Raw genomic sequence first — 144,179 nt, 5'->3', positions numbered from 1 at the left:
ATCATGGCATTACAACCAGGCTGTTCTTCCTGGCTATTTATCTACTACAGCATATACTGTATGCGTGGCAAGGATAATAGTATTTAAATCCAATTAGAACTGATATCTGTTTGTAGTCATTCAAGGATACAGAACTCAGGAACACTACTGAAGCACTAACATCCTGTGAAAGGCCATCAGCATGCCATTTTTTTTTATCTTCAAATAAGGTGTATTTTATTGTTTAAAAAAATTAGTTTTATAAACAACAATATAAATAAATATATAGAAAAGACACAGGCAAGATATGTTGAAGTAGATAGTATGGTGAAAATTTACATGGGAACAATAGGTTTGCAGAGATTTAGGCGCCTTTCACACGGACGGCTATTCTGCCGCAGTTAAAAGCATGTTTTTTTTTCCTGTGAAATTTAGACTCCAGGCACTGCGATCAGCTGCATTTGCACAGTGTGATTAGCTGCGATTGCGTTTAGCTGCGGTTTGCCATTTCCATGGCAACCCGACACAGTACCGACTTGCACTGTTTGGTATGAATCTTAAGGGGGAACTCCAGGCCAAATTTTAAATACAAAACCGGCATGGGTTCCCCCTTCAAGAGCATACCAGACCCTTCGGTCTGGTATGGATGTTAAAGGGAACCCCTACGCCGAAAAAACGGCGTGGGGTCCCCCCCCCCGAAATCCATACCAGACCCTTATCCGAGCACGCAGCCCGGTCGGTCAGGAAAGGGGGTGGGGACGGGCGAGCGCCCCCCCCCGAACCGTACAAGGCCGCATGCCCTCAACATGGGGGGGGTGCTTTGAGGGAGGGGGCACCCTGGGGCCCCCCCACCCCAAAGCACCTTGTCCCCATGTTGATGAGGACAAGGGCCTCTTCCCGACAACCCTGGCCGTTGGTTGTAGGGGTCTGTGGTCGGAGGGCTTATCGGAATCTGGGAGCCCCCTTTAATAAGGGGGCCCCCAGATCCCGGCCCCCCACCCTATGTGAATGACGCTTGTCACTCATTGGGAAAGGAAAAATCGGCGCTGTTATCCGCAGCTGACACAGTGCACTGCGATTACCTGCGGTTATGTGCGGATAGCTGTGCTAAATCGCTCCTGGACTCAGTCAATTCTATTTTTTCTACCCGCACAGAACCACATGTATCTAATTCGCAGCTAAACACAGTGTGTGAATGGGGCCATAGGAAAGCATTGTGTGCTTTTAGCTGCGGTAGAGAATTAGAAAATCCGCAGCCAAAAGCACCATTCTATCCGTCCGTGTGAAAGGGGCCTTATACTGAAACAAAAGTCCTTAGTGATTCACTGCTGAGTTTAAAAAACACATCAGAGCAGGAGTACATCTTGCAATCATGTTAAACCTTAGCAATTTTATCACGTACAATGAGCATTATTTAACATAAATAACCAGTCATTTGTGTGTTCATTTTCAGCCCTTTGGTCAGCCCGCTGTGGCCCCCCTCAGGACAGAGTGCTAGTTATAGTCATAGAGTCATAGTTATCTCCAATCCCCTGCACAGGGCAGCCATCAGAGATTTTTGGGCCCCTTACTTTAGGCCTGGGCCCCCCCCGAGCTTGACCACCAACATTCCCCATGGCTTGCCTATGGGCCATCCCACTGAATCCCCACACCGGCCACCTCACCTGTACGCACTAAGCCCCCCCTCAATCCTGTATATATTCCAGCCCCCCTCACACCTGTATATATATATGTCAGCCCCTCCCCCACACCTGTATATATGTCAGCCCCCACCTGTATATATGCCAGTCCCCCTCAATCCTGTATATTTGTCAGCCCCCTCTCAATCTTGTCTATATGCCAGCCCCCCTCACACCTGTATATATATGTCAGCTCCTCCCCCCACACACACACACACCTGTATATATGTCAGCCCTCCCACCTGTATATATGCCAGCCCCCCTCACACCTGTATATATGTCAGCCCCCCTCACACCTGTATATATGTCAGCCCCACCCCCCATACCTGTTTATATGCCAGCCCCCCTCGCACCTGTATATATGTCAGCCCCAGCCCCCACTTCCCCATACCTGTATATATGTCAGCCCCCCTGTATATATGTCAGCCCCCCTCACACCTGTATATATGTCAGCCCCACCCCCCCATACCTGTATATATGCCAGCCCATCACCCCCTACAACTGTATATATGTCACCCCCCCCACACCTGTATATATATCAGCCCCCCCAACTGTATGTATATGTCAGCCCCACACATACACAAATCTGTAAACACACAAGCCTCTGGCCCCTCCCTGTACACAAACACAGCCCCTACTTGCAAAGGAAATCTTTATACCTAGTCCCAGCTCGTCTTCACAAAGTTGACATGTTGCTAACACATTACAGGAGCACAGTACAGGCAGCTCACACGAGGGGTACACACACATAGTAGCCAGAGATGGTAGTAAAGAGCTTGATGTCTGAGCTCAATGATATAGAGAGCAGCAGAAGCTGCAAGATCATTTCTATAGTGCACAACATGGCTCCCCTTCACCCGTCCTGCCTTCTTCTGACCCGGGCGGGTCCCGGGGCTCCTTACAGTTGTATCGGCTGTACCCCCCTGATGTCGGCCCTGCACGTTGACTCTAGACAACTATCGGAGATCACATAAAACAGAAGGCCCCTTTCACACAAAGGGTCCGATCAGTTTTTCAGGCGGTCCTGATTGGACCCTCCATTTACCTCTATTGACCAGTGGGTGTAAATGGACTTTTGTCCGTTTACACCCGCCTACCTCCAATCCGATCCAGTTCATTAAAAAAATAAAAAAACGGAAGGGGATCTGTCTCCCTCTGTCTGAGCAGATCAAATCGGAGGGCAGTCGGTTGTAAATGGACAGTAGAGTCCATAGTGCCCATAGAGCAGAGCGGCTCGGTCTTTGTCCACTCTGTATAAAATGAATGGACATGGACTTGTCATCCTCCCGCTCTGCTCAGATCAGCAGGGGATCAGCAGACAGATCCCCTGCTGATCAAAACAGAGTCCGCCCCATATGAAATGGGCCTATAGAGTCTAATTTACTAACCAGCAAGCCCACATTTTGTGAACATTTAGTGGACAGCCCCTTTTAGTATACATAGATTTCGAGAGATAACATAGAGTGCACCTCTTTTAGCTATTTGCCAACAGTAGGTTGAGACAGGAAAAAACTATTTCCAGTGCTCAGATTGCTATAGGTAAGCAACGTGCTTCTTAGAGCATCTATGGTCTACTGATATACGTTTGCATTAGTATAAACCAATGTGCAGGTAATAGGATCCTTTTGATATGAAAAAGTGAAGTTTGGATTACTCCATTTAAGCACCTAAATAGTTTGGGCCATCTCAAAAAGAGATGCAACAGGTCATCCCGATCTCTACCACAGTTGGTTCGGTTAGAGCCATTACAGAAAACCTCTTTAAAATAGGTGTGGGTGTGTGGTAAATTCTATAAAGGCTGAATAATTATGTCAATCCATCAGAGTGCAACAGAGATACTCTGGTTACCACCTGTAGGATCTCATTCATTATATAAGGCAGTGCAAACAGGAAAAAAGTCCGAAGTTTACCATCTGTTAAATCAACCCTGCCAGTTTACAAAAAAAATAAAAATAAAAAATCAAGATAAAAATGTCCTGCAAAAGATGAACGGTTATACTTACCACTCCAATGTCCCACCTTCCCTCTGTTCCAGCGATGCAGCTGCCATCAGTCTCTTTGGCATTCAACACTTCTGGGATCAGACTCCTTTTTTCCCCACCATGGGCTGTGGTTCCATCCTGTAGTGGTGTAAGTGTTGAAGGATGGAACTGTGATGTATGACAGGTGACACAATGAGGCTCCTAGAAGTGTTGAATGTGAATCAAAACTATGTAGAGGTAGGACACATGGTCCACGATTGGCTACAGTCCCTGTCTCTGCCTGGCCAAGCATTATCTGCTGCGTCCTTCAGTTTTCTGGATTGCAAGACGTCAGGCTGTAGGGTGCCAGCGGAACCACCCACTTTTTAAATTTTGCCCATTTCATCAGAAACTAGCCAGAATTTGATCAGTGTATCATCAGCTTTACAATGGTGCTCAGTGGGAAATTGCCTCTTTGCACTGGTGCAAGACACTATTTCAAGGAACCTCTAGCAACATGAGGTGGCACACTAGGGTTCCACAGAACTCTGGCTGAGAGACACTTGGTTAAACCATGACATGTAGGTACCAGATATAATACTACAGATGGACAATTCAGTAAGGCCAAAGCTTTGTTGGCCATACTTCTCCCGTGGGTCACAAGAGTGTACTTAGTGCTGCACTCCTGTGACCCCGTATTCAACCAACAGTGGTCTAAAGTCTGCTAACAGCACTCAGCCGGTCCAGACTCTGGAGGGAACCTGACTTCACTGAAGACCGAGAGCTGAGTAATCAGAGGTCTTTGATTGCTCAGCTCTCGGTCTTAGAGGCAGCAAGGAACAGATACAGCACTGAACCAATGCTGCAACCACTTAGATCAGTATGTACGTTTCTTATTTTTAAATCCCGCACTTCTCTTTTAAGAGGTGTTTTGGGAAATCCACAGACCCCATTGTTTAGCTCCATCGCAGCCAACTCCCTTCAGCTGTCATTTAGAAGCAAGCAGAATTGAAGTAGGGGGAAGGGAACATTGTCATTGCCTGATAAGTGCTAAAGGTGTAACTAGGGTGTAGATCTATTTCTTCTTAGTCACCAACTATCTAGGCCTTTTGTTTTACCAAAAGCTATTCAATAAACTAAACAACACAAAGTCAATTAAATTACACAGAAGAATGACATCTATAGATAAATTTGTCATTACACATCAATATCTGTCTCTAGTTAAAAAAAAAAGCCTGTCTTCCGCTACTGAGCAGGTTCATGGCAAAAGAGAAATGGCGCCACCTACAGCCTTTCAGTATTTTCAGTAGTCAAATGCAACAGTATTTTCAAATGATGTGTGAATGGTAAGGGTGTTCGCGCTGTGAAGGGGGGGGGAGAGTGTAGATCAAAATTGCTGGTGAGCTAAAAAATCATACACAGTGGTAGTAGATAATACATATGATAAAGACCAAATAAAACAGTGATAAGTGCAATACAGTTGAATAAATCAAACCACGGTGAGTGGTTAAAAGGAAAATGTGACAGTCCAAACGCTGGTAAATGAGCGTATCATGTATACATCAGCATGGGCTAGAAAGTCCCAAAATAAACAATTTATAGAAAAAGAAAAAATACTTCCACCACCAAAGGAACGTGTATGGGATGCAATCTTCAGTGATATCACCTCTGTGTCTGCAAGCAGCTCACCTCACAGCTGTAAGGTGTACAGTATAAACGCAGACCATAGATGAGGATGATGGTTTGGTAGAATCGATTTAAATGGTGTCTCATATGTTGTTTGAAGACTCACATGGATGAATAAGAAGGATCATGCGAGAGAAAACATAAGGGTATATATAGCGTGATACCGCAAAAACTGTGTTGGGACAGGAACGGAACGAGCAGTGCACACTCACTTAGAGGAAAAGAGCGTAGGCATCAATCCAACGAACGCCGAGTTCGTATGTCCCCAGTGTGGCAGCCTGGTTCAGCTCCTGCTTCCAGTGCTTATCAGATGGACTCAGTAGAAGTTGGTATAAAGTGTGAAAGAATATGCATATAGCGTAATCCAGTACAGTAATAAACCAATTTATTAAAATAGTCAAAGAATAAACTCACATAAAAATGCTGTAACAGATTAAAACATCCACGAGAGGCGAGCTCGTCTCCTGCTGTCAGACTGTGTGTGTACCCAGTGCTCCAATCCCGACACGTATCGTCATGTCACGTGACTTCATCAGGGGATAACCGCTACTGAGCAGGTTCATGCCAAAAGAGAAATGGCGCAACCTACAGCCTTTCACTATTTTCAGTAGTCAAATGCAACAGTATTTTCAAATGATGTGTGTTTTAGCAACAAACCTGGATACATTTCCAGCAAATGCACTGGATTTCCCTTAAATCCAGAACAATATTCCCAAAGCACACATTCCTGTAAGAGGCTGTAAGGTAAGTGGGTGCTGAAGCAACCAATGGCTGGAGACTGGAACAACTCTGAGCAAACGATATGTCACCAGCACAGCAAAGAACTATATAAAGGGTCCAACTTCTTATTGAAGGATGATATCACAGCAAAGAACAGCAATGTTTCAGAGCCACGCAGGGCCCCTTTATCAGGAATGTGATCTAGGAAGGGGGTCTTGCATGGCCCCGAAACATTTCTTTGCTGTGATATTACCGTTTATCCACTTGATGACCAGCGACTTACCAGTAGTGAGTGGTTATACCAGAATGATGCCTGCAGCTATTCTCTAGGGCCTCTGCTTAAAAAAAAACCATATATAATATTTGGGGGTTCCAAGTAATCTTGGAAAAAAAAATACAGATTTTTCACATGTAAACAGAAAACGTCAGAAAACTCCTGGCCTTAATTGTTGGACTTTTTATGGAGTTCATTGGTGTACTGGTGACATATCTGATTTAGAGGAGGCTGAGAGCAACAGAAGGTACTTTTTGAAGTTAAGAATACATACCTGAATGGAATTTTTTTAGTTTAGTGTCACTTTAAAAGCTAAGTCTATTTTTCTCATTATGTTTCATGTTAACGACCATATTTAGAGTATAAAGAGACAAAGTGGCCTCACAGTGCAGTTTAAAATATATAACGGTTTATAGAATGTACCATCATCCAAATTTACTTAGAATAGATGTTTGGGAGTATGGGCCCCACCCCAGACTCTCCAAGAAATAGAGGCAGGCGGACTATCTCGGTACATGTAAAGAAAATATGCATCGGTAGTACAAAAAGAATATCAAAATTTTTTACAAAATGTATTAATGCAAAATATGAGAACAACAAAAAAATGCTAAAAAATACACAGATGACAGGGTATTTCAACTAGTTTTGCGGGTTTATGGCTTCATCGGGAAATACATCTGTGGATGAAATAAAGATACAATAATATATAAAATTTCATGTGGGGGATGTTACAAAATCATATAATGGGGGAAAGGGATAAAGAAAGTTATATCAAACATATAAGGCTGCTTACCCGTGCTTCAGTATATGCAAGGCACAAAACAACCCGGGCCTTGCCACATTACATTTTATATATTATTGTGTTTTTATTTCATCTGCAGATGTATTTCCTGATGAAGCAGTAAACCCACGAAACTAATTGAAATACCCTGTCATCTGTGTATTTTTTAGCATTTTTTGTTGTTCTCATATTTTGCATTAATACATTTTGTAAAAGATTTTTATATTTGTTTTGTACTACCGATGCATATTTTCTTTACATGTACCGAGATAGTCCGCCTGCCCTCTGTTGCTTGGTGAGTCTGGGGTGGGGCCCATACTCCCAAACATCTATTCATATTTAGAGTATGACACGAAACATGGTTACATTCTGTTGCCTCCCCACCCCTAAACCGCCCCCTTTACTGAATCCAAGGTTTTTTCTCTACGAAGGCTCTTGTCATTTTAAAGATTGGGTGCAGCTGTGCCTGAACATCCGCATCATCCATTCACAGAATTCAATGGAGCAACCTTTTTTAGGCGTTCTTACCTTTTTTTATCTGGTGCATACCTCCCAACTGTCCCGGATTCTCCGGCACTGTCCCGAGATTTGATTTAAATCGCGGCATCCGAGTCTGGTCTAAATCCCAGAGCCCAGTGCCAGAAGGCTCCACTAACCCTTCTAATGTGGGCACTCTAACATGGGCACCTGGCGCCTCCACCCCACATCTCTTGCCCCACATGCTCACCCCCTCTATGCCAGCCGGCATCTCTCCCTACCGGCTGCCTGTAAATTCACTCGCTGCAGAGCGGACTCACACACTGCAGAAGCCGCCTCCTCCCCGGCTCTGGCAATGCCATGTACACAGGGCAGGAGGTGGAGCTGGGGAGGATGGACACTGCTGTGCAGAACCCGCGCTAATCTGAGGTCTGTGCAAGAGGGGAGAATACAGTGACCAGGAAGGGGGAGAAGACAGTGACTGGACAAAAGAAAACATTGACTGGGAAGGGGAGAACACAGTGGCAGGGAAAGGCGGATTTAAAGTCCAACCTCCCACCACCCCCATCCCCTCTAGCACAAGTCCTCTCCCACACAGTGCCTACCAGCACATATCCTACCACCCCCCCCCCCCCCCCAAAAGAGATGCCAGCTGCCATCATGGCAAGATGCTAGGCATGTGCCCTGGGTGCCCACACTAGTGCATCTCTGCCAGGCAGGTGAGTGGAGCCAAGTGCCGGAACTTGTTCTGGCACCTGGCTCTCGGACTCAGCCCAGATTTGTGAGACAATGGAATTTGTGAACTGAAGTTATTGCCCTGCTTACTTTTGTGTCGTCCGCAAAAACTGAGAATGAGCTTATTATCCCATCCTCTACATCGTATAAATTAAACAGAACTGTTCCCAAGACAGAGCCTTGGGGTACCCCACTCACTACTCCAGACCAGTCTAAGTACACATTATTTATCACCACCCTTGGGACACGCCCCTGTAACCAGTTGTGCTGGGAGGGGCGGTTTGGGGGAGAGTATTTGTGCTAGAACTGGGGAAAGGATTTACACGGGGAGGGAAGGATTTGTGCTAGAAGGGGGATTGGTGCTTGAAGAAAATTTTTGCTGGGGAGAGGAATTTGTTGGGGGAGATTTTTGTGGTTCTGGAAGGGGGTATTGGGGGGTAAGGAGGATTTGGAGAGGGGAATTGGGTGGGGCGGATTTGTACTGGAATGGGGGTTGTGCTGGGAGGGAGGATTTGGGGTGGAAGAGAATTTAATTTTGGAAGGGGCGATTGGGGGGAAGAGTATTTAACTTGGGAGGGGGAACTGATGGTGGGGGGAGGGGGGTTTCAGGGGTGGAGTAGGAATTGTGTGAAGGAAGGGGGAAAAAGATTTGTGTTGGGAGGGGGATTATTTGTGCTGGGGACAACGACAAAGATTTGCTCTGGGAGGGGTGTATTGTACATAGTTCTCATCAAAGTGTTCATTGTCTCAACAGTTAATGGTTGCTAAGCAATCCCTGACTATATTAATGAAGTTCTTCTGTAAGGCGGGCTCAGACAAAGTGTTAGCTCTTTGCCTAGTTTCAGTGTGTGCAAAACCATACAGTATATAATGGAAGTGTTTTTTTTGTTTTTTTTCCAATGATCGTGCAGAAGCTTGTGTCTGTGAGACTCTTGCTTGTGGTACAGCAATCAAAGCATATTTTTATGGGTACAAGAAAGCCTGGGTTTTGTCCATGCCCCTTAAGCCCCTCCCACTGTTAACAGCTTGGTCACACCCACTTTTTGCTGCAGCATTTGTAGCGTGCTGCAGGTCACTCAACTGTCCCTCATTTTCAATTTTAAAGAGTTCTCAAGTTGAGAGGTATGCTGGTGATATGGCCAATAACATATCTCCTGCATTAGAGTGCCCCACAGGAGCTCATTTGGACAGACAGGGGAGTGTTAGATGTACTAGTAGATTTAAATATACAAATTAAAGCCAAACTACAGCTAATAATTTAAAGGAACAGCAAATAGTTTTTTTTTCCTTTTGGGATAAAGGTATTACATAAATGAATAAAATCTAACCACTGTAAGTACCTCTGCCAGTGTTGAATGGTTTGTATTTAAGAATTGGTAAGCTGCAATATAATAAATGCTTGCTTTTGGCTTTAATAGCACTTTAACTTTATTGCTATTGGAACTGCGGGCAGTGGTGGGGGCGTCTTCCCAGCAGTATAAAAGTGCTCACTTTTACATGACAGACGATCGCTGGATGAAAAAAACAGTAGCAGCATCATGGTTGCAGCTGAAGCCATGGTCCTGGTATACCATGTGCAGTCCAGGACATTTCTATCCGTACACTGGATGGCAAGTGGTTAAGCTTAAAGTGTTACTAACCCACAACAGTAAAATCAGTCTGTATATGCAGTAAAGCATGCTTGTTATACTCACTGTGGAACCTAAGGGGTTAATCCTCCACATCGTGTAAAAGACTGTTTGATCCTGGATTCTCTGATCCTCCCCTTCTTCCACTGTCCCCAATCCATCCCCTGATTGTAAAGAGGATAGGGGACAAGCTGCACATGCTCAGTTTGGTGTGTATTGCTAGAGTGCATGTGACCAGCACAGGGCCAATCAGCACTGTCCAGACAGAGGGTCAGAGGTCCTGCAGCCTTATAGGACAGTCAAAGCAGAATGAAAACTCCTCCTAAAAGCTTTAACCAGACACTGATAGAAGTCACAAGACTGCTCTAACTGCTGATGAAAAAATGTATTTAGCAGTTTATATTTACTACAACTATTGCATTTCCATGTTCTGTGTACTATGGGAGACCAGATATAGTGAATGTAGAGTCCTGGGTTTAGTAATACTTTAACCGCTTATATACTGTATATATACGTTGGCAAGGTGGCTCTCCTGTGCAGGATCACGTAACTAGTATGCAGGGCTTTTTTTCTCAGAGAATAGGTGCAGGAACTGGTGCAGGTGCAGGAGCCCCCATCTGAGTCACCCCTTGTCTCTGCCCCCTACCCACCTTTGACCACCGTCCCTTGATTTCACCCCCTACTCACCTACCAGTACTGCCCCTTTTAGAGAATACAGAACCAAGTATCATTTTGTGGTGCTAAATCATTTGTATGAAACATGTTGATGATAAAAAGAAAAGCAGTAAAATTGATCCCCTGCAGTCAGCAACAATAGAATCCCAGCAATAGATCTCCACACAACAATAGACTCCCCCAGCAACAATAGATTCCATGCAGCAACAGTGAACCACCCACAACAAAATATCCACCGAAGCAACATTAGACCCCCCCCCAGCAGCAACAACAGATCTCCCAGCAGCCAGCATCAATAGATCCTCCAGCAGCCAGTAAAAATAGACCTCTCCCTCAACAGTAGGTCCCTTCCAGCAACATAAAACCCCCCAGCAACAATAGATTCCCCATCAGCAACAATAGACCCTCACACAAAATCAGATCCCCCCAGTGACAATAGATCCCCCAGCAGCCAACATCAATAGACCCTCCAGCACACCCCACGCTATTACATACATTCAGTGCTGGAGGTGCCAGAACTGCGTTCCCCCGCGTTCCTGCTGAAAAAAAGCCCTGCTAGTATGTGATCATGCACCTCCGGGTCTGGGGCGTACACGCGTGCCCGCTCCCACTATGGTTAGACACAGTGGTAGCTGACTGGCAAGTACGGTGGACTCGATGTCCGCCAGCACCCACCGATGCTTACACAGGCGAAACGGCGGTCTGCCTATTTAAACATAACAGCCTTACACAGGCAGACTGGTGTTCTGTTACTACAGAAGAAATGGATCCTGTGTCTCTGCTAAGCAGGGGCACCGATCCATGCCTTCTCCTAGTACAAGCACCTCCCCCACAGCAGTAAAGCACTGGTCAGGCACACATTTAACCCTTTGATCGCCCCTGATGTTAACCCCTTCTCTGCCAGTGTCATTAGTACAGTGAGAGTACATATTTTTTAGCACTGATCACTGTATTACTGTCACTGGTCCCCAAAAAGTGTCAAAAATGTCAGTTAGTGTCCTGCTATAAGTCGCTGATCGCCGCCACTACTAGTTAGAAGAAAAAAAAAATCCCATAGTTTACGCTATAACTTGTGTGCAAACCAATCAATATACGCTTATTGGGATTTTTTTTACCAAAAACATGTAGCAGAATATATATTGGCGTAAACTGATGAACAAATTAGATTTTTTTGATTTTTTTATTGGATATGTTTTAGGGCAGAAAGTAAAAAAATTATGTTTTTTTTTTTTTCAAAATTGTAATTTTTTTTGTTTATAGCGCAAAAAATAAAAATCGCAGAGGTGATCAAATACCACTAAAAGAAAGCTCTATTTGTGTGAAAAAAAGGACATAAATTTTGTTTAGGTACAGTGTTGTGCGACCGTGCAATTGTCAGTTAAAGTAATGCAGTGCCATATAGGATCAGCCCCTAACATGTCCACCTTTAGGAGATCCCTGAAAACTCACTTAGGTGTCCGTTTATGAAGCAGTGATCAGCGGTGATCCCGAGGATCACCGCAGATCACAGTCCATAAACAGTTTATGAAACAGTGATAATTGGGGGAGAACATGTTTGAACTTGTTCTCCCGCCGATTATCTCTACACACGGAGAATCCTCATTGAATGACACAGTAACGGCCAGTTTATGAAGCGGTGATCTCACCGCTTCACTGGCGATCTGTGTCAGAATTCACACTCCCAGGTTCACCATCTCAGAGGTGGTGAATCGGGGAGTGAAGAGGAAATCTGGGGGGATCTGAGGGGGAAGGAGGAAGATTTTTAACTTCCTTATGCCTCGTTCAGACCCCCCAACACTGTAAGCATGTCCCCCTGTCATATTTATGTGTATACATATATATACATATATACATATAATGTGTATATGTATATATATATCATGTGTGTGTGTATACATGTATATATAGTGTGTGTGTGTGTATACATATGTGTATAATGTAGGGGGACACATTATTTTATTAACATTAATCCACGCCGTTGAGCGGTGATAATTTATCACTGCTTGATAAACTGACATCTGGTGCTGTAATCTCGTAAAGTCTCACGAGATTCCAGTATCAGGGGACGTTCTCCACTATTTGAAGCATTTGTAGATCACTTCACTCCTCCAAAGGTGAAGCGATCTACACCGCTTCATAAACTGGCACACAGAGGAGAAGATTCTTCACTGTGAATGCCGGAGAACGAAGCAGTGAATAGATTTCACTGCTTCATAAACGGACACCTGATTCAGGGAAACCTATCCCACACCCACCTAACAACCCAATCAAATCAAATCAAATCACAGGAGGTATAAACGGACCAGGCTACAATATGCAAACAAAAGAAAAAACAGGTTTTTAAATGATTATATTGGACATAGACCATTGTCCAATAGAGGGGGGCCAACAAGGCCTCAACTTGTACTTACTATGCTCAGTAATATGCGATGGATAATGGAGGGGTGCCTAAAAAGAAGTCGGGGTAATGAGGTCAATTTTGCACTGAAATGACTTCTTTGGACACTAAAGTGAAAACATAATGCGAGAAGGGTAAGAGCGTATTCAAAATGTTTAACACTATATATAACTCAGTGATATAAAAAAAAAAAGGGGGGGGCAGAGTGTATATAGATGAATACAGAAAGGCCAAGCTCAATTCACGGCCATTGTGTTATAAGCAAAAAGGTAAGTATGTGATATTAGTTTAACAAACAGCAGAGCAGTCAGCTTTAAGAGAGAAGTAGAGGGAGGAGAGTGTAACCTATTATAACAGGCTTGTAAAGCCAACACGATGTAAGGCATGAACAAGCGGTGAAAGATCGATTAAAAAAGTGCTTATCTGTACATCCAAGAAGTACCATAAATATAAAGGGTTTAGGCAATAAGATAGCATCAGATCTATGATAGATACCTGTAGCGTCAAGAGACATACGCGGTCGCCCCTGCTCTCCAGCTGATCGTATGCTGGAATGGCCCACCTTAACTACCTCTCACTCGCTCGGCGTCTGACGTCACCGAGCAAGCCCGTACAGAAAGTCCCCATCGCACATGCAGCAATGTGAGATCCTCCGCCAGCCTACAATCCCCAGGAATCCAAGCGGCGAGGCAGAACAGAGTGGTAATGTGACGCATAGGCGTCGTCTCAATAAGGTACGTTGTGAAAGGGGGGGAACCTATGGGAAAGACAAACAAATAGGTCCACCAATGACACTCAGGCCAACAGGGCCTGGGGTGGGACAGCGGAGGCTATAATTGACACAGGGTCACCAAAATTGGACAGTAGAAGATTGTAAAAACGTTGCCTGGTCTGATGAGTCTCGATTTCAGCTGCAACATTCAGATGGTAGGGTCAGAATTTGGTGTAGACAACATGAAAGCATGGATCCATCCTGCCTTGTATCAACAGTTCAGGCTGGTGGTGTAATGGTGGGGGGGATATTTTGTTGGCACACTTTGGGCTCCTTAGTACTAACTGAGCATCGTTTAAATGTCACGGCCTACCTGAGTATTGTTGCTGACCATGTCCATCCCTTTATGACTACAGTGTACCCATCTTCTGATGGCTCCTTCCAGCAGGATAATGCTCCATGTCACAAAGCTCAAATCATCTCACCACCGGTTTCTTGAACATGACAATGAGGTCACTGTACTCCAATGGCCTCCACAGTCACCAGATCTCAATCCAATAGAGCAGCTTTGGGATGTGGCGGAATGGGAGATCCGCATCATGGATGTGCAGCCAACAAATCTGCAGCAACTGCGTGATGCTATCATGTCAATATGGACCAAAATCTCTGAGGAATGTTTCCAACACATTGGTGAATCTATGCCATGAAGAATTAAGGAAGGCCAGTGAGTGTATATATAAATGTGAGTTAGGGACCTTAGATTGTAAGTTCCTTGAGGGCAGGGACTAATGTGAATGTATAATATATATATATATATATATATATATATATATATATATATATATGTGTGTAAAGCACTAATGGCGCTATAAAAGTACCTGAAATATATTAAAATTAGGGCTGCGGAAATTAACAATTAATTCCTCGATTAATGGTTAATTTTTTTGATTGATCAAAATTTTTTTGATCGGTAGGCTGCCTGCCCTGGGGCCGCTTTGGGCCAAGCTGTGGCTGCAGCGCAGCGCTCCGCTCCCTCCTCCTCCTCCACTATATATCATACACAGTCTGCGGGCATCTCCCGCTGTGTGTCTCCAAGCTAAGTGTGAAAACTTTGGCCGCGCTGTGAGAAAAGTATCTCCCTCCTCCTAGATCAGCTCATGTGACAGACACAGTGTTCTATCTATCACACAAGCTGATCTACGAGGAGGGCGAGACTTTTTTCACAGCGCGGCCAAAGTTTTCACACTCAGCTCCAAGACACACAGCGGGAGATGCCCGCAGACTGTGTAATCCAGGCACAGGCAATGACTACAGTGAGGCTGCGATTATGGGCACGGTGAGACTGCATAATGGGCACGGTGAGACTGCATTATGGGCACGGTGAGGCTGCCATTATAGGCACAGCGAGGCTGTGATTATGGGCACGGTGAGACAGCATTATGGGCACGGTGAGGCTGAGATTATAGGCACGGCGAGGCTGCGATTATGGGCGCGGTGAGACAGCATTATGGGCACGGTGAGGCTGCGATTATGGGCATGGTGAGGCTGCGATTATGGGCATGGTGAGACTGCATTATGGGAACGGTGGGGCTGCGATTATGGGCACAGTAAGTCTGAGATTATGGGCACAGTGAGACTGCATTATGGGCACGGTAAGCCTGAGATTATGGGCACGGTGAGACTGCATTATGGGCACGGTAAGGCTGCGATTATGGGCACAGTGAGGCTGCGATTATGGGCACAGTGAGGCTGCAATTATGGGCATGGTAAGTCTGAGATTATGGGCACGGTGAGACTGCATTATGGGCATGGTAAGACTGCGATTATGGGCACGGTGTGACGTCCTAGCCATGCCCTGCTATGTCCGGCTTCGGCCGTTGCCATAACAACGGTGCTAAATCAGCTAAAAGTAGTTGGATCTGTATGTGCGTTATAATTAATCGAAATTAGTCGATTAATCGATTAAAAAAAAACAATTAATTCGAAGAAGAAAATTTTAATCAGTAACAGCCCTAAAATAAATAAATAAAATACAGCTTTAAATACATTTTTTTTAACCAACATTTTGCCTTTGATGAACCATTGTGCAAATACTCTGTGACATAAAAAAATTAGCACTGCTATTTTATTCTCCAGGGTCTCTGTTTTCAGAGAACATATAATGTTTGGAGAACTAATTTTCAAGCCTAAAATTATTTTTGAAAAGGCGTGTGCAGAAAAAACACAAGAACGCCACTGGCAGCAAAAAGTTTAACGCACCTCCTAGGGACAGTTTAGGGTAGTGCAGTTTGATGGCATGTCACAGGAGTGTGATATCCTAAGGCAGGCATGTCCAAAGTCCGGCCCGCGTTCCGGTTTCGAACTGGTAATTTGGACATGTATATCTTTTGAGGCCCCCAACGAATCCCCGAGCGCCAGGGGCCACAAAAGATATATATGCTGGCTGCCTTGGAAGGGATGGGGAGGGGGGTGACGAGTGCCATACATACATGAGAATTTCCTGTTTACATGACGCCCTCTGTAATAGGAAGTCCCGTCTCCTGGGCTGGCATTGGACAACTGTTCTGTCCATCATAGGAGGCGGGACTTTGTATTAAAGAGGCTGCTGAGAAAACAGGAGATTCTCCTGTATGTAATCTGTTGGCGCTCGTTCCGCCCCCCTCCCTGTCCACTCCAAGGCTGCAGATGGGCAAAGATCAGGCTGCACTGATGGCAATGGTAAGTCTGCAGTCATGTCAATCATGAGTCTGCATTCATGTCAATGGGGGTGCTGCATTCATGTCAATGGGGGTGCTGTATTCATGGCAACGGTGTGTCTGCATTCATGGCAACAGTGGGTGCTGCATTCATGGCAACAGTGGGTGCTGCATTCATGGCACTTGTGAGGCTGCAGATGGGCACTGATTAGGCTGCATTGATGGGCATTGACCCTTATTTTGCTTCACAGTTTATTTAAAATTTAAGATTTTTTCCCGGTGGGGCTGCATTCGTGGCAACCTGGATGCTGCATTCTTCTGCATTCTTTAACCGCTTCCCGACCGCCTCACGCAGATATACTGCGGCAGAAGGACATGTACGGGCAGATTAACGTACCTGTATGTTGTCCTTTAGGAGGCGACTCGCGTGTGAGTGTGCACCGCCGGAGCTCCGGGACCTCGATCGCGGGTCCCACGGATACCCGCGATCGCCTCACGGTGAAGAGGAACGGGGAGATGCTAATGTAAACAAGCATCTCCCCGTTCTGCCTAATGACACTGTCACTGATCATAGCTCCGTGTGATCGGGAGCGGAGATCAGTGTAGTGTCACACACAGCCCCTCCCCCCCACAGTTAGAAACACTCGTTAGGACACACTTACCCTCCACCTAGTGGTTAACCCCTGCACTGCCAGTGACATTTTTACAGTAATCAATGCAATTTTTTAGCATTGATCGCTGTATTAATGTCAATGGTCCCAAAAATGTGTCAAAATTGTCCGATGTGTCCGCCATAATGTCGCAGTCACGATAAAAATCGCTGATCTCCGCCATTACTAGTAAAAAAAAAAAATTATCAATAAAAATGCCATAAAACTATCCCCTATTTTGTAGATGCTATAACTTTTGCGCAAACCAATCAATAAACGCTTATTGCGATTTTTTTTAACCAAAAATATGTAGAAGAATACATATCGGCCTAAACTGAGGGAAAAAAATGTTGGTTTTTTTAAAATATTTTTTGGGGCTATTTATTATAGCAAAAAGTAAAAAAACCGAAGTTACTTAGCCTCGGTTCACACAGGGACGACTTGTCAGGCGACCTAGGTCGCCTGACAAATAGCGTCCCGTTCAGTACAATGGAACGTCGCTCCGACTTAGAAAAAGGTTCCTGTACGACTTTGGGGGCGACTTGGGGCGACTTGCATAGGCTTCTATACAGAAGACGTTTTGCAAGTCGCTCCGGCATTCGTATGCAGGTCGCCTCGGTGAGGCGACCTGCAAGTCGTGCCGCCTCTGGTGTGAACCGAGGCTTACTGGTAACGTTCTTTCCCGTAGTCTTTCAGGACAGCCACCTGAGAGCTTGGCTCCTCCCATCTGATTGGAAACACCTGCGCCAGCTTCTATAAATTTCCTCCTCCCCTGCTGGCTCCTCAGTTCTTTAAAGAGCACCTCCAGTCTGCTGGGGAGACACAAGAATATATGATACACATAATTCATTATATTACATTTCCTGTAAGGAAATCTCTATGTCTTATTACACAATTGGGTGGGTACCCGGCTGTCCTGAAAGACTACGGGAAAGAACGTTACCAGTAAGTAACTTTGTTTTTCCACTAATCGTCTTTTAGGACAGCCACCTGAGAGGATAAACGAGCACTTACCCCTAGGGCGGGACCACGGCTTGTAAGACCTTGCGTCCAAAGGTCTGATCTTTAGTGTCTTACAAAGGTGGCAAAGCTGGACCAGGTTGCCGCTTTACAAATCTGTTCTGGCGTTGCTCCAGCTCCTGCTTGCGACGCAGCCATTGCCCTGGTGGAGTGTGCCCTGATACCCTCTGGGACCTGCATGCCTCCTAACCTATAAGCCTGTTCAATGGCTTCTTTTAGCCATCAGGCTATGGTGCGTCTTGAGGCCTTATGCCCTTTTCTTACTCCAGAAGTCAAAATAAACAAGGAATACGTCTTCCTAATCACTTTTGTTGCTTCTAAATAATGCAAGACGAATCTCCTCACATCTAGACTATGGAACTTTACTTCCTGTTCTTTAGACGGATTTGGGCAAAACGCTGGTAACACAATCTCCTGGTCTCTGTGGAATTTCGAGGCCACTTTAGGCAGAAATGCCGGATACATCTTAAAGATTATGCGATCCGGAAAAATCTGAAAAAAGGGGGGCCTGATTTACAGGGCCGCCAACTCACAGACCCTTTTTGCTGTAGTAATTGCCACCAAGAAGACTGCTTTAAGCGTCAGCATCCTCAGGCTGCAACTAACCACTGGTTCAAAGGGGTCTAATGACAGATCCCACTTTGGAAAGACTGTACCTTGTATTGGTCTTTGTCTGCCCAGTGATCTAGAGTCTGATTACCCACGGATCAGATGCAAATCTCTTTTCCAGGTAAACTGAAAGTGCTGACACTTGACTCTTAAGCTTGCTAAGACTTAGTCCTTTGTCTATCCCGTCCTGTAGAAACTCCAGGACTGCTACTGAGCTTTGTATATTAACTTCCTTGTCTGTACACCATCTGTTAAAACATCTCCATACCTTCTGGTAGATGTTCCTTGTCTCAATCCTCCTACTTTTCAGCATTGTGTCTATTAGACGGTCTGAGAACCCCTTTGCCTCTAGCAACTGCTCCTCAGACACCATGCAGCCAAGTTCCATCTTTGCACTGGGGGGCAGTGTACTGGACCCTGGGAGAGTAGATCTTCGTGGATCGGTAATAACCAGGGGGGTTCCACCGCGAGTTCTCTGAGCATAGAGAACCACGGTCTCCTGGGCCAATAGGGCACTATGAGAATTAGTGTTGTCTTCTCTGTTCGTAACTTCCTTAGTACCGCTGGTAGAAGTACCGGTGGGGGAAAGGCATAGCATTTGTTGAATGCCCACGTTTGTGCTAACGCATCTACCCCGAGCGCTCCGTCCTCTCTTTTCAGGGAGAAGAACGCTCTGGCTTTCCTGTTTTCCTTTGAGGCAAACAAGTCCACCTGAGGTATTCCCCATTTTTAAGCAATCTGCTCGAATACCTCCTGCTTCAGCGCCCAATCGCCCTCCTTCACTTTTTTCCTGCTGAGGAAATCCGCCACTTTGTTTAAGTCCCCCTTCAAATGGACTGCTGACAATGAGAGTACGTTTTCTTCTTCCCATTTTAAGATTTCCTCTGCTAAGGACCACAGGGTTCCGCTTCTTGGTCCCCCCTGTTTGTTTATATAGGCGAACACTGACGCATTGTCGGACCTGACCTGCAAATGATGACCCCTCAGCTCTTCCTGGAAGGTTTGAAGTGCATACCATACTGCTCTCAATTCCTTCCAGTTGGATGATCTCATCCTCTCCTCCTTTTCCCAAGTCCCTTGTGATATCTGAGAGCCTAAATGTGCTCCCTACCCTACGCCGCTTGCGTCTGTGGTTAAGATTCGGGAAATGGGTAGCTCCACAGCCGTCCTTTGTTCATGTTCTCTGTCCTCCTCCACCACCATAAGGTTCTTTTTACCCTTGCTGGCAATAGCACCTTGGTGTCTAAGGACTCCTGCCTGTGATCCCATATCCTTAATAGGAACACCTGCAGTGGCCGGAAATGAAGGCCTGCCCATTGCACTGCTGGGATTGCGGATGTTAACAGTCCCAGTGTTGACATTATCTGCCTTATTGTACATGGTAAATTGGCTTGCAATCTGCTTACTTCTTTCTGAATCTTACCTATTTTCTCTTTGGGAAGAAACAGCCTTTGTTGCGCTGAGTCTAGGACATACCCCAAGTATACTATTTCCTGACTGGGTTGTAAATTTGATTTTTCCAAATTTACCAGCCAACCTAGACTCTCTAAAAACATTTGCGTATAGCTGAGGTCTTGTAGTAACTTCCTGGGCGACTCTGCCCACAAGAGAAGGTCGTCCAAGTAGGAAATGATGGATATGCCTTTGACCCATAATGGTGCCAGTGCTTCGACCAGAATGTTTGTAAAAATTCTGGGCGATGAGGAGAGGCCAAAGGGTAGAGCCTGAAATTGAAGGTGCATGATTCCTACTTCTGTCTTTATTGCCACTCTCAGGAATTTCTGACACTCCTGGTGTATCGGGATGTGGAGGTATGCGTCCTTTAGGTCTAGGGAGACCATATAACAGTTTGGGGGAAGAAGTGCCCTTACTGAATATATGGACTCCATTCTGAACCTCTTGTAGGTTATGGACACATTTAGAGGCTTGAAGTTGAGGATTGGTCTGACTTTCCCTGAAGTTTTCTGCACTCCGAAAATGTGGGAGTAGAAACCTTGCCCTCTTTCCCCTTTTGGTACCTTGATAATCACCCTTTGTTCTTTGAGTTCTTTTAAGGATCTCATTAATCCTCTGGCCTTCTCCTTGATCCTCGGAAGTTTGGTGATATATAACCTGTTTGGGGGTGATCTTGAGAACTCTAAACGATATCCTTCCTTTTTTGTTCTCAGAATAAACGGGTTGGAAGATATTTTCTTCCCATTGCGGGAGGAAGGCCCCCAGTCTCCCTCCCACTGCGACTACTTTGTCATTTCTTCTGGGTTTGCACAGGAGGACGAAAAATTGCCCCTCCCTTGCCTTTTCCTCTCTGAACTCAAGGTCTCCGGGTCTTCATCTTGGGAGTTGTAAAGCGGGATCTTGTATTCCTTCTTTGCCTCTTCTTACTTTGTTAAGTAAGGGAATCCCGCACAGTTTGGCTTTGGACGCGCAGTCACCCTGCCATGTCTTAAGCCAAAGGGCCCTTCTTGTGGAATTGGCCAGTGCGGAGGACCTGGCTGCCATCCAAACCAGTTCTGCGGAAGCGTCCGCGATATACGCAAGACCTCGCAGGAGTGTGGGAAATGAAGCCAGAATCTGCTCCTTCGCAGTTCCTTCTTCAATGTGAGCCTGCAATTGATTTAACCAGAATTTTACGTTCCTAGCCACCACCGTGACCGCCATAGCTGGCTTCAGGCTTCCCACCGTTGAGTCCTATGATTTTTTTAACAATGAGTCCATTCTTTTATCCATTGGCTCAGAAAGAACCCCCATGTCCTCAAATGCCAAGTCCGTGTGCATTGATACCTGCGAGAAGGCTGCATCTACTTTTGGAACCTTGTTCCACACTGATGCTGGATCTTCTGTAAAGGGAAACTGTCTCTTTAAGGCCTTTCAGGTTCCTGCCACTCTTTCTTAATAGCATCTACTAGGACCTCATTAACAGGAAAATTCCTCTTTTCCCGTTCCCATAGGCCCTCATACATCTGATTGTGCAATGATAATGGTTTCTTCTCCGTTGATATACCTAGTGTGGTATAAATGGCCCCTAAAAGGTGATCTACCTCTTCTAATGAGAGTTTGTATCGGGATGGCTTCCTGGAATCCCCATCCAGAGCTTCCCCCTCAGAATCTTGTGAGCCAGAAGTTGCACTGTCAGGTTCCTCTTCCACCTCCTGTCTAGGGGCTACTGAAGGACCTGCACTAGTGGAAGGTATTGCCTGAGTTTTCCGTACCGTTGTTGTCGGAGGAGCAGTCTGAAACTGTGGCATCTGAAACCCTTCAAAAAAGTTTTTGAAGGATTCGAACAAACTAGACAATTCTTTAACAGATGCTGCTAGTTCACCCTGCTCTGAAGAATGTTCTTGTACTAGTTTGCTAATACAATCTTTACATAATGGTTTTTCCCAAGAATCTCTAAGGGTAATTTTACAGGAAGGGCACCTCCTTTTTGAAACATGAGAGGCCCTGGTTTTCTCTATTTTCTGAAAAGACATAAGAAAAAACCCCCAACCATTAACACACAGTACCCTTTCCTGCATAATTGCAGGAGTGCAACACTTTCATTCGGGCTTGCCTCACCAGGGGCCCTATGAGTCCACCCTCTGACACCTGAGGGTCTTTAACCTGCTCCCCCCCCCCCCTTGCACCTGTCCCACACTAATGATAGGGGGGGCGGTGGTTCAGGCCAGGGGAGCTCCACTCTAGGTTCCCCTTACCTTAACATGGCTGGAACTGGTCTCTGCTGGAGCAGTGCGGTCCAAATCCTCTGCATCCGCCATCCTTGTGTCACCTCTGGAGCTTCTGCTGTCTCTACAGCATGTACAGCTCCTCTCCAGCCCCATACCTGGCTCCCTTTCAACGTTCGTGGCCGGAACCGGAAGCCGCAAACCCGGAAGTGCACGCCCCTTTTGGCCGGATATGACATCACCCGCCACAGGCCGCACAATCTCAGTACCCGGCGTGTTCTACTCCACACGCTGCTGGGGGCATGAGACTGCAGGAGCTGCGCTCCGCTTCACCGCGCTCGGTGATGAAAGGGAAGCCCCCCCCCCGACCTCAACCTGCGCTCAGGGATGCGGGGGTGGCAATATCCAGAGAAAGTTTTTCTGACAAGGTTAGTGTTATAACCGCTGCGGGTGTATACACTAACTTTTTTCCCCCTGGTCTGTCCTAGGAGTCTCTACTCCTCTTTCAGGACATGCTGCCTGAGCCTCCCTGGCTCTCCAGGCTGGTTCCTATGGTATCTCCCCTCTGGAGGAAACACAAATAACTGAGGAGCCAGCAGGGGAGGAGGAAATTTATAGAAGCCGGCGCAGGTGTTTCCAATCAGAGGGGAGGAGCCAAGCTCTCAAGTGGCTGTCCTGAAAGACGATTAGGGGAAATATTGTGTTTTTTTCAAAACTGTCAATTTTTTTTGTTTATAGCGCAAAAAATAAAAAACGCAGAGGTGATCAAATACCACCAAAAGAAAGCTCTATTTGTGGGAAAAAAAGGACGTCAATTTTGTTTGGGAGCAACGTCGCACGACCGCGCAATTGTCAGTTAAAGAGACACAGTGCCGAATCGCAAAAAGTGCTCTGGTCAGGAAGGGGGGTAAATTCTTCCAGGGCTGAAGTGGTTAACTTCTCTCTTAACCATCTAAATACAGTGCACTTTCACCCCCTTCCTGCCCAAGCCATTTTTCAGCTTCCAGCGCTGTCATACTTTAAATGACAATTGCGTGGTCATGCAACACTGTACTCAAATGAAATTTTTATCATTTTTTCCCCACAAATAGAGCTTTCTTTTAGTGGTATTTGATCACCTCTGCAGTTTTTAATTTTTTGCGCTATAAACAAAATAAGAGCGTGAAAAAAAAAAAACACAGTATTTTTTACTTTTTGCTATAATAAATATCCATTTTTTTTTTTTAACAAATTTTTTCCTCAGTTTAGGCCGATACGTATTCTTCTACATATTTTTGGTAAAAAAAAATCCCAATAAGCGTATATTGATTGGTTTGTGCAAAAGTTATAGCGTCTACAAAATAGGGGATAGATTTATAGCATTTTTATTATATATATATTTTTTTTTTACTAATAATGGCGGCGATCTACGATTTTTATCGTGACTGTGATATTGTGGCGACATATCGGACACTTTTGACACATTTTTGGGACCATTCACATTTATACAGCGATCCGTGCTATAAAAATGCATTGATTACTGTATAAATGTGACTGGCAGGGAAGGGGTTAACACTAGGGGGTGATCGAGGGGTTAACTGTGTTCCTATGGAGGTGTTTCTAACTGAAGGGGGAGGGGACTTACAAGGGGAGGAGACCGATCGGTGTTGCTCTGTACTGAGAACACACATCGGTCTCCTCTCCTCTCTGACAGGACGTGGATCTGTGTGTTTACACACACAGATCCAAGGTCCTGCCGTGTTACCGGGCAATCGCGGGTGCCCGGTGGACATCATGGCCGCCGGGCACGCGCATTGGGTGCCCAGTGACACGGCGGGCGCACGCGATTGCCGCCGGCGCGCGTGCGCCCCCCTGGTGGGCAGGGAAGGCGAGGGCGTCATATGACGCCCTCCCAGAACGAGAGCCGCGCCGCCTGGCCGTCATATGACAGCCGGCGGGCGGCAAGCGGTTAAACTGAGGGTGCGTGTTATACGCCAATAAAGACGGTACATCCAAATAACACGCCGAGCTCATCTCCTCACCACACACAGCCACAATGGCGGGAGAATTCTTGTTGGGCAGTGTATTAGTGATCGGACGAACACACTTTGACATTCTTTGAACCATTAAAATTCGGTCTGACAAAACGGTCGGCCCTCACGCACATTCACTTCATCAAATTGTCCCTCTTTGAAAAAAGTTTGGACACCCCTGTCCTAAGGCGTGACATGTTTGGTATCTACGTACTCGATGTAGCCTCCTCTATTATATTTTACCAGATAAATTGGGTGTTAGATTGTATTTGTGTGCACTTAGGTTGTTTTTTTTTTTTTACTGAAAATACTGGGTTTGATAAACGTTTGTGTTATAACAAATGGCAACTACCACCATTTTCTTCTTCATGGGTCTCTGCTTCCAGAAAACATCCCCGGTTAGGGGGTTTAACTAATTTTCAGGCCTAAAGTGTACCTTTTATTATGTGTGGAAGAACAGCTTGGCCAGTGAAAGGGTTAACAATGGCGGTCTGTACCGCTCCTTCTCCTCAGTATCCAGTCAGTGACGTTCTATGAGCGGAGGCAGTACGTTCTCATAACGGAGGGATGACGCGCTCCCCGTCTCTATAACGAACCGACTTGTCCCATCCCAGCCGCCGTACCTCAGCTTCTCCTGCCAATCCCGGAAAGGAGCGCCGTCCCGCGGTGCATTCTGGGAAGTGTAGTCCTCCCTCCCGCCTCCTCTTGCATTGGGACGCCTCGCAGAACTACAAGTCCCATGTTCTCCCGTAAGCCTCGGCGCGACCTGGCCAGGCTGGGCTGGGGAAGATGGCGGCGCCTTTGGTGCTGGTGATACTGATAGCGGTGACAATCAGGGCTGTTCTGTTCCGCTCCAGCCTGGCCGCCTTCATCTCCGAGCGGGTGGAAGTCGTGTCCCCCCTCAACTCATGGAAGAGAGGTGAGGGGCGCCGGGGGAGGAGGAGGAGGCGGGTGCTGGGACAGGTGTGGTGGGTAGGGGTGTGAGCAGGGAGGAGTGCGGACAGGTGTATGGGGGAGGACTGGGGAGACAGAAATGGGGGTAGGGAGGATGATGATGGGGGGGGGGGAATGACATGGAGGAGGATGATGATGAGGGGGGGAATGACATGGAGGAGGATGATGATGAGGGGGGGGGGTGACATGAAGGAGGATGATGATGATGAGGGGGGTGACATGAAGGAGGATGATGATGGGGGGGTAACATGAAGGAGGATGATGATGAGGGGGGGTGACATGGATGATGATGGGGGGGTGACATGGATGATGATGAGGGGGGGTGACATGGAGGATGATGATGATGAAGGGGGGGGGTGACATGGAGGATGATGATGAAGGGGGGGTGACATGGAGGATGATGATGAAGGGGGGGTGACATGGAGGATGATGATGATGAGGGGGGTGAAATGGAGGAGGATGATGATGAGGGGGGTGACATGGAGGAGGATGATGATGAGGGGGGTGACATGGAGGAGGATGATGATGAGGGGGGTGACATGGAGGAGGAGGATGATGATGAGGGGGGTGACATGGAGGAGGATGATGATGATGAGGGGGGTGACATGGAGGAGGATGATGATGATGAGGGGGGTGACATGGAGGAGGATGATGATGATGAGGGGGGTGACATGGAGGAGGATGATGATGATGAGGGGGGTGACATGGAGGAGGATGATGATGATGAGGGGGGTGACATGGAGGAGGATGATGATGATGAGGGGGGTGACATGGAGGAGGATGATGATGATGAGGGGGGTGACCTGGAGGAGGATGATGATGATGAGGGGGGTGACCTGGAGGAGGATGATGATGATGAGGGGGGTGACATGGAGGAGGATGATGATGATGAGGGGGGTGACATGGAGGAGGATGATGATGATGAGGGGGGTGACATGGAGGAGGATGATGATGATGAGGGGGGTGACCTGGAGGAGGATGATGATGATGAGGGGGGTGACATGGAGGAGGATGATGATGATGAGGGGGGTGACATGGAGGAGGATGATGATGATGAGGGGGGTGACATGGAGGAGGATGATGATGATGAGGGGGGTGACATGGAGGAGGATGATGATGATGAGGGGGGTGACATGGAGGAGGATGATGATGATGAGGGGGGTGACATGGAGGAGGAGGATGATGATGAGGGGGGTGACATGGAGGAGGAGGATGATGATGAGGGGGGTGACATGGAGGAGGAGGATGATGATGATGAGGGGGGTGACATGGAGGAGGAGGATGATGATGATGAGGGGGGTGACATGGAGGAGGAGGATGATGATGATGAGGGGGGTGACATGGAGGAGGAGGATGATGATGATGAGGGGGGTGACATGGAGGAGGAGGATGATGATGATGAGGGGGGTGACATGGAGGAGGAGGATGATGATGATGAGGGGGGTGACATGGAGGAGGAGGAGGATGATGATGAGGGGGGTGACATGGAGGAGGAGGATGAGGGGGGGTGACATGAAGGAGGATGATGAGGGGGGGTGACATGAAGGATGATATGATGATGGGGGGGGGTGACATGGAGGACGATGATGAGGGGGGTGACATGGAGGGCGATGATGAGCGGGGGTGACATGGAGCCCCCCCCCCTCGCAGTCCTCTTTATTGCGAGATCTGGGGTCTTTTTGACCCCAGATCTCGCAATAAAGAGGACTTGTCATGCTTATTTCTATTGCAAGGGATGTTTTCATTCCTTGTAATAGGGAAAAAAGTGATCAAAAAACTTTTTTTTAAAGGGACAGTGTAAAAATAAAAAAGTAAAATAAATAAGAAAAAAAAAATTTAAAGCGCCCCGTTCCTCCGAGCTTGCGCGCAGAAGCGAACCCATACGTAAGTTGCGCCCACATATGTAAATGGTGTTCAAACACATGTGAGGTATCGCCGCGATCGTTAGCGCAAGAGCAATAATTCTAGCACTAGAGCTCCTCTGTAACTCGAAACAGGTTACCTGTAAAAAAATATAGAGATTTTTTAAGTACTGTAGTTTGTCGCCATTTCACAAGCGTGTGCAATTTTAAAGCATGACATGTTGGGTATCTATTTACTTGGTGTAACATTTATCTTTCACATTTTACAAAAAAAAAATTGGGCACACTTTGCTGTTTGTTTTGTTTGCAGATTTTTTTCCCAAAAAATTTGCGTTTGCAAGACCGCTGCGCAAATACGGTGTGACATAAAATACTGCAATGTTCTCCATTTAATTCCCTAGGGTCTCTGCTAAAAAAAATATATAATGTTTGGGAGTTTAGAAGTCATTTTCTAGCAAAACATATTAAACATAATAAACACTATTAAACACTAAAATAATAAACAAATGTCAGAAATAGGCCTGGTTCTTAAGTGGTTAAACCCCAAAAGATTGATTTGAGTACAGGACTGGAGAAGCCATCTTTGAATGACCACACACCCTGATGTGTTTTAGAAGTTCCAGGTATTCCACATAGACTGATAGAATGTGGACAGATATTGGTAAACCATATCGGCAGTTCCAGTGGAAGTTTCTTCTTTATTACAGTTTCTCATTGTACCCTTTCTTTTACAGTTGTGGAGGGGATGGCCTTGTTGGATCTTGGTGTGTCACCATACTCAGGAGATGTCTTTCATGAAGTGAGTATCTGTAATTTTGAGTATTTTTCAGTTCTCCCACAAATGCTTCTGGCTTGTAGGTCACTGATGCATATCTCCTGTTGCTGGACATGTGAGTTTAAATCTGAAACTTTCTAGTCTAGGAACTGAGGTATGTTAAAACATTGCAGAGATATGGTCATCACTCAGCCAGAGCTCTATCACTTTGCCTGGTGGTGTCTGTAGGTTTATGTACAGAACAGAAGGTGGAACTGATCAGCTTGCTGCTGCTCCATCTTTTTAGTCACAGGCTGGGACAGGTACTGGACCAGAGTAAATTACTTCAGTGTAGTTTGCAGAGAGGTCTAGGAACTGTCTGCGCTGTTCTGCAGAGGTGTCCACATCCATAATTTTTTATTTCAACAGAATTAGGACTCAAGGCGTTGTTACTACTCCAGCACTCAAATGGGTAGTCACCAGACCAGGGGTGTGTGTGTGTGTGTGTGTGTGTGTTCTATATTACTTATGGAACAATGCTTCAGCGGTGCAGCCCTCCTCAAACAGGGGAATCCAACCATATACTGCAAAAGAGCACACGGGGCGAAAACGCCTAGTGCATTACCCAAGTTTTCCTCTAATCGTCTTTCAGGAGCCACCTGAGAGACCTTGGCTCTTCCCCTCTGTAGGAAACACCTGTGCCAGCCTTCTTATAAATTTCCTCCTCCCCTGCTGGCTCCTCAGTTCTTTGTGTTTCCTCCAGAGGGGAGACACCAGTGGAACCAAGCCAGGAGGCTCAGGCAGATGTCCTAAAAGGGAGCAGAGGCTCTTCGGGCAGTCCAGGGGAAGAAACTAACCTGGAGGAGGATTTGTCACCCCCGCATCCCTGAGTGCAGACGGAGGTTGGGGGGGCTCCTTTTCAGTGTCGAGCGCGGTAGCAGGAGGTACAGGTCCAGCCGTCCCATACCCTCAGCAGCGTGTAGCACTGGCAGTGTATTAACGCCAGGTATTGGGACTGCACGGCGCCTGTGGCGGGTGACGTCACGTCCGGCGAAAGGGGCGTGTACTTCCGGTTCCCGGGGGAAAGCATTGTGTAAGGAATGTATTAACAAACTAGTACAGAAACATTCCACTGAGCAGGGCAGTGATTTAGCAGCATCTGTTAAGGAACTATCAAGTACCTTTGAATCTTTTAAAACCTTCTTTGAAGGGTTTCAGATCCCACAGCTGCAGACTGCTCCTCCTACAGTACAAACGACACTACCAAAAATACAAGCACTACCCTCTACTAGTGCAGGCCCTTCATCAGCCCCTAGGGAGGAGGCAGGAGAGGAGCCTGACAGCGCAGCGTCCGGCTCCCAAGAATCAGAGGGTGAAGCCCTGGAAGGGGATTCCAGGAAACCCTCCCGTTACAAACTCTCATTCGAAGAGGTCGACCATCTTCTAGGAGCCATTCATACCACATTAGGTATACAAACGGAAAAGAAACCTTTTCCCTGCATGATCAAATGTATGAGGGTTTAGGGGAACAGGAAAAGAAGAATTTTCCCGTTCACGAAGTACTAATAAAGGCAACGCAACGCTTCACTTCCTGATTCCCTCACCTAGGATGGCGGCGGCAGCTGCCGAGAACCGAGCGGGTTCTCGGCGTTCCCTGCCGACATCGCTGGACCCTGGGACAGGTAAGTGGCAATGTATTAAAAGACAGCAGCTGCAGTATTTGTAGCTGCTGGCTTTTAATATTTTTCCCTTTACGTCATTCAGGACAGCCACTATTGAGAGATAGTCTCCTCCTCTTCCTGTAGGAAACACTGCGCCAGCCCATAAAACTCTCACTTCCCCTGCCAGACCTCAGTTAATAGTGTTTCCTCCGGAGGGGAGACACTGTGCAGGGAACCAGGCTGATACAATCAGGGAGATTGTGGCCTCTTTCAAAACATCCCCAGGGGAGCAGGGGCTTCCAAGCAGTGGATAGGCGGTACATACCCGCAAAACAGCAGCCACCCCTTCCTTGTCAAGCGTGGCATCAGGCTGTGGGGGCCCCCTATCGCGTCCACAGGGCCGCAGCAAGGGGACACTCCGCTCTCCCTGTACGCTGTGCAGGCCGCATTTTTTTGTTGGAACGAACGGGCCGGACGACGGGCGACGTCATTTCCGGCGGAGAGCGGAAGTCTACCTTTAACCCGCGACTTCCGGTTCCGGGTCGCGGTGCTGATAGGGGGCCGGGCTCAGGCTGGAGGAGTCAGTTTACACGTGCAGACAGTGTGAGACTCTACACAGGCAACCACCTGCAGTCATGTCTGAGGCAGATGCTGCAGCTCATACGGACACTAGCTCCAGCCTTCCGAAGGTAAGAGTTCCCTGGGGAGGGGTCCTCTCTACCTAGGATTGTCCCCCCCCCCCCCCCCCCATGTACGGTTCCTTACTTGGGGGGGGGGGGACAGACCCCCTGGGTGGTCAGGGGGTGGGGGTGACTCGGATCCCTACAGGTGGGTCGGGTACACCCCCAGGGTTTTTTCTGTTAAAAAATTGCTGAATGTAATGTGCTTTCTGTATGTAATTTCAGAAATCCACAGAAAAGACAAAGTCCACTCATGTCTCTAAAAAGAAATGTGCCTCTTGTAGGGACAGTTTAGGGGAAGCTTGGACCAAGGTTCTGTGTAAGGAATGCATAGATTCCCTGGTCAAGGAAAGGGACTCTGAACAGCAGTCCGGCTTGGCAGCCTCTGTAAAGGAGCTGTCATCCACTTTTTCATCCTTTAAAACGCTTTTTGAGAAGTTTCAGCTTCCCCTTAATCCCATTCAGCAGGATTCAACCCCGCCTCATGCTCAGGGCTCGGCTCCTGCCAGATCCACTAGTATGGCTACGGCAGAAGAGGCTGCAGGCCCTTCCGGGGTGGAGCTTAGGCAACCAGACAATGGCACTTCTGACTCCCATGAGGAATCAGAGGGAGAGGACCAGGACGGGGAGTCCAGGAAAATCTCCAGGTATAAGTTGTCCCTAGAGGAGGTGGAAGATCTCCTAGGGGCAATATATACAACCCTCGGTATACACGAGGATAAAAAACCCCTCTCACTCCATGACCTTATGTACAAGGGCTTAGGAGATCAAAAGAGAAAAGTTTTTCCAGTACACGAGGTTCTGGTGGAGACGATTAAAAAAGAGTGGCAGGATCCGGAAAGAAAGCCCTTATTCTCTAGTTCCCTTAAGAGAAGATTTCCGTTTTCAGAGGATCCAGCGTCCATTTGGAATAAAAATCCCAAACTGGATGCAGCTTTCTCTCAGGTCTCTAGGCACACAGACCTGGCGTTTGAGGACATGGGGGGCCTTATCAGACGTCATGGACAAAAGGATAGACTCACTACTGAAAAAGACGTGGGACTCGACAGTCGGTAACTTAAAACCAGAAATGGCTGTTACTGTGGTAGCCCGCAATTTAGAACATTGGCTTTTCCAGATTCAGGAGCATATTGAGGCTGGCACAGCTAAAGAGACTATCCTAGCGTCTTTCCCCACGATTCTGCGAGGCATCGCATACATAGCAGACGCCTTGGCAGAGTCAGTCCGTATGTCAGCCAGATCAGCGGCCCTGGCAAACTCGGCCAGGAGGGCCCTCTGGCTGAAGACTTGGCCGGGCGACGCCGCCTCTAAGGTCAAGTTATGTGGGATACCCCTGACAGGTGACCTACTATTTGGTCCTGGGTTAGATACAGTCCTAGACCGGACAGCAGACAAAAAGAAGTCCTTCCCACTCAAACGAAAGACCCCTACACAGAAAAAGAGGGGGTTTCGTCTGCAAAAGCGCAGGGAAGCCCCTAAACAGGGGGGACAGAAGAAAACCTGGGGCCAAAGAGGTAAGGGTAGAGGAGGGGCGATTTTTCGCCCTCCTGAAAAAGCCCAGAAAGATCAATGACTCTCTAAAAGCGGTGGGAGGAAGACTGGGGGCCTTCCTTCCACAGTGGGAGATCATTTCCCCCAATCGGTTCATCCTAGGGATCATAAGAAGGGGGTATCTCTTGGAATTCACAAGGCCCCCCTCACAAAGGTTCCTTGTCACGCAGCTTTCCAGCTGCACGACAAAAACTAAGGCCTTGTTAGACGCTCTGAAGGAGCTAGAACTACAAAATGTAGTTTGCAGAGTACCCAAGGGGGAGGAAGGAGAGGGGGTTTATTCCCATGTATTTATGGTAAAAAAAACCCTCAGGAAAATTCAGATTGATTCTGAATTTAAAGCCCTTAAACAAGTCAATTTGTTACAAAAGATTCCGTATGGAGTCAATTTTTACGGTCAGGGCTCTGTTACCGCAGAATTGTTTCATGGTGTCTCTGGACCTCAGAGACGCGTATTTGCACGTCCCTATTGCAGAAACCTCTCAGAGGTTTCTCCGTTTAGCAATAAACCTGGGCGACGCAATACTGCACCTACAATTCCAGGCTCTGCCCTTCGGGCTATCCTCCTCGCCCCGAATATTTACCAAAATCCTGGCAGAGGCCATGGCCTTCCTGCGACTGCAGGGTGTGTCAGTTATAGCCTATCTGGACGACCTGCTCCTTTTTGCAGTATCCCCAGAGAAATTGCTCAGGGACCTCGACCTGACAAAAAAGGTACTGACAGGATTAGGATGGCTCCTGAACTTAGACAAGTCCAGTCTCATTCCTTCACAGCGCATTATGTACCTAGGATACCTGCTAGACTCGACACTCTTGAAAGTTTTTCTTCCAAGAGAAAAAATTCTAAAACTGGACAGAGCAGTTTTATCTCTCCAGTGCAACCATCGGGTGTCCAAAAGGTCCTTAATGTCAACACTAGGTCTGCTGACCTCTACTCTCCCAGCAGTGCAGTGGGCAGGATTACACTTTCATCCCCTGCAGTCATACGTACTAAGGGTATGGGACCACAGTCAGAAGGATCTAGACACCTTAGTACAAATTCCCCATCGATTAAAGAGATCTCTTTGGTGGTGGAGGAAGGAAGCGAACTTGTCGCAGGGACGTCTGTGGCTTATTCCAGTTTCACGGATAGTAACCACGGACGCAAGCGGCAAGGGCTGGGGGGCGCATCTGGGATCCCTTCTAGCGCAGGGCGTATGGAGGGGAGACGAACTAAAAAGATCGTCCAATTGGAAGGAGCTGAGGGCGGTCGGCCTGGCCCTCAGGTTTTTCAAAAAAGAGCTTCAGGGCCACCATATACAGGTACGGTCAGACAATTCTTCTACCGTAGCCTATATAAACAAACAGGGTGGCACCAGAAGCGGAAGTCTCCTGGCCTTAGCAACAGACATCCTAAATTGGGCCGAGACCAACACTCTCTTACTCTCAGCGGTTTTTCTGAGAGGAGAAAGGAACGTTATAGCGGACTTTCTCAGCCGGAGGAGGCTGAGAGAGGGAGATTGGGCCCTCAACCAGGAGGTTTTCAATCTCATATCCGAGAAATGGGGACCCCCGGAAGTGGATCTTTTCGCTTCAAGAGACAATGCGAAAATCCCCTGTTTTTTCTCCCTAAACGCAGGAGAAGGAGCACTGGGGGTGGACGCATTAACACAGAATTGGCATTTCAGGACATGCTATGCCTTCCCCCCTCCGGTGTTATTACCGGCGGTTCTGCGGAAGTTCCAACTAGAGAACACCTCCCTCATTCTAGTAGCTCCACATTGGCCGAAAAGGGCATGGTTTTCAATTCTCAGTCAGTTAGCTGTGGAACCGCCCCTATTCCTTCCACCCCAGGAGGATCTTCTCTCACAGGGTCCAATCCTCTGTCCACAGGTACACCAGTGGAAATTAGCGGCCTGGCTACTGAAGAGAGTATATTAAAATCTAAGGGATTTTCTCAGAAATTAATATCCACCCTTCTCAACAGTAGAAAAAAGGAGACGCATCATACTTATAAAAAGGTCTGGCTCCTTTTCAACAAGTGGTGCACTGAAAACTCCTTCTCGGCGCAGAGCCCCATAGCTGTTTTGGAGTTCCTACAGTGTGGAGCAGACAAAGGGTTTATCCGTAGGTACCCTTTAAAGCCAGGTGTCAGCACTTAGTGCTTATTTAGAGAAATCTTTAGCCACCAATCCATGGGTGGTCAGGTTCTTTAGGGCACTGTCCAGGCAGAGACCTGTCCGAGGTCCCCCCTTTCCCGGGTGGGATCTATCTTTAGTGTTGCAAAGCCTAAAAGGAATTCCCTTTGAGCCCTTGGACAAATGTCTGTTAAAAGAGTTAACCTTAAAAACAGCATTTTTAGTGGCAGTGACAACTGCCTGGAGAGTCAGTGAAATTGAGGCGTTATCAATTAGACCTCCTTTTTGCGTTATTTTGCCAGATAGAATAGTCCTTAAGACTGATCCAGCATTTTTGCCTAAAGTGGCATCAGGCTTTCACAGAAGCCAGGAAATAGTCCTACCTTCATTTTGTCCCAATCCTGCTGGAGAAGGGGAACTGAAATTTCATTTCTTAGATGTAAGGAGGTGTATCCTACAATACTTAGAGATGACTAAAACAATAAAAGTCTGATTCTCTATTTATTTTATTTTCCGGGTCCAGAAAAGGACTCAGAGCGTCTCGACGCACGATTGCCAGATGGCTTAGATTAGCTATTGGGCAGGCATATTCTCTAGCAGGGAAAGAGATTCCTATGGGCATTAAGGCACACTCTACCAGAGCCGTGGCAACTTCCCAGGCAGAGAAGGCTGGAGCAACGCCAGAGCAAATATGCAAGGCAGCGACATGGTCCAGCTACTCCACTTTCGTTAAACATTACAGAGTGGACCTGGTGGCGGCAGGTGAGCAGGCTTTTGGGCGAAAAGTTCTGCAAGCTGTAGTCCCACCCTAATTGGTAAGTGCTCGATTATCCTCTCAATAGTGGCTGTCCTGAATGACGTAAAGGGAAAATTAAAGTTACGTACCGGTAACGTCTTTTCCTGTAGTCTTTCAGGACAGCCCTAGTTACCCACCCTAAGCTTGGGGGGGTCTTATTTAAGACCAGAACGCAATATGATAATGATATTGAATGGTATGTTATTAATGTGTTCTTGTGTCTCCCCAGCTGACCGGAGGTGATCTTGTAAAAACTGAGGTCTGGCACGGGAAGTGAGAGTTTTATGGGCTGGCGCAGTGTTTCCTACAGGAAGAGGAGGAGACTATCTCTCAATAGTGGCTGTCCTGAAAGACTACAGGAAAAGACGTTACCGGTACGTAACTTTAATTTTTTTTTTTTTTTTGGCGGTGTGGGTGAACCCCCGCTTTAAATCTATCCATAACTTACAAGAGATTCAGAATGGATTCCATATACTCAGTGAAGGCCCTGTTACCACCAAACTGTTATATGGTCTCCCTGGATTTAAAAGATGCGTACCTACACATACCCATACATCAAGTTGCCAGAAGTTTCTAAGATTAGCAATAGAAACAGGAAAAGAAACCTTACACCTTCAATTCAGAGCTCTACCCTTCGGCCTGTCTTCCTCACCAAGAATTTTTACAAAAATTCTGGCAGAAGCTCTGGCACCATTACGACTAAAAGGCATATCCATCATTGCCTATTTAGACGACCTTCTCCTTTTTGAAGACTCCCCCGGGAGATTGCTAGAAAACCTACAATAAACACAGACTTTCTTGGAAAGTCTAGGTTGGTTGATAAGTGTAGAGAAATCCAATCTTCAACCCACTCAACAAATAAAGTATTTAGGGTATATAATAGATTCAGTGCAACGAAGAATATTCCTACCCAAGGAGAAGATAGAAAAAATTCAAAGAGAAATAAAAAGAATACAGACCAATCTACCATGTTCAATAAGAAAAAATCATGTCAACGTTGGGGTTGCTAACATCGGCAATTCCAGCGGTCCAATGGGCAAGCCTACATTTTCGGCCATTACAGATGTTCCTATTAAGGGTATGGGATCACAAACAGGAATCATTGGATACACAAGTGTTAATACCAGCAGGGGTAAAAAAGACCCTATGATGGTGGAGAAGAGCGGAAAATGTAAACAAAGGAAGGCTATGGATCCTACCTATTTCCCAGACGCTAACCACAGACGCAAGTGGCGTAGGGTGGGGAGCACATTTAGACTCCCAAATCACGCAAGGAACTTGGGTAAAGGAGGAGAGGACAAGGTCGTCCAATTGGAAAGAATTGAAGGCAGTATGGTTTGCACTTCAATCCTTCCAGAGAGAGTTGAGAGGACATCATGTACAGGATCAGGTCCGACAACTCATCGGTAATCGCCTACATAAACAGACAAGGGGGAACCAAAAGCAGAGCCCTGTGGTCTTTAGCAAAGGAAATCCTGAACTGGGGAGAGGAAAACATACTCTCGTTATCAGCAGCCCACTTAAAAGGGGATTTAAACAAAGTGGCAGATTTCCTCAGCAGGAAGAGAGTGAGAGAAGGCGATTGGGTGTTAAAACAAGAGGTATTCCAGCAGATTATAAAAAAATGAACACCTCAGGTGGACTTATTTGCGTCAAGAGAAAGCAGGAAGGTTCAAGCATTCTTTTCCCTGAAGAGAGAAGATGGAGCACTCGGGATAGATGCATTAGCACAAAATTGGACGTTCAAAAGATGTTATGCCTTTCCCCCACTAATACCAGCGGTGATAAGAAAATTGCATACAGGGAACACATCTCTGATTCTCATAGCACCTCACTGGACCAGGAGACCGTGGTTCTTTATGCTCAAAGAACTCGCCATAGAGCCCCCCTGGTTGTTACCAGTCCAGAAAGACCTACTTTCCCAAGGCCCAGTGTACTGTCCCCAGGTAGAAAGGTGGAATTTAGCTGCCTGGTATCTGAGGAGCAACTGTTAAAAGCAAAAGGGTTCTCAAGCCGTTTAATAGAGACACTGCTGAAAAGCAGGAAGGCTGAGACACGGAATATCTATCAAAGAGTATGGAGATGTTTTAGCAGATGGTGCACAGAAAACAACTTCAAAGCATAAAGCTCAGTGGCAGTCTTAGAGTTTCTACAGAGTGGTGTAGATAAAGGCCTAAGTCTCAGTACACTTAAGAGTCAGGTGTCAGCACTATCAGTTTACCAGGAAAAAAGCTTAACATCAGATCCATGGATAATCAGACTCTTTAGATCCATGAGCAGGCAGAGGCCGATACAGAGTTCAGCCTTTCCAAAATGGGACCTGTCATTATTTCTGGAAACTATGACAGCAGAACCCTTTGAGCCCTTGAAAGATTGCAGCCTGAAGATGCTGACACTTAAAGCAATCTTTTTGGTAGCGATCACTACAGCCAAAAGGGTCTATGAGAAAGAAGCCCTATCGATTAGACCCCCCTTTTGTCAGATTTTCCCGGATCGCATAGTCTTTAAAATGGATCTGGGATTTCTGCCTAAAGTGGCCTCGAAGTTCCACCGAGGCCAAGACATAGTGTTGCCCTCATTTTGTTCAAATCCTTCGAAAGAGCAGGAAATAAAGTTTCATAATTTAGACGTCAGAAGATGCGTCTTACATTATTTAGAGGTAACAAAAAACTTAGAAAGACGGATTCTTTATTTATTTTAATTTCTGGAGCTAGGCAAGGGCATAAGGCTTCGAGAAGCACTATAGCCAGATGGTTAAGAGACGCCATTGAACAGGCGTACAAGCTAAGAGGCAAGCAGATCCCAGAGGGAATCAGGGCACACTCCACAAGGTCAATGGCAACGTCGCAGGCGGAGAGAGCTGGAGCAACGCCGGAACAGATTTGTAAAGCGGCAACCTGGTCCAGCTTTGCCACTTTTGTAAAACATTATAAAGTGGACCTGTGGTCAGCCAAAGATCAGACCTTTGGGCGCAAGGTCCTACAAGCTGTGGTCCCCCCTTAGGGCTAAGTGCTCGGTTATCCTCTCAGGTGGCTGTCCTGAAAGACGATTAGGGGAAAAACAAAGTTACTTACTGGTAACGTTCTTTCCCGGAGTCTTTCAGGACAGCCGGGTACCCACCCAAATGTATACTAAGACATAAAGATTTCCTTACAGGAAATGTGATATAGTTGATTATGTGTATCATATGTTCTTGTGTCTCCCCAGCGGACTGGAGGTGCTCTTCAAGGAACTGAGGAGCCAGCAGGGGAGGAGGAAATTGATAAGATGGCTGGCGCAGGTGTTTCCTACAGAGGGGAGGAGCCAAGGTCTCTCAGGTGGCTCCTGAAAGACTCCAGGAAAGAACGTTACCAGTAAGTAACTTCGTTTTTATTAGAAAAGAAAAATCCAAATAGCCAATTGAATACTGACAGAAGAAACATGCATAACAACAGTCCCCGATGGCCAGCCAGTGTGGCAACGAGTGACCAGACTGTTGGCAATCTATGCGTTTCGGGGACTCCTCCCCTTTCTCAGAGCTCTGAGCTCCCCGAAATGTGTTATGCATGTTTCTTCTGTCTTTTGTGAGTATTCCATTGGCTATTTTGTTTTTTTCTTTTATAATAAATTGGGTGGTGAATGCATGCGGGGAGGAGCTGAAACAGCCGCCGAGGGACCCCAGAAGGCCAGGTTCGGGGCCACTCTGTGCAGAACGAGCTGCACAGTGAAGGTAAGTATAACATGTTTGTTATTTTAAAAAAAAAAAAAATTTAACTTTACAACCCCTTTAAGTTGCTTCTTCCTGGAACATGAACAGATCTCAGTAAGACCTCCAGAGAAACACAGGTCAAAAGCCATAGAATGATCATCCAGGCTGCATAATTAAAGGCTTAGTTCACCTTTCTGACTTTGTTTCAAATTACACCGATATTTGAAACCTGGTCACATTCCCCAACCCACCACCCTCCCACTTACCTGAATTACGGGATGCTTTTCCCTTTTTTTTTTTTTTTTTTTTTTTTTCCAATTTAGCTGTGCATGGCTCTGTCCGCAGCTCTGTCATCCATTCACATATCCGTTCGAAGGGATGTGTGAATGGAAAGACCAAAAGTCTTGTTTGCCGTGTCAGCAGAGGGACTCGTAGATCATGCCAGCACAAGTTGGCTGTTGTCTGTGCACATGAAGTACATTGTTTACTTCCTCCAGCCTCATACCGGTAGGTCTGGGGGCTGAGATGTAAACAGTGTGTAAGCCTGTGCATTGCACTCCTGATGCATTGATAGCAATTGCTAAGCTGTGCATGTAATACATTTACATTTTATTAATGTGGGTGCATTTATTCACATTTTACAAAAGGTGGACTATGCCTTTTAAAGTGGAACACCACTCTCTTAATCAATATTGACTGTTTTTAATCCTAATGTGGCTAACATTAGTACTTGCTTGTTTTTTTGGTTTTGTTTTGTTTTTTTTGCTCCTTTTTTTTTTTTTTTATTTTTTATTTTTTTTTTTACTTTTCTTCAGTTAGTTCCTGTTTTTTTAGGCCTAGGCAAATTATGTCATACATTCCAGGAGTCTTCAGGAGGGGAGGAGGGGTTTTCTCAGCTAAGCACACCCTCCTGCCTGCATGCCAGAGCTAAGGGCAGATTGATTCCTGGAGGTAAATGCTGTGTGAATTATCTGCCCTTACTTAAAATGGTCACAGGTAGAAATGCTGGGGGGGGGGGGGGGGGGGGGTTAAAGTTATCTCACAGTAAAATAGAGCATAGAGACATGCATGGACCGGGTTTTTGCTTGGATTATTCAAGTATAATTGAAGGCAACTTTTAAATTTTTTTTTTTTTTAGTTTTTGATGGAGTGGAGATCTGTCAGTTTTTATTGCTGTCTGTATCTCTGTTAAGGAGATTCACCCTCTCTTTCTCCTGTTTACCCTTATATGTAAAAGAAAATCCCAGCTTTTGGGTTGTACCCAGAAAAGTAATAGAGGAGAAATCTTCTATTTGGGACACTAGTTCTGGTGACCCAGGGTCCCCAAGGGATTCCCTTAAAGCGGATGTATACCCAGTGAAGTGAAGAGCCTCAGATGATACACAGAAATGAAACAAATCTCCCTACATAAGCTTTGCTTGTATATCTGCTGTCTTCAACTTTATTTATTCTTTAGAAGGTGCACATTGTGTTACAAATCTTTCTTCCTGTTTCAGCAGTGGGTGTGGAGTCTGATTTGGAGGAAAGGCACACACCCCCTCCATAGGCAGAGGAACAAAGGAACTTGCAGAGCTGCAGTCTGAATAGACAAGCTCTCTGCTAATCTCTTCCCCCCCCCCCCCACACACACACACATTTCCGGCTGCTTTTATCTCCGGTGTTGGAGAACTTGTCAGATGTTATCATGCTGGAGCAGAAGAAAGACACGGCACTCAGCTTTGGAGAGGGATAAGAAAACATTACAGATATATGTGCCTAAGTCAGGTTTCATGAATGGGGTTTACAACCACTTTAATTTGCAAGGATTTCCTTTCACTTCCTTTTTGGTTATGGGACAGGAAGTGAGGGGAAATTTCCCCAATGGGACACAGATGGGAAAAATGTGTCTGGGGTTATAACCCTCCCTTGCTTTATCCAAAATGAGAAAAAAAAAAATTTTGCCTATAGTTCTACTATAAAAATGAATTAAAATAATCTTTTGAGTTTGCTCAGATGCAGTGTAGTTCCGCTTTTAAAGTGAATTTTTATTTGTTAATATAATAGTGCTTTATTTGAAAACACTTTTTGCCCCTCTGTACAATGATTTTATGAACCTCTTGCTGGCCACGTACACATTGCCGTGATAAAGTATTCACACCCCTTGAAATCTTCCACATTTTGTCATGTTACAATCAAAAACTTAAATGTATTTTATGTCATAGACCAACACAAAATGGCACATAATTGTGAAGTGGAAAGAAAATGATAAATGGTTTTCAATTTTTTTTTTTACACATCAATATCTGAAAAATGTGGCGTGGATTTGTATTCAGCCCACTTTACTCTGATACCCCTAACTAAAATCTAGTGGAACCAATCGCCTTCAGAAGTCACCTAATTAGTACATAGAGTCCTCCCTGTGTGTAACTTAATCTCAGTATAAATACAGCTGTTCTGTGAAGCCCTCAGAAGTTTGTTAGAGAGCCTTAGTGAACAAACAGCATCATGAAGGCCAAGGAACACACCAGACAGGTCAGGGATAAAGTTGTGGAGAAGTTTAAAGCAAGATTTAGGTTATAAAAAAAAAAAGCTTTGAACATCTCACGGAGCACTGTTCAATCCATCATCCGAAAAAGGAAAGAGTATGGCACAACTGCAAACCTACAAAGACATAGCCGTCCACCTAAACTGACAGGCCAGGCAAGGAGAGCATTAATCAGAGAAGCAGCCAAGAGGCCCATGGTAACTCTGGAGCAGCTGCAGAGATCCACAGCTTAGGTGGGAGAATCTGTCCACAGGACAACTATTGTGCACTCCACAAATCTGGCCTTTTATGGAAGAGTGGCAAGAAGAAAGCCATTGTTGAAAGAAAGCCATAAGAAGTCCAGTTTGCCTTTAGCGAGAAGTCATGTGGGGGACACAGCAAACATGGAAGAAGGTGCTCTGGTCAGATGAGACCAAAATTGAGCTTTTTGGCCTAAAAGCAAAACTCTGTGTGACAGAAAACTAACACTGCACATCACCCTGAACACACCAATCCCACCGTGAAACATGGTGGTGGCAGCATCATGCTGTGGGGATGCTTTTCTTCAGCAGGGACAGGGAAGCTGGACTGGTCATAGTTGATGGGAAGATGGATGGAGCCAAATACAGGGCAATCTTAGAAGATAACTTGTTATGCCCCGTACACACGGTCGGACTTTATTCGGACATTCCGACAACGAAATCCTAGGATTTTTTCCGACGGATGTTGGCTCAAACTTGTCTTGCATACACACGGTCACACAAAGTTGTTGGAAAATCCGATCGTTCTAAACGCGGTGATGTAAAACACGTACGTCGGGACTATAAACGGGGCAATAGCCAATAGCTTTCGTCTCTTCATTTATTCTGAGCATGAGTGGCACTTTGTGCGTCGGATTTGTGTACACACGATCGGAATTTCCGACAACGGATTTTGTTGTCGGAAAATTTTATAGCCTGCTCTCAAACTTTGTGTGTCGGAAATTCCGATGGAAAATGTGTGATGGAGCCTACACACGGTTGGAATTTCCGACAACAAGGTCCTATCACACATTTTCCATCGGAAAATCCGACCGTGTGTATGGGGCATAAGAGTCTGTAAATGACTTGACTGGAGTGGTGGTTCATCTTCCAGCAGGAAAACCACCCTAAACATACAGCCAGAGCTACAATGGAATGGTTTAGGTCAAAGCATATTCATGTGTTAGAATGGTCCAGTCCTAAATCCAATTGAAAATTTCTGTTCACAGACGCTCTCCATCCAATCTGACAGAGCTTGAGCTATTTTGCAAAGAAGAATGGGCAAAAATGTCACTCTAGATGTGCAAAGCTGGTAGAGACATCCCCAAAAAGACTTGCAGCTGTAATTGCAGAGAAAGGTGGTTCTACAAAGGGGGCTGAATACAAATGCATGCCATTTTTTCACATTTATTTGTAAAACATTTTGAAAACCATTTTATCATTTTCCTTCCACTTCACACTTATGTGCCACTTTGTGTTGGACTATCACATAAAATCCCAATAAAATACATTTTCGTGTTTTGTTGTAACATAACAAAATGTGGACAATTTCAAGGGGTATGAATACTTTTTCAAGATACTGTATATGGCAGCAGAAAAAGTGGACTTTAATGCCCAGCTGCTGCACATATACGGCGGCCTGTGGTTGTGTGCTGAGAGCCCACTGCGCGCTTCCAGCAAACTGACCGAGCTATCACCAACAGCTCTGTCACAGCTTCTGCTCAGGTGTCAGTGGGATGGGTTCCCAGTCATGTGACTGCTAGAGCGAATCATAGTGGTCATATGATAAATAAGCAGTACCACCTCCCAGGCATTAAAGACCGCATAAAGGGCCACTGGGAGCCGGTGTGAAGGAGACATTGCAAAGGCTGAATGCAGGAGGGACTGCTCCTGACCACATAGCTCCGAAGCTGCAACCGGCAGCCACATTTCTACATATAGCCTCATTGCTCTTTGTTTGCAATAATACTTCCAACATTTGGTCTGGTGATAGGCAGCCCAGCATATAACTTTATTTTCTTTTATCTGAAGCATTAACTGTAGGCACAAACTAAGAACAAAAAGCACCATAACATACGAAGTACTATTTTTAGGAAGTAATTACTTGGTCCACAGTCACTATATTCTTTGTTTTAATTATTAGTTTGTCATTAGGAAAACCTGTATGTTTTTAATTACTCTGAAATGTCTTTTCTCCTACAGACTCCTCTTATCGTCTATCTCTTCCATTTTCTTGTAGACTATGTAGAAATAGTGTATATGGTAAGTGAACTCTTGGCATTATACCATTCGCTGCCATAAGTTTTTGCGTTCTTTTGCACACATTAAAAATCTTACATTACAAAAAAAAGTTTTCTATATTTTCTGAAAGCAGAAACCTGGAGAATATAAGGGCAGTTATTTATTTATTTATTTTTAATTTATGTCACATGATATTGGCACAATGGTTTACTTATATATGTATTGTACATGAATGCAGGGGGCTTTAAATGTTGCTTTTTTTTTTTTTTTTTTTTATCTTCTTAACCACTTCCGGACCGCCCCATGCATATATACTGCGGTAGGGCGACCCTTCAGCGCAAAATCACATACCTGTATGTGATTTTTGTTTCCTGGATCCACCTTTCGGCTTCACAGACAGTTCCCTACTGTGCATGCGTGAAGCGCGCTGCGCTTTCTGAATGGCGGGGGAAGGAGGAGGGGAGCCCGAACTTCCGAGTGATCGCGCTGCGGCGCAATCTTCCAGAAGTGGGGACAGGTACCTGTCAAAAACGGGTACCCCCCCCCCCCCAAAGGTGCTAAATGTGGTGCCGAAGGGGGGGGGGGGGGGGAGATAAGCGGAGCTTCCACTTTTGAATGGAACTCTGCTTTAATAATATTTAATTCAGCTTTTTTTTTTTTTTTTTTTTATATTGATCTTTTTTCCACGCAAAAAACGTATATAGAAAAAAAGACGACAAAAACCACAAAGCAGCTCAAAACAAACTAAGACTGAAACGTAAAACATATAAACAAAGACCAGGAGACCCAAGAGTCTCTCAATCCGGTCACCCATTATACATATATTTTCTCAGTCACATCACAACTCTATGTAAAATTCTATATTCCATACCAATCTCTACGCTCTGTCATAAATCATAGAGCTTTCAGCATTTGAAGGTGGAACTCAAGCTACCCACTTCCTTGCAATTAATTTTCTAACCACAAATAGTTGTGTTTCATCCTCCGCTGTATAATGGCAGTAAGGATCTATATCTAGACGCATGTGAGAGGACTGCATTCAAAACTTATTTAAGGGTCTGATTACAATATTAAATTATGTCCTGCCCAATTTGGGGAAATTCCAAACTAAGTGTAGTAGGTCTTCCTGGTCTCTCCTACACTTAATACACCTCCTAGTCCTCCTAGACCCCCATTACAAGCAAAGATTTAGGTGGTCTTTTATACATCCTATGTAAGTCTGGATGTCTGGTATAAAGATACCTTCAATCATGAGTTCAATACTGCATCACACTGTTCATCTGTAATATTGCCCAGGTCCCCTTCCGATTTATGTGTAGGGCCCTTTCACACACGTGATCAGATCTGCCTGTCGGTTTTTCAGGTGGACCTGATTGAATTGTTCATATGCTTTGTTCATATTTCATGTCTGAAGTTTACAACCACTTCAGGCTGGGTTTACACTGTGTGTGGCCGCGGGGCACACAAGGGCGTCTGGTGCGTCCCCCGTTCATAATTTCAGGTCGGAATCGGGTCCAAAATTTTGTCTGAGTTCGGACCTGAAACTGAGCCAAAGACGCACAGGACTCTTCTGCTGTGCGCCCCGCGGCCGCCCCTGAGATGTGTAATACGGCTCCATTGAGAGCCAGTCACAGTCTCTTGTCATGCGAATTGGATGCAGTGAAACCCAGCCTTAATGTAGTATCTAAATATAGTTAAAATTTTGTAAGCAAACATTTTTCTAGTACGTGGAATGTTAATTTACTCAACCTGATTTGTTTCTTCTCAGTTTACAGATGCACTTACAGCCTTTGCACTTTATTTGGCTGTTCAAGAATATAATAAAGTATCGGTAAGAGATTTTATAATGACTATCCTTTGTTTCATGGACTGTACTACCTTGGCATAAATGTTTTACAGCATATAAATTAATAGCTTCAAGATTGCCTGTTTATGAGACAAGCTATGATTGTATACTTTAAAATACATTAGGAGAACGATAGTCCTGGGAGCCTTGCTCAATAAACCTTATGAGGGGGGAGAGGTACTCGCCTCCATAATATGAGAAGGGTGGTAATCTACAGAACAACTATCGAAAAACAAAAAAAAGGTACGATACACACACCTTGAGTAAATGTCTCCAAAAATGTTTATTATCAAAAACCACGTAAAATGATCAGTATCCTGCCCAGAGATCCTCCCTAACCCTTCAGCTCCCATATACCCCCCCCCCCCCATCCCAACAGAACCACACCACAGAATCTATCTAACCAACTAAATCCCTTTCCAACCATCTACCCTACCTAATGCACATATATCCCCCAAGTGGGATAAACCTCCCAAAAGGGGTCCCGTCTCCCCCTCTCTTCCTGTAATACACCTGTGCTGAATACCTCAGAGACAGAACCAAACTGATCCAGGCCAGAGGTAGGTAATCCTTTAGTGCCCAAGGACACAGAGATAATGAACAGTCCAGGACCACTGAACCTGCTGAAAGAGTTACAAGATCCTCAGTATAGAGGTAAAGATGTTGCTGAACATGTGTTGGTAAAACAGTGGAGGTACCAATAAGCTTCTAATGAGCATATGGGCAGCGAGGGTGGATATCACAGCATATGGTACGTATGCTGCTGCTGAACTACAAATGCAGTCAGTGGTGAAGCTGAGGTAAAGATTGTAGAGTCATTCCATACATCCCATCTAGAAACTAGAGGTTTGAAGACTCGCCAGGCATATGAGGTGTAGGGATGGTCCTGTGGAGTTGGGTAACCTATTCCAAATTACAACCACAGCCGATATGACCTATACATATATATCTGGGGTCTATGTGGTGTAGGCCAGTGGTTCTCAACCCTATCCTCAAGTACCCCCGACAGGCCATGTTTGCAGGTTTTCCTTTATCTTGCACGGGTGCTTTAAATCGGTCAATGACTTGGTATTTCAGACAACTATTTTATCGAAGAGAAATTCCCAAAGCATGGCCTGTTGGGGGTACTTGAGGACAGGGTTGAGAACCACTGGTGTAGGCTACCTACTCACAATCCTGCAGCAAATCAATCCTAATGTTCAGCAGCCATCATCTGTGATAACGGTCTCCACTCAATCCTTGAGCAATGCACGCTCTGGAGACTCAATCACCGCTGCAATGCTGATGTTTTAGACTGGTAACAGTAATTCCAAACAGTCCAAGTACCCCTTGTACTGGAAGTTAATCTCCAATATGTTACTGGCTGGTTCACGGAAGCACTTGGTCCGTGCAGGTAAAACAGGATCGGATGAATCAAAGCGTGCGGTGACACAGGGAGATGGGTGGGGGGCCCGTCCTTCAGGACCTGTTGCTTCTGGTGGACCACCGCTATAAGGGATGTTAAGATGAAGGGAAGAAGGGGTAACAAGCCCCGGGACTTTAACGGTGTTCAGTATAGGGACAAGGTAAGGACACAGTAGCATCAGTAAAATTTTAATATTTTATTATACAAGTAAAAAACATGAGGAAATTAGACCATCCATGACAGGGTTATAAATCCCACTTTATGGCATAAATACAACCAATACCACTCAACATGTTTCGCTTTTGGAGCTTCTTCAGGAGTTTCTGGTAAGAGGTAAATTATGCTAGGAATAACAAAAGGACAAGGATGAGTTCTCATGTTGATTGTTTGATTAGGATAAACAAACAAAATTATTCAATTGAGGTAGGTATGTTCGACACAATTACCAATGCGTGTACAGTTCATACATATACATAGTCATATGGATAAAAATACAAATACAAAAAATGAGTGGGAAGGGAGCGAGTCTCGCCTATGCTGCCAAAAAGCTGAATATAAACCTGGTTCAGAAATAAAAAAATGTATTATACGTCCCATATAGGTTCAAAGTACCCCATCTGAGTGTCTTATTCAAAGTGATCGCAGGAGGAAAAGAATTTGTGTCCCTAGAAAAGGGAAAGTAGTACATGTTAAGAAGTACAGTTAAATACAGGCCGCCAGTGTCATATAAAACACCCAGAGCCATGAACAGCTAATAAGGAAATAACACTGTTTTTACCTGGTAAAAGGATAATGTCAAAAGGTGGAATCAATAGATATCCAGCTGGGTTTGAAAATGAATCCGGCAAAAGGCTGGACACAGAGACAAGATATCCCGCTTGGGCATGAGAAAATACATGCAAGGCTGGATTAGCTTGGTGTTAATATGATATTATATTAGATTGAGATGTACACGCACAGGGAGCAGAATCTGTATTGAAGGAACAAACAAAAAAAGACCTAAGTCAATATATGGTCATCAGCTGGGGCTGCTCACTGTACAGCACAAAGGCGAGCAGGAGACTTACCAAAATGAAGAAGACATCAACAGTGCAGAGAGCGATTGGAGAGATGTTCACTCTCCCTCTCTGCCACGGCCTCTAACAGAGGATCGTGGCAAATCGACGCCTTCTAATAGTCCTCCCATCCCAGTAGCGTCTGACTGCTATAAAGAATGAGGGTGAAAAAGTAATAACTAAACAATAAATAAAAATTATATGAAAATAATAATAAATGAATAAAAAATATATAAAAATGGCTAAGAGACTTCAAAATGTGAAGATGTTTAAATTATTAAAGAAAGGGTTTAAAGCTATAGGCGTTATTCAAACCAGGGTGCTTAAGGGCGGATAATTTGTGTATCCATCGTGCCTCACGCTGTAAAAGCATTTTGTCATAGTCACCACCTCTGTCTCCTGGAGTGATATGCTCTACGGCAAAAAAAATGCATTTTTGAGCAATCAAAGCTGTGGAATAGGCCCATGTGACGACATATTGGTGTTTTCCATTCGTTTTTTTTTTTTTTAAACCAGGGAGACGTGGTCCCTGATACGGTGGAAAAACGGTTGCTTGGTTTTACCCACGTAAAATGCGTGGCACTCGCATAGCATTATATAAACCACTCCAATCAACTGGCACGTTGCCATAAATTTGGGTTTGTGTAAACGCCCATTTGTGATACTGCGTGCGGCATAAATGTACCGACAAAAATTGCATGTATGGCAGGGCTTAGTGCCTTTGGCATCCTTGGAAACGTCTGATTGGGAGGTGTAATGACTGTGTATGAAACTGTCACGAAGAGATCGCGATCTCCTTAAGGTAATCTCGGGGTGTTTTTTGAGATGTTTCGAAACATTGTCCTCTCCCATTAGGAGATACCAATGTTTTTGCAGGATGTCACGCACCTGACGGTGCTGACCAGAGAAGCGAGTGATCATCCTGACCCCTGGGTTTACCTTAACCAATTTGGAATCATGTATTAGAGAGATTCGATTTTTACTTTTAGCCCTAATGTAGGCCTTTTTAAGGCATGTATTGCTGTATCCGCCTTGTTTTAAACGCAGCTGTAGCTCTTTTGCTTCCTTTTCAAAATGATGGTCTTCACAACAGTTGCACCTCAGTCTCAAGTATTGCCCATAGGGCACACTGGCTATGAGTGAGGCGGGGTGGGAACTAGCTGCATGGAGCAAAGACTTTCCTGCAGAGGGTTTACAGAAAAAGAGTGAATTTTAAATTGTAGTGGTTGATTTTCAGGCTGTCCAGGAAGACAAGGAGGTGATCCTTGGTTCCTGTCCAGACAAAGATGATATCATCAATGAAGCACCTCCAAATTGGTATCTGCTCGAAAAATGATTGCATATCGTCTCTAAAGAAGAGATCGCGCTCCCACCCACCCAGATACAGGTTGGCGTAACAGGGGGCACATTTGGTCCCCATAGCCACCCCCTGCATCTGGAGGTAGTGGGGGCCACCAAATAAAAAAAATATAAATATAAGGGATGTTACACAACGTGCCTACAAGTTTAATAAAAGCTGAACTCCGGGGAACATTTTAGCCCTGGTTCACATTGATGCTTCATTTGAAGTAGCGCGATTTCAAAGTAGCAGGTCAGCGCCATTTTTAGGTTCTACTTAAAAGATCTGTGTGGCTTCATGCACAGATGTCTATTGAAGTCGCAGCCGAAATCGGCAAAAGTAGTGCAGGAACTACTTTTGCAAATCGATGCAGCTCTGCAAAGTTGGCGTCGCATCGATTGGAACAGTGGCATTGCTGGCAATAGGCTGTGACTTGTCATGCGCTTTGACCTGTCAAATCGCATGACAAATCGCTCCAATGTGAACGAGTGCTTAAAACTACTCTTGCAGAGGGGCTTCTCCCTCACTGCCAGAGATAAATGCTATTTTTTTTGTCTAGGGGAACAATCAAAAAGCACTTGAACTTGCAATATCTTTCGCTTCAAGAACGGCCAGTGCTCTCATCCCTTCAAAGCTCCAGGTTCTGGGTGGGCCTTTAGCATCCTCACCTACAATGCACGACTGCTGGCCCTGCATTGTACGTGATGATGTCAGTGCGCAACCAACGGGTGGCTCACCAAAGAAGTGGTTTCAGGGGACTGGTCATATAGAGGGGAGAAGTCTGCGAGGACGTAAGTAGGTATAAGTAAAACTGCATTTTAAAATATCCTAGACAAAACAAGCATGTAACATTTGCAGAGTGGGAGAACACCATTACAAGGGTATTTTTTTGCATTTTCCCTGGCGTTCAGCTTTATATGAAATTATTTTATTAAAGTAGACCTTCTGTTTTAAGTCATTGATTTCTGTTATGGTCATTATCAATATTATTGTGTATTTAATGACACATTGTTACTTTCTTCACAGTTCAAGCAGCAGAAACTGTACTTGGAACTTAAGAAGTATTCACCAGGAGCTGCAGAAATCCTCAGAGTACCGACTGAAATGTACTATATTCCACTAAAAGTGGCAATATTGTAAGTCTTTTTCTTTATATAGTGCTGACCTGACCCAATTCTGCCTGGTCTGTGCAATGTTTTTTTACAGAGAAGCCCCAACCCTTCTCTTCTTGGTTCCCCCGCTTGCGCTCGTACGCTCTGACCCCCCCCCCCCCACCCTTAGAGAAGCACAGAGCGTGGCCCCGCCCCACACTCCTTCCTCACTTGCTGTGATTGACAGCAGTGGTAGCCATAAAGAAGGCAGAGACCAAGGAGAGCTTCTGCTCTTGTGAATATTGCTGGATCAGGCTCGGTAAGTATTAGTAGGGGGGGAATGAGGGGGAAACTGCACACTGAAGGTTTTTTACCTTCATGCATTCCACACAGGAATTTAGGGGGAATTTTCCCAACATGACAAAGACAGCGGTAAAAAGTTGACATCTTTTGCACATTCCATCTAAAACGTGAAGTAGATTGAAATCCTATTATATTTTTTATTTTTTATTTTTTTGTATGGTTTTTTTCGTTTATTTATTTTTCATCTCCGTGCTGCTAATTTTCTCTATCCATTTTCAACCATTTCCGCTCTACATGCTGTTGCTCAAGCGCTGGCAGCACATCATCATTGCCTTTTACAGATTTTGTTGATGGCGAGGCCTTCACAATGTCGGCATTGCTGTTTGTAGTCTCTCTCTATCATGTGATAAGTTGGCAATGCAGAACCACAATTGGAAGATCATTGTCTTCACTTAGCAGGAAGTGCCTGAGCAAGGACGTTCATGGCAGCATCACCGGGTTCTTTTGCTTCACATATTAAAACACCCACATAACATATTTGCAGCAGCAAAGCGGGATGGCTTTAACGGTCTCACACCGCTCATATGTTTCCATGGGAGGCAGAAGTTTCTTGTGTACTCCTAGTACAGTGACCGAGCAGTCGAAGGCGTCGCCTGATATCTAATAATTATCTGGAGTCAGCAGGACTGGCTCTTGATCATGTCACCACTGTGGCAGCCAATAAGTATTTACATGATCGGGTAGACCTTTCTGCCCCCTCCGAGCATAATAGCCCAGTTTAGGCCCCAATCACACTTGTGCAACCTGTCCTGCGACATGGGACTGCAAAGTCGCATAACAAGTCGTACCCCATGATTTCCAATGAGTACCATTCATATCTGTGCAACTTCAAAGTAGTCCCTGCACTACTTTTGGTTCAACTTTGATGCGACTTGATGTCCATAGACCTCAAGATTACACAGGCATTGCTTAAAGTTACATCAAAGTCGCATGTCTTTCAGGTCGAACAAGTGTGAATAGGGCCTAAGGCTTTACACCATAGAAACGCAGTCCAGATGCTTTTCTGCGTGTGTTTTTTTGATGCAGTTCAGTGCACCCCCCCCCCCCTTTTTTTATTAACCTTAAATAAGCACTGTGTTTTTGATGCGTTTTACTGCGTTCCAGTGCAGGAAAAATGCAGCATGTTCTACTTTCTTTTACTGGAACTGCAAGCACTGGTGTGAACTATGCCATTGAAAAGCATACAACCTACTTTCCATGCGATTTTGGTGCAGAAAAAAAAGGCACTGGACTGCATGTGGTGTGAACCGGCCCAAAAGGAATGCCAGGGCTGGGCGGAAAGGGGTTAACGTGAGGTTTTAGCGATTGGATTTAGAGGTACGTATGGGTCATACCGGCCCTGCTTGCTTCCATCCCTGTAATGTGTGGGAGACTCTAGAGACAAAATTTTGCCTGCTTGTTTCTATGCATATAATGAAAATGAGTAGACCAAGAGACGTGTGTGTTTGTTTGAAGGCATAGGACTCCGGTATTTCAATGAACCTGATGAATGGCTTAAACATCTGGCTGCAATACTTGGAGTCACTGACCCAAAAATAGCTTGCCGCAAGAGCCGTCAGAAGCCTAATCTGTATACTTTTCCCAGTTGATCACTGAGTATTCAAGCCAGGCAGTTTGTATTTTCAGGTGAGGTCAACGGCTGCTTCCATATTTCTCATATGACCGGTTTTTATTAACATACCAATCTCCACCTAGAGCTGGATTTTCAGGTTTGAGTAAAAAGTTAACAACTACACCTTTTTGGGTTGTTTGTAACAAAGTATGGGCCATAGCAACATTAGAGATGTCCCCTGCCCTGCAGTCTCTCTATAGCACAGTTCTGTAACAATACTGCTGTTTAAGTCATAAGTATAACTAATTCAGGGGCAGGTTGTAGGGAAGCAAACTGTCAGCATAGTCAGTACATTACTAGAGACCAGTGTGGATATAAGTTGTCTGGGAGAAACAGTATATAGAATTAACCTAACCACCAGGATATTTTATATAATTACAAAGTAAATTAAAATTAAAAAGTGTTGGAGCTCCTGCACCCAATTACTCCTATAGCCTAATACAAAATTATTAACCACTTCATGGCAATGCCGTTTTTTGCTATTCAGCACTGCGCTACTTTAACTGGCTATTTTTCTTTCATGCAACACTGTACCCAAAGAAAATTTTACATCATTTTTTTTCACACAAATGGAGCTTTGTTTTGGTGGGATTTGATCACCACTGTGGTTTTCCTTTTTTTATTAAAATGACCGTACTTTAAAAATCGTTTGTAGATGCTCTAACTTTCACGTAAACCAATCAATATACACTTATTGGGAAATGGACATGTAGCAGAACACATCTTGGACAAAATTTTTAGAAGTACAATATAATAAGTTACAAAGCCATCCACAACTCTGCCCCCAGCTACATCACTAGCCTAGTCTCAAAATACCAACCTAATCGCCCTCTCCTTTCCTCCCGGGACCTCCTGCTCTCTAGCTCCCTCATCACTTCCTCCCATATCTGCCTCCAGTACTTCTCCCGAGCTTCGCCCATCCTCTGGAATTCCCTTCCCCAATCTGTCAGACTGTCTCCAAATTTATCCACATTTAGGCGATCCCTGAAAACTTTCCTCTTCTTCAGGGAAGCCTATCCTGCCTCTATCTAACAACTGCACTATTTTCTCCATTAGCTCATCCCCCACAGCTATTACCCTTTTGTATAACTTGACCTTCCCTCCTAGATTGTAAGCTCTAATGAGCAGGGCCCTCTGATTCCTCCTGTTTTGAATTGTATTGTACTTGTACTGTCCTCCCTAATGTTGTAAAGTGCTGCGTAAACTGTTGGCGCTATATAAATCCTGTATAATAATAATAGAAGAAATCTGATTTTTTAAAATTTTTTTTGGGATATGTTCTATAGCAGAAAGTAAAAAAAAACATATATATATTATATTATAATGCAATAGTCCGGCAGACATTCTGACACAGTGGGGAGAGAGACTGACTGACATCACCAGTGACACAAATATGGTGATCAGTGATAATACTATACTAATGACACTGGCTGGAAAGAGGTTAAATGTGTACCTAACAATGTGTAATGTGTTCTGATTTCTTTCTAAATATCTTTGTTTCTTATCCCTGCTTTGCTGGGGGAGGGGAGGTGGGGTGCACATGCGTGCGCCCTAAACCTTGAAGCAGGCAGCAACATCTGGGTACGTCATTTTGCCTGCACGGGCCGCCTGTCTGCAAGTGGTTATACTCTGTTTTGTTTGTTTTTTTCCAGAAGTTATGTAGACTGTATTAGGCATACATGGTCCATTTTTAACATAGCTGGGCAGTAGTAGAAGCTCTTCCGCTGATTTGTAAAGTCTTGTTTTAAAAAATAACAAACATTTTATACTTGCCGCCTCCTGTGCAGTTGGTTTTGCACAGAGCAGCCTGTATCCTCTTCTTCTCAGGTCCCTCTTCGCTGCTCCTGGCCCATCCCTCCTTTGAGTGCCCCTCAGCCAGCAGCTTGCTACAGGGAGCACCCAAGCCGAGTCAGAGCTCCGTGTATCCATTCCGACACGGGGCCCCGCCCCCTCTCTCCCCTGATTGGCTGGCTGACTGACTTTGACAGCTCTAAATTCTGGTAATCTGGTTTATTTTAAGGAATGGAAGTACTTCCGTCTAGGGTTGTCTGTTTATAAAATGCATTAGGATAAAAAACCTTCTGCCTTTACAACTCCTTTAAACAGTTTGAAAAAACTACATGTACCAGGAATGTAGCTGTTGTATTGGTTGTGCTCTCAACCAAACTGTCAAACTATCAAATAGCTGGAGTCATAACTGATCACATGTGCAGCACTATGGCAGTTGCAGATCACACAGAGACTAAGATGGCAGCTTCCTTGGCTGAAAACAATAGGAGGGTTTAGCGCCACATTAACAATTTCTGCTTCCCTAACAGTACGGATGTTTTAACACCGAACTAAACCCATCGATCGGTTTCCCAAAACTGTTAAATTCAAGGCATGCTCTGAATGATAACTGTCAAGGCTGTTTGGGCTGAACTGTCAAGCCTTCAAATGGCTGAGGTCATAACTGATCACATGTGCGGCACCATGGAAGATGCAGATCAAGCAGAGGCACTAAGATGACAGCTTCTTTGACTGTAAAGGGTAGGAGGGCTTAGTTCTGTTTTAATCTGATTATATTCACATACATATACTAGAGCTGCTTGATTAATCATTAAAAAATCACGATCTCGATTCAATGCTAATCAGCTATTTTGGCAATTCTATGTAAACCGCGCAGAGCCGGGCTGACAAAAAAAAGCTGACAAATGTTTATCGGCTTTCCTTAGACCCCATTCACACAGGGGCAACATGACTTGCAGGTCGCCTCAGCGAGGCGACCTGCAAACGACTGCCCGGGCGACTTGCAAAACGACTTCTGTATAGAAGTCTATGCAAATCGCCCCAAGTCGCCCCCGAAGTCGTACAGGAACCTTTTTCTAAGTCGGAGCGACTTGCGTCGCTCCCCTTAGAACGGTTCCATAGCACAGAACGGGAGGCGACTTGTCAGGCGACTAGGTCGCCTGACAAGTCGTCCCTGTGTGAAGGGGCTCTCAGCTGGAGAGAGAGAGAATAAATACAATGTATTTTTTAGTTCTTTTTAGATCAAAGGGATGAACTCCGGTCTGTAAATTAGGTTCAGTTTAACCCCTTAAAGACTTATAATAACTTTTTTTTTTTTTTTTTTTTTTTCAGCGAGAACGTGGGGAAACGCAGTTCCAGCACCTCCACAACTGAATGTATTTTTTGGCAAGGATTGCTGGGGTGTGCTGGAGGGTCTATTGATGCTGGCTGCTGGGGATCTGCTGTCATTGTTGGGAGTCTATTTTTGTGTGAGGGGTCTATTGTTATTGGGCAGGTCTATTGTTGCTGGGAAAGATCTACTATTGAGGGAGAGGTCTACTCTTGCTGGCTGCTGGAGAATCTGTTGTTGCTGGTGGGGTCTATTGTTGTTGTGGTATTTTGTTGCGGGGGGGGGCATTGTTCCTGGGGGGAAGGTCTGTTGTGTGGGGGATCTATTGTTGCTGGAGGGTCTACTGTTGCTGGGGTGGGGCCTATCAAATTCCAAATTTGTTTTCCTGGCGACTCACTAGACATTGGCCAAGGCCTGGTGACAACAGTTTCTGAATTTAGCCAAGGTTAAATGATGACTCAAAGGGACCATGGTGCAAAAAAAGCTCACCTCTAGTCTGAATGACACACATGCTAAATTTGAGGGAACTTTGGACTGCTTATAATGACTATTTGAACCTGGACTGCTTCTTACTGATTACTTGATTAACTTTGTGCAGCTTTCAGCTGTGGACATGTTGGTGTATCCTGCGGGTTCCCCCTCCTTCCTTTTTCTCTTTCTGCTCTGTGCTCCTTTTCAGTTTTGGGCTCCTTTGGTCCTGTCATCTCATCTCCTATATTGAGGGTGGGCTTGTTAAATAGCGGGTGCAGACCCCCGTGTAGTAGGGCTGTTCCCTTGGCATATGCATTCCCACAATCCAGCTTTGATTTGCCTTCGATATCTTTGCAAAAAAAAAGCCACTGCCCCAGCTATAACTGGCTATTGCAGCAAGCTGCATTGGAAGGCTACATATGTTAGAAAGAAGGCCAAGGATAAATCCAAGGAAAACTCCAAGCTCACTTACCGACCAGCCCGCGGACAACTAAATTAACCTGTCTAACAGTATGTGTTAAAAAACCCTGTTTTTAATGCATACTGTTAGGTTCATTTGGTTGTCCATGGGCTGGTTGATAAGCGAGCTTGGAGTTTTCCTTGGATTTATCCTTGGCCTACTTGTCCACTCCATTTTTCACCTCCTCATTTGTACTCAGTTTTTTTGCACGGTTATCTTGTACTGTTTAAAATTGTCGAAAAACCTTAATAAACATCTTTCTAACAGAACATATGACTACCACAGGGGTAGAGGCCAGAGGTTCAGAAGGTTGCTCATGCCTATATCCCCTGGATCTATTTTGAATGCTTTACCAGTGAAAAAGCTGAAAATTAAAACAAGTTTGTTTTCTTGCAGCTACTTGTTGAATCCATATACTATTTTATCCTGCGTGGCCAAATCTACCTGTGCCATCAATAATGCAATCATTGCCTTGTTTATCTTGGCTACTGTGAAAGGTGAGTCTCGTTTGTATAGATTTAACTTTTCTGGGGGCTAATATAGGAAGAAAAATTCTTGTTGACCATAGGCAAGTTTTTAGAATCTTTGCTTTCTTTGCTGAGTTTCTAATTAACCTTTTCCTGATTTAAGAAAAAAATAAAATAAAAATGTGCATTTTATTGAATATTTTAATTGAAGACTACAGATCATCACAGGGGTGCAGTCCACAGGCTTCTGCATTGTTTACATCTCAACCCCAGGTCTGTATGGAGGTACAGACCCCTACCATTATGGGGATGCAGAAAAAAATTGGTGGACAGCAAGTGTGGTGCCATCAGCCACTTGTAGCCTAGCTCTGAGGAAGGGGGTGCGCCCCCGAAACACGTTAGCTGTACCCCGTGTTATGGGCATGTCCATGCATTGTTTTTATGGCCTTTTGTCAGTTGCATTTTGTGAGTACCCACTTTTATATAAAACATTTTTATTATTAAATTATCTTTGGTAATGCACTAGGTGTGCGCGCCTTCCATTTCTGTTTTTCTTGTATCACCGCACTAGTGTTCTATTGAGATCTGTGAGTCCCTCTGCCGGAGTACAGATGGGACTTGTAGTCTTTCCATTCCCAGATTGAATTTGTAAATGAACTGTGTTGCCACACACATCCACACCAAATTTAATATACAAATGGAAGGTTGCAGGAGAGGTAGCCTGCTATTCAGGTAAGTGGGGGGCAGTTTGATGGTAGGGGGTTGGGGAATGTGACCATATTTAATATTACACCCTAAATGTGGATGTAAAATGAAACCTGGTCACAAAGGTAGACCGGAGCAGTCTATTCTACATTTTAGTGTTTAGATTTTACCACTACTAACTTTTGTCTGGTTTTCCTTAGGTAGCCCGCTTCTCAGCGCTGTGTTCCTGTCATTGGCTACATACCAGTCCCTGTACCCAATCACACTATTTACTTCAGCACTCCTCTATCTACTGCAGGTACCCACTTATACCATTATACCCAAAGTAACACAAGCAGATTAAGCTGGTACTAACACGTATGTTTGTTTTATTTTAGAGACAGTTCATTCCAGTGAAGATGTCCAGTAGGGATTTCTGGCTTTTCACTTTTCAGTATTCATCGCTGTACCTGGGCTGCCTCACGGTTTTAATTTGCCATTCCTTCTTCTTGTTAAACTCTTGGGACTTCATCCACTCCATTTATGGCTTTATGTGAGCATCACATTTTTGTTTGCCTATGCAATATTTACTGTATTAAAAGAGGAACTAAACCCTTCTATACTTAACAGCCACAGAGGCTGCCTCCTTGGCCTCTGTTCAAACTGCAGCTGCTGCAAATGTAATCAGTTTTGGCTCCGGCCGTTTGATGACTTGACAGTTCAGTTGAGAGCAAAAGCAAATAACAATTCTCCTTCATGGCATGCCTTGAACTTAACCTGGGGGTTATGAAGTGGACATGGCACTGCTTGTTTAAAGTGAGCCCAATTGTGTGTGTGCTTTTTGTGACCGCACCTAAAATTGATTTGGCAGTAAAGTGACAAGTGCTATGTTATTACCTATTCAACATATTTGATTCATAGTCGTGCAAATGAATAAAAATAGAAATATATACAATTCATAGACGTGCAGTCAGATAAATGTAAATAACAAAATGCAGCGCTGGGTTAGTATAAGGAATACATGTATCCCCATATGAAGTGAATAATGAAAAACAAAAAGTATTACCCAAAGGTGCAATACAATACTGATAATACGTAATAAAGTGCAAATGTGCAATACAATAATGAAAAATGAGCAAATATGCAATTCATATGCGATTAGAAAAGCCGCAAAGATTAATCTCATATGAATTGCATATTTGCTAATTTTTAATTATTGTATTGTACATTTGCACTTTATTATGTATTATCAGTATTGTATTGCACCTTTGGGTAATACTTTTTGTTTTTCATTATTCACTTTATATGGGGATATCTGTATTCCTTATACTAACCCAGCGCTGCATTTTGTTATTTTCATTGCTTTTTGGTGCCCAGTATTGGGGTTATAGTGCTTAGCTGCATGGTATTTTATTCAATTATTTTCATTACTCTACTCTACTCTACTACTAGTACATTTTAATGCACCTAGCGCAGATATAATTTTTATTTTTATAGATATATAAATGCAAAAAATTAATGTATAATAATGGCAAAAAGACTTAATGTCAGCACAAATTAAAAAAAAACTAATGCCACAATTGGAAATAAAATCATATGACATTACAATCAAATAACAGGTGTAGTCAAAATTATATTCAAACCAATATTTGAATATACAATAAAAGGAACAAGTGCGGTATCCACAGTGATTTATTATTCCTTATATAAATCAGAAACAAGTGGCAAGTGCTAGAAAATAATATAAGTCTGTAACGTAGTGCTGTGTAAAATCACAAATAATGCAGTGTGCGGGTGTCTCCACATGTGAACCCCCCCCCCCTTTTTCTTTTTCCACACTTGCCAGAAAACTTTCCACTTTAAGGGGTAAGCGGCACTCACAGCACGCTTTGGCTGTAAATAGGATCCAGATCCAAGGCTTTCCCTCTTTCCTCCTTAGCTCATCTGCCCATCAGCCTCATTCACATGCGGTATCCGAACACACGTTCTCTTCTCGCAGCTTCCTGGTACCCTGTCATGTTCAAATGACCTCCAATGGTCATTGGAAGGCGACGGCGTACCAGGAAGCTGCGAGAGTAGAACAACTTGTGTTCAGATACCACATGTGAATGAGGCAGATGAGCTAAAGAAAAAGAGGGCCTCTGTACTCGTAATCGTTAAAAATAAATAAATAAAATGGTATTGGTGCATCCCTAGTTTGCACAACTATGAATCAAATATTTTGAATAGGAAATAAAATAGCACTTGTGACTTTACTGGCACATTAACTTCAGCTGCGGTTACAAAAGCGCGCATACAATTGGGTTCACATTAAGCAAGCAGCGCCACATCCACTTCATAACCCCGCCTGAACCCCGACTCTACCACAATAATAGTTCCAGTGGAGGCAGCAGCTTTAAAAATAGATTTATTGTTTATTTCCACTTTTTTTATCCTTGAATTTAACTGTTTTGAGGAAAAAAGTAAAGCGGAAATCCTCAATTTAACAGTTTTTTTCTTTATCGTACATCACGGGACACATAGCACCATAATAATGACTATGTGGGTTATACACTTACCTTTAGGTGATTGGACACTGGCAACCAATAGTAAGAAGGTTCCATCCATATAACCCCTCCTATACAGGAAGTACCTCAGTTTTTTCGCCAGTGTCTTGAAGGTGATGGTCATGGCTGTTGAAGCTCTTCAAATTTCTTCAAAGAATGTCCCACTGAGGATGTTATAATCGGATCCATTCGGATGGCATAACAAAGCTAAAGTGGATGGTACCCGAACCTTGGTTCAAGAATGAGGTGTTGCTTGTAATGTGTCCTATATAGGCGCTGGACCCTTGTTAAGTTGGTATTCCTGGTCAATCTTGCCCAAGGTAAACCAGAAAGGGTGCTTTACAGGTCCAGGGGTGTGGACCCCAATATATGGGGGACCCGGTCCCTGAAGGTCCTTAGAGGCGCTACCTGCCGTGATGGGGGAAGATTGGGCTTGGTAAGACAGGCCCTGCTGCTTGGGATGGTAAGTACTCCCTTTGGGATTTTATATTTATATATGTATTTCCCTTTGTAACTGCTGGTATAAACCTTGAACCTGTGTCTAAGATTACAGAAGGCCGGTTTTGGCGCGCATTTTAAATTCTGTCGTGTGCGCGCCGCCGGCGTGTGTGCGCGCCGCCGGCGTGTGTGCGCGCCGCCGGTGTGCGCGTCGCAGGTGCGCCGCGTGTGGTAGGCGTGCCGCCGATTGCTGATGCGTGCGCTCACTCTCAAGCTAGTGCTTATAGGCATGGAGCTCCTGGTGTGCGCAAGGACAAACACAGAGCGATGTTTGGCACGTGAGTCTGGTGGTCTTGGACACAGTGGTGACAGGTTAAAGGCTGGTTATAGTTTGGGAGAGTACTCCTTTTTTATTCCTCGTGCGTAAGCAATGTCTTCCAGAAAACAAGGTATAGGGAACAAGGCAAGCACAGGGGTAAGAGTCCCTCAACAAAAAGCAGGAGACCAACCCCATGCTGATGCAGCCTCAGTTTCTCCTGAAAGATCTGCGGCATCTGTCCTGGCTGAGCCATTGCACTTGTCAGACATAGTGGCCACTACCAATGTACCTGCCTCGGCTTATGTTACAAAGGAGGATTTGGCATCTGCCTTAGCAGGCCTTGAGGGCAAAATAGCTAGCATGATTGCCTCTGTAACACGGGGGGGGAGGAAGCGTAATAGATCTCCCTCCCCTGAGCCTGGGCCAAGTGGAGAGTCACTAGAGCACCAGGACTCTTATAGCCAGATGAGTCCAGGTGATCTGGAACCAGAACGGGCAGAGGATTTGGAAGAAGTGGTCATAAAGGACCGAGAGGAAGGAGAGGCTGAAGAATCCTCGGGTGAGGACTCTGGCTCTGAAGAGCCAATTTCAGCCTCCCATTCCCAAAAATTGTTTATCCAATCTCTAATGGAGATGGTACGAATTGGGTTTAAGTTACCCCCGGTTCAGGAGTCTCCACTCTCCTGTTCTACTTTGGGATCTTTGCGACCTCCGTAAATTTCCCAAGCGTTCCCTTTGCATCCGTTACTGGAGCAGGTGGTTTACGCGGACTGGGAGCACCCTGACAGGATATACTTGCCTCCAAAACGGTTTTCTGTCTTATATCCTATGGAGGAGAAGTTCAGGAAAAAATGGAGCACACCCTTGGTGGACGCTGCCATACCTTTTGTGAATAAAAGTTTAACCTGTTCAGTGGATAATGCCCAGGTATTCAAGGATCCGGCTGATAAAAAGCTAGAGTCCTTATTAAAGGCCTCCTTTTCGGTGGCTGGTGCAGCAGTTCAGCCAGCAGTCGCAGCGATTGGGATTTGCCAATCCCTAAAGGATCGCTTTAAAAAGTTGGTAAAGAACATACCTTGCCATGAGGAATCTGCTGAGGAGTTATCAGAGATCCCTCATGTTTTGTGGTAGACGCATTGAAAGACTCAATCCAACAGATGTCTCGTTTTGCGTTACTGTCAGTTCATATGCGCAGAGTATTGTGGCTAAAGAGCTGGTCTGCCTAGACGCCATGTAAAAGGCTACTCGCAGCTTTTCCATTTCATGGAGAGTGCCTGTTTGGTGAGGATCTGGATAAATACATCCAAAAGATCTCTGGAGGAAAGAGTGCCTTGCTTGATATTAAAAAGAAAGGGAAGCAACCCTCTTATAAAATTCCTAATGCTCCAGGACCTGGTGCCTCTTCCCCTAAGCGGTATTGACGGCTTCAGCCGTCTGGGTTTAAAAGATCCCAGGGTCAGAAGAAACCCTGGGCTCCAAAAACACCCAAGCCCAACTCCAATTCTACCTTGTGAAGGGGCGCCCCCCGCTCTCACGGGTGGGGGGCAGGCTTCGGCTGTTTGGGGAGGCCTGGGAAGAACTGGTTCAAGACAGATGGGTCATTTTCACTGTAAAATACGGTTACAGAATAGAGTTTCGGGAGATCCCCCCCCGAACCGGTTTCTGTACTCAAGGGTCCCGTCGGATCCAGAGAAAAGAAGATGCCTTTTCCTAGCTTTACACCATCTGCTGACGCAGGGGGTAATTGTAAAGGTTCCGCACGAGGAAAGATTCAAGGGGTTTTACTCAAACCTATTCACCGTGCCAAAACCAAATGGGGAAGTAAGGCCCATTTTGGACCTCAAGGCTCTCAACTTTTTTGTAGATGTCCGATCCTTCCGCATGGAGTTGGTTCGTTCAATAATAAAGTCTCTGAGAAAGGGAAACTATTTAGCGTCCATAGATATCAAGGACGCGTACCTTCATGTGCCGATATTCGGTCCACATCAGAGGTTCTTACGTTTCGCTGTAGGGGGCAGTCATTTCCAATTTGTGGCACTACCTTTCGGTTTTGCCACGGCCCCCAGGGTCTTCACGAAAATTTTGGCCCCAGAGTTGGCCTCCCTAAGGTCTCAAAGAGTCCCCGTAGTAGGATATCTGGATGATCTTCTTCTAAGGGAATGCTCTCGCCCCATACTAGTTCAAAACGTGTCAAGAACAGTACGGTTTTTACAACGCCTAGGTTGGATGCTAAAGTCAGCTCTTTGTCCGACCCAAGCCTTGGTGTATCTGGGTCTGGTCTTGGACACTGCCCAAGAAAAGGTGTTTCTTCCGCCCTTAAAGGTCGCCTCCATAGTGGAACTTGTACAGAAGGTGAAAAAAGAACTAGCCCCTTCTGTTCGGCTGTGCATGAGATTACTGGGCAAGATGGTGTCATCTTTAAGCGCAGTGCCATATGCACAGTTCCACTCCAGAGTGTTCCAGAACAGTATTCTAAAAGCCTGGGACAAGTCAGCTCGAACCCTGGATCAGCCTATGGTTCTATCTCCACAGGTTCTATGGAACCTCTCTTGGTTAAAAACCAGCAACTTAAAAAGAGGGAAATCTTTTCCACCGGTAGCCTGGAAAGTTGTAACCACGGATGTCTTCTCGGCTGGGGAGCAGTCCTAGAGGAAGCGTCCGTTCAGGGAATATGGTCCCAGACAGAAAGGACTCTGCCCATTAATCTATTGGAGATCTGGGCAGCTCGTCTGGCCCTGCGATTCTGGAGTCCAGTCCGACAACCCCACAGTAGTGGCATATATCAACCACGAGGGAGGTACCAGGAGTCGGGCAGCCTAAAGAGAGGTAGATCATATACTGACCTGGTTAGAAAAACATGTGCCGTTTCTGTCGGCAGTGTTTATTCCGGGGGTGGACAGTTGGCAGGCGGATTTCCTAGGTCGCCAAAAAATTGTTACCAGGGGAATGGTCCCTGCATCCCGAGGTTTTTCTACAGATCTGCCAATACTGGGGGACCCCAGATGTGGATCTGCTGGCATCCAGATTCAATGCCAAGCTGGACAGGTTTGTATCCCGGACCAAGGATCCGCTTGCTGTCGGGATAGACGCATTAGCAGTTCCTTGGGATCAGCATTCTCTGATATATGCCTTCCCTCCGATTCAAATTCTGCCACACTTACTACGCAGAATACGGGAGGAACGGAGGCGGTGATCTTGGTGGCCCCAGCGTGGCCCAGGAGATCATGGTACTCAGAGATTGTGAAATTGGCAGTAGGGGACCCGTTGGTCCTTCCTTGCCATCCAGATCTGTTGTCTCAAGGGCCCATATTCCATCCTTCTTTACGGTTGCTGAATTTGATGGCCTGGCTATTGAGACCAGACTATTGAAAGACCGTGGTGTTATGGGTTCAGTCTTGTCCACTTTGATAAATGCTAGAAAGTCAGTTTCTAGAGCTATCTATTATAGAGTCTGGAAGTCATACATTTCTTGGTGTGAGAAAAGGAAATGGAACCCTCGTAGGTATACGATGGGAAGAGTTCTCGCTTTTCTTCAAACAGGAGTAGACTTGCAGCTCGCTTTAGGGACAATTAAAGGACAAATTTCGGCCTTATCGTTTTTTTTTCCAAAGACCAATTGCATCCCATTCTTTGGTGCGAACCTTTGTCAAGGGAGTGGCACACCTGAGGCCGCCACTTAAACCACCTTTATGTCCTTGGGACCTAAATTTGGTACTGTCAGCCTTACAGAGTCAACCCTTTGAACCTATTAGGCATATCCCTTTTGTCCTATTGACCAGGAAATTAGTTTTCTTGGTGGCTATAACATCGGCTAGAAGGGTGTCAGAATTGGCCGCCCTTTCTTGCAAAGAACCTTTTATGATTCTTCATCAGGACAGAGTGGTCATGCGCCCTCGTCCAGGGTTTCTACCGAAGGTGGTTTCCAAATTTCATTTGAATCAGGATATCATTTTACCTTCCTTTTTTCCAAACCCTAAGACTAGGGAGGAAAGGTCGCTTCACTCACTGGATGTGGTGAGGGCGATAAAAGTTTACTTGGAAATGTCAGCTCCCTTTCGGAAGACTGACTGACTGTTTTTTTGTCTTGCCTGAGGGTCCTAAGAAAGGACAGCCGGCAACAAGTTCAACTATATCCAGGTGGATTCGTCAGACTATTATCCAGGCGTATGGATTAAAGCACAGGGTTCCACCCCGGGGTTTAAGAGCACACTCCACTAGAGGGGTTAGTGCATCATGGGCAGTACGCCAGCAGGTGTCTATGGCTCAGGTTTGCAAAGCGGCCGCTTGGTCTTCAGTTCATACATTCACCAGGTTTTACCAGGTGGATGTGAGATCTCAAAAAGAGACTGTTTTTGGCCACAGCGTGTTGCAGGCAGCTTTATAGTCTCAGGCCCGTTGGGCTTAGGGATAATGTGTTCCCCCCCCCCCCCCCCCCCCAGATGCATTGCTTTAGGACATCCCACAGAGTCATTAATATGGTGCTCTGTGTCCCGTGATGTACGATAAAAAACAACGGATTTTTAAAACCGCTTACCTGTAAAATCCTTTTCTTGGAGTACATCACGGGACACAGAGGTCCCTCCCCTCTTTCTGGGATCGTCATTGCTTGCTACAAAACTGAGGTACTTCCTGTAAAGGAGGGTTTATATGGGAGGAACTGTCTTACTATTGGTTACCAGTGTCCAATCACCTAAAGGTAAGCGTATAACCCACATAGTCATTATTATGGTGCTCTGTGTCCCGTGATGTACTCCAAGAAAAGGATTTTACAGGTAAGCTGTTTTAAAAATCAGTTTTTTAAAAGGTTACAGTCCTGGAATGCTAGGATTGCTTATTGTCACATTTTTCTTGTACTCTCAACCAAACTGTCAAATCATCAGATGGCTGATGTCATAAATGATCATGTGCAGCACCATGGCGGTTGCAGATCGAACAGAAGCTAAGATGGCAGCTTCCATGGCTAACAAGGACATGAGGGTTTAAGAGATTCTCAATTTAGAATTACCGTGGCATACTTGCAAAAGAGTGCACAGGATATTACTATTGAGGCTGCAGTCACACCTGAACGTTTCGAAGTCGCGTGTTTTTACAGCATTTTTGCCGCGATTTTGTTCAGGTCACCAATGTAAAAGGCAGAAAAATGCCTGTAATCTGCCCCAAAGAAGCTCATGTTCTTTTTTGAGCTTAGGGCGTTTTTCAGGTGTTTTGCTTCAGGTGACAAAATGCTCAGATGTGAACAGGTGCCATTGAAATAAATGGGATTTTGTTTGTTGGGCATTTTTCAGGCGTTTTACAAGCGTTTTATGAGCTGAAAATGCTCAGGTGTGAATGCAGCCTTAGGGTTATAGGTATAGATGACCTAGGGTGGTCGAATCTTGTCTGCACATCTGACCACCATTTAATGTTCATGTCCAGCTTGTTGTAGAGAATGATGACAAGTGCACAAGATGTGTACATGTGACCTTTATCTCTCCTGTCTACCATTTTAGACTCTCTGTCCCAGATTTGACTCCAAATATTGGCTTGTTTTGGTACTTCTTCGCAGAGATGTTTGAACATTTCAGCTCGTTCTTCGTGTGTGTCTTCCAGATCAACGTGTTCTTTTACACTGTGCCTCTGACCATCAAGTTAAAGTAAGTTGCTGACAGTTTACTGATTTTTGACAGTTCTAACTTATCAGAGCCAAGGTAAAACAGGTCTGCCCACCACAAACATTTTTTAATCTTGTTCAGTTAGAACACAGCCTCTTTCTTGACCCCTTGAGTGGTGAATGTAGACTATTTACAACTTTGCAAATTGATTTTCAAAAGTATTTCTGTTGATTTTTTATTGTAGAGAGCATCCCATGTTCCTGATATTTGTACAGCTGGCCATTATCTGCATCTTCAAGTCATACCCTACAGTGGGAGATGTGGCACTCTACATGGCTCTGCTTCCTATGTGGGCCCATCTGTCCAGATGTAAGTCTCTGACAAGCTTGCTGCAATGTTATATCTTAACCGCTTCAACACCGAGCATTTTCACCCCCTTCCTGCCCAGGCCAATTTTCAGCGCGGTCACACTTTGAATGACAATTGCACGGTCATGCAATGCTGTACCCAAATGAAATTTTTAATCACACAGAGCTTTCTTTTGGTGGTATTTAATCACCTTTGGGTTTTTTATTTTTTGCTAAAAAAAACCCAAAAAAAACTAAAGACTGAACATTTTGAAGAAAAAAAAAAAACTTTTTTGTAAAAAAGTTTTCTCCTTCACTGATGTGCGCTTATGAGGTGGCACTGATGGCCACTGAAGGGCACTGATGAGGAGGCGCTAGTATGCAGTGCTGATGGGCGGCACTGATGGACCAGCACTGACTAGCATCACTGATGGACACCGATTGGCATCACTGATGGGCACATATTGGTGGCAGTTTGCATCACAGATCGTCATTGACTGGTATCACTGCTGGGGCTGCACTGATGATCAGTGCCCTGATTACCTGTACAGGTCTCCCCGGCGAGGAGATGCCGCTGATCGTCTCTCCTCGCCTCACACTGTCACTGTGTGAGGCGAGGAGAGCCGATTACCGGCACTTCTGTGTTTTACATGTGATCGGCAGTGATTGGACACAGCCGATCATATGGGTAAAGAGCCAGCATCCGCTCTTTTCCGAGATCGGGGACGCACTATCTCACAGGGACACGGCACGCCCATGATCGCCGCACTGCATGCCAAAACTGGGGCGATTTCCTCTGACATCCTCCCAGAATGAGAGGGGATCCCATCTGACATCATTTTACTATACGGCGGGCGGGCGGGGGGTGGTTAAAGGGGTTCAGCATCCCTTTCCTGTCCAGGAACCCCAGGCAAACTAATAAATACACTGATAGAATGCATATACAGTATCTCACAAAAGTGAGTACACCCCTCACATTTTTTGTAAATATTTTATTATACCTTTTCATGTGACAACACTGAAGAAATTACACTTTGCTACAATGTAAAGTAGTGAGTGTACAGCTTGTATAACAGTGTAAATTTGCTCTCCCCTCAAAAAAACAATGTCTAAACTGCTGGCAACTAAAGGGAGTACACCCCTAAGTGAAAATGTCCGAATTAGGCCCAAAGTGTCAATATTTTGTGTGACCACCATTATTTTCCATTATCTTGGTTTCATCAGACCACAGGACATGGGTTACTGGAACCATGTCCTTAGTTTGCTTGTCTTTAGCGAACTGTTTGCGGGCTTTCTTGTGCATCATCTTTAGAAAAGGCTTCCTTCTGGGACGACAGCCATGCAGACCAGTTTGATGCAGTGTGCAGCGTATGGTCTGAGCACTGACAGGCTGACCCCCCACCCCTTCAACCTCTGCAGCAATGCTGGCAGCACTCATACGTCTATTTCCCAAAGACAACCTCTGGATATGACGCTGAGCACATGCACGCAACTTCTTTGGTCAACCATGGCGAGGCCTGTTCTGAGTGGAATCTGTCCTATTAAACCGCTGTATGGTCTTGGCCACCGTGCTGCAGCTCAGTTTCAGAATCTTGACAATCTTCTTACAGCCTAGACCATCTTTATGTAGAGCAACAATTCTTTTTTTTTTCAGATCCTCAGAGTTCTTTGCCATGAGGTGCCATGGTGAACTTCCAGTGACCAGTGTGAGAGCGATAACACCACATTTAACACACCTGCACCCCATTCACACCTGAGGCCTTGTAACACTAACGAGTCACATTACACCAGGGAGGGAAAATGGCTAATTGGGCCCAATTTGGACATTTTCACTTAGGGGTGTACTCACTTTTGTTGCCAGCGGTTTAGACATTAATGGCTGTGTGTTGAGTTAATTTGAGGAGACAGCAAATTTACACTGTTAGACCATTTACACGCTGAGGCGTTTTTCAGGCGCTTTAGCGCTAAAAATAGCGCCTGAAAAAAGCCTCAGCGGCAATCCCAGTGTGAATGCCCGAGTGCTTTCACGCTGGGGCGCTGCGCTGGCAGGACGGCAAAAAGAGTCCTACAAGCAGCTTGTTTGCAGCACTGTAGGAGCGGTGAATACATGCTCCTAAAGCACCCCTGCCCATTGAAATCAATGGAAAGCGCCACTGCAGCGGCACTTTTTGGGCGGTCTTAACCCTTTTTCGGCCGCTAGCAGGAGTTAAAAGCGCCCCGCTAGCGGCCGAAAAGAGCTGCAAAAAAATGACGGTAAATCGCCGCTAACAATAGCGGCGCTTTACCGCCGATGCCTGGGCGCTGGCAGTGTGAAAGTGTCCTTATACAAGCTGTACACTCACTACTTTACATTGTAGCAAAGTGTCATTTCTTCAGTGTTGTCACATGAAAAGATATCATTAAATATTTACTATTTAAATGTGAGGGGTGTACTCACTTTTGTTAGATACTGTACAGTAGTTTTACCTGCAAGAGATTTGTATTTCTTTCCATCTATTCCTGAGATTTACACAGTTCTGCCATACAGCACAGCCCTGTTTGGCGGAGGAAAAGACCTAGTTTTTGTCTGCTAAAGCCAGCAAGCCATAGACGGCTGAACCGCCCGAGATCGATCCATCTATGGGTAGGCTGATTGTACCCAAGCCGATCCATCGATCGACTTGGGTACAACCAGCATGTTGGATTTCTAGCATGCAATTATTGCCAGTGGCTATAGCCGCTAGCAATAATCGCTGTGTCCTCCCGGCCTTTAGTTGTAATCTAGGCTAGGTTCACACTTGTGTGGTTCTGTGAGCTGCATTTTATACAGACATGGCATCGCATCCACTTGAATGGGCTGCTGTGCCTCCAAATAACGCAGGGAAAGGGTGCTGTTAGGATTAATGGTACCTCCTTGCAGCTCCTGAGCTGCAGCAGTTTATATTGTCTATTATCTCTATGTATATATGTTTTATCTTAATGTTGTGCTGTTTTTTACTTTTATTTTTTAACTCTTACAGTCCTGCGGAACATCTTCATAGTCTCTTGCATGTTGGTGGTATGTTCACTACTCTTTCCAGTTCTTTGGCACTTGTGGATATACGCAGGCAGCGCCAACTCAAACTTCTTCTATGCCATCACATTGTCCTTTAACGTGGGCCAGGTAAGTCTCATCACAGGGCAAAGTTCCAGATTGGCTTCGATCACAATGCCTGTATGCACTAACAGATCTAGAACCCATTTGACGATGTGTTCCAACCATCCAGTTAAAAATCTCCTACAAACCAGATAATAGGCTGCTCAGTTTTTCTTACAGCCCACTGGATTTAAAGTAAAACTACAGGTTAAACTTTTTTTTTTTTTTTTTGGATAGAGCGAGGGAGGGCAACACAGCTTAACACCTTCAGATATTATTATTTTATTTTATTTTTATTTTTTTACAAGGTAAGGCCTTGTTCTAAAAATCAAAGAAAGCTTTTATTTTTCTGCAACAGAGGTACATTAATGGTGTATTGGTACATAGGGGAGCTGGAATTTAGGGGGGAAAAAAGGTGAACTTCTTTTTTTGGGTACAAATTTTGTATGTTTGGGGTTCTGAGTAGTCTCACAGCTAGCGCTGCACTGTTACTGTTTGTTTTTTAACCTGATTGATGTTAATGGATCTATAAGTGTTCAGCAGCCGAGTATAAATTAAGTTCAGGTTTTTTTCGATGTGCAGTCCTGGTTTATTTGTTACATGAAAATGGAAAGGTTTTATTCAATATTTTGTTAGCATGTTGAAGGGGGTGAGACGGAACCAGGGAAGGTAAACTATGAGGCGATTAAACTTTTAATTACATTGACCATGGAGTAAAATAGGTTTTTCACGCACTTGTATTTTTCCTCTTCAGATTCTCCTGGTGTCCGATTACTTTTACGCCTTCCTTCGGAGAGAATACCACCTCCATCACGGCCTCTACCTAACCAAGAAGGATGGAACTGAAGGCACTCTTGTTTTAAAATAAAGCCATGGAGGGACTTTGTATGTTTTGGATCAGGGAAGTGGCTTGATGGAGGGCAGCGCCCTCCTGTGGAGTAGAGAGGCACAGCTCAAGCCTGTCCCTCCGCAACATTTTAAAGGACAAGCAAGAGGACTCTTTATTACTACTTTTTAACAGTACAGTGAATTTTGACAAGGTTATTCAGCATGGATCTCATCCTGTCCCCTTCTAACAAACATGTTGCAATATGATTGTTTGGTAAGCATGAAGCACTGATGAAGAAGAAAAAAAATGGTATGAATAAAAAAGGGCAAGTAGGCAGCCGATAAGCAGACAAGTCCAGTATGAAGCCTGTTTTGTGTAGGTTTGTTTAAGCCCCAGTACTAAATTGCTTATGAATGAAAATTCCTACACATAGAATATGGTGCAGCATGTTTGGGATGAAGGCTCATGGACAGTTGTTGCTGCAATGTGGCACCTGGTGAGGTCATCAAAAGGTCTTTTCTAAGCCAGATTCCCATCTTTCATTTTAGTTTTGTTACCAAGGGGAGACATGCACTATCTTTCTTTTTGTCATTTAATAATCTCTGAAATGGTAACTCAGCATTATTGCAGGGCTGGACAAATCCCAAGTTGGGTGTAGAGAATGCTTTTTGTATGGTTTTCCTTAAAGTGAGCCTGTGCATCGCCCATGCAGGGAAGAATAGGTACCTGTGGCGGCCTTACCAGCTGATTGTACTTGCCTTCCTACTATTCCCTTGCCACCAGGAAGAATCGGAGGAAGCCCTGTGTGAGCCATGACTTGGAGCTTACATTAGCTAGGGACTCTGTCTGTCTCAACATTACAAACAAGCATTCTCCTGCACTTGCAGTGGTAGACCCAGAGGTACACCGTGCAAAATCCCTTCTTAACACCAATGGTCTTGCTGCTCTCTCAGGCCAATGAGTATCCTCAGACTAAAAAAAAAACAATAGAAAGAGAAGGGAGCACCAACCAAGCACACATTTTTCAAGATAAAACCAGCAATAAATATACTCACAATATATTGTGTAAATGCATATCATAGCAAGTGAAATAAACTGCCTGAAGGTCTATTCAAGTCACTCGGTACTGCCAAAAACCAGGAGGTGTCCGAAAATGACTAACGCATTTCAAGGGCGAACCCCCTTCATCAGAGGCAGGGTAGTGAAATGACCCACTAACATTTTCAATGTTATATACACATGTAGCTGCAATGTCACTGCCCCCCAAGTAGTTAGGAGGTAGGGTCTAGCTTATGCTCATATATTGTATGAGCATAAGCTAGACCCCACCTCCCAATTGTTTGGGGGGGGGGGGGGGGAGACATTCTTGAGATATATCCTATTGAGGTAATGCACTAGTGCTCCCTTCTCTTTCTACTGTTGCCCCAATGTGACAGCATGAACAGCCAGTCATCAAGCACCAGCACAGGATTAGTAGGGGAGCGAATCATGTGATTTTGATACCTGGAAGCGGCAAATATTTTTATTCGCTTCTAGCAAAAGGATGGTGACGTAAGCAGCCGCCGGGCCCACTGTTAGGTACATCTGCTACTTTCCCCTGCATTTGCAAAACACGTTTACTTCAAAAGGATAACTTTGTATTTGGATAAACAACAAATATCCGTAACCTTCCTTCTCAAATCTGCCAAAAGAACTACAGCCCTTAGAGCTAGTAGTGGTCCGATGTATTGCATTTGTATTCTGGGAGCTATTTTCATTATGTCTTGGCCTGCCCTATGCATGATATTAAGTGTAAATTTACACACGATTGTTGTATTGTTGTATTGTGGTGCGTTACTGCACAGTGTATTTGGCCTTAAAATCCTTTCTGTTAAGGCAGCCCATTTATTTCCATAGGCTGCCAATGCACCCAGAAACACTGGTGACCCCTTTTTATTTCCCCCCACAATGCACAAATATGCTGCAGTGCCATTTTTAAAGGAGAAGTACAGTCAAAGCCTTTTTGGCTGTACTGTGGATCACAGGAGTGCAGTTCGTTCTGCATTCCTGTGACCTGTTTTCAGCAGACAGCGAGCTGAAGGCCTCTGTCGGCTGACATCACAGTGCTGGTTCAGGCTTGGGAAAGATTTTGACAATGAAGTCGGGATCTATCCACATGCCTGGACCGGCACCCGGCTCAGCCTCTCAGCAAACAGCTGAGAGCCTGAGCTGGCCGCTCCCGTCCCCTCCCCAGCCCAGTGCTCCAATGAGTGTGGGGGTGGGGCAGAGCAGAGAGCTGGTGCCTGACAGTCCAGGGAGCTCTGAGAACCGAGTGATCGGTAGTGTTAGATCGCTCGGTTCTCAGTGTTACAGCTGATGGGGGACAGATGCTGCATCCACCTAGGTAAGTATGAATTTGTAAAAAAAATACAAACCCCATGCTTCTCTTTTAATGAATGACGGTGAATTTGGAGGCATGTAACGTGCAAAAATGCATGTTACCGCAGTGCATAAGTCTGAATCGACCTTTTAGGAGCAAACTCAAACATGAGCTGACTATGGCAGCAAGGGATGTCTGCATCTGAAATCCTAGCTCTAAGATCTATAGGCAGTTTTGGTGAGTATTGGAAACCGTTACCCATGAACACAAAACCTCACTGGGATTATAAAATAAAATGGTTAAAGTGGTTCTGAAGGCAGATTTTTTTTTTTTTTTTTACCCGTCATGCAAAAAAAAAAAAAAAACACCTGTGTGCAGTTCCCCACCCAGCCCCCCCTTATACTTACCTGAGCCCCATCTCAATCCAGTTATGTGCATGAGAGCACTGACTCTCCCTGGTCTCTCTCATTGGCTCACACAGCAACTGGAGGCATTGGCTCCTGTTGCTGTCAATCAGAGCCTGTAAGTCAATGAGGAGAGAGCAGTGTGTGGTGTGTAAATGGACAATGTCCATTTGCAGGAGTGCAGCGCGGGAGCGCTGCCATAGCAAGAGGCTTGCTTCTGGGGCCACTCTGCGGGGGGGAGGAGTCTGGACTGCCGGTGGGGGACCCGAAAAGAAAATCGATGCTGTTCTGTGCAAAATAGCAGGTAAATATGACATGTTTGTTATTAAAAAAAAAAATGGCAACTTTTTAAAATCACTTTAAATACAGGCAAATATAATGCTTACCTGTAGGTAAAAGTTGCAACACGGACTTTACTACCGCTTTAAATGGCCAAAAGACTGAAAATACAAAGCTGCTTTGCAGAATACATGTATAAAAAGAAACAGATAACTGAAATTGTATATTTGCTCTGCTGCCTATGTTGTCTGCCACTGTGGCGTAAATAATTTAACTTAGGTACTGTATGTGTTCACAGTAGCTATGTTATGTCTGTACTAGGAGCGGCTGAAATGTTGTTGGCTGGTACAACAACTACTACTGATCAAACTACTTTTTACTTGTAAGCCGTCATTCAGAGACAGCATTGAATGAAAGGCAATACAATATTTTGATGAATGGTAGGCACAGACTGGTCAGCTGTGGATACTGATTGGGTCAGTGCCTTTAGATTGCAAAATAAAAGGACAAGCAGTTCTAGCTACAATTAACAAATGTTCCCGTGTATTCTCACCCATGCTATGGTATATTTTGGTTTTAAAAGGATAGTCTACGTCTCTTTGATTTTGTCATTTTGGGCAGATGCCGAAAGACTCACCCACTTCCTTTATCTTTCGAAGCCAAAAAAGACCTCAATACTGAGATGCCTTCCCTGGCTCTAAAAAACCTACACTATATTGTCAAGAGTATTGGAACGCTTGCCTTTATACACACATGAACTTTAATGGTGTCTTAGTTCGTAGGGTTCAATATTGAGTTGGGCCACCCTTTGCAGCTATAACAGCTTCCACTCTTCTGGGAAGGCTGTCCACAAGGTTTAGGAGTGTGTCTATGGGAATGTTTGACCATTCTTCCAGAAGCGCATTTGTGAGGTCAGGCACTGATGCTGACAAGAAGACCTGGCTTGCAGTCTCCGCTCTAATTCATCCCAAAGGTGTTCTATTGGGTTGAGGTCAGGCCAGTCAATTTCCTCCACCCCAAACTTGCTCATCCATGTCTTTATGGACTCTGGGTAGGCCAATTCAGTATCAGAAGCCTACGGACTTAGACTGGGATGCTATTAAAGTTCATATGCATGTAAAGGCAGGTGTCGCACTATATTGTCAAATGTATTGGATGTCAAACACAAGGCCTGTGGCCAAATCCAGCCCTCCAGGCCTTGCCAATGTGGCCCTTGCACAGTCTTTCAGTTGGAACCTGGTGGACCTCCATTCTGCCATCTCTGGCTCTCACTCTCTGCTCCCATGTCCTGCCGTCACTTGTAAACACAAAAGGGACTACTTTTCTCCCACAACTAACAGATCTCTGCACACACTTAGGGTGGGGACATATCTCCAGCATCTTAGAGAGCGAGCGTTCTCCCTGCAAGGCGAGGAAGAGCTACCTACATAGTGAGGTACTAGAGCCAGGCAAGATGGAGGAGAGAGAGAGATGGGAGGAAGCCTTGGGGTGGTTGCACACTGTGCATAGTGCACCCTTAAATCCTACACTCTGTACGTAGTGCACTCCTGAACTCTGCATTCTGTACATAACGCACTCAGCAACTCTGTACGTAGTGTACCCAGATACAACCGACCCTTTGAGGGCAATCATACTACTGATACAGCCTGCAATGAAATAGAGTTTGATGCCCCTGCTCTGGAACATCCTGCACTTATAGTATTGGTGTGTTTAATGATAAAATATGTACTGCATTGATTTGCCGAAGAACAATTGCATTCTCCACTCTCAGATCTCAATTAATGGCATGCTCATCCTCACAGTCCTCATAGATCCTCAGCAGATTTTAAAGCTGGTTCCAGACCATTCCAGGGACTTTTCAATAAGTGAGTTTAATCATAATCAACTAGTTCCATAATAGTGATAATAGGGTTAAAGAGAACTTGGTACAGGTCGCGGCAGTGTGAACCAAGCCTTAGGAATGGGTGCCTTAGATTTTGGTGTATATCACCTTCTCCCTATTGAAGTTGTGTTTTGCTGCAAACTGCACCAAAGTTGCCACAAATTAACATGCAGAGATGTGAATGCCCCCTGAAAAGACCTGGCCGGTCATAGGAGTAGTTGAAGATCTAAATGTGAATTTGAAATTGCATTGGTTTCCAATATTGTCTACTATACTCAGATGGTATTGATCCCACTTTGACTAACACACAAAATCCAATAAACTAGAGTCCATGATCTGCCCATCAATAGATGCAGCTTAGTCAGTTTATTCTTTTTTTTCTAAATGCCTCCACCATAGCATTTGGGTATTGAAGAGTCTTAGTGGAAATTCAAACTGGTTCAAGGTTAGTATTTACTCCTTTCGAGACAGCAGATGATTACTTAAGCACGGTTATAAAATCCTGCACTCTCATGCCTCAGATCGGCCCCAATTCCTGCACCTTCACACCTCCTGAGGTAATCCCTCCCACCACTGTACCTCCTGCACATTTGCCCCACCACTGTAACCCTCCTGCTCATTTGCCGCATCAATGTACCCTATTTCTCATCTTCCCCACCACTGTACCTCCCTGCACATCTGCTCCATCACCATATCCCCATGCTCTTCTGTCTCACTGCTGAATCATCTTCTTATCTGTCTTGACCCATCTACTCATCTGCCCCCCCCCCCCCCCGCTTTCTCATCTGCCCAACCAATGTACCTCCTGCACATCTGTCTCACCTCTGTTCCCCCTGCACTCCTGCCCTACCACTGTAACCCCCTGCTCATCTGTCCCACCAATACACCTCATTTCACATCTACCCCCCTGCTTTTCTGTCCCACCACTAAACCCCTTTCTCATCTGGCCCAATACTGAACCCCCCTGCTCATCTGCCCCTTCACTGTACCCCCCTGCTCTTCTGTCCCACTGCTGAACCCCCTTCTCATCTCTTCCACCACTGTACCTCCCTGCACATCTGCCCCGCCGCTGTACCCTCCTGCTCTTCTGTCCCACCTCTGAACCCATCCTGCTCATTTTCCCCACTGCAGTACCCACCTGCTCCAGCGCTGTACCTTCTTATCTATGATATGTGTGATATGCAGAGTGGTGAAATGAAGTAGAATTGAGACACATCTACCTGTCCTGGCACACTCGTCCTGCTGAACCACCTCTCATATCCAGCCCACGTGCTTGTATGTGATGTCACATATAAGCATCTGGAATAGATGCGCAATGATGAGCTCAGGTCAGGGTCCTGTGTGCAGGACCATAAATTGGGCCCCCACAGCCGAGGAACAGTGTGGCGCGAAGCACCGCAGCAAAAGTTGGGTGTGATATTCATTGCACTTAATACTGGTTGTGGCTTAAAGGGGCACAGAGTGCAGGGGTTCAGTATTAAGTGACGCAAAGGTTCAGGAATATTGTCACCTGATTGTGGTTGGTTCTCTCAATCACAGTGAAATCCCTTCTTTCTGAGATAGGTAGATATTCTTGGTATTGGCAACCAAGCGAGTCATCCTCCGCCAGATGGTGGGCTAGCAGGACTGTGATTGACTTTAGCAGTGGCCAATGAACACCCCCCCCCCCCCCCCCATCACAAAAGCTGACGATCGCAGCTACAGCAACGTTAGAGAACTAAACAATGGTTCCCCCCATATGTTACAATGTGTGGGAGCACAGTGCCTCCCCCTCAGTGCGGTGTGTGGAATTCTAAAATTGGAATGCATTAGTTTCTCACTGACACTTCCCTGCGCTGCTCTGCTGATTGGGATTGAGTCGAGTGTCAGGGGTTGCCTACCCCTGATTTAGACCATGAGAAGAAGAAGCACAGGCTTTTGTTCTATAGGAATTCCAGATCTTGGAGATAAAGAAAGCTGAATAAATATGTGGATATGTGTGACCAGTAATTGGTGGACCTAGGGGACTGGAGTTGACTGTGATTGGTTGATGAGGGCCAGTGACATCACCAGTTATCAGTGTATGGTGTGTCTAGTTCTGCAGTTGGATTTCTGATATGCTGTGAGTAGCATTGCCTCTGGAAAATGCTTATCATACTTTTTCTTACTTTTTTTTTTTTATAGAGAGAGGTATCTGTATGCACTGAAATTTTTAGTTTTTTTTCTTCTTTACATTTGATTTAAAATTCTACATTTTTATTTATTTGTGGGATGTGGGACCTGAATAAAGACATCTGCGAGGGCAGACCAGAGACTCATTATTTTCTCTTATATTATTATGAGTGGATAGTCATGGTGATGCTACAAGGCATATATTGCAAATAGGTTCAAAAATTCTGTCTTTGTAAGTGGTTTCTTTTTTTAGTTTGCTGTTTAAAGGTGACCTACAAGCAAAAGGCTAAATATGCAGTTGGAATTCACATAAAGGAGTTGCTTTACTCTTCAAAGGATTGGTAATTCTGCCCATCCAGCTTGAAATTTTCAGCTTTATTCCAGAGCCAGGTTGCTGACTTTGCTTTTCTTGGTCACCTACCCAGTGCTAGCATGTGACTGCCAATCTCCACTCTTTTCTCAACCACTGCTGGATGAAGAAACTTCAGCATCTGCACCAATTTTGCAAGAAACTTCAGCATCTGCACCAATTTTGCAAATGTTGAATGGTTTGTCCCCCCCCTCTGCATGGTATGGTTTCTTCCTCTGACCACCCTATGTCATTAGAGAGGTCACAGTAGTGATGTGGCCAGAGGAACGAACCACAGTGTCTAGCAGGGGAGCAGGCATTCAACACTCCCAGTGGAGCTCAGGAAGATGTGCAAGAGGTGGCATATATATTAACCCTTTGCAGAAATATTTTTCATGTTAAAAATGTAAATAAACCATAATTAGATGCTGGCTTGCTAAAGGATTGTGGTTGTTAAAGAATTGCCATGTTTTGTTTGTCATAAAATACAGCTTTCAATTTATTTATTTTTTAATACCTTGGTGCTGCTGATCTCCTCTAACCTTTTTAAAACCACTTCTTGTTTACATGCACTCACTTCAGTTTACATGCACTCACATCATTGTTCTGGACTGGATTCCCGATATTGTCAATGGCGGACCATACCTAAGATATGTTTGTCAGTTCAGGCCACTTGTAGTAGCTATCCAGGGGTACATGTTACAGGGTGACAATGCAGGAACACAAGAGACAGCCATCAACCCATAACAGGAAGTGCCTGAACAAGGACCTTCATGGCAGGATCATCTTATGATTTATTTTTTTAGTAAGGGGCACCTGTAGATAAAAGCAAACTATCTGTGACCAAAGGTGAATAATGCCCTTTGCTTAACTGGTGGCCTTCTGTATCTCTGAAGCTTAGCCAAAAAAAAAAAAAAAAAAAACACTCCTAGAGATGACATCATCCCTCATTCTGCCCTGTTGCTAGGATGTTGCTTAGGCACTCCTGGTAGTTACTGCTTACCCCACTATCGCAGGAATGAGCTCTTTTTCTCTGAGTCGAACCCCCTTGCATGCAATCTATCTTCCCTGTTGCAGTAGCTCTGAGCTCAGTGATGCTGCAATGGAGGAAATAGCGGACCATGCATGTGCGGGAGTTTGAGAGCTCTCTCCTGCAATGGTGAGCGTGAGCAATAACAGTTGGGAGTGTCTTAGCAACTTCTCAGCAACAAGGCAGGACAGAATTATCAGAATTATGCCATCTCTGGGAGTTTATGGCCAGGTTTCAGGAGGAAAGTAGATGGCCTACTCTTAGGTTGTGAATTTTTTTTTTTTAATAAACATAACAAACATGCCTATACTTACTTGCTCTATGCAATCATTTTGCACAGAGCAGCCTTGATTCTCTACTTGTGGGGTTCCCCGCCAGCACTCCAGGCCCCTCCTCCTCTTCTTGGGTGCTCCCATAGAAAACTGCTTTCCATGGGTGCACCCGTGCAGGCTCGCTCCTGTGTCTTGCTGCTGCGTTCATTGACACAGACAACAGGACTCGGCCCCACTCCCGTGTCACATAATTTGATTGACAGCAGTGGGAGCCAATGGCTCCTGCTGCTATCAGTCTGTCCAATAAGGAGAGAGAACAGGTGGCGCTCGTGCACGTCACTGGATCGGATTGGGCTTGGGTAGGAAAAGGGGTGGGGGGGGAGAGCTGCAGCATGGATGAACCCACACAGATGTCTTTCAAGTCGCCCCCGAAATCGGACTGAAATTCGGCTTTGAAATCGTGCACGTTCAGATGAACTTGCATGATTTCAAAGCCGTGTTTAGTGTGAACGAGGGCTTAGCCCCATTTGTATGGCAGCTGGTCCGAGAGAAGTGCTGACTGGAGTGTTCTGGCGGAAGGACCGTCCCCCTGTCAGAACACAACAGCTCAGTGGGGGGAGATTGCTGTACTAACTTTGGATCGTTAGTACAGCTGCTCAAACCAGGAATGACCTCCAACCAGGAATGACCCGCTGCACAGTTTTGCATAGGCAGTTTTTTTGGTAAAGGTGATCTAACCTTTTAAAGCCTACATGGAATTTTAGTGATTGTGTTTTTAGATCTGCTTTAAATAAGCATATTTGTTGTTTTGGTTTTTTTGTTTGTTTTTTTCTGTTGTGTTTTGAGCCTTTTAGTAGCAGCCAGTGTGTCCCTTTAAAACAATTACCTGGAGAAACAGCTGTGATTCAGTATTGTCTCTTCTGTGTCACTTTCCCATGCTTGTGGACATATGTTACCACGGTAACCCAAGCAGCAGTTGAAGATGTTTACATCAATGTTCCAATCAATACTAAAGTGAGTGATACCCAGATTTATGACTCACGTCTCTGCCCCAGTATACACTGCTTGGACAAATACAATATTGTAAACCATGTTCTTTACTTATTCATTTTGATCTGTAGGCACATTTTTACTGTATAAAGAAGCTTTCTTTATTTTTTGCCATTTAAAAACTTCAATACCGGGCACTTTCCCCCCTTCCTGCCCAGGACAATTTTCAGCGCTGTCACACTTTAAATGACACAATTGCGCGGTCATGCAACACTGTACCCAAAATAAACGTTTATGATTTTCTTCCCACAAGTAGAGCTTTCTTTTGGTGGTATTTGATCACCACTGGGCGTTTTATTAACTAAAAAGACCGAAATTTTGGAAAAATAACTTTTTTTTTTTTATGTTCTAAAATTTAGTTTTCTCCTTCACTGATGGGCACTGATGAGTTGACACTGATAAGGTGGCATTGATGGGCACTGATGAGGAGGCACCAATATGTAGCACAGATAGGCAGCACTGATGATGAGGTACTGACAGTCATTACTGATGTGCACTGATTGGCATCTGTGAAGAGCACTGACAGGCGTTACTGAGTGTGACTTTGGTGGGCACTGACTGGCAGCTGATGGGCACTGATTGGCAGCTGTGGTGGACACCTCTGATGGGGGCTGAGCTAATATGCTGGAAAGCCGTTTAATGTCACTTCCTTGTTACACACTGTGATTGGTCACAGCTGATAGTCATAGGTCATAGGCTCTTTACCACGATCAGAGTTGCGGTGTGTCAGAGTGACACACAGCACCACCATTCGCCACGCTGCGCGCCCCCACGGCTTATCCTGCTGTATGTCATATGACGCCCAGTCAGGATAACGCATCCACCGCCTGACCGTCATTCTGCTATAGGCCAGGCGGGAAGTGGTTAAGGCTCGGTTCACACTAGTGCGACATGCCCTTCGACTTTGAGAGCACATGTCGCATGACAAGTTGTGCCCCATTAGGTGCAATAGAACCTTTCGAATAGGTGCGACTTGAGTCGCTCCAACTTAGAAAAAAGGTTCCTGCACTACTTCTGGTGTGACTTCGACATAACTTGCATTGACTTTTCTTAAATCATATGCAAGTCGTGCCGAAGTCGCGCTGGGATGTCGGCTCCAATGTTGCGGAAGTGTGAACCGGACCTAAGGGCCACAGGAAGCCTTTATCCTTTTGTTTATACGGTTGCCTACAGGAGGATTGGACACTGGCAAAAAAAAAAATATATATATTTCAGTCAAGGCTCTTTACGTTGCTGTTAAAGTTTGGTCCCTTCAATTGCAGCTTTCCAGCATGGTTGACCCCAGCCTGGATTTTGGAATACTGCATCCAAACCCGCTGGACTGAACATCGTGGAGACCACCTGGAAGTGACCTTTAGGCATTGGGTTCAGTATATTGTACTTTTCTATGTCCAGACACATTGGCATTGCCTTAGCACTTGCCCTGCCTTTAAACCAGGGGTCTCAAACTGGCAGCCCTCCAGCTGTTGCGAAACTACAAGTCCCATGAGGCATTGCAAGGCTGAAAGTTCCAAGCATGACTCCCACAGGCAGAGGCATGATGGGACTTGGAGTTTCGCAACAGCTGGATGGCTGCCAGTTTGAGACCCCTGCTTTAAAGCGGAGTTCCACCCAAAAATGGAACTTCCTCTTTAATTGTTGGTGACCCCCTGACACGCCACATTTGGCATGTCATATTATTGGGGGGGGGGGGGGGGGGGCAGGCACCCAGCTCCCACTATCTCCCCTGGCGCGGCGCCGGAAGGAAGATCACCTCTCCCCCCTCCCTACAATTTTCTGGGAGACGTCACAGGTCCCAGAAGATTGCCAGACCATTCACAGCGCTCCTTGCACCCGGCTGTGAAGCCACAGCTGAGCGCCCACAGTTAGAATGCCAGCGAAGTGGAGAGGAGCGGGGCTTTGTGTGCCCGCATCGCTGGACCCTGGGACAGGTAAGTGTCTGATTATTAAAAGTCAGCAGCTACACTTTTTGTAGCTGCCAACTTTTAAATGGGTGGAACTCCGCTTTAAACACTTGGTGAGTAGGCCAGTCAGGCTGAGCACCCAGAGTTATCTACGTTACATAGGTTGCTGTGTGTCTTTGTCTGTTCCAGACGGTTTCTATGGAGTAGGATTGCATGCTGACGTCACAGGCTGGGTGGAGTTGTTGTTCATGCTCCTTTACCCAGCTGTGGAGGAAGCATCTGCACCAGCTTTGCACATCTGGAGAGTGACATTTTTGCCCATTCTTCTTTGCAAAATAGCACAAGCTCTGTCAGATTGGATGGAGAGCGTCTGAACAGCAATTTTCAAGTCCTGCCTAAGAATAGGCAACAATTTTACTCTCTGGATATGCAAAGCTGGTAGAGACATCCCCAAAAAGAATTGCAGCTGTAATTGCAGTGAAAGGTGGTTCTACAAAGTATTGAAGTGTGCACGCCACACTTTTCACTTATTTATTTGTAAAAAAATAAAATTGAAAACCATTTATCATTTTCCTTTCACTTCACAATTATGTGCCACTTTGTTGGTCTATCACAAGGGTCTCCAAACTTTCTAAACAAAGGGTCGGGTTACTGTCCTTTAGACTTTAGGGGGGGGCCCAGACTGTGGCCAGTGGAAGTAGAAAATGCCCCAGCATCAGTGGGAGTAAAAAAGAAATACATATAGTGCCTGTAGTCAGTAGAAGGAGGAATAGTGCCCAATCATTGGCATTAGTGGGAGGTATAGTGTCCCGTCAGTGGAAAGAAAAATGCCCCGCTGTTGGTGTCAGTGGAAGGAATGGTGCCCCCTTGTTGGTGTCAGTGAGAATAGTGCCCCGAGGGCCAGATAAAGGCAAGCAAAGGGCCGCAGTTTGGAGACCACTGAGTGATCTATCACATAAAATGCCAATAAAACACGTTTACGGTTGTAACGTGACAAAATTTTATATTGTAATATGTTGTTACATATAGGCCTTTGACAGGTGCGGTACAGTAATGGTTAATGCAGGCTTGTGAAGGTAAGGGCTGCAGAAAGGTTAATGATCTCTAGTAACAGAACATGTATATAATTACAGGGATAGGCTCATTCAATCACTTGGCCTGTTACAGTTCTGTGGAGACGGCATCCAAAATGAAAGCGATCCCTGAGCCCCGGTTCACAAAGGGGCGGCACGACTTGCAGGTCGCCTCACCGAGGCGACCTGCACGGCAACTTGCAAAACGACTTCTGTATAGAAGTCTATGCAAGTCGCCTCAAGTTGCCCCCAAAGTAGTACAGGAACCTTTTTCTAAGTCGGAGCGACTTGTGTTGCTCCTATTAGAACGGTTCCATTGTACAGAACGGGAGGCGACTTGTCAGGCGGCTAGGTCGCCTGACATGTCGCCCCTGTGTGAACCGGCACTAAGTGTAAGGGGCACAAAACACAATGTTCTTAAATACATTACACTATCTCATTAAAACCCATACTTAAGAGAGGGTGATATTTTGTCTCTCCTATTTGATCTGTCATCAAAACAAAGCAAATGGTATTTTATATTTTCTTGTTAAAAATTGTAACTAACATTTACATTTTTAATATTATGTTTTATTTTTTTAACAGAAAAAAATATTTATTTAAAAATTTGGTGCAGCCATGGTGTCACTTTGTAAAAAGCAGTTCAGCAACAATTTTTTTTTTTAAGATCTAAAACAATTGGAATAAGCAGAAACTATTGTATGCACTCAGGGCAATGTTTATAGCATGTTTGCTTAGCACTGTGCAAAGGTTATTTTTTTTCTGTTCCACTCTCAGATGCCAGTCAGACCTTAGTCTTTGTAAACAATGCTGTGTTTATGTGGATGAGATTTTATTTCAGCAACTGTTGATTGGGGAGTGATTGCAGTGAAATAAAGCCAGGCACTGGAAGGGGTTATCTACAAATAATTACTGAAATGTGGTACAGCAAAGTGTGCCATACAGGGATCAAATTCTGGCCCATTCCTGCCTAAAGCATATCTATGGTCATAATGTAAAATCGTATATTCATTTCCACATTGTTTTTCAATTATATTTCTATCCTACTCCTATTAATCTGAACAATCTTGAAGTTTGTAAATTTACTTTGTAAAAGACCCGACACATGCACTTCCTTGAATTCTGGGATACGTAGTCAATATGCCCTGTGTGTAGGCACTGCTGTGTCACACATTTCACGGAGCCTGCTTTCTGATCTACAGAAGTGCTGAGAGGAGGAGTTTCAGGAGGCGGAGTCAGTACAGGAATCACTGCTGGCAGGCAGCAAGGTACCATGGGATATGTAGTCCTGTGAAATTGAAAGAAAACAGCAGAGGAGAAGCTGCAAAGCATGCAGGGAATCCACAAACTTATGGAGAGAGATTGCCAGCTGATGTTATAAAATAAAAATAAAAAAAAGTGTATGTTGTGACCGTAGGTTTTCTTGTATCCTCTGAATTACAAGCTGTGGGTGGCCCTGTTGGCACCATGCAGCTCGATTCGAGACCCCTGTCCTAGACCTAAATGAGCATTTAACCATTGCAGTTGGGACAGCCCCACAACAAAGGAGCATTCTTGTTTTCCCCGAAGTTCAGCTTTAAATACCTGGCTTGTGTGACTCCGCTGACCAAGGCTAAGTTCCCTTTCACACGATTGCCCCCCAAACTTGGATCCGCCTGTCCATTTTTCAGGCGGATCCGAGCAGGCCACCCATTGACTACTATGGGCAGGTGGATGTCAGCGGAGACACACAAGATCCACTCAAAACAGACGGATGGGCGAGCCGATCCGCTGGACAGATGGCGAACGTATCGTATGAAAATGGACAGGCTGTATTCATCCGATCTCCCCATAGAGAACAGCGGGGCTCTTACAGGTCCGTCCCTGCACAGTGAGCGGAGGCGGACCTTTCATCCACCTGCTCAGTGGGAATCAACAAAGCGATCCCCCGCTGAGCTAGCAGAGTCAGTCCAGCGGATCCGCTCCGTGTGAAAGGGGCCTAAGGGCTCTGCATTATTGATCGTTCCCTATTTCTGGCAATGAACCTGCAAAGTTTTTAGCCAAAAAAAATTGCAAATTGTGGAATTTATAAAAGGTTTAGAAATCAGACTCACAAGAAATGGTTGCCACATAATTTTATTTAATCTTTATACACATGGAACATCCCTCTGTATATACACATCAGCTTTTATACACATATATAATTTTTTTATACATTTTTCAGATTTTTAGAGGGGTGCCTGGTTATAGATACACACAGTAAATTTTAGTAAAAGTAAAATAACCTGTAAGAATCGCCCAAAAAAAAAAAAAAAAAAAAAAAAGTTAAAAATGCTACATAAAGTTCATACATTTCAACAGAACAAGCAAAAAGGTTGGGGGGTTCTGAACCTGTACAAAACCATTAAAACTTGCCCCTTAAAAGGTTTGTCTTCAATTTTTACCACGCAAAACGGAAAACCCATGAGGCCAACTAGCGGCCAATTAAAAGAAATAAAAAAAAACAGCGACATGCAAAAAAGTTGTGTAAACCTGAATGAGTTCCAAATCGAACGTATTGCTGGAAAATGATCTCTCAGCGTGTTTTGTAAAACGTCAAGGCCTCCTGGCAGTAGAGCGCTCACATCGAATAAACATTGGCAGAAATTGATCTACAACATCTTTCAGATATTTCAGAACCTGCGTCGAGTTCCAGTTTAAAACGCCTGGTGGCTTCTACAATTCTGAGATGTCAAAAATGGAGGAAAACAGCAAGTGAATGTGTGTAAGGCCCTCGGGTAACTTCACGAGACGGTAGGTGTGGGTACAAGTACACAAGCTGAAATTCTTATGACACAAAAATGCTAAGAATACAGGTATGGCATTTGTTATAAACATTAGCCGGCTTATAAAAAAAAACAAAAAAAAACAACTTTGTGGAGTGCCAAGTACAATTAGCAGTTGTACAGTGACAACTAATGTGAATTTTGATAGGTTGTCGTGGGTGGCACTGCTTTAAGTGTGTATCCCCAGCCAAATCCTTACATTTTTGGGTGGCCTGGTGAAGGATTATAGCCGTCAGATCTCTCCACTGTTATCCAGGGCTCAGTTAGAGAATTTTCCATTTACTTCCTGTTCTGGTGACAGTTTCCACAGACAGGAAGTGAATGCAACTTTTCAAAACCAACAAAGAACAATTTAGGCCATTATGTATTCTGCTACATATTTTTGGTAAAAAAAAAAAAAAAAATTCCCAATAAGCATTTGTTTTGTTCAAAAATTTAGAGTGTTTACAAACTATGGGATATATATATATTTTTTTTTAACTAGTAATGACGGAAATCAGTAACTTATAGTGGGACTGCAATACTGCGGCGGACAAAAATCAGACACCTGAGCCCAGGTTCACACGGACTGTGGGAATAAAATCGTGTGAGTTCAGCTGAACGCGCACAATTTCATTCCTGCATGTCAGTCCCGACTTCGGGGGCGATTTCAGAGACATCTGTCAATGGAAATCGCACCCCCAAATCACCAGAAACTACTTTTGGGAATCGGTGCAGCGCCGCACCGATTCGGGCGGTGCCATTGCTGCCAATTTGGCATTTGATATGTCAAATCGCATCAATGTAAACCAGGGCTAAGTGACACTTTTTGGGGACCAGTGACACGAATACAGTGCTAAAATATACTCATGGTCACTGTACCAATAACACTGGCCAGGAAGGGGTTAACATCAGGGGCGATCAAAGGGTTAAATGTGTTCCTAGCCTGCGCTTGTGTACTGTGGGGGAGGTGTTCTCGCCAAGGGAAGGCATAGATCCGTGTCCCTGCTTTGCAAGAACACAGTAATCAATGCCTTCCTTCCACAAAGAACGGCGATATGCCTCGTTTACATAGATTGCGGTTCTGCCAGTGTACTGAATAATCGGCGGGTGCCGGCAGACATAGAGTCCACAGTACTTGCTGCTGGGCTCCCACTGCGTGTGATCTCAGTGGGAGCGGGGCGGCAGCGGCACATGTGTGCGCCCCAGACATGTCAGATCATGTACTAGGCATGTGATCTGGCACAGAGCGGCCACCCTGCTGCAATATATGTACAGTGGGTGGTCAGCAAGTTGTTAAAAATTGCACCTCAACTCCCTGGATTCACCGCACCAACATGCCTTTGTGAAAGCGGCCTTAGTAAGAAGAAATCTCTAATGGAGCTCCAGTTAACATTAAAAACTGGCCAGGGGTTCTAAATCCCTCCAACTCTATCCAAAACTAATGGAAAGGGTTAAGGCTGGACATACACTTTAATAGATATGGCTGCAGTCCTCATTATGAAAATGGATGAAAGGTGAATCATTTGTGTGGCCCATAGGCAATAGTATTCCTTCATTTAGGATGCTTAAAACAGGTTAGACAATTGAAAAAAAAAAAAAAAAGCAGATTGGCTCTCCTACCCAACACAGATAGTCCTGGTTTCAGATGAGACCTAACTTATTGTTCTTGCGGCCTACAGTGGAAGGCAATACATATAATTATAATGTGACAGCATTACAATGATTGTGTACAGTGAGTAGTGTAGGAGATACGTGTGGTAGGTCATTGGAGGAGTATGTAGGAATGAGTGTTTGCGGGTGAATAATGATTCAGACACGCAGGCGTGCCAAGGCATGTGGAATGTCTATGCACAGTACTGAAGAAGAGGTGTTGGTTGGACTACAGAAGAAAACGTGTGCAAACATTAAATGCCAGTGCGCACAGATTCACATACATGCTCCTATCTGCACACGAGTGGAAATGCACACACTGGGGAAATCTGACGAGTGAAACTAGCCAAAGGTTTCCTGGGATGCGTACACCATGTAGAGGAAGCCGTCCTCATCCTTCTCCTGCTCATAGATGTCCAAGATGGCGGCGGAGACGCTAACCATGCTCCTTTGGTTCACCAACAGGAAGAATGCTTGAGTTGGGTTCAACTGCAGTCGACGTCTAGGTTAGGGAAAGATTAGGACAAAATACTTAAATCTCAAGCATACTTCACAAAAAGAATAAAAAAAATAATCTACATAAAACATTTTTCTAAGACTGTTATAAAAGGTAATATATATATATTATATATAAATAAATAATTTAAGGGGGTCTGAATACTTTCCATCCCCACTGTGTGCGTGTGTGTGTATATTATTATATATCATACATATATACACACACACGCACACAGTGGGAATGGAAAGTATTCAGACCCCCTTAAATTTTTCACTCTTTGTTATATTGCAGCCATTTGCTAAAAATCATTTATGTTAATTTTTTTCCTCATTAATGTACACACAGCACCCCATATTGACAGAAAAACACAGAATTGTTGACATTTTTGCAGATTTATTAAAAAAGAAACTGAAATATCACATGGTCCTAAGTCCTTTCAGACCCTTTGCTCAGTAGTTAGTAGAAGCACCCTTTTGATCTAATACCACCATGAGTCTTTTTGGGAAAGATGCAACAAGTTTTTCACACCTGGGTTTGGGGATCCTCTGCCATTCCTCCTTGCTGATCCTCTCCAGTTCTGTCAGGTTGGATGGTAAACGTTGGTGGACAGCCATCTTTAGGTCTCTCCAGAGATAGCTCAATTGGGTTTAAGTCAGGGCTCTGGCTGGGCCATTCAAGAACAGTCACGGAGTTGTTGTGAAGCCACTCCATTATTTTAGCTGTGTGCTTAGGGCCATTGTCTTGTTGGAAGGTAAACCTTCGGCCCAGTCTGAGGTCCTGAGCACTCTGGAGAAGGTTTTCGTCCAGAATATTCTTGTACTTGGCCGCATTCGTCTTTCTCCTCGATTGCAACCAGTCGTCCTGTCCCTGCAGCTGAAAAAACACCCCCACAGCATGATGCTGCCACCACCATGCTTCACTGTTGGGACTGTATTGGACAGGTGATAAGCAGTGCCTGGTTTTCTCCACACATACCGCTTAGAATTAAGGCCAAAAAGTTCTATCTTTGTCTCATCAGACCAAAGAATCTTATTTCTCACCATCTTGGAGTCCTTCAGGTGTTTTTTCAGCAAACTCCATGCAGGCTTTCATGTGTCTTGCACTGAGGAGAGGCTTCCGTCGGGCCACTCTGCCATAAAGTGACGACTGGTGGAGGGCTGCAGTGATGGTTGACTTTCTACAACTTTCTCCCATCTCCCGACTGCATCTTTGGAGCTCAGCCACAGTGATCTTTGGGTTCTTCTTTACCTCTCTCACCAAGGCTCTTCTCCCCCGATAGCTCAGTTTGGCCAGACGGCCAGCTCTAGGAAGGGTTCTGGTCGTCCCAAACATCTTCCATTTAAGGATTATGGAGGCCACTGTGCTCTTAGGAACCTTAAGTGCACCAGAAATTTTTTTGTAACCTTGGCCAGATCTGTGCCGTGCCACAATTCTGTCTCTGAGCTCTTCAGGCAGTTCCTTTGACCTCACGATTCTCATTTGCTCTGACATGCACTGTGAGCTGTAAGGTCTTATATAGACAGGTGCATGGCTTTCCTAATCAAGTCCAATCAGTATAATCAAACACAGCTGGACTCAAATGAAGGTGTAGAACCATCTCAAGGATGATCAGAAGAAATAGACAGCACCTGAGTTAAATATATGAGTGTCACAGAAAAGGGTCTGAATACTTAGGACATTGTGATATTTCAGTTTTTCTTTTTTGATAAATCTGCAAAAATGTCAACAATTCTGTGTTTTTCTGTCAATATGGGGTGCTGTATGTACATTAATGAGGAAAAAAAAATGAAGTTAAAATGATTTTAGCAAATGGCTGCAATATAACAAAGTGAAAAATGTAAGGGGGTCTGAATACTTTCCGGTGTATGTGTGTGTATAAAATATATATATATATACACACACACACATACACACATATACACCCCCCCTCGCATTTTTTGCCATTTGTCAGTAACAGAATACAGCTGCATATGATGATATCTAAATATAATTTCTGCTGGTATTAAAATATTCATCTTCATGAAAAAAAGCGTTGCCTAAAAACCATCTTCAGAGCAGTGTTTGAGAAATGAAGTTGTATCCAAAGTCTTAGGGCTAGGCAAATTATCATCATTTAGACTTAATAAACCCAAACATACTCATCATACGGAGTCCAATTTAAAGGTTAGGTCTGTTAAAAAGTGATAGGGCCTATTTGTTAAAATTTTGTTGGACAAATGTCACACACGTCTGTGCAGATTTTTGGCCATAATTTCATTAATGAATGAATTCCTATGATCATCAGCTCAATCTAGTGCAATATATCCAAAATGCAATATATTTTATCATTGAGGTATTTTAGAAAACAATACCTCATTCTGGCCACTAGATGGAGCAGACGATCATATGAATTAATCAATTAACGAAATTGCTGAGCTAATCAGGCACATACAGTATCTCATAAAAGTGAATACACCCCTCACATTTTTGTTCATTGAAGGAACCATGAATGCCAACATGTACTGTGACATACTGAAGCAGAACATGATCCCCTCCCTTCAGAGACTGGGCCGCAGGGCAGTATTCCAACATAACAACCCCAAACACACCTCCAAGACAACCACTGCCTTGCTAAAGAAGCTGAGGGTAAAGGTGATGGACTGGCCAAGCATGTCTCCAGACCTAAACCCTATTGATCATCTGTGGGGCATCCTCAAACAGAAGGTGGAGGAGCGCAAGGTCTCTAACATCCACCCAGGGCCGTCTTTAATATGGTTTGGACCCCGGGCAAACATTTTTTTTGGGCCCCCCCCCCCCCCCCAATTCAATTTTGCTCTTCACCCCAACATCTCAAAAAACAGACACAAACATAGATTTATCTTTAAAAAACATTACAGCCTCGTCATATCACAGCGCCCATTACATTGCAGCCTCCTCATATCACAGCCCCCATTGCATTGCAGAGCTTTCCACATTATAGTGCCCCTTTACACATCACAGCTCCCCTGTTACATTAGAGTCCCCTTCATGTCCAGGGCTGGACTGGGACAAAAATGTGGCCCTGGACTTCATCCAGACCGACCCAGGGCATAACACATCAGGGCACAGGGTACAGCACATCAGGGTACAGAGCCCAGCACATCAGGGTACAGAGCCCAGCACATCAGGGTAGAGGGTATAGCACATCAGGACACAGCACATCAGAGTACAGAGCCCAGCACATCAGGGTACAGGGTATAGCACATCAGGACACAGCACATCAGGGTACAGGGTATAGCACATCAGGACACAGCACATCAGGGTACAGGGTATAGCACATCAGGGTACAGCACATCAGGGTACAGCACATCAGGGTACAGAGCCCAGCACATCAGGGTACAGAGCCCAGCACATCAGGGTACAGGGCACAGCACATCAGGGCACAGCACATCAGGGCACAGCACATCAGGGCACATTGGGGTACATCGCGGCGGACCTCACCGCAGAACTGGGAAACGATGCAAAAGGCAAATTAGGCGGCCGCTGGAACCGGCCCACTGAGCTATCGGCCCACCGGGAAACTCCCGGTAGTCCCGATGGCCAGTACATGCCTGTTCATGTCATAGTGCCCCTTTACACATCACAGCACCCCAATTACATTGCAGCCATTGTCACATCACACATTCACATGTATGTGTTTTGGCGGCCCACATTTGCGCAGGCACAGCAGCCCATTCATTTGAATGGGCTGCCATGCCTGCGTTTTCTGCAGAAAAAAAAAGTTGCATGCAGCATTTTAAAAATGCAGTGGCCTTGAAATTTATTCGGCTTTTGCACCATGCGACTTACCTGCAGTTCCTGCGCACACAACGTACTGTGTCTTTAAAAGCGTGGCCTAAACATCTAAAAATGCAGCAAGTTTGCCGGAGCAGGAACTGCAGGTAAGTCACATGGTGCAAAAGTATAATGAACAGACAGTGCTGTATTTCATTGCTTGATGGGCATAGGTGTGTGCAGCCCTATTAAATGCTGCATGCACCTTTTTTTTTGCAGGAAACGCAGACATGGCAGTCCATACAAATGATTGGGGACTGTGCCTGCGCAAATGTGGGACACCAAAACACATACATGTGAACCAGCTAGGCCCAAAATAAGCCCATCAAGCAGTTCACACTGAGGCGCTTTGCAGGCGCTATAGCGCTAAAAATAGTGCCTGCAAAGTGCCCTGAAACAGCGGCTCCATTCACTCCAGTGTGAAAGCCCCAAGGGCTTTCACACTGGAGCGGTGCGCTGGCAGGGCGTCAGAAAAAGTCCTGCCAGCAGCTTCTTTGGAGCGCATTAGGAGCGGCGAACTCACCGCTCCTAAAGCTCCCCTGCCCATTGAAATCAATGGGCAGCGCCGCTGAACCGCCGTAGCGGTGCTTTGCAGGCGCTTTTAACCTTTTTCCGGCTGCCAGCAGGGGTTTAAAGTGCCCCACTAGAGGCCGAAAAGCGCAGCAAAAACGACGGTAAAGCGCCACTAAAAACAGTGGCGTTTTACTACCAATGCCCGGGTGCTTTCAGTGTGAAAGCAGCCTAAATACAGTATGCCATGTTCCTGTAAATCATGCTGTGCTCTCCTCTGAGGCCTCACTCAGCCTGGACAGTGGACTACAGACTTGCTAAGTTTTTTTTAACTTTCTTTTATTACACAAGACATGGCATGGGTATAGGGGGAGCATGAGCCAGGGGAGGAGAAAAGACCTTACCTGGTCGTGGAAAGCTCAGCTAAATTCTCCACACTGCTCCTTAGTTTTTTCACTTCACCAGGCTTCAGTGCACTCTCCACTCCGCACTGCCCAGGGCCCTGTCTCACTCCTCCTCCGCTTCTCCGCTCCTCCGAGTCAGTGCTAACACAGCACTGTGTGCACGCATAGCAAGGGGCGGGGCCAGAGCGTCAGTGGAGCTCAAGGCCCCGCCCACCCACGGCCCGCTCCTCAAATGAAAAAAAAAGGCACTGGCAGTGTGGGCGCCGTGCGCGCCGCCGCGGCTGACATCACATAATTCAGCGCCGATTTGCGGGCAGCGCGCAGGGGTAACGGGCAGCTCTGCTTTGGGCCCCAAGCAATGACAGGGCCCTGGGCAGCTGCCCCGTTTGCCCTGCGCTAAAGACGGCCCTGCATCCACCAGCTCTGTGATGTCATCATGAAGGAGTAGAAGAGGACTCCAGTGGCAACCTGTGAAGCTCTGGTGACCTCCATGCCCAAGAGGGTTAAGGCAGAGCTGGAAAATAATGGTGGCCACACAAAATATTGACACTTTGGGCCCAATTTGGACATTTTCACTTAGGGGTGTACTCACTTTTGTTGCCAGCGGTTTAGACATTAATGGCTGTGTGTTGAGGTATTTTGAGGGGACAGCAAATTTACACTGTTATACAAGCTGTACACTCACTACTTTACATTGTAGCAAAGTAATTTCTTCTGTCTTGTCACATGAAAAAATATAATATAATATTTACAAAAATGTGAGGGGTGCACTCACTTTTGTGAGATACTGTATACACTATATTGTCAAAAGTATTGGGACACCTGCCTTTACACACATACATATGAACTTTAATGGCATCCCAGTCTTAGTCCATAGGGTTCAATATTGAGTTGGCCCACCCTTTGCAGATATAACAGCTTCAACTCTTCTGGGAAGGCTGTCTATAATGTTTAGGAGTGTCTATGGGAATGTTTGACCATTCTTCCAGAAGCGCATTTGTGAGGTCAGACACTGAAGACGGACGAGAAGGCCTGGCTCACAGTCTCCACTCAAATTTATCCCAAAGGTGTTCTATCAGGTTGAGGTCAGGACTCTGTGCAGGCCAGTCAAGTTCCTCCACCCCAAACTTGCTCATCCAGTTGGAAGTATGAAATTGTCCATAATGTCCCCACACCATAATCCCCCCCTCCCCCGCCACCAAATCAAGGCCTCTTGATTTGGTGGAGGGGGGGGGGGGTTATGGTGTGAGGTTGTTTTTCAGCGGCCCCTTAGTTCCAGTGAAGGGAACTCTTAAGGCGTCAGAATACCAAGACATTTTGGACAATTTCATACTCCCAACTGGGAACAGTTTGGGGGTGGCCCCTTCCTGTTCCAACCAGTGCACAAAGCAAGGTCCATAAAGACATGGATGAGCGAGTTTGTGGTGGAGGAACTTGACTGGCCTGCACAGGGAGTCTTGACCTCAACCCGATAGAACACCTCTGGGATGAATTTGAACGGAGACTGCGAGCCAAGCCTTGTCGTCCACATCAGTGCCTGACCTCACAAATGCGGTTCTGGAAGAATGGCCAAACATTCCCATAGACACACTCATAAACCTTGTGCACAACCTTTCCAGAAGAGTTGAAGCTCTTATAGCTGCAAAGGGTGGGCCAACTGAAAATTGAACCCTACGGACTAAGACTGGGGTGCCATTAAAGTTCATGTCAGTGTAAAGGCAGGTGTCCCAATACTTTTGACAATATAGTTTAAATTGCTGGGTGGGCTCCAATTTTCATTGGGGGGGGGGGGGCAGTTACTAAAAACTGGTGCAGCTTTGCATATTAACAAATTTTATTGTCAAAGCCTAATTGAACAAGCTGAAGTAAGGCTTGGTTCACATATTTGCGAATACGTTTAACTGCATCTGATTCGCATAACAAGTGAATCAGACTGGCTTTCAATGGAGCCGGTTCACAAATGTCTGGGGCGGTCACAGTGTGTGAACCAGCTCCATTGAAAGGGTCGTGTGCGATTTTGGGTCCGGTTTAGGTGCGAATTCAAGTAAAAATATGCACCTGAACCGGTGAACAAAAACCGCACCCGACTCCAGACTGCATACCACAGTCGGACATGTGTGAACCCAGCCTTAGAAGCTGATTGGTTACTATGCACAGATTCTGAATGCACTCGTTTTAGTAAGGCTGCATTCACACTTGAGCATAGCGATTTATTGGCATTTTTGAAGTGTATTACAAGCGCTTTACAGCTTCAGGCGTTTTTGTTTAGCCAATAGAAAGCACTAGGAGGAGGAGGAGAGGGAGAGGAAATGAGGGGTGGAGAGCTGCTGATTGAGCAGGAAACGCTCAAGTCAGGCGTTGCTATTGAAGTCTATGGGGCCAAAAACGCTTGAAATCTGCCAAAAAGAAACTCATGTATATATATATAAAAAATACCATAAAAATATCCCCTATTTTGTAGACGCTATAACGTTTGCGCAAACCAATCAATATAAGTTTATTGCAATTTTTTTTACCAAAACCAAAAATATGTAGAAGAACATTAATATATGTATGTATGATTATATATATATATATATATATATATATATATATATATATATATATATATATATATATATATATATATATATATATATATATATATATATATATATCTCACACATACACTATACATGAATGCAAGAGAGAGACCCCTAAATAAAAAAAAAATAATAAGAAGGGGGATATTATAGCAAAAAGTACAAAATAGTGTTTATTTTTTTCAAAACTGTTGCTCTTTTTTTGTTTATAGCGCAAAACATAAAAACCGCAGAGGCGATCGAATTCCACCAAAAGAAAGCTCCATTTGTGGGAAAAAAAAAAAAAAAAAGGATGTCAATTTTGTTTGGGTACAGCGTTGCATGAAGCGACGCAGTGCCGAATCGCAAAAAATGGCCTGGTCATTCAGCAGCCAAATCTTCCGGGGCTGAAGTGGTTAATCAGTTAAAGACTTGCATCCTAGTATCTTCCTGTTAGGTAAACATCCTTTCAGTTTGATAGCTGATCTATGTAGCAAAGCTGACCTTAGTATAGTCAAAGCTTGTTACAAAATATAAATAAAAATACACTTTACTATATTATAGTTAGCTACACTTTTCAGGGGCTGCCAAACCAAGAAAAAAACAAAAAATACATAAATTTTGAAAAAATAAAAAACTAGGTTTTGGGTAAGGTTTTCTTTTTTCTCTTTTTAACCCCTTGTTTTCACCAACACACTGTAATACCTTACAATACATACATATATTTTTAGCAAAAAAATAAGGTATGATAGATATAATATTTTTTATTATTATTAATTTCCATACAGTTTTAGGTGTGATTTTTTTTGTTTGTTTGTTCATAGCGCAAAAAAAACAAAATGCAACATGATCAAATACCACAAAAAAAAAAAAAAAAAAAAAAAAAAAAAAAAAAAAGGACATACATTTTATTTGGGTACAGCATCGCACAACTGCGCAATTGCCAGTTAAAGTAATGCAGTGCCGTATTGTAAAAAATGACCTGGTTGGGAGGGGAGGGGGGGGGTTTAAATCTTCCAGAGCTGAAGTGGTTAAAGTGGGATAATCTGTTGGCGAGTTGACCTTCAACAAAATATCTGCTGCTCTGTCTTTTATAAGTCCGTTCATCTTACTTTTCTACCCCTTAGGCTGGGTTCACACTATCTTCGCATGCGGCTCCCAGCAGAAATCCGGTGAGTCCTCGTTCGCCATTTCAGTCCAAATTTTTGGATGAATTCGGACCCGAAACAGACCAAAAGACGCACAGGACTTGAAAGGTTATGCTAGGCATCCATCTTGCTTTCTGTCCTCATTATTTATGCAGTGATAAACATTGTATATAATGCATCTCAGAGGCGACATTAGACTGTCATTGTAAAGAATATTTTTCATGCTTACCTGATGATTTTCACCAGCTCGCTCATATTTACATGATCCGGGACCAAGAATTTGGTTTTGTCCAAAACAGGAAGCTGTTTTTCCCCTTTATATCGCTCGATGATGACCTAGAACAGAGAGGAGCAGGCTGTGTCACCATATCAGTGGCTGGACGTGTGTTGGGTGACATCATTCTGGTACAACATTTCCCGTTCAGAAAACAAACCAAATTTCCTGGAAGTGGCTATGAAAATATACTGTGTGCAGCTCAGAGAGGCAGCCCGAGGCGCTTCTGATCTCTAAACCTCAGGACACAACATTTGAGTCTATTGCCTGCAATGTCACAGCAATGTGCATACAAGGCCAAAAATATTGGGTATTTTTTTTTCTGTCAGTGTCCTACTAGAGGGGGGTTTCTACACTGTTAGGCCCCTTTCACACTGAGGTGGTTTGCAGGCGGTATTGCGCTAAAAATACCGCCTGCAAACTGCCCCTAAACAGCCTCCGCTGTTTGTTCAGTGTGAAAGCCCGAGGGCTTTCACACTGAAGCAGTGCGCTGGCAGGACGGTGAAAAAAGTCCTGCAAACCGCTTCTTTGGAGCAGTGAAGGAGCGGTGTATTCACCGCTCCTGCCCACTGAAATCAATGGGACAGCGCGGCTATACCGCGGCTATAGCCGCGCTGTACGAGTGATTTTTAACCCTTTTTCGGCCACCAGCGGGGGTTAAAACCGCACTGCTAGCGGCCGAATACAGCTGCAAGAACGACGGTACAGCAGCGCTAAAAATAGCGCTGTTGTACCGCCGACGCCCCCACCGCCCCAGTGTGAAAGGAGCCTAAGGGATTTTTGTAACCACCTCAGTTAATAAAAAATAAAAATACAATCCAACTAGGCTGAATAGTTTGCCTTCAATGTGATCAGGTAAAATGGATTCAAAAAAGGTAAATAGAACTAGTTAATTTTTGTGGATTTGGTGGAAATGTAATTGTTTGTAGCATGTGTGGTCAGCATTAGGGTCAGAGGTGTGGGTCCCCCTGTAGTCTAATGCCCTGTACACACGATAGGATTTTCCGATGGAAAATGTGTGATAGGACCTTGTTGTCGGAAATTCTGACCGTGTGTAGGCTCCATCACACATTTTCCATAGGAATTTCCGACACAAAGTTTGAGAGCAGGCTATAAAATTTTCCGACAACAAAATCCGTTGTCGGAAATTCCGATCGTGTGTACACAAATCCGACGCACAAAGTGCCACGGATGCTCAGAATAAATAAAGAGGTGAAAGCTATTGGCTACTGCCCCGTTTATAGTCCCGACGCACGTGTTTTACGTCACCGCGTTCAGAACGATCAGATTTTCCGACAACTTTGTGTGACCGTGTGTATGCAAGACAAGTTTGAGCCAACATCCGTCAGAAAAAATCCATGGATTTTGTTGTCGGAATGTCCGATCAATGTCCGACCGTGTGTACGGGGCATAACAGTTGCTGCCCTGTCCATTGCCTGACTAAATGCTGATCACACATGCTGTCTTCCAGGTCCTAAGTAAAGAATGAAAGAGAAGACTGACAGCATATAAAACCAAAAAGGAGTCCACAAAATTTTTTTTTTTTTTTTTTTTTATTTCAAATTTTTGGCTGAAAAATGCTACAAAAAAAAAAAAAAAAAAAAATCTTCTAGTTCCTAAGTAAACACAGAAAAAAGGTCTACAATTTTTTTTTTTTTTTTAAGCAATTTGTGGCTGAAAAATGATACAAAAATGGCTTACAGCTCCTAAGTAAACAGAGGAGACTGACAGCAGATATAAACAAAAAGGAGTCATGTCTTACAAACGGCCTATGTAATTGTCGTCATTTGTCATTTTTTTGGAAGCCAACCTTTTAAAAATAAAAATGATTACATTTTTTTTTTTTTTTTACATTTTTGGCTGAATATAGTGTGGTGTTTATTACAGCCGTATTAATATTCGGCCATTGTTTATTTATTCCCTAATGTTCACCATCTCTATTGGTTCTGGTGACCTCCGTCATTGGGACCAAAGGTTATGGAAAATTCATTTTTGGTTTTATTTTTTTACCAGAACAAGAATAGAATGGAAATCTTCCAATTAGAACACTTTTCCCCATTAGGATAGACTCTGCCTCTATTTGGAGTAATTCACACTTCCTATTGTGTTAATGGGTCAGGAAGGGAAATCTCCCCCATGAAAAACAGAAGACAAAAAAAAAAAAAAAAGGTCCTAAAAAGAGACCCTGTTGCTATTTTTAAATCCAAAACCACGCCTGCAAAGAAAAGAGTTAAGCTAGGTACCAGCCAAGGTCTAATCAGTGTATGGCCATCTCTCTTCAATGGAAGTCGGCCGTATGATGGACTTCTGTCAAGGTGACATGTTGGAAAACATTTGTTTGTCGACCGGTCCTGCTGACAGAATACAGTGTCCCAATAGGATTGGGACACTGTAGGGTTCACATAAATAATAATTCCTTATTTATGTGAATGGAGGAATCTATTAGTATTTTTGCATTCAGTCTATTGGCTGCAAAAAAAAATAAACCAGCAAAAGAAAACCAAAACATGAACAATGTGTGGCTAGCTTTACCCCTTTCAGCTGCCCATGCAACCTTCAGGAGGTACATTGGCTAAGCTCTTCAGCAACAAGGCATCATCCGTGGTTACAAATCTTTTATTGATTACATGGTGAGTTACAGCACAGACGGCTACAGGGCCTTACTTAACCAATTTCCGACCGTATGGCTTACATATAGGGTGGCAAGGCGGCTCTGCTGCGCAGGATCACATACCCAGTATGTGGTATGCTGGCAACCCGCTCCCGCTGCGATTATACAAAACAGGAGCCGATCTATGGGTACCTCAGACTCGATATCTGCTGGCACCCGCCGATTATTATGCACAGAACGATGATCTGCCTATGTAAGCAAGGCAGATCGCCGTTCTGTCAGTAGGGAAGGCGTTGATCCTGCGTCTCTGACAAACAGGAACATGGATCCATGCCTTCTCCTAGTAAAAGCACCTCCTCCACAGTACACAAACACTGGCTAGGCACACAATTAACCCTTTGATCGCCTCGGATGTTAACCCCTTCCCATCCAGCGTCATTAGACAGTTACAGTGCATATTTTTAAGCACTGATCACTGTATTATGGTCACTGGTTCCCACAAAGTGTCCAAATTGTCTGCCGCAAAATTACAGTCCAGCTAAAAAGTGGCTGATCATTGGCCGTCATTACTAAAAAAATTAAAAAATTCCATAAATATGTCCCGTAGTTTGTAAACGCTATAACTTTTGCGCAAACCAATCTATATACGCTTATTGGGATTTTTTTAACCAATAATATGTAGCAGAATACATAATGAAGAAATTTGTTTTTTTTTTTGTTTTTTTTTTTTACTGGGAATGTTTTAGATCAGAAAGTAAAAAATATTTTTTTCAAAATGGTCGGTCTTTGTTTATAGCGCAAAATATATTTATATAAATTAAAAAAACAAAAACAAAAAAAAAACAAAAATCAGGAGGTGATCAAATACCACCAAAGGAAAGCTCTATTTGTGGGGGAAAAAAAAACAAAAAACTATTTTGGGTACAGCGTCCCACAACCGCGCAATTGTCAGTTAAAGGAATGCAGTGCTGTATTGCAAAAAGTGGCCTGGTCATGAAGGGGGGTAAATCTTCAGAGGTCAAGTGGTTAAAGCTAGGAGTAAGGCTCTGTAGCCGAAACACATTAGCCCTCTGTGCTGTAACTTGCCATGTAGTCAATAAAAGATTCGTATCCTTGGCTGATGCCTGGTTGCCGGCTTTACGTTGTTGCATGGACTGTTGTCCAGCCAGAGCACGGGTCCTTCCAACTCCATGAAGTCCGTAGGGTTGAGCAGCTATTTTTTCCTTACTTTTGTTAACCTCTTCAGCACCGAACACATTTCTGGGTATGCCAGCAAGCAGAAGACTTAATAGCCAGGCTGAGCTCCTGAAATCACCAGTTATTGGTGGCATGGGTGGTAGAAGAGGTAGATATTAACCCCTTTCTTTGCAGGCTTGCTTTTTGGATTTAAACAGCGGCAGGTTCTCTTTAATAGGTTTTGTTTACTTACAGGGATTTTATTGGGATGTTGCTCGCGGATCTGGAGAACTTCTGCGCATCTTTCAGCTAAAAGAAGATAGACAAACATTGGCAACTGTACAAATAGTGGAGCAGGAATGACACACAATAGGAACAAAAAGGAAAAAATCTGCACTAGCTGCACTAACTGGAACTTTGAAGTACAACATAACTTTTACCACTAGAGGGCGAGGTTTGGAGCCCCTTACTGACCTGAATAGGCAATGCGTCTTCCAGGTTAGAACGCGGCCAGATGTTCTCAAAGCTGAGAGGCTACAGGTAGTATTAGTGGATACTAGAATTATCTTCAAGCATGGGCTGACTCTTGGGGCTTGTTTACATTTGTGATGGGGGGGGGGGGGTAAAACCACATGGTTCTTTCACATTTTTACCACCCCAAATCCAAAATATAACCACCTGTTAAATGGCTCTAAAAAAGTGATCTGAGCAAGGATTGCTTTTCAGAGGAGCAGCAGTCCTTGCAACAAGTGTAAATGAGCCCTTGCACTTAGGGGTGTATTTATAATTAAAAAAAACTATTTGTCCTGTGAAACTGCAAGAACATTCGTTCTGTGTGAATTGGGACAAAGTTTAGACTAAGTGGCTTGCTATTGGGGGCACTGGTCAAGAGGGAGGAGACATGAGCGCTGGCAGCCCCCCCCCCCCCCCCCCCCCCGAGAAGAGGAGGATCCAGGCTGCTCTGTGCAAAGCCTCTGCACAGGGAAGGTAAGTATAACATGTTTTATATACCAAAAAAAAAAAACAAAAAAAAAAAAAAAAACAGAGCCTTTAATATTACTTTAAATGTCGTGGCTGCATAGGTTTTCCTTTTTCAGGCATTATTTTCTCTGGGGATCCTGCCAACAACATCATTTCTATCCTAGGGTGACAACGCTCACTCATCATACTGGAGGGGCAGCGTTGTCACCCTAAGGCAGGAAATGTTTTAGGACTGCAGAACACGCCCCCCCCCCCCCCTGCTCATTTCCATCACATACAGGGCAGGCGTTTTGTAGTTCACAGAAGTAAACTGGGACAAGCAGATAACTTTGTTGAGATATCAGTTCAGTGTACAGGTATAAAAATACAAGGACCCCAGAATTTCTAGCATGATTATCAGAAATTTGGCAGTACTTGCAGGAAAATGTATCTAGCCTGAAAACATAATTAAAAAAAACGAATGCAGCCACCACTTTACACAACTTCCTTACCAGAACCATTTTTGCACACATGTTAAAAATGCAAATTATTAGATTAGAAGATTAAACTCCTCAAACAGTATACTGTGTAGCAAACATTTTTGTTCTTGAATTTAGATATACTTAATATAATAATATTAAATATTATATAAAAATATGGTGGCTGACTATGTAATCACCAGTCGGTGATTACATAGTCAGTGATTACATAGTCAGGTTGGGGAAAAACAAAAAAACAAACACGGCCATCTAGTTTAACTAATACTTATAATAGATCATACAATCCCATATCATTGAGATGGACAGCCTCAGCTCTGTTCCTGTGTGAAGGGGGTGTGTCCGTTTCCTCCAATCAGCTCTCCTAATCGATGTAACTTCTGTTTGTTTACGCTCTCTGCTCTTCAGAGCTGAGAGATCCCGTGTAAATTCTGCACTTTGAATGAATGTAGAGGAAAGACGGCTTTAGATAAACAGGTACAACTTATGTAGGAGGATTTGTTTCATCCCTGTATCACCAGAGGCCAGTCACTTCACTGGGTATATGTAAGGGTTTACAACCACTTTAGGGCAACCAGGTCATTTTGAATCAGCAGCATGTACAATGGATGAACATTTAAAAAATGCACCACGCCATGTCTTATGCATATTTTGCAAGGATGTTACCGCAATGCATAGATCTGAAACCAACCTTAAAGTGACTGTCATGAGAAAAGTAAAAAAGGGGCTCCCATCGCTGACTGATGCTTTGAAAATGCTAGTCCCCTGGCTGCCATACCGATGCTTTGGCTTCGGTACTTTCTGGGCCTCAGACCTGAAACTAGTATAGAAATAAAGAATTCTGATGCTCATCCACGACATGTCTGTTCTGGGTAACAAAAAAAACAAAACAAAAAAAAAGGAAGAAGGGGGCCAGTAAGGGCACCCTCATAATTTTCTTATGGCAGGGTCACTTTAGGTATTAATACTAGCTATTTTAAAGTCTGAATGCAGACTACATACCACCCCCTTCCCAGAAGCACCCCCTGCCTCCTCCTTACTGTACTTTATATTTCCTCTACATTTCAGGCCCGGTTCACACTGGTGCGACATGCTCTCCGACTTTGAGAGCACAAGTCACATGACAAGTCACACCCCATTAAGTGCAATGGAACCATTCTAATGCCCCGTACACACGGTCGGACTTTGTTCGGACATTCCGTCAACAAAATCCTAGGATTTTTTCCGACGGATGTTGGCTCAAATTTGTCTGGCATACACACGGTCACACAAAGTTGTTGGAAAATCCGATCGTTTTAAACGCGGTGACGTAAAACATGTACGTCGGGACTATAAACGGGGCAGTGGCCAATAGCTTTCATCTCTTTATTTATTCTGAGCATGCGTGGCACTTTGTCCGTCGGATTTGTGTACACACGATCGGAATTTCCGACAACAGATTTTGTTGTCGGAAAATTTTATCTCCTGCTCTCCAACCTTGTGTGTCGGAAAATCCGATGGAAAATGTCCGATGGAGCCCACACACGGTCGGAATTTCCGACAACACGCTCCGATCGGACATTTTCCATCGGAAAATCCGACCATGTGTACGGGGCATAAGAGTGACTTGAGTCTCTCAGACTTAGAAAAAGGTTCCTGCACTACTTTTGGTGCGACTTTGGCACAACTTGCATTGACTTCTGTTACAGAAGTCGTATACAAGTTGTGCCAAGGTTGCGTGGAATGTTGGCTTCAAAGTCTAAGGCCTCAGGACCCGTTAACACCACATGCAGTGCATTTTTTTTTTTCTGCACCAAAAACCCATGAAAAAATAGGTTATATGGGTTCCAATGGCATACTTCACACCAGTGCTTTCCAGTGTGTTTCAGTTCCAGAGATGAATCCGGAATGATCTGGAGGAAGTTTGTGATGTGAACAGGCACCAGGAATCCTTGTACACAATACTGATATATATGAACCCCACAACTTCCTAGCAGAAAGTTCCTGCCCAAAAAACGATTTTTCCAACTCCAACAATGCTAAACAATATAGGGAAGGTGAGATTTACATATGTGTTTGCATGCATTGGTGTTTACACCTGTACAATTCTTACCAGCAACGCAGATTTTAGTATTTTTTTATGGATCTAATGCAGCACTGGGTAATGGAATTGACAAGTCTGTGTGTACAGGACTATTGAAAACAATGGGCTGCACTTTGATCATTAAAATTTACAAAAAAAAAAAAAAAAAAAAAAAAAAAAAAGCACCTGAAAAGCTCACGAAAACCTATTTTCATTAAAATCAATAAAAGCTTTCACACAGTGCGCTGGCAGGGTGGTGAAAAAACGCCCCTCTCCATTGAAATGAATGGAAAGCGCTTCAAAAGCACCTGAAAAGATCTTCAAAACTGCTCAGTGTTTTACTGGCAGTTTACAAGCGCCTCAGTGTGAAAGTGGCCTAAGAGTCTTAAGATCGGCCATACATGGTGTGAATTGCAGGTAAGAAATTTGCACGATTCCCCCCATCAACACAGTCAGTGCTGACCGGAGAATCCCACTTGCCGAGACAGTCGTCCCCGCTGGGAGAAGACAGTGATTTATCGCTTTTATAGCCGTGATAATCGCAAGAGAATCCATCAGGCTGGTTGCACCCAAGTTGATCGATCAACTTGGCACATTCAGCCTGCCCATTACCAGTTCGAATCTCAACCGGTTTCTGGTGAACCGGCAAATCTCCAATCACGTCACTTCCAGTGACTCTTCAGCAGCGCATACACTATGGTACACGAGGAGTTGGCTGTTTTAAACAGAACACCAGGTAAGGAGGAAAAAAAAAAGTTGTTGCCACCTTAGAGGTGGTCATGTTGGTTGCTAGCAGGTGGACTAACAATGTCTACTTATTACATGGTTTACCATAGTGTATACGCTGCTGATGTTGTGTGAAAACAGACAACTCATCGAAATTTCCAATTATTACTGCTGGAGAGTCATTGAAAGTAACATGGTTGGAGATTTTGGTGAGTTGGAGTTTTCAGCAGAACACCGGCCAAGATTCAAACCATGTGTGGCCGGCCTTAGTGAACCAAAATGGATAAACTTAAACCACCCATAGCGCAGCTCACTGTACAGGGGCGGACAGGAAGTTAAGTACGGTAACTTTAAACGCAGCAGGTCTCTTTTGCATTAAAAATCCTGCCTGTTCCCCCATACAGCTCCTGAAGACCTGTAGGGTCTAAACAATTTAGGGTACCAAAGTTTGCCGCCGTTTCACGGGCGCACACAATTTAGGGACTGACATGGGTAGGTGTATATAAAAAGATACAAAAACGCTCTGGTAGTGAAAGAGTTAAATTCATCTTCTAGCTAAAATTATAAAAATTGGCCCAGTAGGAAAGGGGTTAAGATACTAATAACTTCCTGTGGCTCCACAGGTCTCTTCAATTTACAGCAGGACAAGGCCAGAACCTTTGCAAGCCATTTATTGTTGTCCCTGCTGGGAATTGCCCCTTACTTCCTGTCTTGGTGACTGTCACAGGGAGAGGATGTGAGAAGGAATCTTCCCAACAAGGCCACAGACAGCAATTAAAACAAGGCCGAGAATTGAACCCTTCTGTGATCTATATAAATCTGAATATAAGTGTTGCGGCTATGGATAGAATGGCTCTTGTGTTGAACAAACAAGTGAGGAGAGCCAGAGATGAAATTAGCCTGTGAGGGGAGGAAGGGAGGAGGGCGTCATGTTCTGCTGGAGGAAGGACATGCCCTGGAGGGCAGCCATGTTCTCTGTGTATAATTCGGGTGTAAACACTGCAAGGTTCTAAGAAAAACCCTGAACGCCGTGTCACTGCCACACCGACTGCGGGGTCACAAATAGAACTGCCAGCGTCTCAGCATTTCAAAATTACCTCACATGTCTTTTAACCAAAACACACTCCTCAGACTTAAATGGGGACATATGGGGTCACACCTGCCTGGAAATCAACTGCTTTAAGGGCTTGTTTACACCAGATAAAGTCAACTGCACTTTTAAAAACGCAGTACGAACGCATATGCAAATAAATAAAAGGAGAAGTACAACATGCTGCATTTCTTCACATGCAAACATTTGGGAACGCACATAAATGCACCAGAAATGCAACTCAAAATGAATAAATGTCTAAAATACGCACTGCAAACGTGACAAAGACGCACTGCAAACAAAATAAAAATGCATGTAGAACTGCACATTGAACATGGGGATTACAGTGTAAACGAGTCCCTACACCTTAGGCTGTTGAGTGCGTTTTAAAAATGCAGTACGAACACATAAGAAAATTGAATGCATTAAAGGGTGAAATCACATGTAAACATATGGGAATGCATAGTGCGGGCGGCAACAGGCATTTTATTGTATTGTAAAACGCTTGTCGCCACAAGGACGAATTGTTTTCTGTGTGTTCCATTCACACTGCAACAGCACAGAGCTGCACTAAAATTCAGACAAGCTGAATTTTATCGCAGCGCACCGTACAGAATCGCATGGCATGTACAGAAGCGCAGCATGTTGCTGCACTGCAACATAAATTAAGTGTACTTTTTTATACTTCAAATAAAGTTTGTATAAAATAGAAAACATAATTGTGCACCACTTAGCCCCTACCAAAGAAGGGGACGTACAGCTGCTAAAGCACCCTGGCAGCGGTCTGTTCCTGTGTGAACCGGCCCTTATAGCCTTGTTTACCCCTTTTATGTGAGTTTCCAAAAAAAATAAATAGATAAATAAAGCATACAGCATGCATGGAACACACAAACTACGAATGCAAGTAAATGCAACTCTGTAAAATAAATTTAAAAAAGTAAAAAAAAAAAAAGGCACCATAAACACAACAAAAATACTGCAAACATGCCCCAAATGCATTACAAATCCATGTAAGCGTGCATGCAGAACCGCACACTGAACACAGGGATTCTGTGCAAGTCTCAGTTCACACTGGTGTCATGCAGGATCCAGCGCAATTCCTGTGAGGGTTCCCACTTTGTATCTGACTCGTACGCTGTTCACACTGACCTATGCGAACTGCTGCGGGTGTCAACAGAAAGTTAATGACACCCCTAAATCGGTTTGCAGAACACAGTGCGAACTATGGAATCATGTCACATGGGTCTGAACACCCATGCAATCCGATTCCAGTGCGGACCAAAAAATGGTCCTGCACCATTTTGCTGCGAATGCGATGCAATTTCAGCCATACAAATTGCAGCAGCAGACTGATGACATCATCTCTGACTAAAGCTCCTGGATTGCTTTTTAGTGATAAAAGCTTGAGCTTTTCTGAAATGATGCTGTTGGCGGCCCAAGGCTACACGTTAAGGTATTTCAGTTTTAGACAGAGTGAGGAACCTTTAGAACTTCCGTTGCTCTTTTACTGCCCTCTTTCTCTTTGGATCCTCCCATATGGGTAGACAGTCCTCACTGATGCAGACAGCAGTGCTGATGTGATGACAACTGCACAGCTCTCTGCATCGTAACACTGCAAGTGTAGGCTGTCAAAGTGATGCCCCCAGGGGCAGGCCTATGACACCCTGCAGTTACAGAAGCTCATTAAACCTTAAAGCGGTGTTCCACCCAAATTTTGAACATTATCTCTATGCATTCTCTTCCTTGCCTAGATGCTGACATGCGGTGTAAAAAAATTTAAATCGCCGTAATTACCTTTTTTTTTTCTAATCTTCTTAGCACTTCCTGGTTTTCCTCCCATGGGAGTAGGCGTGTTTCTAGCCTCTCCCAGACCTCCCACAGTCCCCTGGGAGCTAGTCTCAGGCTTCCCAGCATGCATTGTGCAACAGTGTCATCACAACATCTCGGTGAATGCTGGGAGCACAGCATTCACCGCATCCAGGAAATACATGCTTATGGGCTTCAAATGCCCACAATGAAGATGGAAACCGCCTTCAGTGAATTTTATAAGTTATTCTTTACAACGAAATCGGACAAAGGCGGACTTATTACACAGAACATGTGAGTAGATAATCATGAGAAGAAAAGTTTGTGAATGAACTCCAAAAAAAAAAAAAAAAAAAAAAAAAAAAAGATAGATAGGTGGACCCCCGCTTTAAGACTGAGGACATCTAGTAATAAAACTATGTTACTGAAAGGGACAGTGCAGAAGAAGAGTGGAGTATTGATGTCTGAGCTGCATTTCTATCAATCAACACCTGGAGCATCTAAAATGGAAGAAGATGGCCAAGTCTGGAATACTTCTACCTTTAAATCAGAATACAAAAATATTTTTTTTTGGTTTTGGATAGAGAGAAAGGTTAGAATTTCTCTTGTTTTTACTGCTACGTAACATGTCAAAGTGGATCTTCACCCTCAAATGAAGTCCCTCCAGTCAACCCCTTCTCCGCTCCCCAAAGATCTTATATTTAGGAATAGAATATTAATACAATATTTTTTTACTGAAAAAGGTTTTGGCTCCGCCTAAGTGAATGACGTGTACTGTGACCGCTGTGCCTCCTGGGATACGTATGTCACATATCCCAGGAGGCCTTAGTCTTTCATTTACAGAAGAGGTGGGCCCAGCGGCACATCATTGGGAGGCCTACCGGCTGAACCCGAAAGAGCCGGTGGGCTGCTCGATGACCTCACACACAAACATGGAGGTGCCGTACCCGAGCGGTTGATCCTGAGAAGAGGATCTCGGCAGGACAACATTGGATCCGCTGGATGGACGAGTATGTGAACTGTGGAGAACCCGCCACGAGGTAAGCAGGGGTTACAAAAAAAAAAAAAAAAAAAAAGGAGGAGGGGTGAGAAAGTGAAGATCCGCTTTGAGGGACACATGAATAATCTGTACAAGCATTTAGCCCAACCTTTCTCAAATGTTTTAACATGGAGAAACCCTTGGAATAACTTTCCGGTCTCAGGGAACCCCTGGCAATTACTATAGCTATAGCTCAATGTACATTATTGGATGGAAAGAATGCTTCTTACATTTGTGGTCATTGGAAAGTTGGAAAGAATCTCCTCCCCCCAGATAGAAAAAAGATCATTGGTGCAAGTGGTTACTTATCTCTGAGAAGTTGCTCAAGGACCCCCTAACAACCTCTTGAGAGGAACCCCAGAGTTCCATGGAAACCCTGGCTGAGAAAGGCTGACTTAACCCATTCCCAATCTATTTAAACCTAAAACAAAAGCTTTGGTTGAAGGTCATCTGTACACGCTGGTCATTCTGTCTGGAAAAATAAACGCCGGATATCATCAAGTCATGGGAATGATAAATATTCTGGACCCTGTTAGAAGTCCAGACCCTCCAACTACACACCTCTGAAGTGACAAAGATTCCTGATTCACATAGTGAGCCTCATAACAGATTCCCTAGTGCTGATAAATATGTACAGCAAGCAATGTACTTGAACAGTCTGTAAATAAGTAACCTATGACCAGATCTCAGTGTCCCGGTTTTACCAAGAAAATCATTCTGGAAGTGCTCATTTTTCTCCAACTTCCCTGTTGTCTTTTCCACTAACAAAAGGCTTACCAAGGATAGAGGTATTTTCTCTGCAGCCAGTGCTACTACACCAGAAGCTCAACCTACAAGAGGGCCCACCAGGGTTACCACATGGAGTTAAAGCGGGGGTCCACCTATCTATCGTTTTTTTTTTTTTTTTTTGGAGTTCATTCACAAAACTTTTCTTCTCATGATTATCTACTCACATGTTCTGTGTAATAAGTCCACCTGTGTCCGATTTTGTTGTAAAGAATAACTTATAAAATTCACTGAAGGCGGTTTCCATCTTCATTGTGGGCATTTGAAGCCCACAAGCATGTATTTCCTGGATGCGGTGAATGCTGTGCTCCCAGCATTCACCGAGATGTTGTGATGACGCTGTTGCACAATGCATGCTGGGAAGCCTGAGACTAGCTCCCAGGGGACTGTGGGAGGTCTGGGAGAGGCTAGAAACACGCCTACTCCCATGGGAGGAAAACCAGGAAGTGCTAAGAAGATTAGAAGAAAAAAAAAAAAAAAATGTAATTACGGCGATTTAAATTTTTTTACACAGCATGTCAGCATCTAGGCAAGGAAGAGAATGCATTGAGATAATGTTCAAAATTTGAGTGGAACCCCGCTTTAAGCTTAACAGATGTCAAGCTACAGGCCAAAAAAAAAAATAGAAACCCCCCTCCCCAGTAAAGCCACAATGCCCTGCAAGACAGCTGCTACCATTCCTTTTATCAGAGCTTCTGTATACCTGTGCACAACTGTCCTACCACAGTCCCTTTTTTGCATTATTGGGATTCAGAAGATAATGTATCCCAAAAGGTCACCAACAATGGATAATGGCTTACCCTTTTCAACAGGCTTCATTAAGGTGTCGGAGAACTCCGACAAGGCTGACACATGAAAAGAGCAGGTTAAAGTCAATATCTGGAGTGCCAAACTAAATTTGTTATGTCGGCCATAGATGGTTCGAAAAGGGGGCCAGCAGGGACCGGCCGAGAGTTGAACCATGTATGGACAGGCTAAATGTACTCAAGTTGATCATTTGATCAACTTGGGTACAACCAGTCTGTCAGATTTTACATGCAATTATTGCTAGCGGCTATTACAGTGTCAAGAGAACACAATGGCTCCGAGGGCCATCAACACTGGCTGTGTTGATGGGGGAATTAAGCAATTTTCATCGCTCCATCTATGGCTGGCTTCATTTTAGTTGCAGGTGAAGCCTGATGGTCTGAGTCAGGCTTCTTGTAGGTCTACCCCAACAGGGAGATCTACCAAAATTAAAAACTGTGCAGCTGTCTACTGGGGAATTTTGACCATTCCTTTGTTCTAGATCCTGTAGTTACATCCTCTAACTCATAAATATAATGTGATACTTTAGCTATAGATGAAGCCTGAATGACTGAGTCAGTCCTTGGCTTCTCGTAGGTTTTGGATACCTCAAAAGGGAGATCCACCATAATTCCTAATCATGCAGCTGTCTGCCAGGGAATTGTGAGTGTTCCTTTGTTTGTTCCAGCTCCTGCAGTTACATTCGCTAAGATATAAATATAACCTGATATTTTAGTTATAGATGAAGCCTGATGGACTGGGTCAGCCCTTTGCTCCCTTTAGGTCTTGGACACCTAAAATGGGTTATCGATCATAATTTCCAACCATGCAGCTGTCTACCAGGGGATTTTGAGTGTTTGTTTTTCCCAGTTCCTGCTCCTGTTTTATTCCCTAAAATATAATTATACCGTGATATTTTAGTTGTAGAGGAAGCCTGATGGACTGAGTCAGCCCTTGACTTCTTTTAGGTCTTGGATACCTCAAATAGGGATTTCTACCATAATTCCTGACCTTGCTGCTGGCTACCAGGGCATTCTGAGTGTTCCTTTGTTTTCTTTAGGCTCCTAATGTTACATTATCTAAAATATAATAAAAAAACAAAACCAACAGGGGGAGTGGGAGCCCCTCCTAAAGGCCATAATAGTTGTCATCACTGACTCTGAGAGATACAAGAAACCATTAACTGGTTTAAAGGGTAAGTAAATCCCAAGAACTTGCCATATTTTCTACATTTTATGGAAGAGATAGTATTTAAAATATTTTGCTATATCTGTTTAAAACGGAGCTTCACCCAAAGTGGGAAGCTCCACTTGTTTACCCCCCCCCCCACCCCCCACTGCAACTTTTGGCACCTTTCCAGGAGACCTCGCCGTGGCCGACTGAAAAAAAAAAAAATAATCGGCTGACGTGCCAACATCGTGGGATTCATGGACAGGTAAGTGTCCGATTAAAAGTCAGCAGCTACGGTACTTAAATCCTGTTGACCCTGCAAAAAAAAACGTGCGCTTGCAAATTTCAAGCCATATTATCAGCCTATCCAGTTATATTGCCAAAAGTATTGGAACGCCTGCCTTTACACGCACATGAACTTTATTGGCATCCCAGTCTTAAGGCTCGTACAAACTAAGGAAATCAGGCGAACAGTCTCATCCGAGGAACAATCGTACGATTTTCTAAAAGTGTGTACACAACTTTCCACCGCCGATTCCGGCCTTTAATACGAAAATTTCCGAAGGGACAAACTCCAAAAATTTTCTTGTATGGGATGTCCATACCTGAACAGGAAGGGGCCATCTCCAAACTGTTCCCACAAAGTTGGAAGCATGAAATTGTCCAAAATGTCTTGCTATGCTGACGTCTTAAAGCGGAGTTCCACCAGAAATGGAACTTCCATTGTTTGGAGTCCTCCCTCCCTCAGTGTAACATTTGGCACCTTTCAGGGGGGAGGGGAGCAGATACCTGTCAAATCCAGGTATCTGCTCCCACTTCCGGGGAAAACAATGTGCGGCGATCTACGCAATGTCCGGCAAATCCTACTTTCCCCCCTGCTGTCTTCTGGGAGACACGGGTCCCAGAAGACAGCAGGGACCAATCAGCATGCGCAGTAGGGAACCAGGAGTGAAGCCAAAAGTCTTCACTGCCTGGTTCCATTACCAGAATTAGCAGCGGGAGCACCTGGGAGTCGAAGATTCCCAAAGATCGGCTGGGCTGCTGACATGGTGGACTGCCTGGACAGGCAAGTGTCCTTATATTAAAATTCAGCAGCTACAGTATTTGTAATATTTTTCCCACTGGCGGAACAGCTTTAAGAGTTCACTTCACTGTAACTAAGGTGCCTAGCCCAACCCTGAAAAACAACCCCACACCATAATCCCCCCTACACCATGATTTGGACCAGTGCACAAAACAAGGTCCAAAAAAAAAAAAAACACATGGATGAGCGAGTCCTGACCTCAACCCGATAGAACACCTTTTGGGATGACTTCAAGCCAGGCCTTCTCGTCCAACATCAGTGCCTGACCTCACAAATGTGCTTCTGGAAGAATGGTCAAACTTTCCCATAGATACACTCCTAAACCTTGTGGAGAGCCTTCCCAGAAGAGTTGAAGCTGTTATAGCTGCAAAGGGTGGGCCAACTCAATATTGAGCCCTACGGACGAAGACTAGGTTGCCATTAAAGTTCATGGAAAGGCAGGTTTGCCAATACTTTTGACAATATATTGCAACTAGGGAACATCTCCCCCCTTCTATGGAGAAAAGGCGAGGCATTCTGTACTCCCAACTCTGGCCGCTCTCCCATAGATGCAGTACAGTGGCTGAGTGTTGTCACCCTAGGACAGGAAGCTTGTTACTGGCAGGATTACCAGGAAAATTCAAAATATAAAAGCTATACAGCACATTTAAAGGACTGGTAAGCTACACTGCTATAGTATATTACATTTTTGTTGTTGAGTCTAGATATGCACCACCCTAGAACTAAAATATTAGTCAGCGATGACTTGTCACACTTGCATATATATTCGTTTTAGATGGACGGACTTAAAACCTCCCGAGTTTTTGCACTGCCTGGAGTTCCACTTGACCCATTTACAAGCGCTGACCCTGAGAGAGAAGTAGCCCTAAAAGGTCCAGGACTGCATGCCAGATGGCTTTCTCACTGGGTTCCCGGTACTGGAAATGTATACATGTTATTCAATCTAAACTAACCTAACCGTTTTAGATTCCACAACCGATGAATCACAGGAAATGGAAGAGTACAGCAATGTGACCAGGGAATAAACATCACGTGACGGGGACACCTGTTATTAGCCATCACCTGCTGGGTGAAAACATTCCGTCCTTCAGTATATTTATCACACCGCTCACAATCATTAACCCAATGCTGCAATTATGCCGCCTGTTAGTAAATACAAAGGCTAAAAGACGGACTTCTACATAGAAGCAGATGGTCAGGAGATCATTAGACGGGGCCGATTTTCTACCACATTCCTAGTGATCTTTAACGGCAGATTATGAGGCCCGGATTAGACAGGGTTGTTCTCTGTGCGGTACCCAGTGATCCCATAGAAATAAACAATACATTTTCTGTATTGTCTATATAATCCAGAACCCGCCTGGCTGTAAATCCATGGTGGATCGTAAGGCCTCATGCACACGAGATGCTGTTAAACGTGCATTCAGAGGCAGCTGGACACTTTTTTCAACTGCCCCTGAACTCATTCAATGTTATCCTATGTGTCCATGTACACAGTCTCGTTTTTTGGCATTTTTAGGCAGTTGTATTTAACCTCGTTTTTCCAGAAGCAAAAAAATGGGTTCAGACGCAAAAGTTTTCCAAGTTTCAGATGCCAAACGCGGCTAAATGCCGGTACCGCGTTTAGCCGCGTTTATAAGTGTTTTTTTTTTTTTTAAAAGTTATCTTTATTATAATTTTAAGTGAGAACAAAACAATACAGAGCCTATTGGGCATACCCAGGCTCGTTCACTATAACTACAAAACTAGATGTAAGATGAGAAAAAAAGAAAAAAGAAGAAAGAAGAAAAAAAAAAAAGACATAAACTACCTAAACCATTGTACGCTCGACCACCTGTGTAGAAAATTCAAAGCAATTCTTCAATTCCACATATATCTTACAAAGCTCACTTTAGGTTCTTGTGAAATTAAGTATACATTATAGATACATAATTGCATCCCCCCCCCTCCCCCTGACTATTGACCGAGCATCTCAGGGGTGTTATGAGATTGGAGATGCCTCTTGGGTCATTCACGGTACTTAGTAGAACGTTACTAATCGTCCATCGAGTCTGCATTAGTGGACAGGGAATCCGTCCAAATATCCCATATTTTGTGGAATTTTTTGGCACATCCACGTGACAGGTAGGTAGCCTTGTATAATGGTAGAGCCGCATTCACTAACCTCTTCCAAAATTGTAATGAGGGTGCGGATGAGGCCTTCCATCTGAGTACTATCGACTTACGGGCATAATAAAGTAGTAATCCTAGCAGGGTTCTAATAGTCCGGCTTGGGGCCAGGGGTTCCACAAGTCCCAGCAGACATACCTCTACAGACAGTGGTACAGGAACAGTGGTGACAGTCAAAATAAAATTGGTTACCTCAACCCAAAAAATTTCGATCTGAGGACAGCTCCAAAATATATGTATGAAATCCGCTGAGGATGAGTTGCATCTCCAGCAGGAGGGAGGAATAGATGGATATATTTTGTGTAGACGCACGGGTGTGTAATATATCCTATGTACTATTTTAAACTGCACTAACTTGTCTCTAGCTGATACTAGCTGTGAGAAGGGGCACTCCCACAGTTCCTCCCAATCTTCTGTGTCTAGTGTAGGGAAATCAATCACCCACTTTGCCTTAAGGTTTTCTAATCCCGTGTGTACGTTAGGGAGTAACGCTTTATATATGGTGGATAAGGGCTTAGTTAGAGTTTCGTCCCTGAGCAGAGTTTCCAGATTTGAGGTGTAAAAAGCCACTTGGGCATGCTCAAACTGGGTGTTGAAGGCGTGTCTAAGCTGCAGGAATCTAAACAGGTGAGAGTTGGGTAAATCATATTGTTGTTTCAACCCGTCAAAAGTCTGCATTCGGCCATCCAAACAGATCTGATTTATATATTTGATGCCCTTGCATGCCCATATACTAGGGTCAGGAATGGACCCAAATTCTGACAATTGCGGGTTAAACCAAAGAGGGCTGTGCGGGGATATGTGTCCAGAAGGTATGGGGCGCATGGAATTGGCCACCAACCACGCTCGTATAACCGCCTTCATTGCCGTTGTAAGAGGGAAGGGAGCCCTAGGACCCCGGTAAAGTAAGTTCCGTAGCGCCTCGTATGACCCCAGATGTGCTGCTTCTAGAACCACTGCTGCATTGGACTCATCAGAGACTAGCCAGTTGTGGGCATGTGATAATAGAGCCGCCACAAAATAAGAATGGAGGTCAGGGCAAGCCAGGCCTCCCTCCCCCCAAGGTCTCTGTAGCACCGCCAGCCTAAATCTCGGCTGACCGGCTCCCCAGAGAAAAGATGATAGAATGGTATTTATCAGGCAAAAAACTTTTTTTGGAATCCAGATAGGGGCGTGTCTAAGAACATAGAGAAAAGCGGGCAGTAGTTTCATCTTGAATAAATTAATCCTCCCAACTAGAGAGAGGGGGAGATGTGCCCAAGCCTTCAGTCTTGTCCTCATCATTTGTATCAGTGGTTCAAAGTTAAGGGTATAATAATCAGAGGTAGATGTGGAAATGTGGATGCCTAGATATTTAATTTTGTCTGTCCATAATAAGGGAAGGTTGGGATCTGCTATGTCCTTTGCGGCTATATCTATCGGTAAGATTTGGGATTTTTCCCAGTTCACTTTGAGTCCCGAGCAACTATTGAAATTTGAAAGAATGGTCAGCGTCTCATGGAGGGATTGAGCAGGGTCATTCAAAAAAAGAATGAGATCATCTGCGTATAAAGCCACTTTCTCATGTATGGATCCCACCTGTATGCCCCTAACCCCCTCTGCCTGTCTTAAGGCCGAAGCAAGTGGTTCCATCACCAAGGCAAACAAAGCCGGTGACAGCGGACAACCTTGTCTCGTACCTCTTTCCACCGAAAAAGGTGCCGACAGAGCACCATTAAGTTTTATCTGCGCTGTTGGGTCCTTATACAAAATATCAATCCACCTACGGAATTCTTCTCCAAAACCCATAACCTCAAGAACCGAAGACATATAAGGCCATGCCTCCGAATCAAATGCCTTTTCAATATCTAGCGCAACCAATACCCTCGTGGAGGACTCAGTGGGAGGCAGCTGAAGATGTGTAAACACTCTACGTAGATTTATATCTGTTGATTTCCCTGGCATGAAACCAGTCTGGTCTATATTAATTAGGGATGGTAGAATCGTCCGCAGTCTGGTCGCTAGTATTTTTGTCAAGATCTTGAGGTCATAGTTTAGCAAGGAGATTGGCCTATAGGAAGGACAGAGGGATATGTCTTTGCCGGGCTTAGGAATGAGGACTATGTGTGCCTGGTACATAGAAGGGGGCAAGGACATCTGCCTTTTACTTTCAGAGAAGACCTTCAACAGTTTTGGTGCAACTAAAGAGGCATACATTCTGTACCATTCACCCGGCAGGCCATCTGGTCCCGGTGTTTTTCCACTGGGGAACGAACAAATCACTGCCTCTATCTCCTCAGTGGTAAAATCCTTATCTAAAAATTCAAGATCCTCCTGTGAAAGAGTGGGTAGGTGCAGGGAATGTAAAAACTCCCTACGCCGGTCCTCAGGCCAGCCAGGGACTGCTTCATATAATTTTTCATAAAAGGATCTGAATTCATCCAAAATTTGCTCAGGAGTAGAAAGCACCTGACCATCCGAACCACGTATTTCTGACACCACTGTCTGCATTTTAGAGTCCGCAACTAAATTTTCTAGAAGTTTGCTGTTCTTGTCTCCGGACTCAAAGATCTTCCCCGCCAGAGATTTTAAATCCAGATGCGTGGCCGATGCAAGATGTAGAGACAATGCTCTTCCTGCCTCAGCTAGCTGGCTGAAGTGATCCCGAGTCGGGGAACCAGAAAAAGCCTCCGCTGCCTTAGCCTCTCCCTCCTCAAGGGCCTGGACCTGACAGGACATCTCAGAACGAACCGTCTTGATAGCTGAAATATATTCACCCCTGGTGTTGGCCTTAAAGGCGTCCCAGACTACCTGTGCTGAGGTTGAGTTCTCATTGATCTCCCAATATTGTTGTAGTTTAGGAGAGACTTCCTCCTCCACCCTCGTGTCCTGTAACCATTTTGGTGCTAAACGCCAACAGTCTCGACTCCTGGTGTCAGACAACCCCAAGGTGACCTCTAAGGGCGCATGATCAGAGAGGCCCGCAGGTAAGTACGAGACCCCCCTCACCGCCGCCAGGGCACAGGTGTTGCCAAAGACCAGGTCGATCCTGGAGCCTGATTTATGAGTGGTGGAGTGAAAGGAGTAAACCCTAGTGGTTTGGTGCTTCCATCTCCAGATCTCAGTGTAATTAAGTGCTTGTGCCCATTGAAGTAGGTCCGGTGAAAACACCCTATTTGGATTGGACGAGTCCAGAGATGGGTCCAGAATAGAATTAAAGTCTCCAGCTATGTAAAGTCTGGAGAACTGTAATGTAGCTAAATGTTCATATATTTTGTAGAGGACCTGTTGGTTGAAAGGAGGGGGAATGTATACATTTACTAAAGCATAGACCACTGCTCTGATCTCCAGTAAGAGGATTATGAATCGGCCTTCCTGATCAGTTTGAAGATGTAGGACCTTATATGCAAGGGATTTGTTTAATAAGATGGCCACTCCTCTGGCGTAACTGGAGTACGTTGCATGAAATGCTTGCCGTACCCAGGGTCTACGTAGTGCTAGGATCTTATTCCCCAGGAGATGGGTCTCCTGCAGGAACAAGATATGGGGTTTGTGATTATTCAGGTATTTGAACATTAATGCCCTTTTAACCTTATTATTAAGACCTCGTACATTCCATGTTATCAGTTTTAACTCCATAAAGGCAATAACAATTTATAATGCAGCATAATGATACCTACGTGTGAAACAGTAACCTGTAAACTCCCTACTGACCATGAAGTACCCCTAACAGAGAAAAAAAAAGAAAAATAGAACTATGGCCAGTTTAATACCCTAAAACCTGAACTCAAAACTCCTAGAACTTCAGACTTCTGTGAAAAGTTCCAAAGTGCGGCGATTCAGTGCCGCTGATGCCTCTTCAATTGGCGTAAAGAAAAACTGGGGGGGGGGGTAGATACTGTAGTGAGGTGTGTCCAACAAGGTAGCTCCGGGGGTAGAAGAATGTAGAAGTACTGCATGTCTAGTCCTGAACTAGAGGAATCTCCGGTGATCAATGGCTCTTGCAAGAGAAAAATCATAATCAGGTGTAGATTAAACATGCCAGCTCCTGGGGTTAGGTTGGTCTCCCACGCAGCATAACGGGTAAGTCCTGCATGGGAGTTCAGGAGTCAATTAGTAACAACTTTAGGTGATAAGACCCAAGGGGGCTATACAACAGACTGATAACTGGACAAAATCCCCACGAGCCCGGATCCGGAAGGGAGATAGAATTATTATGAAACTATCGGGGAGCCACTTGTAGTAAGGGATAATATCTGGTGCTCACCCCAGGTTGTTTAGCCAGTCATCTGCATCAGCCGGAGAGTCGAAGAACCTGACCGAACCATTATGGGGGACCCGGAGACGACTGGGGTACAACATACTGTATTTAATGTCCTTTTCGCGTAGGCGTCTACGGACGTCATTAAAGGACTTCCTCTTGCGCTGCAGGTCAGCTGAAAAATCCGGAAATAATAGGACTGCAGAATTGCCATACTGGAGCGAAGGATGTTTGCGAGCTGCGGAAAGGATCCTGTCTCGGTCCCTGAAGTTGAGGAAGCGAACCAAGAAGGGTCGGGGACTCGCACCAGGGATAGTGCGTCCCGTGGGTACACGATGGGCACGCTCGACGACATAGGTCGGGGAGATATCTGCGAGGCCTAGCAGACTTTTGAAGAACTCTTCCGCGAACTCCGCCGGTCTGTCACCTTCCTCCCCCTCAGGGAGACCCAGGACTCGAACATTGTTGCGTCTCGCCCTGTTTTCTGCGTCATCGGCTTTGGCGACAAGCGATTGTACTGTGCGTTGCAATTCCGCTATGGTATTGGAGTGGGTAGCTGTAAGATCTTCAGTGGCAGAAATTCTGGTTTCCGATTCAGTCAGCCTGCCCCTAATCTTATCCAGGTCGTTTCTAATGAGATTACATTCTTCAGCTAATCGGTCTATTCTCACCAGCATGGAGGTTTTGCTTTGTTCAATGGCGGCCAGGATCAATGCGGTGCTGTCCTGGGAGGGTGGAGCAGGGAGAGCCGCACTCGGCGAAGCCTCGTGCTCCATGGCTAATTCGGTCAGCAGTTCCTGCAGCCTCCCTATGAGAGAAGAGTCAGGCTGTGTAGCCGGTACAGGGGCTGAGCGGCCTGGTGTGGATGAATTTTTGGGCCGCTGCTTAGGGCCCATGAAGCTGAAGGCAAGAGATTGATAAAATGGAGCTGGGTAATAATCAGCCTTCAGTGTACAATTAGAATGAGGGGAGGGAGAGGGCACCCCCACAGCCACACAGCAGCCAGTCAGTCACTGTAATAGTGTTCACCACTGGGGTATTTTCAAGGCAGCAGTGCGGTACAGATTTTAGGATCCCAGTCCCAACAGAGGATAGACTTCAGGGCCCAGTGCAGCGGTTAGAAGGGTACTACAGGTATGCCGCAGGTATTTAGTCCCAGAAGTCCGCAGCACAGAGAGGTGGGCAGTAGTCGCCAGCAGCCCCCCGTGTAACTTGCTAGTAGTGACAATCCAGTGGGAAGAGCCGATCGTGAGCACTATGCAGGAGAGGCCCAGGTAGCCAAGATGAAGGCAGAGGGGTGAATCAGGATGCTGGGCCCCAGGACTCCTCACCCAGCCCACGTATGACAGCCCCACCAGCTAACTGAGCCGTTTTTCTGCAGGATGGTGAAGGGATGATGGGATGTGCGAGCACAGCAGTGTCCCCGCTCCCAATTACAAAGCAGGCCGGCCGCGGCGCTCCTCCGCCGGCCGGCGGTGTAGGAAAGTCCGGTGGCCTGGAGGCTTCACTAGGCCGCACTAGGCCGCGGCCGCGGCGGACGATTTAAACGGCCCCACGGACCATCCAGCTCTGACAAACACCTGGGGGGGTAGGTCGGATGGTAAGGAGTTCCCTTACCTCTTCACCAGGCCAGGAACAGCTTCCTCCAGCTTGCTGTGACCCTGAGAATGGCGGTGGCCGCAGCCGTGGTTCATCAAGGGATCCCCAGAAGATCACGGGCCCGAGAGTTGCAATATAGGCACAGGGAGCAGCAGATGATGTAGGAGAAGCCTACAGGCAGGTATTCTGGCTTTTTTTTCTAATTGATGGCACGGATGGCAGAGGATGGTGTTCAGGATACCCAGAGCTCCTCTCCAACACGTCCGCCGCTGCTCACATCCGGACACGCCCCCCCGTTTATAAGTGTTTTTAAAGGAACCCTATTTTTTGGGCCAGAAAACACAGAAATATGATGGTAAACTGCAGCAGAGAATGACATTTTGCGACCTGACTTTGAGGCCCCATATCTCGGGGCCACTTTGTTCTAGAAACCCCAAATTTGGTGTGCAAACACAGTGGAAATAGCACTACAACATATCCATAAGTTGGGGTTCCTAGCACTAAGTGGCCCCGAGATACAGGGTCCCAAAGTCGGGTTGGAAAATGTCAAGCACTGTCAGCAGAGAATGACATTTTGCGACCCAAATTTGGGGCCCCATATCTTGGGGCCACTTGGGGCTAGGAACCCCAACTTGGATATGTTGTAGTGCTAGTTCCACTGTATTTGCACACCAAATTTGGGGTTCCTAGCACCAAGTGGCCCCGAGATATGGGGCCCCAAAATGTCATTCCCTGCTGCAGAAAAGTGCTTGGGAAGGTTTTTATCTTAACTAAGCGCTTCTAGGCGCAAACGTGTTAAAACGCAGCTAAACGTGGCATGCAAATCTGGCAAAATGGGCATTTCTAAACGCTGGTTTCAGCTTTTAAAAACATGTGTTTAGCAGAGTTTGCACTGGCGTCTCGTGTGCATGGGGCCTAAGGCCTCAAGTGCATGGATGGGGATAGGCTGAAAATATGCTGGTGTAAAGTTCCAGGTGTTTTCCAACACCCAGGGAGCTGCATACAGCCTGCCATACAAGTGAATGGCCATGATCTTGTATATGCTGAAGCTTCTGTGCATTGGTGTTTATCCACGTTTAGGAAATACATCTTACACTAGAGCTTGACAAATTTACTTTGAATCTAGGAGCCAGCTAAAAAAGTTAGGAGCCAGTATTTTTAACCACTTGCCTACTGGCCACTTTGACCCCCTTCCTGCCCATGCCAATTTTCAGCTTTCAGCGCCGTCGCACTTTGAAAGACACTTGCGTAGCCATGCAACATAGTGACCAAGTGAAATTTTTATAGTTTTTTTTTTTCACACAAATAGAGCTTTATTTTGGTAATATTTAATCACCACTGGGGTTTCTTATTTTTTGCTAAATAAACGAAAAAAAGACCTAAACCTGTACAGTATCTTAAAAAAGTAAGTACACCCCTCACATTTTTGTAAATATTTTATTATATCTTTTCATGTGACAACACTGAAGAAATGACACTTTGCTACAATGTAAAGTAGTGAGTGTACAGCTTGTATAACGGTGTCAATTTGCTGGCCCCTCAAAACAACTCAACACATAGACATTTATGTCTAAACCGCTGGCAACAAAAGTGAGTACACCCCTAAGTGAAAATGTCTAAATTGGGCCCCAATTAGCCATTTTCCCTCCTTGTTGTCATGTGACTTGTTACACGTATGATGAGCTTCTCAGTGTCCACTCCTGAGGATCATGTCTGTATGCAGTCGCGCTGCATAACTAAGCAGGGAGAAGAGGTGAGCGCTGTGGGGGAGCAGCACGGGGGACATAGAGCAGCGCGCGGGGGACATAGAGCAGCGCGCGGGGGACCAGAGAAGCACGCGGGGGACCAGAGAAGCACGCGGGGGACCAGAGAAGCACGCGGGGGACCAGAGAAGCACGCGGGGGACCAGAGGAGCACGCGGGGGACCAGAGGAGCACGCGGGGGACCAGAGGAGCACGCGGGGGACCAGAGGGGCACGCGGGGGACCAGAGGGGCACGCGGGGGACCAGAGGGGCACGCGGGGGACCAGAGGAGCACGGGAGGGAAATAAAGGGGCACGGGGGAACAGAGCAGCATGGGGGGGTAGAGGAGCGTGGGGGGGACCAGAGAAGCATGGGGAGCCAGAGGAGCATGGGGGGGAAATAGAGGAGCACAGGGACCAGAGCAGCATGGGGGGGAATAGAGGAGCATGGGGGACCAGAGCAGCATGGGGGGGATAGAGGAGCACGGGGGACCAGAGCAGCATTGGGGACCAGAGCTATATGGGGGGGGGATAGAGGAGCAGGAGGGACCAGCAGAGCACATGGGGGACCAGAGCAGCATGCGGGGACCAGCGCAGCACATGTGGGACCAGCACAGCACGCGGGGATAACAGAGCAGCATGGGGGGGTAGAGGAGCGTGGGGGGGACCAGAGAAGCATGGGGAGCCAGAGGAGCATGGGGGGGAAATAGAGGAGCACAGGGACCAGAGCAGCATGGGGGGGAATAGAGGAGCATGGGGGACCAGAGCAGCATGGGGGGGATAGAGGAGCACGGGGGACCAGAGCAGCATTGGGGACCAGAGCTATATGGGGGGGGGATAGAGGAGCAGGAGGGACCAGCAGAGCACATGGGGGACCAGAGCAGCATGCAGGGACCAGCGCAGCACATGTGGGACCAGCACAGCACGCGGGGATAACAGAGGAGCAGGGGGAGGACAAGAGAAGCATGGGGGGAGGAACAGAGGAGCATGGGAGGGACCAGAAGGAGCACAGGGGAGGAGACAGACAGCTGACTCAACAGCTATGGCCTGGGAATTTCTCACTTCTGCCTGGACTTCTTGTCCCATTACGGGGAGGGCACTGAACTGATTCTTTGCCTCGGGTGAAATAATGTCTAGCTTCCACACTGGTACTGCCTATAAGAGTACCAGTATCAGCCGTTCTACTCTAATAAAGTAGAACGGCTAATGGATAGTGAAGGGGGGGCTTGGGTGGCCATCGGGGTTGGCCGGCCGGGGGGGCTGGTTTGGCCGGCATGGGCGAGACCTGTCAAAGTGGGCTGGTCTGGATGAAGTCCCAGTCCAGCCCTGGAGGGGTGTACTTACTTTTGTGAGATACTGTAATTAGACACAGCTGATCACATTGGCCCTTTACCTCGATCCGTGATCAGCTGTGTCGGAAGGACACAGCAATCACAGAGCACACCAGATGCGTGCTCTGGGGGCACGGGAGTAGGGGGAGGATGTCAACAGACGCCCTCCTATGACTGCACAACCGCGCTGTAGCTGTCTTTGGGCTATAGGGTGGTCGGAAAGTGTGAGATGGATACGGACAGCTGGCAAAAGCCCTGGCACCAGGACGCAATTTCTAGTCGCCATGGCGACCTGGTGCCTGGGATTTGTTGTGGCCTGCCTTACTGCCTGAGAGCTGGAAAACCCCCAGAACTTTGAGACCAGCATCTTTAGGCTCCATGCACACTGAAGCTCATAAACGGCTGTTTTGGGGCGTTTTTAACAGCCCATAAACTCCCCTCTATGTTATCCTATGTGTCCATGCACATTTTTGGCTGTTTATCAGCAGTGGAGTTCATGGGCTGTTTTCTGAACGTCATAAAATCGCATTCAGGAGTCGTTTTTCTGACCCCAAAAAAGCCAAACGCTCATAAACGTCGATAAACGCTCAAAAACGTTGCTCACCAGCATTTTTAAATGTTTATTTTTTTTCCAATGGATCAAAAACACTAAAAAAAAAAAAAAAACAAACAAAAAACGCTAAAATGAAAACACGCTAATAAACGCTATTGCAAAAACATTTAAAAAAAAAATAAATAAATAAAAAAAGGGAAGGACTCACTGCAAAGCTACTGTCGTTTTTATTTTAATATCCAGTTATTTTAATATCCAGTGTGCATGGAGCCTTAGCCTTTCAGCACCCATGTGCATGAGGCCTTTCATGTGTAATCTAGGCAGAAGATCTTAGTCTTGGGCCTTTCACATTCAAGATTAGTGTTCCAATTATGGAATTGGTAAAATATAGCTGCAGTTAGAAACAATGGAGCATATTTGTTTTGAATTAAAGAATAAGCTCTCATCATTTATTATACAACATAAGTATGGGGAAAGAGCCCAGGATGGGTCACTTTAAACCTACCAGGCCTATGGTAGGTTTATAGTTACCCTGTCAGTTGCCAAAAAAAAAAATAAAAAATGCTGCCGGAAGTTCCCTGCTACAAAACAAGCATTATACCCACCTCTGCAGCAGCCCATCTGCCCTACCTTCCCCTTGTTCCAGGGCTGCAGCCTCTGTCAATCTCTTCAGCAGTTGACGGTCCCGTTAGGCCTCATGTACACTGATGCTGGTAAACGGACGTTTAGGAGCAGTTGGGCATTTTTCAGCTGCCCCTGAACTCTCCTCTATGTTATCTTATTAGTACATGTACACAGAGTCATTTATAGTAGTTTCTAGGCAATTGAGTTTAGAAGCTTTTTTTAGAACGCAAAAAAATTAATAAATAAAAAAAATATATGGGTTCAGACGGATGTTCAGAGGCATTTGAAAACTCCAAATGCCTGTAACAGCTTGTAAACGCTGCTAAACGCAGTAACTTGCATTTAGTTTACAGTCGTTTTTCATTTTAACAAAAAAAATAAATAAATAATTTTTATTTTTAAATTTTTTTTACAAACGCTTCTAGACGCAAACGCGACTAAACGGACGTTTATATTCACCGGTTTCTAGCTGTCAAGTTAAATCGCTCAGGAGAGGTTGAACAACGTCCCATCTACATGAAGCCTTATGCCCCGTACACACGGTCAGATTTTCCGATGGAAAATGTCCGATCGGAGCGTGTTGTCGGAAATTCGGACCGTGTGTGGGCTCCATCGGACATTTTCCGTCGGATTTTCCAACACACAAAGTTGAACAGCAAGGGGATAAAATTTTCCGACAACAAAATCCGTTGTCGGAAATTCCGATCGTGTGTACACAAATCCGACGGACAAAGTGCCACGCATGCTCAGAATAAATTAAAGAGATGAAAGCTATTGGTCACTGCCCCGTTTATAGTCCCGACGTACGCGTTTTACGTCACCGCGTTCAGAACGATCGGATTTTCCGACAACTTTGTGTGACCGTGTGTATGCAAGACAAGTTTGAGCCAACATCCGTCGGAAAAAATCCTAGGATTTTGTTGTCGGAATGTCCGAACAAAGTCCGACCGTGTGTACGCCCTATTACTGTTGAAGGACTCTCTTCCCCAACTGGATGCCATAGTTCCTTCCTCTGACTCCTACACCACTGCTTTGTCCTGTAGTGGTCGATGAGGAACTATGGTAAATAGTGGGAGTTCCTAGGGGACATGGTTTATGTTGATACATCTTTTCACATTTTCCAGTATCAGCTTCTTTGGCATCTGGTCATAAGACAAGTCAGATCAGCAAAGGAAGTTAGAGCTGGAGACTTCCTTCTGTAGAAGCTGAGATCTCGGGTTTGATAATTACAGTATAAAATAGCCATCATGTTATTCAGTGGCTTCCTTCTGAAAAGTGTTTGAATGGTGACATATCTCTACTCAAGACCATCATTTCAGCGACTTTTTATTAGTACAGGCCCAGGGGGTAAATACCACTTTGCTTCCCAGTCCAGAACTTCCCTGCTCAAGAAGTGCTGGCTAACCAAAATCTAGAGAGATCCTGACTGTACATTGTAAGGCTGAGATCAGACAGGGCTGGATCTTCACTTAAAATAGGGTGATCTTCCAGCTGTAGACCAAGGTGGGCAAATTGTGGCCCATCAACTGTTGAGGAGCTACATGTTCCATGAGGTATTGCAAGACTGACAGTTACAAACGTGACTCCCAAAGGCAGAGGCATGATGGGACTTGGCTGGAGCCAACCCCTAAGGTCTGGGTCATACAGGACTGGATTTCTGTATTACTTTTCTGTGATCCAGATGACTTGGGGAGCAGGGATGGGACCAGGCCCTTTAGCCCCCATGGTAAAATGGCAAAAGTGCGCCTTCACCCATGAACTGTCAACTACATCAACAGCAGCATAAGTTGAAGGTCCTGACCCTACCCCTGCTGCAGTGCCCAAAGCAACTATTTCTTCTGGCTATCACTTGGCCTACCCTACTGGAGAAAAACTGGGTTTCTACAGAAAAATTAATCAATGACCAAAAAGGATTACACAATGCTGGTTTTCCTAGTTCGGCAATTTCTCTACAGGAGCCCCTCTCTTGTTAAAATTTCCCTCTTACATCTGGAGGGCCCAGCAGAATCCCTCCATTATATCCAGGAGTGCTCTTCAGAGTCCCCATCAGAGTCCCCCCTAACACCTGGTAGTGCCTATCAGAGTGCCCCCCCCACCCCATCTGGGAGTGCCCATCAGGGTTCCTCCTTACATGCAGGAGTGCCCATTAGATCCCCCTTACATCTAGGAGTGCCCATCAAAGTTTCCCTTACTTCCAAGAGTGCCCATCAGAATCCCCCCCTAACATCTGGCAGTGCCCATCAGAATCCTCCCCTAACATCTGGGAGTGCCCATCAGAATCCTCCCCTAACATCTGGGAGTGCCCATCAGAATCCTCCCCTAACATCTAGGAGTGCCCATCAGAGTCCCTCCCCCAACATCTCGGAGTGCCCATCAGAGTCCGCCCCCCCTCAACATCTGGGTGTGCCCAGTCTCCCCCAACATCTGGGAGTGCCCGTTAAAGCCCCCCCCCCCCCCCCACAACCAGGAGTGCTCATCAGAGCCCCTCCCTGCCCATCCAGGAGGGACCATCAAAGTCCCCCTCCTGCAACAATAATGCGTGCCCAGCACAGTCCCCCCCCACCCACCCACACACATCTATGTGTGCCCATCACAGCAGAGTCACCCTTACCTCTATAGGTGTAGAGTACCAGGAACAGAAGCCAGGAGGTGGAGCAGGTCTGGAAAGGAAGTCCAGTTCTCCTTTAAATGCCAGAAGCAAGGCAACACATAATTGGTTGCTAGGAGGACTCCTGCGGTTCTACTAACCCACCACGGCAGGGGGAGAGGAATCTGCGGTGAGAACTGGGAGAAGGTCACGGCTCTCTGGCTGGCAGGGGATGCTCTGATCTCTGTATTCCCATACAGACTGCTGCCAGCAGGTGTATTTTCACTGACAGTTGTCGTGGGCCATAGTTTGGAGAATCCAGACATAAAGCAACAGGGTGGCGTAAAATGATTTACTCTTGGTATAAAACATTGGGTTTTTTTTTTCCTGTATCTACAATGTACTAATCACACCAATATACCATGAACTGCAGATATTTATTGTTTGGGTTCCTCCAGGGTAAAAGGTTCAGAAAGACAGCTCTACAGCATATGAGGACAACATCAGAATATTCTTCCACAGGGCTGTACTGCATGCATGTCGCCTGGGCGGCCCTATTGACCACATCAAGATTTCTCTGACCTCTGGTGACTGAGCGGGGACTTTGGAACGATCAGAAGAACATCTGACATGGAAAACAAGGCACTCGTGATACTCATCAACAATCACTGAGGGCTGAAGCTGCTTACTCCATCGCCGGTCCCTGCAACCCCAACCATAGTCCCTACCAAGACAAGATTCTGAGAAAGCTGAGGCCAACTTGGATCACATGAAAACAGGGATCTCAGGGAACAAAGAAGTGTCCGGCCTTGCCTGAGAAGAAGGAGAGCCCCATTGTCCTCTGATCTCCAGAATGGAGACAATGAGACTCAGAGGGGGATTACTAAAGCTGGTTCTATACTAGTAGAATGTCCAACCAAAATTCAAGGAAAATTCTCAGATGATTTGAATGTCGTTTAAAATGAGGTTTAGGGTTTGTTTCCTTTTGACCTTCAATTTCAGAATGAATAAACTTTATTGAACGAAAACGGCACACAGCTAGAAATTTGTCCATTCCAGAAATTCTCGCTACTGCGGTCAAAAATGAATGTCGATTTTACCCCCACAAAACAAAATATTACTAAGTGTATACCCAGCTTAAAGCCGGCCATAGATGAGCAGAAAGACAAATGAAAATTTAAACAAAATTGGAAGCCTTCGATCTAACATTCGATTGGCCCATTATTTCAGAAACTTTCCAGTGAACAGCAACATTTTTCCAGTCATTTTCAACAATAAATAATTTGTGTGTTGATTGATTTCTTTATGGGCAGATGTAAATTTTATTATTTTCCCCGATTGACTACATTACTAATAGTTAGGAAAAAAAAAAAAAAATTTCCAACAAAATCGTTTGCCTTTTTTTGGTCAAATAGTGGAAATCGAAAAGTTGAAATAAGCTAACCATTAAAATATTGAACGATCGTTTGGCCTCATACAAAATTTTGTTCAGATCTCTACAAATCTATGGCTAGCTGGCCATGGATGAGTAGAAAAAAAAAAAAAAAATAGAATGAGAATTTGAGAAAAAATAAATTTAACATTTAATGGCCCAATCATTGTACTGGAAGTCTTCCAGCCAACATTCGATGGCCCAATCATTGTACTGGAAATCTTCCAGTAAACCTCAAATTTTTTCTGATCGTTTTCAACAACATTGTGTTTTTTTGTGAATGCTTTTTACTGCCACTACCGTTCATGGGCTTTAAGCTGGCCGTAGATGAGTAAAAAAATAAATAAAAACAATAATAAAAATAAATAAAAAACACACACACACACACACACACACGTACGAATAAAAATTCGAAAAACCCTGGAACGTTCTTTCGCTCTAATATTCGATGGCCCAATCATTGTACTGGAAATTTTCCAGCGAATGTCAGCGTGTTTTCCAAATTACATTTTTTTTTTTTTTATATTCCTTTCTACTACCACTGCTCGTGTGCATTTCATTAAAGTACCCCCCCCCCCCCAGCCCCCACTGGCATAACAAACGAAATGATTAATTTGGAAGAAAAATAAAAAAACTAAATCTTGTTTGACGATTTCCATACGAAAGTCTTACGATCGGTCTACCCGATTTTGTCTTTGGTTTTCTCTTGCTTGTATGGCCAGCCTCAGACTGGAGCAGCTGTGCATGGCAGCCAATCAGCTTGTTCAGTTTAAGCTTTGGGAAAATAAAAAGCTGGAAGCTGATTGGCTGCTATTTCCAACTGCTCCAGCTCGCCCCCTATTGAGTCTGGCGCTGTTGCCTATGGCAACCAATCAGCTCTGATGATGAGGGATGTAGGCAAATCAATTGCTAGGGGCAACATCCCTCATCCCTCCCCCTAGGATCCTGGCAGACAAAGAGAGAAGAGGATGGGAGGGTTCCCATGATTTGTGGGGGGGGGGTGTAGAATAGAAGCCCCCCCAGCAGGGAACAATAACAATATAATCCTCCCAGACATGTCAGCACTTACCGAAGCTCCTCCGGTGTTTAAAAGGCCGCTCTGACGGCATCCTGAGCTCTGACAGCCCCGACTCCGCTCACACACCGGCCGATTCCTCAGATCGGGCTCAACCACTTTCTGCTTCTGTACCCCCTGATCTCCTCGTCCCGATTCCCCCGACCAGCGCTGAGCGACAACCTCCGACACTCTGATCTCCCTCTGTGCGGACACAATGTACCCAACCGCATGACGTCACCGAGCGGAGCCCGCCTCTGCCGCCATCTGCTGGCCGCTCTGCGGAATTCCAACCTTCCATTTCCAACGTTTGTTGTGTAACCGATCTAATCCTATTTATAACCATATCAGCCATTTATATCCCATCAACCCATCCGTTATTTATATCAGAACGCTCACCCAACTGTTCAAACCAATGTAAGGAAAAGGAAATGTGTCATTTTACGTTTATTATTAGGCAGTATGAGTATAATAAATAGATTGCATTTAAACTAAGGGGAATAGATAAGATGAATAAATAGTTATAACGGGAAAAAAAAAATCAATCAAAACGATATAACAGAGAAAAGTAGATTATTCCTGAACATAACACACTGATAGATGAATATTCATTGCAACACAGCGCCTCGTTAGCGTAGTAGGTAGCGCGTCAGTCTCATAATCTGAAGGTCGTGAGTTCGATCCTCACACGGGGCAAGAGTTTTTTTTCTTCATCTTCACAATTATTTCATATGCTTTGCCATCTCGAAAAAGTGATCTTGCAAAGATAACAATTCCCAGCTCGAGCAAAACATGGAACTAACCTGAAAAATAAAATACTATAGCGGTGCAAGGCTGCAGCTATATTGTTTCTTAACTGCTTAAGGACCGCCCCACGTATATATACTGCGGCAGGGCGGGCCTTAACTACTTAAAGTGATTGTACACCCAAAATATGAACTTTTACCTGCAGGTAATCCTATAATAATGCTTACCTGTAGGTAAAATGAATATCTCCTAAAAGTGTACGGTTTAGGAGATATTCACTTTGCATGCAGCCGCTGACGTCAGCACTGCGCTGTGAATGCCCGGCTGAAGATCCGGTGTCTTGCTGAGAAAGTTCCCCCAGCGGATAAGGACCCCACTGTACTGCGCAGCGCTTGCGCAGTATGAACGACTAAGGAGCTGCCGAAAATGGCCGAAGCTGAAAACCTTCAATCAGCTGTACACGGCGCCTGGGTCCAGGTTCAAGCCCCACCATCCAAGTGGACCTAGAGGTAGAATAAAAAAGTGCCGAACGAAGCGAGGCCGTGCACCAAGCGTGGCGAGCGAAGTGAGCCCGCGAGGGGCCCTCTTACAGGCGTCGTGTACAGCTAATTTACAACTATTCGGCTATTTCCGCCGGCTCGTGCTGCCCCTGCGCAACACAGGGGGGTCCTTATCCGCCGAGGGGAATTTTCTCGGCAGAACACCGGCAGATGCTGCCGGACCTTGCCGGGAAGAAAACTCCCACGCACAGGGAGTGACGTCATTGCGCAGGGCCGATCCTAGGGTCTCTGGCGCCTGGGTGCAGAAATATTTCTGGTGCCCCCCACATGGGCATGGTCATCTTACCCACTCCTCCCCTTTACAAATGTTTCTATGGCAACGACTCAAAAACAGAGATGCTCCCCTAAGAATTCTTTGTTACCCTGGGATCCTCCCATGATCTTTCAACAATAAAAAAAATACAGGAAGAGCTTACACTAATGAGACCTGGAGGGGGACTCTCTGATGCACACAGAGTGGGCTTCTATTAGAGATTCTGTTAGAAAGAGCCCCCAAACATATTACAGGAGATGGTCAGAGACGGTAGTTATGATACAAGAGACGGTCAGAGACTGCAATCATAGAACAGGAGATGGTCAGAGACTGTAGACATACTACAGAAGATGGTCAGAGACTGCAGACATACTACAGAAGATGGTCAGAGACTGCAGACATAGTACAGGAGATGGTCAGAGACTGCACACATAGTACAAGAGATGGTCAGAGACTGCAGACATAGTACAGGAGATGGTCAGAGACTGCAACAATACTACAGGAGATGATCAGAGACTGCAGACATAGTACAGGAGATGGTCAGAGACTGCAGACATGATAAAGGAGATGGTCAGAGACTGCAGACATAGTACAGGAGATGATCAGAGACTGCAGACATGATACAGGAGATGATCAGAGACTGCAGACATAATACAGGAGATGATCAGAGACTGCAGACATAATACAGGAGATGGTCAGAGACTGCAGACATAGTACAGGAGATGGTCAGAGACTGCAGACATAGTACAGGAGATGGTCAGAGACTGCAGACATAGTACAGGAGATGGTCAGAGACTGCAGACATGATACAGGAGACGGTCAGAGACTGCAGACATAGTACAGGAGATGGTCAGAGACTGCAATTCCTATGGACATTAGTAGATAATGGCCGATCGGCCCTCTCACTTGACGCAGCGATACAGCAACAAAGGTTCCTCTGATCAGGAGTCAGCTCACTCTGAATTGCCCATGCTGACTCTGCTGGGTAGAGCCCAGATCTGTATTCCTGCAATGACTCCATTCCTTTCTCTGCCAGGGATGGCGCCAGGCTATGTGGCTTTTCCTCTGGTGGCGCAGGGCAGCGGGCAGGGCCGATCCTGAGCGGGGTGCACGGGGTGCAGTGCACCCGGGCGCCACAGAGGTGGGGGCGCTGAAGCGCCAGAGTGCTCCCCTCCCTCCTCCTCTCCTTGTCCGTTGACGTCTCTCTCCGCCAGTCACCGCCGCTGTGTTTCTTGCCCAATTCCATCCCCCCTCCCTCCTCCTGTCAGAGGAGGAGAGCGGAAACAGCTGGAGATCGGAGCGGCTGTGTCTCTGTGTGCAGAGAGACCAGCCGCGCAGTGACGTCACTGGGGGGGGGGGGCGGTCCATGCCCGACATGTTCCAGTTCTCTACCTCCTGTGTGTAACTCCCGCCTGCTGCCCAAGCCTGACACGCTCTGTTCTTCACCCGGGCGGCTGCGCACTGTCCTCTTCTCTCCAGCTGCCGCCCAGGTGTTTTTTAATTAGCTTAATGGAGGGGTGGGGGTGGTTTGTCGGGGTCTATACTAATGGAGGGGGGTTTGTCTTGGGGGGTCTATACTAATGGAGGGGGGTTTGTCTTGGGGGGGTCTGTACCAATGTAGGGAGGGTGGTTTGTCCAGGGGGGTCTGTACTAATGTAGGGGTGGTGGTTTGTTCTGGGGGGGTCTGTACTAATGTAGAGGGGTGGTTTGTTCTGGGGGGGTCTGTACTAATGTAGGGGGGGTGGTTTGTCCTGGGGTGTCTGTACTAATGGAGGGGGTGGTTTGTCCTGGGGGTCTGTACTAATGGAGGGGGGTGGTTTGTTCTGGGGGGTCTGTACTAATGTAGGGGGGTGATTTGTCCGGGGGGGTCTGTACTAATGGAGGATGGTTTGTTCTTAGGGGGTCTGTACTAATGTAGGGGGGGTTTGTCTGTGGGGGTCTGTACTGATGGACGGGGGGTTTGTCCTGGGGGGTCTATACTAATGTAGGGGGGGTTGTCCTGGGGGGTTTATACTAATGGAGGGGTTTGTCCTGGGGGGTATATACTAATGGAGGGGTTGGTTTCTCCTGGGGGGTCTGTACTAATGGAGGGGGTTGGTTTGTCCTGGGGGGTCTATACTAATAGAGGGGGTTGGTTTGTCCTGGGGGTCTGTACTAATGTAGAGGGGGGGGGTTTTCTGGGGGGTCTGTCTAATGTAGGGGGGTGGTTTGTTCTGGGGGGTCTGTACTAATGGGGGATGGTTTGTTCTTAGGGGGTCTGTATTAATGTAGGGGGGGTTTGTCTGTGGGGGTCTGTACTGATGGACGGGGGGTTTGTCCTGGGGGGGTCTATACTAATGTAGGGGGGGTTTGTCCTGGGGGTTTATACTAATGGAGGGGTTTGTCCTGGGGGGTATATACTAATGGAGGGGGTGGTTTCTCCTGGGGGGTCTGTACTAATGGAGGGGGTTGGTTTGTCCTGGGGGGTCTATACTAATGGAGGGGGTTGGTTTGTCCTGGGGGTCTGTACTAATGTAGGGGGGTGGTTTGTTCTGGGGGGGTCTGTACTAATGTAGGGGGGTGGTTTTTCTAGGGGGGGTCTGTACTAATGTAGGGGGGTGGTTTGTTCTGGGGGGGTCTGTACTAATGTAGGGGGGTGGTTTGTTCTGGGGGTCTGTACTAATGTAGGGGGGTGGTTTGACTAGGGGGATCTGTACTAATATAGGGGGGTGGTTTGTTCTGGGGGGGTCTGTACTAATGTAGGGGGGTGGTTTGTTCTGGGGGGGTCTGTACTAATGTAGGGGGGGTGGTTTGTCCTCGGGGATCTGTACTAATGGAGGGGGGGGTTTGTCCTGGGGTCTGTACTAATGGAGGGGGGTGGTTTGTCCTGGGGGGTCTGTACTAATGGAGGGGGTGGTTTGTCCTGGGGGGTCTGTACTAAAGGAGGGGGTGGTTTGTTCTGGGGGGTCTGTACTAATGTAGGGGGGGTGATTTGTCCAGGGGGTCTGTACTAATGGAGGGGGTGGTTTGTTCTGGGGGTCTGTACTAATGGAGTGGGGGTGGTTTGTCCAGAGGGGGTCTGTACTAATGGAGGGGGGTGGTTTGTTCTGGGGGGGTCGGTACTAATGGAGGGGGAGTGGTTTGTTCTTGGGGGTCTGTACTTATGTAGGGGGGTGGTTTGTTCTGGGGGGTCTGTACTAATGCAGGGGGTGGTTTGTTCTGGGGGGGTCTGTACTAATACAGGGGGTTGGGTTGTTCTGGGGGGGTCTGTACTAATGTAGGGGGGGTGGTTTGTCCTGGGGGGGTCTGTACTAATGGAGGGGGGTGGTTTGTCCTGGGGGGGTCTGTACTAATGGTCGGAGGTGGTTTGTTCTGGGGGGTCTGTACTAATGCAGGGGGGTGGTTTGTTCTGGGGGGGTCTGTACTAATACAGGGGGTTGGGTTGTTCTGGGGGGGTCTGTACTTATGTAGGGGGGTGGTTTGTTCTGGGGGGTCTGTACTAATGCAGGGGGGTGGTTTGTTCTGGGGGGGTCTGTACTAATACAGGGGGTTGGGTTGTTCTGGGGGGGTCTGTACTAATGTAGGGGGGGTGGTTTGTCCTGGGGGGGTCTGTACTAATGGAGGGGGGTGGTTTGTCCTGGGGGGGTCTGTACTAATGGTCGGAGGTGGTTTGCTCTGGGGGTCTGTACTAATGGAGAGGGGGTAGTTTGTCCTGGGGGTCTGTACTAACAGAGGGGGGTGGTTTGTCCTGGGGAGGTCTGTACTAATGGAGGGGAGTGGTTTGTTCTGGGGGTCTGTACTAATGTAGGGGGGGTGATGTGTCCGGGGGTCTGTACTAATATAGGGGGGTGGTTTGTTCTGGGGGGGTCTGTACTAATGGAGGGGGGTGGTTTGTCCTGGGGGGTCTGTACTAATGGAGGGGGGGTTTGTCCTGGGGGTTATACTAATGGAGGGGGGTGGTTTGTTCTGCTGGGTCTGTACTAATGGAGGGGGGGTGGTTTGTCCTGGGGGGTCTGCCCTAATGTAGGGGGGTGGTTTGTTCTGGGGGGGTCTGTACTAATGGAAGGGGGATGGTTTGTCCTGAGGGGGTCTCTACTAATGGAGGGGGGTGGTTTGTTCTGGGGGGGGGTCTGTACTAATGCAGGTGGGTGGTTTGTTCTGGGGGGTCTGTACTAATGTAGGGGGGTGGTTTGTCCTCGGGGGGTCTGCACTAATGACGGGGGGTGGTTTGTCCTGGGGGGGTCTGTACTAATGGACGGAGGTGGTTTGTTCTGGGGGTCTGTACTAATGGAGGGGGGTGGTTTGTCCTGGGGGGGTCTGTACTAATAGAGGGGGGTGGTTTGTCCTGGGGAGGTCTGTACTAATGGAAGGGGGTGGTTTGTTCTCGGGGGACTGTAGTAATGTAGGGGGGGTGATTTGTCCGGGGGTCTGTACTAATGGAGGGGGGTGGTTTGTTCTGGGGGGTCTGTACTAATGAAGGGGGGGTGGTTTGTCCTGGGGGGTCTGTACTAATGGAGGGGGGTTTGTCCTGGGGGGGTCCATACTAATGGAGGGGGGGTGGTTTGTCCTGGGGGCATCTGTACTAATTAAGGGGGGTGATTTGTATGGGGGGGTCTGTACTAATGGAGCGGGATAGTTTGTTCTGGGGGGTCTGTACTAATGGAGGGGGGGTGGTTTGTCCTGGGGGGGTCTGTACTAATTAAGGGGGGTGGTTTGTTCTGGGGGGGTCTGTACTAATGTAGGGGGGTGGTTTGTCTGGGGGGGTCTGTACTAATGGAGGGGGGTGGTTTGTCCTGGGGGGGTCTGTACTAATGGAGGGGGGTGGTTTGTTCTGGGGAGTCTGTACTAATGTAGGGGGGTGGTTTGTTCTGGGGGGTCTGTCTAATGTAGGGGAGTGGTTTGTTCTGGGCGGGTCTGTACTAATGTAGGAGGGGTGGTTTGTCCTGGGGTCTGTACTAATGGAGGGGGGGTTTGTCCTGGGGGGTCTATACTAATGGAGGGGGTTGGTTTGTCCTGGGGGTCTGTACTAATGTAGGGGGGTGGTTTGTTCTGGGGGGTCTGTACTAATGTAGGGGGGTAGTTTGTCTGGGGGGTCTGTACTAATGTGGGGGGGTGGTTTGTTCTGGAGGGGTCTGTACTAATGTAGGGGGGGGTGGTTTGTTCTGGGGGGTCTGTACTAATGTAGGGTGGTGGTTTGTCCTGGGGGGGTGTACTAATGGAGGGGGGTGGTTTGTTCTGGGGGGGTCTGTACTAATGTAGGGGGGTGGTTTTTCTGGGGGGTCTGTACTAATGTAGGGGGGTGGTTTGTTCTGGGGGGGTCTGTACTAATGTAGGGGGGTGGTTTGTTCTGGGGGGTCTGTACTAATGTAGGGGGGTGGTTTTCCTGGGGGGTCTGTACTAATGTAGGGGGGTGGTTTGTCCAGGGGGATCTGTACTAATATAGGGGGGTGGTTTGTTCTGGGGGGGTCTGTACTAATGTAGGGGGGTGGTTTGTTCTGGGGGGGTCTGTACTAATGTAGGGGGGTGGTTTGTCCTCGGGGGTCTGTACTAATGGAGGGGGGGTGGTTTGTCCTGGGGTCTGTACTAATGGAGGGGGGTGGTTTGTCCTGGGGGGGTCTGTACTAATGGAGGGGGTGGTTTGTCCTGGGGGGGTCTGTACTAATGGAGGGGGTGGTTTTTCCTGGGGGGTCTGTACTAAAGGAGGGGGTGGTTTGTTCTGGGGGGTCTGTACTAATGTAGGGGGGGTGATTTGTCCGGGGGGTCTGTACTAATGGAGGGGGTGGTTTGTTCTGGGGGTCTGTACTAATGGAGTGGGGGTGGTTTGTCCAGAGGGGGTCTGTACTAATGGAGGGGGGTGGTTTGTTCTGGGGGGGTCTGTACTAATGGAGGGGGAGTGGTTTGTTCTTGGGGGTCTGTACTTATGTAGGGGGGTGGTTTGTTCTGGGGGGTCTGTACTAATGCAGGGGGTGGTTTGTTCTGGGGGGGTCTGTACTAATACAGGGGGTTGGGTTGTTCTGGGGGGGTCTGTACTAATGTAGGGGGGTTGGTTTGTCCTGGGGGGGTCTGTACTAATGGAGGGGGGTGGTTTGTCCTGGGGGGGTCTGTACTAATGGTCGGAGGTGGTTTGTTCTGGGGGGTCTGTACTAATGCAGGGGGGTGGTTTGTTCTGGGGGGTTCTGTACTAATACAGGGGGTTGGGTTGTTCTGGGGGGGTCTGTACTTATGTAGGGGGGTGGTTTGTTCTGGGGGGTCTGTACTAATGCAGGGGGTGGTTTGTTCTGGGGGGGTCTGTACTAATACAGGGGGTTGGGTTGTTCTGGGGGGGTCTGTACTAATGTAGGGGGGGTGGTTTGTTCTGGGGGGGTCTGTACTAATGGAGGGGGGTGGTTTGTCCTGGGGGGGTCTGTACTAAAGGTCGGAGGTGGTTTGTTCTGGGGGTCTGTACTAATGGAGGGGGGGTAGTTTGTCCTGGGGGTCTGTACTAACGGAGGGGGGTGGTTTGTCCTGGGGAGGTCTGTACTAATGGAGGGGGGTGGTTTGTTCTGGGGGTCTGTACTAATGTAGGGGGGGTGATTTGTCCGGGGGTCTGTACTAATATAGGGGGGTGGTTTGTTCTGGGGGGTCTGTACTAATGGAGGGGGGTGGTTTGTCCTGGGGGGTCTGTACTAATGGAGGGGGGGTTTGTCCTGGGGGTTATACTAATGGAGGGGGGTGGTTTGTTCTGCTGGGTCTGTACTAATGGAGGGGGGGTGGTTTGTCCTGGGGGGGTCTGCCCTAATGTAGGGGGGTGGTTTGTTCTGGGGGGGTCTGTACTAATGGAAGGGGGGTGGTTTGTCCTGAGGGGGTCTCTACTAATGGAGGGGGGTGGTTTGTTCTGGGGGGGTCTGTACTAATGCAGGTGGGTGGTTGGTTCTGGGGGGTCTGTACTAATGTAGGGGGGTGGTTTGTCCTCGGGGGGTCTGCACTAATGACGGGGGGTGGTTTGTCCTGGGGGGTCTGTACTAATGGACGGAGGTGGTTTGTTCTTGGGGTCTGTACTAATGGAGGGGGGTGGTTTGTCCTTGGGGGTCTGTACTAATAGAGGGGGGTGGTTTGTCCTGGGGAGGTCTGTACTAATGGAAGGGGGTGGTTTGTTCTGGGGGGACTGTAGTAATGTAGGGGGGGTGATTTGTCCGGGGGTCTGTACTAATGGAGGGGGGTGGTTTGTTCTGGGGGGTCTGTACTAATGAAGGAGGGGTGGTTTGTCCTGGGGGGGTCTGTACTAATGGAGGGGGGTTTGTCCTGGGGGGGTCCATACTAATGGAGGGGGGGTGGTTTGTCCTGGGGGCATCTGTACTAATTAAGGGGGGTGATTTGTATGGGGGGGTCTGTACTAATGGAGCGGGATAGTTTGTTCTGGGGGGTCTGTACTAATGGAGGGGGGGTGGTTGGTCCTGGGGGCGTCTGTACTAATTAAGGGGGGTGGTTTGTTCTGGGGGGGTCTGTACTAATGTAGGGGGGTGGTTTGTCTGGGGGGGTCTGTACTAATGGAGGGGGGTGGTTTGTCCTGGGGGGTCTGTACTAATGGAGGGGGGTGGTTTGTTCTGGGGAGTCTGTACTAATGTAGGGGGGTGGTTTGTTCTGGGGGGTCTGTCTAATGTTGGGGAGTGGTTTGTTCTGGGCGGGTCTTTACTAATGTAGGAGGGGTGGTTTGTCCTTGGGGTCTGTACTAATGTAGGGGGGTAGTTTGTCTGGGGGGTCTGTACTAATGTGGGGGGGTGGTTTGTTCTGGGGGGTCTGTACTAATGTAGGGGGGTGGTTTGTTCTGGGGGGTCTGTACTAATGTAGGGGGGTGGTTTGTCCTGGGGGGGTGTACTAATGGAGGGGGGTTGGTTTGTCCTGGGGGGTCTGTACTAATGTAGGGGGGGTGGTTTGTCCAGGGGGTCTGTACTAATATAGGGGGTGGTTTGTTCTGGGGGGGTCTGTACTAATGTAGGGGGGTGGTTTGTTCTAGGGGGTCTGTACTAATGTATGGGGGGTGGTTTGTCCTGGGGGGTCTGTACTAATGGAGGGGGGTGGTTTGTCCTGGGGGGGTCTGTACTAATGGAGGGGGTGGTTTGTATTGGGGGGTCTGTACTAATGGAGGGGGTGGTTTGTTCTGGGGGTCTGTACTAGTGTAGGGGGGTGATTTGTCCGGGGGGTCTGTACTAATGGAGGGAGTGGTTTGTTCTGGGGGTCTGTACTAATGGAGGGGGGGTGGTTTGTCCTGAGGGGGTCTGTACTAATGGAGGGGGTGGTTTGTTCTGGGGGGGTCTGTACTAATGGAGGGGGAGTGGTTTGTTCTTGGGGGTCTGTACTTATGTAGGGGGGTGGTTTGTTCTGGGAGGGTCTGTACTAATGCAGGGGGGTGGTTTGTTCTGGGGGGTCTGTACTAATGCAGGGGGGTGGTTTGTTCTGAGGGGGTCTGTACTAATGTAGGGGGGGTGGTTTGTCCTGGGGGGGTCTGTACTAATGGAGGGGGGGTGTGGTTTGTCCTGGGGGGGTCTGTACTAATGGTCGGAGGTGGTTTGTTCTGGGGGTCTGTACTAATGGAGGGGGGGTAGTTTGTCCTGGGGGGTCTGTACTAATGGAGGGGGTAGTTTGTCCTGGGGAGGTCTGTACTAATGGAGGGGGGTGGTTTGATCTGGGGGGTCTGTACTAATGTAGGGGGGTGATTTGTCCGGGGGTCTGTACTAATGGAGGGGGGTGGTTTGTTCTGGGGGGTCTGTACTAATGGAGGGGGGGTGGTTTGTCCTGAGGGGGTCTGAACTAATGGAGGGGGGGTTTGTCCTGGGGGTTGTACTAATGGAGGGGGGTGGTTTGTTCTGCTGGGTCTGTACTAATGGAGGGGGGGTGGTTTATCCGGGGGGGTCTGCACTAATGTAAGGGGGTGGTTTGTTCTGGGGGGTCTGTACTAATGGAGGGGGGTGGTTTGTCCTGGGGGGTCTGTACTAATGGAGGGGGGTGGTTTGTCCTGGGGGGTCTGTACTAATGGAGGGGGTGCTTTGTATTGGGGGTCTGTACTAATGGAGGGGGTGGTTTGTTCTGGGGGGTCTGTACTAATGTAGTGGGGGTGATTTGTCCGGGGGGGTCTGTACTATTGGAGGGGGTGGTTTGTTCTGGGGGTCTGTACTAATGGAGGGGGGTGGTTTGTCCTGAGGGGGTCTGTACTAATGGAGGGGGGTGGTTTGTTCTGGGGGGGTCTGTACTAATGGAAGGGGAGTGGTTTGTTCTTGGGGATCTGTACTTATGTAGGAGGTGGTTTGTTTTGGGGGGTCTGTACTAATGCAGGGGGTGGTTTGTTCTGGGGGGTCTGCACTAATGTAGGGGGGTGGTTTGTTCTGGGGGGGTCTGTACTAATGTGGGGGGGGGGTGGTTTGTCCTGGGGGGTCTGTACTAATGGAGGGGGGGTGGTTTGTCCTGGGGGGTCTGTACTAATGGTCAGAGGTGGTTTATTCTGGGGGTCTGTACTAATGGAGGGGGTGTAGTTTGTCCTGGGGGGTCTGTACTAATGGAAGGGGTGGTTTGTTCTGGGGGATCTGTACTAATGTAGGGGGGGTGATTTGTCAGGGGGTCTATACTAATGGAGGGGGGTGGTTTGTTCTGGGGGTCTGTACTAATGGAGGGGGGGTGGTTTGTCCTGGGGGGGTCTGTACTAATGGAGGGGGGGTTTGTCCTGGGGGGTTGTACTAATGGAGGGGGGTGGTTTGTTCTGCTGGGTTTGTACTAATGGAGGGGGGGTGGTTTGTCCTGGAGGGGTGTGCACTAATGTAGGGGGGTGGTTTGTTCTGGGGGGTCTGTACTAATGGAGGGGGGGTGGTTTGTCATGGGGGGTCTGTACTAATGGAGGGGGGTGGTTTGTCCTGGGGGGTCTGTACTAATGGAGGGGGGTGGTTTGTCCTGGGGGGGTCTGTACTAATGGAGGGGGTGGTTTGTTCTGGGGGTCTGTACAAATGGAAGGGGGGTGGTTTGTCCTGAGGGGGTCTCTACTAATGGAGGGAGGTGGTTTGTTCTGGGGGGTCTGCACTAATGGAGGGGGAGTGGTTTGTTCTTGGGGGTCTGTACTTATGTAGGGGGGTGGTTTGTTCTAGGGGTCTGTACTAATGCAGGGGGGTGGTTTGTTCTGGGGGGGTCTGTACTAATGCAGGTGGGTGGTTTGTTCTGGGGCGTCTGTACTAATGTAGGGGGGTGGTTTGTCCTGGGGGGGGTCTGTACTAATGACGGGGGTGGTTTGTCCTGGGGGGTCTGTACTAATGGACGGAGGTGGTTTGTTCTGGGGGTCTGCACTAATGGAGGGGGGGTGGTTTGTCCTGGGGAGGTCTGTACAAATGGAGGGGGGTGGTTTGTTCTGGGGGGTCTGTACTAATGGAGGGGGGGTGGTTTATCCTGGGGGTTCTGTACTAATGGAGGGGGGGTTTGTCCTGGGGGGTTGTACTAATGGAGGGGGGTGGTTTGTTCTGCTGTGTCTGTACTAATGGAGGGGGGGTGGTTTGTCCTGGGGGATCCGTACTAATGGAGGGGGGTGGTTTGTCCTGGGAACGTCTGTACTAATTAAGGGGGGTGATTTGTCCGGGGGGGTCTGTACTAATGGAGGGGGATAGTTTGTTCTGGGGGGTCTTTACTAATGGGGGGGTGGTTTGTCCTGGGGGCGTCTGTACTAATTAAGGGGGGGTGGATTGTTCTGGGGGGTCTGTACTAACGGAGGGGGGGTGGTTTGTTCTTGGGGTCTGTACTAATGTAGGGGGTGGTTTGTCCTGGGGTCATCTGTACTAATTAAGGGGGGGTGGTTTGTTCTGGGGGGCTCTGTACTAATGTAGGGGGGTGGTTTGTCCGGGGGAGTCTGTACTAATGTAGGGGGGTGGTTTGTCCTGGGGGGTCTGTACTAATGGAGGGAGGGTGGTTTGTTCTGGGGAGTCTGTACTAATGTAGGGGGGTGGTTTGTTCAGGGGTTCTGTCTAATGTAGGGGAGTGGTTTGTTCTGGGGGGGTCTGTACTAATGTAGGGGGGTGGTTTGTCCTGGGGGTCTGTACTAATGGAGGGGCGGTGTTTGTCCTGGGGGGTCTATACTAATGGAGGGGGTTGGTTTGTCCTGGGGGTCTGTACTAATGTAAGGGGGTGGTTTGTTCTGGGGGGTCTGTACTAATGTAGGGGGGTGGTTTGTTCTGGGGGGGTCTGTACTAATGTAGGGGGGTGGTTTGTCCTGGGGGTCTGTACTAATGGAGGGGCGGTGTTTGTCCTGGGGGGTCTATACTAATGGAGGGGGTTGGTTTGTCCTGGGGGTCTGTACTAATGTAGGGGGGTGGTTTGTTCTGGGGGGTCTGTACTAATGTAGGGGGGTAGTTTGTCTGGGGGGTCTGTACTAATGTAGGGGGGTGGTTTGTTCTGGGGGGTCTGTACTAATGTAGGGGAGTGGTTTGTTCTGGGGGGTCTGTACTAATATAGGGGGGTGGTTTGTCCTGGGGGGTTCTGTACTAATGGAGGGGGGTTGGTTTGTCCTGGGGGGTCTGTACTAATGTAGGGGGGTGATTTTCCAGGGGGGTCTGTACTAATATAGGGGGGTGGTTTGTTCTGGGGGGGTCTGTACTAATGTAGGGGGGTGGTTTGTCCTGGGGGTCTGTACTAATAGAGGGGGGGGTGGTTTGTCCTGGGGGGGTCTGTACTAATGGAGGGGGTGGTTTGTATTGGGGGGTCTGTACTAATGGAGGTTGTGGTTTGCTCTGGGGGGTCTGTACTAATGTAGGGGGGGTGATTTGTCCGGGGGGTCTGTACTAATGGAGGGGGTGGTTTGTTCTGGGGGTCTGTACTAATGGAGGGGGGGTGGTTTGTCCTCAGGGGGTCTGTACTAATGAAGGGGGTTGGTTTGTTCTGGGGGGGCTGTACTAATGGAGGGGGAGTGGTTTGTTCTTGGGGGTCTGTACTTATGTAGGGGGGTGGTTTGTTCTGGGGGGGTCTTTACTAATGCAGGGGGGTGGTTTAATCTGGGTGGGTCTATACTAATGTAGGGAGGTGGTTTGTCCTGGGGGTCTGTACTAATGGAGGGGCGGTGGTTTGTCCTGGGGGGGTCTGTACTAATGGACGGAGGTGGTTTGTTCTGGGGGTCTGTACTAATGGAGGGGGGGTGGTTTGTCCTGGGGGGTCTGTACTAATGGAGGGGGGTGGTTTGTCCTGGGGAGGTCTGTACTAATGGAGGGGGGTGGTTTGTTCTGGGGGGTCTGTACTAAGGTGGGGGGGTGATTTGTCCGGGGGTCTGTACTAATGGAGGGGGGTGGTTTGTTCTGGGGGGTCTGTACTAATGGAGGGGGGTGGGTTGTCCTGGGGGGGTCTGTACTAATGGAGGGGGGGTTGTCTTGGGGGTTGTACTAATGAAGGGGGGTGGTTTGTTCTGCTGGGTCTGTACTAATGGAGGGGGGGTGGTTTGTCCTGGGGGCGTCTGTACTAATTAAGAGGGGTGATTTGTCCGGGGGGGTCTGTACTAATGGAGGGGGATAGTTTGTTCTGGGGGGGGTCTGTACTAACGGAGGGGGGTTGGTTTGTTCTTGGAGGTCTGTACTAATGTAGGGGGGTGGTTTGTCCTGGGGGCATCTGTACTAATTAAGGGGGGGTGGTTTGTTCTGGGGGGCTCTGTACTAATGTAGGGGGGTGGTTTGTCCGGGGGGGTCTGTACTAATGTAGGGGGTTGGTTTGTCCTGGGGGGTCGGTACTAATGGGGGGGTGGTTTGTTCTGGGGAGCCTGTACTAATGTAGGGGGTGGTTTGTTCTGTGGGGTCTGTCTAATGTAGGGGGCTGGTTTGTTCTGGGGGGGTCTGTACTAATGTAGGGGGGGTGGTTTGTCCTGGGGGTCTGTA

The 144,179-nt window shown here is 45.9% G+C and overlaps 2 protein-coding genes and 1 non-coding gene across 3 annotated transcripts; 2 read left to right on the top strand and 1 right to left on the bottom strand.

Moving 5' to 3' along the window:
- Positions 1-25,086: 25,086 nt before the first annotated feature.
- On the top strand, positions 25,087-70,629 carry PIGU (phosphatidylinositol glycan anchor biosynthesis class U). The gene is made up of 12 exons (XM_073606372.1): positions 25,087-25,273; positions 27,905-27,969; positions 43,143-43,202; positions 44,950-45,012; positions 49,853-49,962; positions 56,338-56,438; positions 57,314-57,411; positions 57,491-57,645; positions 65,885-66,028; positions 66,231-66,355; positions 69,333-69,475; positions 70,203-70,629. Exons 1-12 carry the CDS (start codon positions 25,144-25,146, stop codon positions 70,314-70,316), a joined length of 1,308 nt encoding a protein of 435 aa, XP_073462473.1. The 5' UTR covers positions 25,087-25,143; the 3' UTR covers positions 70,317-70,629.
- Positions 70,630-85,127: 14,498 nt separating this feature from the next.
- Positions 85,128-130,043, bottom strand: MAP1LC3A (microtubule associated protein 1 light chain 3 alpha). The gene is made up of 4 exons (XM_073606370.1): positions 129,793-130,043; positions 100,695-100,750; positions 96,610-96,716; positions 85,128-87,968 (listed from the first exon to the last, which is right to left on the bottom strand). The coding sequence occupies exons 1-4, from the start codon at positions 129,830-129,832 to the stop codon at positions 87,809-87,811; spliced, it is 363 nt and encodes a 120-aa protein (XP_073462471.1). The 5' UTR covers positions 129,833-130,043; the 3' UTR covers positions 85,128-87,808.
- A 357-nt stretch (positions 130,044-130,400) lies between these two features.
- TRNAM-CAU (transfer RNA methionine (anticodon CAU)) lies at positions 130,401-130,473 on the top strand. Its single transcript has one exon. It is a non-coding gene; the product is annotated as a tRNA-Met (tRNA).
- Positions 130,474-144,179: the final 13,706 nt, after the last annotated feature.

The sequence above is a fragment of the Aquarana catesbeiana genome, linkage group LG12 (assembly GCF_042186555.1).
Source record: "Aquarana catesbeiana isolate 2022-GZ linkage group LG12, ASM4218655v1, whole genome shotgun sequence".
Lineage (NCBI taxonomy): Eukaryota > Metazoa > Chordata > Amphibia > Anura > Ranidae > Aquarana > Aquarana catesbeiana.
Note: the sequence above shows the minus strand (reverse complement) of the source record. Positions and strands in the feature narration are given on the sequence as shown.

Excerpts from the sequence above, each read along its gene's own strand:
- PIGU (XM_073606372.1), top strand. The coding sequence starts at position 25,144 with ATGGCGGCGCCTTTGGTGCTGGTGATACTGATAGCGGTGACAATCAGG. Across the intron at positions 56,439-57,313 it reads TATCTTGGCTACTGTGAAAG|GTAGCCCGCTTCTCAGCGCT; the intron begins GTGAGTCTCGTT and ends GGTTTTCCTTAG. Across the intron at positions 57,646-65,884 it reads CACTCCATTTATGGCTTTAT|ACTCTCTGTCCCAGATTTGA; the intron begins GTGAGCATCACA and ends CTACCATTTTAG.
- MAP1LC3A (XM_073606370.1), bottom strand. The coding sequence starts at position 129,832 with ATGCCGTCAGAGCGGCCTTTTAAACACCGGAGGAGCTTCG. Across the intron at positions 96,717-100,694 it reads AACATCCCAATAAAATCCCT|GTCATCATCGAGCGATATAA; the intron begins GTAAGTAAACAA and ends TCTCTGTTCTAG. Across the intron at positions 87,969-96,609 it reads GAGCTGGTGAAAATCATCAG|ACGTCGACTGCAGTTGAACC; the intron begins GTAAGCATGAAA and ends TCCCTAACCTAG.